Source organism: Tetrao urogallus (assembly GCF_951394365.1).
Source record: "Tetrao urogallus genome assembly, chromosome: 2".
Classification (NCBI taxonomy): Eukaryota; Metazoa; Chordata; class Aves; order Galliformes; family Phasianidae; genus Tetrao; species Tetrao urogallus.
In genome coordinates this window covers 86,469,371-86,613,549 of record NC_136814.1, presented here as the reverse complement: position 1 = coordinate 86,613,549, position 144,179 = coordinate 86,469,371, and the positions used below count along the sequence as shown (strand labels likewise).

General features: G+C 37.6%; 1 protein-coding gene across 1 annotated transcript; it reads left to right on the top strand.

The window, feature by feature from the left end:
• Window positions 1-42,122: 42,122 nt before the first annotated feature.
• Window positions 42,123-85,584, top strand: FAM83B (family with sequence similarity 83 member B; the record flags this gene model as incomplete). Its single annotated transcript, XM_079550816.1, has 4 exons — window positions 42,123-42,566; window positions 72,616-72,780; window positions 81,069-81,193; window positions 83,229-85,584. 4 exons carry the CDS (start codon window positions 42,123-42,125, stop codon window positions 85,582-85,584), a joined length of 3,090 nt encoding a protein of 1,029 aa, XP_079406942.1.
• Between the last annotated feature and the right edge of the window lie 58,595 nt (window positions 85,585-144,179).

Genomic DNA, 144,179 nt, shown 5'->3' with positions numbered 1-144,179 from the left:
TCTTTTTAATGCAAAGAGCATTACAGTGTAAGGCCAGGTTTATTTTGCTGTGCTGCAGTTTAGCTTTTTGCCCCAAGTGGTGAATGTTTAAAACAGAAGTGTGAGAAGTATACATTATATTTTGTTGTTTGCTTAGATTTCTTCAGGAAAAAAAAACAAACAAAAGCACAAAACAAAAGACCAAACAGTCCCACTAGTGATGAAATATTTCATTCTCTGGTTTGCAGGCAAGGGATTCAAATTAGAGCCCGTCTGGAGTCAAGAGAGATACACCTTGAATACGAAGAATTGACTCTGAATCCACATTGTCAACTGGGATTGAGGCCAAAGCTGTAATGAAGTTGTTGATGAAAGTAGAGGGCTGCATAGTAATACAACAAGGGAATGGGAAGTTCACTGTCAGCTAGTGCTAGTGGATGGACAGAGCAATGCCCACTCTTTTTTCTCTGTCTTTCTTGTTAGTCTGTGTTGAGTCTTCAGCATCTAGACTGTTGAGCTACTCCTGAAACAATTTCATGCATGTCTTATTGTGCATGTTTAAGAAGATTAACATTATGCACTTTAAGTGTTATTAGATGGTACCACAAATTGCAAAGAAAAGAAAAAAGATGTCACGTAGACTTGTCAACATGTGTTACACAAAAATACCTGTCCATCTGATCCATCAGGATTTCCCAACAATGCTCATAATCTTGGCTAGTGCACAGATGTCTTCTGTGAAAACTGCCATGAGTTTTATACAGGATGATTGGGAAATAATTGTTTACCTTTTTTTAATTCTTTTTTGTAATACAATACAATGCAATATAATACAATACATTTAAGAGTTACTCATCTAAGTGAAAGACAGTCATCTTTGGTTCACACTACGGTCAGTGAGAGCTCCTGCAAAACAGTCCATTTCACCTGCCTCACACAATTATATTATATCAGTCCTTGTGTGGTAATTGCCACGAATCTGATATTACCAGGGTCCTAATAGGAGTCAGTGTGATTTACCTGAGGTGTTATGTCTGTCACATTAGGATAATACATATGTAAATTGTAAATAATGACAGTGTATTAAACTTTGCTGAACATTTAGGGTGCTACAATACTGGGTCAATAAAAATGTTCTTGTAAATCTTTTATGATGTAATTCTAATATGAAATCTCATTCATATGCAAAGTAAGACTGCAGCAATAAACGCAAAATGTTGATTTCTATCCTCATGGTCTCCCCCACCACCCCAAAAAAGTTTAATATTAAAAATATACCACAAGGAAAATCTTGTGGGTTTTTTCTTGGATGCTACTAAGTATTATTTCTATCTTAGTAATAGTAAAAAATTTCCACTATGATTATATTCCTATGGAGATAGGCATGCTTCAAAATTAAGAAAACTGACCTTCTTATCTGCAAAAGCATAATCCTAAGGATAAGTATATATTACTGGGTGGCTTTTTTTCTCATAGACTCACCATAAGAAAAAAAAGTCTATCATGTATATATGAAAGACTGGATATAATAAATATTACAAAGTAACTACTCTGACCCTTTGAAGTAACCCTTTGTAAAGTTCTGAGCATATTCAAATTTTATATTCCATAGTTGACTTTGAAGTAATTTTTCTTTCTTATCACATCAAGGTAAATACTGTAAGATGGGATCATGCCTCATACATTTTATTCCTGGCCTAACCAAAAACAAAGTGGAGGGGAGAAACTCTCACTTTGAGAAGTTACTTTTGCAAGTTTTCTCTTTTTGTTCACAGAACTACAGGATTACAGTTGAGCTTGGTTATAGGATTTAATGGCTTATTGTTGATACTGAGGGAGCTTTCGTGGTATATGAGCTGAAAAGAAAATGAGCAAAAAGCAAACAAGACTATAGTTAGTGCAGAAGAGCTCTGAAGATAACCTGAAAAACTTCCATATCCTCAGCCTAGATCTGGAACAAACATATGAGATGTGGTACAGCAACAATTTCTCACTCCTTTGTTTGTTTCTTGGAACTTTAGTTCCAACAATCAGAAGGAAAAAAAAAAAAAAAAGGGTTTTGTACTTGATTTTGATACAATATTGACCAAGTTTAACAGAATTAATTTTCACAGCAATTTGAAATATCCTATTGCATTTGTCTTGGGTACTGTACATTAAAAACATAGCATAATAATATCATAGAATCATAGAATGGTTTGGAGTGGAAAGGACCCTTAAGATCATCTAGTTCAAGCCTTCCTCTCCCCTCCCCCCTCCACTGTAAGTATGACACCTCCCACTAGACCGAGTTGCTCAGATCCCCATCCAATCTGGCCTTGAAAGCCTCCAGGGTGGGAGCATCCACAACCTCACTGAGCAACCTGTCCAGTGTCTCACCACCCTCACAGTAAAGAATTTCTTTCTATATCTAATCTAAATCTACCTCTTACAGTTTAAAGCCATTTCCCCTCATCCTGTCACTACCTGCCCTTAGAAAAAGTCCCTCCTTAGCTTTCCTGTAGGCCCCCTTTAGGTACTGGAAGGCCGCTATGAGGTTTCCCTGGAGCCTTCTCTTCTGCAGGCTCAATCAATATAATCCTCTCAATTTTGAAATAAATCTTTTTTTGTATCTTAAAGCTTTTCTTATAAATTAAAAATCAGCTAATGAATTTGTTGGATCTTACTGGCCTGATAATTTCTTTCAAGATTTACCCGATGGGGAAGAAACAGATTTGGTTTAATGTAAAAAATGTAAACAAAATGTTTATCATGACTTTTACATCAAATTGTTTTGCTTTTAAAAATTTCCTATTCTCTCTTTGCTGTTGAAACAGAATTGCAAACAATGGTTAAAACTCTGAAATACATACAGTACGAGAACAAAAAAACATGAAACAGCTGGTATAACAGTGCTGCTCCATTTGATTTGTATTTTTAGTTTTCAACACAGAAAATATTATCAGAGTGAAAAGTTGAATGCTGAATTCAGCTTTCTTAAAATGTAAATTGTCAAAAGCACTAGGGATTGAGTGGTGTCTTGAGCACAGCTATTTAAAATAGTATTCATCCTCCCAGTGACTTGACAAATAGCTGTTGTGGCCTGTTCTGAAGACTTTTGATGTGTATCAGTGAAATATAGCCTAACATATATTACTAAAACTAAGCTTAATGCTGCACGATGCAGAATATTTTGGACCAGTCAAAGAAAAAAAAGCCAAGAGAAGAACAGATAGTCTTTAACAAAGCAAGACACTTCAGTTAAAAAGAGCAAAACTAATTTCAATGCCATTAGTAATACAGACATATCTCACTAATGACTGGATATTTTGCCAGGTTATACCTAATCTTTATAGTATCACACAAATACAACCAAGATTAGCTAATGAAATATTTCTTTCTATCAAGTGGAGAACAAAAATGCACAACCTGCTGCCCATTATGTTGGCAGATCATCTTCTTCAAAGCTTGCAAACTACAATCATAGATAAAGAGAAAGCTGTTTTCTTGTCTTAGATTTTTTTTCATTTTATCTTGGCTTATTTAACATTAATACAGCAGTAAGTAATCCTTTAATGCTTGTCATTCTTATCAAAAGTTACAATTCCAGAGAAATGCCAAAGCCCTCTATGTCTGGCTGCGTGCAGAGTGAAGGCATTTCTTTTCAAGAATTCCCATGAATAGGGATGATCATCAGGTATGAGAAAACTCAATTGGAAAAGTACTGATGTTAGAGAAATACTTTTTCCATGTTGTAACATGAATTTAAAGATTCTTTACCTAAGAATTGAGTTACGCGTGAGTACGCTGTGAGACAGCCACCCCCAGGGCACGGTACAGCTGAAGGTGCAGAGGAGTCAACTCACTGAAGGAGTCATGATTAACTGCTAACCACACCTACAGCATTTATAAAATGTCAGTACAGCACATCTTTGTGTGGGAGAGAAAAAATGCAGCTAAGCTTTCCTTTAAGAGTTCTCATTTTCCAGGGTTCATAACTTTTTCTTTTCACTGAGATTTAATGATTCCCCCCCCAGTCCCCTCCAAAATCTGAATAATCATGCTATCAACATTTACCAGCCAGCTGTTATGTAGAACTCCCTGAGGAATTTTGTGGGAAGATTCCCAGTTCTTTATACACATGAAAGGAGCTCTGGTGTTTGTGGATAAGATAGAGTTGGAACTGCTTAAATCCAGATTCCTTTTATTGTTCACAGGAAACCTGGGTGGGTATCTGGGCCATGTTATGCTTCACTCCTCTCTTATATACACTAGTGTAAATATACCGTCTTCTTCAAAGCTGGTATGAGACCCCACTAACGTCAAAGAAGGATGTTTCATTCTATCTTCTAATTCTACAGAAAAAAAAAGTTTTAGTATATCTACTTGCGGCACAGTCTGCTTTGTGGGAAGAATTACAGACAACCGAGAGATAAGACAGAAGAACTGTATCATTTTAGATGATCTTTTAAATAGTTTCTAGAGAGTAGCAGCTTCTAATTGCTAACATTCAACAGTTGAAATGGTGATCAAATGATGAAAGCATTCATTTTCTACTGTATTTCTCAGGAAAAAAAAAAAAACAAAAAAACAACACTGTTTTCAATGAACATGTCTGAAATTTTCTGCAAGTAGAAATAAAAATATTTAGCATGAAAACTGTAGTAGCTCAGGAGCATTTTTACTTACAGAGCACATTCGTTACTTTGACAGAAATAAGCAGTGTGCTTTGAAAGCACTCAGTGAGGATCTGTACGAACACGTTTGCCATAGAGTCACACCCTGCTGCATGGGGTTTGCAGCATACCTCCTTCACTATGAGTCACAGAAGGAAACAGTTTGAAAGTTTGGCCTGCTTTTTGCAGCATGCAGTCCCAAAGCAGCTGGAAAAAAAACAAACTTTACCTGAGAACAACACAAGGAAGGCATTTCCTTGCTTCTCTGATGTTCAGCTTAACAAGAAACATCGCCTTTGGGAGGTACCTGTTCCCATTAGGAAATCCCAAGACAAACATCAGAACATGAAGTGACAATTAAGCGCTGTATAAAGGGAAGAGTATCAGCAGATGTCTGATCATCCACAGCAGTGGATGAAGAAAAGAGCTGAAAGATAAAATTTTGTGAAAAACTGACAAAGGGACAGGTAGGAATCATCCAGAATCTGATTTTAGCCACTCCAGAGTTAGACTGTAAGCATGCCACTTGGAAGTTTGCTGGTATGGTTTTGTTGAAGATTAAGCTTGTGTTATTGCTCAAATTCAGATATTTTGAGAAATAGGTTTGAAACAAAATTCTTTCTTCATTTGGTTCACAGCCTGACATCTATATACTGTGTTTATATCCTAGGTTTATCTATCTTTTAACTGTTGTTCATAAATGACACTGCAGGTAAACAACCAAATTCCATCCTTAATATCCTCATCTTCTTGGTTGCCAGAGAAAAAAAATCAATCTGTTTGATTCATGGTTGTGTGTAAAGCTTGGAACATTACCACAGAAAATCACTCTTTGAACTCATATTTTGAAGACAAACTATGAAATTCAACGAGGATATATAAAGGCAAAAAACCTTTGGCAGCGATCCAGGCTTGAGCCTGCCTGCCTGTCAAAGGGCCCTGTGGGGTTTTGGTTGTCAGCAAAATGAACCCTGGAGGGGTTGGCCAACAGCATCCAGAGTAGTGCTAGCAACAGCATGGCCAGTAGATCAAAGGAAAGATTACCCTTCATTCATCACTTATTAGACCCCATCTGCAACATCAGACCCTCTCCTTGGTAGAAGACACTGATAAACTGGAATGATTTCAGTAGAGGTCAAAACCATGGTCAGAACTAGAGAACACGCTTGCCCTGTGAGCATGACTTCTTTGGCCTGGAGAAGATACAACTGTGGGGGTACCTAACAGTAGCAGATATATATATTTATGCCTAATGTGAACATTCTGTACTGGCAGTAATACTCCTAGAATGCAACATCCACTTTTTGTATATGTTGTTTCAGACTAACTCAAGTGAAAATATAAACTTAAAAATATGAATCAGTATCTGTTCATATTGTTTAAGAAAATGAATAGGATTTTTTTTTTCCCAATAGTTTTAGAAAAATGGATAGTTAACATTAACTTCCTAATCAGTAATAAATAATAACTTAAATCATTAAATTAATGAAATTTTAGAGTTACTCTTCTCATATCACTCTGTACATTTGCTGGGTCTCAGCTTTAGAGAAACAACATTCTTTGTCAAAACCACAGTTAAAAACAAGCTTACTAGCTGTGTCAGTAAAATCCACTTACAAAACAGATGAGAATTGCTCCACATAATTATGGGTGCTACATAGCTAGTGTATAATTCTGTAAATGCTTAACTATGTTGGCACTGTTTGTGAGGACATTCCATTTCTAATAATTTTGTTGTTGTCTTTCTTTTTTTTTTCAATTGAAGCAACACGTACAACACGTAAAAAAAGATGGTAAATCCTCATAAACAGATTGAACCTATGCTTCAAGAGTAGCAAGGGATTTTTCTGACAAAAGTGAAATTCATTCTCTGGCAGTCCAAAGCTACTTCTGACTAACGCTAAGGTCCGTTATCAGAGGTAATCCCTTCAGAAGCTTGAAGGGCCTGAGTGTGTGCATCTCAGTACTAATTTCATAACTTCTCAAACTTCTACTTTCAAAAACCTGCCAGTGTAGCCTTCTTTAGAGACAGAGCCTATGATAACATGCATAAGCAAAAGAAAAAGGGTTCATATCTGCTAGATTAAGACACAAATATATTTAGTTCCAATATTGTGACACAATGAAGTCTTTTGCTGCAAGACAAAATGAAAAGTGTCTCACTACACCTGGATTTTGCATGTATCTTCTCATACATTAACTCACTGTAACTGCTTAATTCCCTCCCTAATCAGATCACAGTGAAATCCTATATAGTAAGAACTGACAATAAGCTATTGGTTCCAAATATATTTATACATAAAACACAACAGCTTAAAGAAAAACTAAACATCTTAAAGTGATTTCTTCCTTCTCTTTTCTTTATCTGTGTGTTCCAGAAAGGTATTAATACTGGTAAAAAGAGGAATTCATTGTCTATGGAAGCAACTAGATCACAAGGCTGTTTTTAACTGAGGCTTCTGTCTTTTCACTTGTTATTTCTATGCATTTCTTTTATCAGGGCATTGCATAAACCTTTCTCTCTTCTTCTGAGCCGCCTCTGGTGCTCTTTAGCCAGTTAAATCAAGAAAATCGGTGGTGAATATATAATTTTGGCTAAGGGTAATTAACCTTATTTCAAACTCCTCTTATTCATTAGAATTGCAAACTCAGCAAACTTAAAAATTAAAAAGTTGAATCTTAAAATATCGGATTCAATCCAACATTTGCGTAACAATTCACTTCCATTATGAGTCTCCTTCCCAAAAATTCATGTCATTTTGACTCCCAGAAATAAATTTGTAAATTAGTATGTTTGCTTCTTTTCTATTCGCAAAAAGACAGCAGCTTGAAATATGTCTAAATTTAACTTCTTTCCTTATGTGTAAACTGTCATAATGACAAACTCATCTACACGTGAATACAGCTTTACTAATAAGCTTCCCTGAACTTCCCAAAAAGGACAAGAAATACTTTGTGGTATTCAAAGGCAAGTACCCTATCCCTGTCACCCTAAGCTGGGACTTTCTGACCTTGAACCCAAGCCAAGGAAGTGCTGGAAGAAAATCTCTCCTTGGACTCTATATCCCCAAAGACGCAGAAAAACAGCCAGCAGCTGCAGTTTATAGACAAACCCCAGGATAGCAAGTCTCAGTATGGTTCCTGGTAATGATGGCTGGATGAGAGCTATAGCATACATCTCTGCAGACATAGCTCATGTTCCTGGATCCAGATGTCTGAATACCGTACCTGAAAGCTAAAACACTGCAGGTTTTTATCTGCTTCCTACTCCAACTGCTGACAAGCAATGGAGATTTTTTCTGAGCATTAAAAGAGAAAAATAAAAATAGTGGGTCTGTGAACAGAACAGCATGAAAGATGCATGAGCAAATTTTTAAGTTTTACTCCAAGAAAGACTTGCCTCCCATCTTTATTGGTTCTGGTTCTCAAAGTGTTTGCTTGAAGTTGCTGACTTTAGCCTTGTTTCTATTCCTTGTTGTTTTTCTTATCTATGGCTTCTCCAAACTCACAGCACTGTGTTTACCAAGGAAGTGATGGAGTGCTGATCAAAGATGTGCATGATAATCAAAACCCTTCTAGGTTCTTCTGTGGTGAGATGGTGTAGCACTCCACCTTATCCTGTCTTCCTGCCAGTACTGCCTGGAAACAACCTAGGATAATCTCAGGAAGCCTGTTACCTTAATTGAATGGATCAAATGCTTTATTTTGCAATAAAAGCAGCTACAAATGTGCTGCTAGACATCTTCCTCCTAGTAACCAAATATTTTATAACTAGAGATATAACAGATTCTATAAAAATGTTGGCTAGTTAATATGGGACAGATTTCCATGGAGGAGCACTAATAACATATGACATCTTATTATTTGTATTAAATGTAGTTACCCTGGGAGAGATGGCAAGGTATCAATGAACATAAGGCTCTGAGAAGAGGAACTCTTATAAGCCATTGCCAGACACTGCAAATCACTAAACCACCATAAACCTCTGGAAACCACTGTAAGCCACTAGTGTGAGCAACACACGCACAGTCTTAAGGTGTTATGTTTTTCAATAATTTGAACCAGATTTTTCCTTGAAAACATTGGAGATAAAGACTTTGTGGATAATCTTACAAATGTTTGGAGCGAACAGTGTTTGCATATCAAGTATTAATAATAGCTGTATATATTTGTCATTGGAGGTCTTTATCAAAGACACACAGCGTGTAACACAGGAAAGTCTCTACAGACTCTACAAACCTTTACTAGAGACATTGCTAGAATGGAAAATTCCCTCAGGAAATGAATCTGGGGAGATAAAACAAAGGTGAATGATGAAACAGGGACTATAGGGAAGGAAAAATGAATGCCACCTTTACTATTTAGAAACCTGTTGTGACTTTGTTCAAAGTAGCAGTCTACTTCTAAAAAGTAATATTTTTTGACAAGAGAAACATAAACAACCCACAGTGAACCATATGTAGATGGGGAGTGCTTGAAGTCTGCCTCCTGTGGGAAGCCCACGTGGGACCAATTGGGAAAGGATGGCATTCCATGGCCCGGCCCCCATATGGAGCTGTGCCGGAGATCAACCATGAAGAAGCAGCACAGATGAAATGTCATGGAATGAGTACAGCCCTCATTCCTTGTTCCCCTGTACCATTTAAGGGAGAGGAGATAGGAAAAGGTAAAAGGAGGGAGGTGTATTCAGTTTAATTTTGGTTCCTCGCCAATCTGATCCATTGGTAATAGGCAATAAATTATACTAAATTTCCTATGTTGAACTTGTTTTGTTTGTTATGTGAATTGGTGATTGATCTCCTTGTCCTTATCTCAACTCATGAGCTTTTTTCATTGTGTTTTCTCCCCCTATACTGTTAAGGAATGGGAGTGGGAATAGTGTGCTCATCAAAGTTTAGTCACCACAGATATAATGAATGAAGGACATAAGAGCCTGAAAACATTCAGGAGATAAGTAGAGAATATATATATCAATTAGACCTCCTAAGAGACCAGCTCTTCTAAGTTCTTGCTTCCTAGTTTCCTATTTTCCAGGAAAATGTCCAAATACAGATCTTTCTATTGTCAAATGGATGCTTGGCATAGGTGGGGAAATCACTATACTAGATGATGGGTGGTAATATGTTCTGTCATTAATCTTGTATTTGACATAAAGAATCTACGTTATACTGTCGGCAGATGTCTAGAAGACTCAGCTGCACATGCATTTTCATACTTCTGAACCAGATGCCTACAGGGGGCTATGTGAATCAGGTAGAAATGTGACAAATGTAAAAGTTGAAACTTTGGCTGTGCTTATATTGCACTGTCTTTACCCGACTTCTTATCCCTGAGGGTATTGTGCAAGTGATAGGTGTAATGTGCCCTAATAAAACTCAGTCTGCCACAAAAGGTACGCTGCTTGAAGGGGCAGCGTAGGAGTGCATGTATAAGACAGTGGCAGCTGAATGGCCAGCGGGAGTCAGAGCTAGCATATCTTTCTTCAGTTTTCATTTTTAGCAGGAGTCTGTTCTTCCAGCATCATTCTATTGTCGATGGCAAGTAAATGTTTGTGTCATACAGATTTTTCTTGCTTGTTTTTCCTTCTGTGAAATAGAGATGATTTCATGTTCTTAACTACTTGTGTTGAGAAAACAACAGTATTTACTCTAAAATTGTCTTAAATTAATATAATAATGTTGTATATAGGGACAAATGAAAGATGAGTTCTTACTGAACTATCACAGTCAGCCTAGAGTTTTATGGCATCCTACATTATTACACCTGGCAAGTGAAAACATTTTTTCCTCGTGCATGGTTTCTTTCACATTTGCATTCCCTCCTCAGATACACCAATTGTCTAGAGCTTTTCTCAGATGGTGAAGACTCTTCAGCCATCTTAAGGATTTCTCTGTTCTCTGAAGGCCTCCTACTTGAGGCCAGAAGAGAGCAAGAAGATGGGAACTGAGCATTCAAATTTAGGGATTGAGAAGGGTGGAAGATGGCTAATCTTTGATGCAATTTTGTGCTATTGGAGCATGAGGAGTTGGATAGAAAACAGCATGCAGCTTCTGACTGAAAGGGACACCCTTTAAGTCTTAAAGGACATGTAGATTTAATGCTTTCTCCATATCAGGATGTGGCATATGTCAAAGAAATTATATATTAGAATGTAGAATAATTTGGTTTTATTTTCACATTAGCAGAGAAGATAAGGAAACTTTGTTAAACAACTGGATTTGATCTTTGAGATAGCAGAGATGTCTGCTCAGAAAAGACACTTCAAAAGCAGGTTGAACTGACAGAAGTTATAGCTACAGCTATGCCATCTGCTTACACAGTAACAAATTTTCCTGACATTTTTCCTTCTCTTTGTCTGTGTTCAACACAGTTGAGCAGAAATTAAAAAAAAAAACCTTGTGATTGTAAAAAAATTAGACAGCAAAAGGGAAATATATTTGTCTTGAAATTTTGGTTATAGAATTTGTTTAAAGATTAAAACCTCAAGTTGAAAGGTAAGAAAAGTCAGATTTCAGCTGCTAAGACGTGAAAATATTTTCATGTACTGAGTAAAACATTAAAATATTGATATTTTTGCAAATAATACTACTTTTTTGAAAAAATATGTTCAAAATTCAAGTGAAGACTTTGAAGTTGGTCTTTTGTAATTTATTTATTTGTTTGTTTGTTTATTTATTTATTTATTTGAAGATAAAAGGTTATTCATCACAAATGACATTATCTTCATTTACAAATCATTTAGTATGTTCTGTCTTATAACTAAAGATTTAGGCCATTGGAGGAGTGCTGTAACTTTGTATTTCCCTTCTATTTTTTAAATCCAGATGTGTATAAAGTATGTAAGTTAAGACAGTAAGACATACTTGCTCAGAAAAATGATCTTACCTTTCAGAGTCAGTCAGAAAATGAGTTGAAGTAATTTCTGACTAATATCAACTTGATAGGCATAACCTGTCTGAAAACGTTCCTAAAATATGCCAACTGGTTTACCTGATAGGTACCTGAGCATATTAAAAAAGTTAAAAGTAACTCTGATTGTTCACTTATAATTACATTTTGCAGATGATTATAGCCCAGAGGCTGACAAATCAAGATGAAGAAGAGTTTTCCAACCATTTGTTTTGCCTTGCTCTTTCCATACAAGGCAGGTATGACTGTCACCATCTAATCATGAAAGTCTCATTAAACTGTCTTTGATTATCTCCCACATACGAGATTAATACATGATGGGCACACATTTTTTTTCACCATGAACGATGCAATTATCAGATGATTTCAGAAAGAAAGCACCAAACTCATAATTATTTTTAACAGAAACACAGTATTCTTGTCAGATACTAAAAAGAGCTGTCTTCCTCATCAGCTAACATCTAAGTAGGTTTCTGAATAAAAATTGATTTTAAAAATAATTACCTGAGTTCAGGTTAAATTATGTTATGAAACAAGACAGACAGGTATTAGATTAAACAAAATAATAATTGTGCAAGGTCAACTTACACTTCATTGTTGTGAATAGAGTTGTGCACAGTACTGCACTGCTAGTAGATAAGGCCCCAAAAACTCTCTGCCCCAGAGAACCTGCAGCCTTAATGTAGCATACCAAAACAAAGGATTAAGGTTCAAAATAAGTTAGAGTTTGGAAGTATTAATGTGTATTATAAACAAAAGAGCTAAGAGATGCATGTCTGGGGAAGAGTGTGGAGTGAGTGAGAAGGTCTGACAGAAAAATGTATTCAAGCAGGATAGAAGGAAGGAAGTAAAGCAGATAAAAGGAGCAGGAAAATGAAAGGATTGGGAAGAACAAAAGAACAAGAGAAAGAAGATAAAAGCAGGGGTGAGGTGATGAGATATGCAAAAATCTACAAACACAAAATTAAAAACACACCCTAGTGTGTACAAAACTCACCCACACCTTCTTTTCACACACAGGTCACTCTTATGTTACTTGATAGTCCCTCAGATATGCACTTCATTTCACAAATATTAAAGCAAATAAAATCCACAGCCAATTAACTTCCAGCCTAGATCAGATACAACCCTAAGTTGAGCAGTAATTTATATACCATGATCCATCTCAATAATTACTAGTAGAGCTAGACACAGTCCTGAAGTTTGGTATGTAAATAGCTACACACTGAGACCTCTATGCATGTTTCCCACTGTAATTCCAGTTTACTGTTATGCTTATTACTAATAACCTAGTTGCCTTTAGAGGGAATAGAAGTGCACTGATGGTACCTACTGTGATGCAGCATGTGGAGGTACCCTCACTTGAGATTTCTGGGTGAAGAAGTGAGGTAAAAAAGTCGAGGAGCAGTAACTGAGAGACATTGCTTTTGTGTATACTCAAGATTACAAACATTAATGTTTGAGTGAGAGTTTTTTTCTTGTTTGGTGGTCAAATCCATTTTTCTTCCAGGGTTTACTGATGGCTGGATGCCAGTGGGTAACAAATGACAACAGTGGGCTTTGAGATTGTATTGACAAATAGTTTCCGAGTTCGTGTGGGGAAAATTAATTACTGATAGAATATACCTTGAGCAAGAACCCATCATTCTGGCTGTGTGGATGAGCAGTGAAATTTGAGAAGACACTTTGAAAGCTTATATAAATGATGACAAATGGTGAATGCTAACATGCTAGATGCAAGTTTATTAGGATGTTACACGGACTTCTAAGCAGAAAGACAAACATATATGTAGATGTAACAGTTACAAGAGGGAGTGATAGCCATAACCAAATGCCCACACATTTTAATCCTAGGAAAGTTTCATCAGATGCTTATAGCTCTGAGAATTCCATTTTTACAGTGTGTGTGTTACTCGCAGAAGGGGTGATCTTGCTCTCAAAAAGACCTATTGTATACATGCAACCTATCACAGGTTGTGATTGTATGAAGAGGTGATATCAATGTTAAAAAATTCCTGCCTCATTTTTAATATCTATGTTCTGAGGAAAACAAAAGGTAAATAGAGAACATGGTTCAGAAATATATATATGTACATATATATATTATTTTGTACAATAAACCCACAACACTAAATATTTGCAATAGAGTAAATCCAGAATACATTTAGACTACTGTGTCCGGTTGTGGGCTCCTCAGTTCAAAAAATATGGGGAACTCATATAAGGAGTTTAGCAGAGGGCCACAAAGATGATAAAGGGCCTGGAGCATTTCCCATAGGAGGAAAGGGTGAGAGACCTAGATCTTTTCAACCTGGGAGTTCACTGAGAGGGGATCTGATTAATGTTTATAAATATCTAAAGGGAGGCAAATGGATGAGGCCAGGATCTTCTTGGTGGTGTGTAGCAATAGGACAAGTAACAATGGCCTAAAACTTGAACATAGAAAGTTCTGTACTAACATGTGGAAGAACTTCTGTATAGTAAGAGTGATGGAGCACTGGAACAGGTTGCCCAGAGAGGTGGTAGTTTCTTTCTATAGAGATATTCAAGACCCACCTTGATGCTTGCCTGTGTGACCTATTGTAGGGAACCTGCTTTAGCAGGAGGGTTGGACTTGATGATCTCCTGAGGTCCCTTCCAACTCCTGCAATTCTGTGATTCTGGGATAAACCCAGTGAAGTCAAAGCAGGATTTCGTAGTTTTCAAAGGTGAATTTCAGAAGTATTGTTTCTGCGTTACACAGACATGTCTTCATTATTGGTCAGGATGGTCAACTTGTCTACGCCCAGGGCCACTCATTTTTAATGGATCCGATCAATATATACAGCATCTAATTAATCTAATAAGCACTGTCATACTTGTCCTGCCTTTAAACATCTCTCTAAGCAATGCAAACATAGTGCTGTCCTCAATGTTATTGTTGTGCTGACTCACAGCCAAATAAAATTGCCATGCTGGATGAACCTGACCAATGGACCTCCATTTGGCCAGCTCTGTAGATAATGAGAAAGAGGAGAATGCTCACTGCAAAGACCAGAACATAGAGGCAATTTCTCTTGCTTTCAGTGTGACAGCTCTTCCCTGTTTGTTAAAGACCTGAAAATTTGCTGAACATCTGCTGCAGCCTTTGCCATGTTTTGGAGAGGATGGGTGGCTGTGCTGATTGACTGTCCGTTGAGATAATCTGTCCTGGGAAGAAGAGTTGCATAAGGAAACCCTTAGAACCAAGTGCTTCAGAGGGCAATAGTCCTTTCCTGCACAGTACAGATGATGTTCAGTGGTTACTTTCCACACTTGTTGACTCAGTTCTCTGGATATTTTTTCTGCAGAGAGAACTTAAAATGTAGTCAGTCTGGTGTATGTCTTTCCCGTACTGAAAACAAGCACATTAAAGGTGCTGCTGTTACGTACTACTGCTATGTCTTCTCCAGCTTTAGGGCTTTTCTAGCAATTATGGGGAGGTGCCTATCACTTTGATTACAGGCGCTGGCAAGTTTGCCACTTCTCTTTACCATCTTCAGCTCTGTTACCCCAACACCAGTGGAGGAGATAGAAGCAAAGAAGATGACATCACACACTTGTTCTGTCTCCTATCACCACATACCAGATTTTCATAAGCAGTTTGTCATGCTTAGAAGCGATGGTGATAAATTCTGTTTAGCAGACTAGAGAAAAAACTGCCTTGGCAGTATACATTAAGAGGGATGACAGGAGTAGATGACAGGAGTAGAAGGGCACTTATTCAAATCTGTGTCAGATATGGGTTGCCATAGACAGCCTCTCTGTTTGTTTGGAAGTTTTAAATATGTCCAGAATACCTCTTTGGAGATCAAGAAGAAATATGTGTCAGATAACCTTATCTAGAAGCAAATAAGAGATGCAAGGTCATGAGACATATTCCAGAAATAGCAGAATTGGACTAGTGACTGGCCACAGAGAAGAGCTTGACACTAAAAGGCGGGAAAGAAGTGCTCCTATCAAAACATTCATAAAAATGTTATTATTAAAACTTCAAAAGTGAGTCTGGACGATTTAAGATTCAGGCAGCTGCTCCTCTTTGATGCAATAATTTTTTGGAGGTTTTGTGTTTTTTGTTTTTTTTTTAAGGTAGTGGTTACACCACTGAAAAAATGACAAATACATCTGAAAACCATTGGTACTGCTGCCTGTACTGCCATCCTTCATGTCCAACAGGTTTTATGTAAATGCTCGCAGAGGGAAGTTTATAGGTTTCTTTAAGTAGTGTTTTGTCTGTCTGTAACCCATCGCTTCTCTGTGCTGTCAGAATGTTTAATAATATTGCATCATCTCACTCAAGTAATATCATGTTGCTGGCTTAGTATCTAAAAGCACGTGGATTAAAAGCTGAAGCAAAGTCTAATAAAAAAGGAATTCCATTGTTAATAGCTAAACAGTGTTCACTCCTACATGCTAATAAAATTTTCTTGCTTATGTGCCAACATCATGAAATGTGTAGTTTTGGTGGAGGTCGTCTGCTGTTGCAACTCAGTCATTGATACTTTTTGTGTACCTTCATTTATGAATCTAAAGTCCAATGACACTTTTTGATATGGTGGAGTCTAATTCTATGTTGTTGGTTGTTTTTTTTTTGAAGTAATACAGTTCTGCACACCTCAAGTTTATTGCCAGTTGAACTTTACTGAACGAAGCATCTTTTTACGGCTTTTACTTTTTAACAGCAGGTATAGACATATTAAGCAAAAATGTATAATGCCATTGACAGTAGAGAAAGTGTACATCCAGGGGATTTAAAACAAAGGAGAACTTGTCAGTATATGCAATTCTATTTAACAGGGCTTAAATTTTAACAGTACACAAGGATCTCTTGTCTCCTCTTTCAAGCCCAGAACCACTGTTAGCAATGTAGGCATTTGACAATTTACTGTTGGAAAAAGTATTAAAATAGATGGCATTATACTTAAATCTACATTTGGTAACTTCAACTTAATAATTTGCAGTTTAAATTCATTATAAATATATTTAACTTTTTCTCCAAATCTTTTGTACACATTAACACAAAGTATAGTTCCCAGCTTCTGTGAAACAGTGAGGTCTTCAAAGCATCAATGAAGGCATTTCAATGCTTTATGACTGCCCATATTTGAGTATATAGCTACCCTAAAACACTCTCATGTGTCTGTTTGTTTTAGGCTGCAATTCTTTTCCTGAGAATAAAAAGTTATACAATGTATATATAGAGAGAGTAATATGCCCTGGATGGCCTTTCTAACAACTACAAAACTGTTAGCTTCAAACTGGTGATGGAGTATTTAAACCGAAATGATCAGCTTACCTAAAAGTAATGTGTGAATTTGTTCACTTTTCAGTGTTAAAGGCCCACAACCCAAAATATTCCCTCTCTTTCTCTTAATTTTTTAGATTGCATTTAGTGACTCTGACTCCACTCTCCACCAAAAACAATCTCCATTTTGTAACAACAACCAAGCAATATTATCCACACTAAATAGATGAAAAATCAAGTTTTCTCTCTAGGAATATTTCTTTAATTTTTGCACTGGTACATGATGGTAAAGCTCCTGTTGTTTGTATTTGAAATGTTAGCCACTGTCTCCCTGGCATTAGTGATGGTGGGAAGGAAATTCAAGTGAGGGATACATTTACTCTGCTGTTACTGCACGTGGTGCAGACATACTCAAACAAAGCTACGAAATCCCCCGGGAAAGCTGAGTAGATAGTTTAGAACTCAAGAAATATACCCAGCTTCTTGCTGCTGTACTACACTGCTACCAGCTGATTGCCCATACCAATCTAGTTTGTTTAAAATTACCTTGGATAAGTTTTTCAAGCCTGCAGTGAGCCTTTCAGAGCAAGTGCAGGTCTATCTTTAGAGGAAATAAAAACAATACAGGACTTAACAGGCTTATGAGGTTGGTGAAGTAACCAGGGATGTTCTGAGTGCAACCATGGCAAGTGCTGCTGAGGTTGAAGCCTCACAGCTGCAGAAGTTAAGCCTGACAGAAAAATAAGAAGCAGAGAAGGCATCAGGCCGTTTCACAGGCACTGAGCTGCAATTGCTAATCCCTACTTTTGGGGAAATGGATCATTTATGCTCTGTGATTCCCTAACTGCTGTTGGATTGATCTGCCATTGCTGCCCAGATTAGTAGTTCTCAACTGGCCTTAGCTAATCCAAATTAGTTACTACGCTGCTTTAATTGGTGAATCAAATTACACTATCCTGTACAATCATAGTCCATTTACACAGTTAGGTTTTTGCTGTCATGTTTTATAGAAGCCTTACTACATGCAGTAATGTATCTCTGCGCCTTTGACGATCCTCTCTGACCACTAACAATAAAAATTATGGGTGTATGCTGGAATATATCCCTTGTTTAAAAAGCATCAACTAGAGTTTTTCCATCTAGTTTATTTCACGTTACTGAAATCATAAAATTTGCAGGAGCCCAAGGAAAAATATAGCTTTTTTTTTCTGATTTCAGAGAAAACTTATGCCAACATTTATATGTGCCAGTTTAACATAATGCTACCAAATTGGGTATTCCTTAATGGATTAGCAATACCCAAACACAATTTCAGCCTAATACCAGTCATAAAAGCCATGTAAATTACTGCCAATTTAAAAATGAAACACAGTAAGATTGTAACTCGATAGGTCATGCCTTTGTAGATATAAGAAATCTCAGGCATTGGTTATATCTACAAACAGTATGGCATCTCAGATTGTATCAAAGTATCAGCAAACTGCACTTTTCTTCACTTAAAAAATGGTTCTAACATCAAACAGTCTTTATACAATTTGACCTCTGAGCACTCTATGTTTTGATTAAAATCTTTGAGCTTTGACATGATGGTATTTTAGATGCTTCCTTTAGTTTAAATTAAGCTTGTTTCTTATTTTGTAAAGCTGTGCTAAAAGAGAATTTAAGCATACTTAGTACTTACAAAATAGAGCACAGCCTGGGGAAGAAGCAAGGCTGTGATTTCATCAGTCTTAATAGCAGACATGTGCATTACCACACTGCAAAACAAGCCAGACTTGTCATGGGTCGCACGGGGGTACACAATCACATTGCAGGCAGCCACAGGACATGATACATTGATTCAGTTAGATTAATGTTTTGAATTTTGGTTTGAAGTCAGCTACAGGAATACAGACAATAACACGTGGTGAGTTTAAATACTAAATTCCGCACAATATTTAATCTGTTTATCAGATATTAGTATTTATTCATTACTATGAAATCACGGTCAAACAAAACAAAGTTTCATAAATCTCTACTCATCAGAATGGCCTCTATTTATGTTGACTTCATTTGAAGCTAATAAGAGCATTCATCTTGCTTGGGCAGGTAATACAGTCTTTATTTCTTCATAGCCATGTAAGAACCGAGCAAGCAAAAAGGTCACAGCAATCAACTGACCTCAAAATTTTACATTTTCAAAATAACAACTACTCAGTACCTTAACACTGCAAAAATATACTTAATATGAACCATTTTTGAGTAAATGACACAAAGCATACCTACTATACATGAAGTTATTTTTAATAGAAGCCCTACTATATCTTTTACCAGTTCTGGTGCAAGTCAAAATATCTACCTTAAGTGGGATAAAATGTGCGCTGAGAATTGAAGCCATTTTCCAAAGCTCCAAAAATTCATTTGGCAATAGGAAAAAAGCTTCACAAATCCTGGGCAAATTCTCAGAGACTGAAAGCAGCACCACCCGTTATTTGCTGACATGTCCATATAGGCTCAGAGTTGTTTACTCCCTGCTATTGACTGAGCTCATCAGTAGTTACTAATGAATTGTGCTATTTGAAGCACCCAGGCAAGAAAAGTGGGATGCCAGTGCTGAAGGACACAAGCCATCAGCAACACAAAACACTCTTACAAGCCTACACAAGGTTCCCGGAGGTAAAAACAAAAGTGTTCTTCCAAAGCATTCTGAACACAAATGAACTGTATATGTATAGATCTGTAGTGGCCTGTTTTTATTATATAAACCTGTAACTTTTAGAGACCAGATCCATGTACAGGAACTTAAAGAAGCTGACCCTAGGAAGGAACTATTCCTACGGAAATTGCGTTCTAACCATTTTACTAAAGCCCTGTCAAAAGGCTTGGACTGCAATAATCAGTGCCAATCTTCAGGGCTGAGAATACTGGACAGCACAGAAAAAGGCGGCTTTAGTGACTCCAAATATTTTCCCAATATCTGTCTTCTCTACAAGTTACCATTCTTGGGCAAAGTGATAAAGAACAGAAAAATGCTTAATTCCACCAAGCTTTATTCCAGAAAGAAGCTCCAAGTCCCAGCATGTCACATCTGACAATATGTAGAATACAATTTGTGTTTGTGACAGTAGCAAATCAAGGAAGCTCTAATAGCTGTAAAAGATTCTAGTATAATAAGATCTCTAGGCTTGCATTTATAAGTGAAAAGAATCAGAGAAAAGAAAAACAGAGAGAAAGCACTTCCATGCTACATACATGATAAATTTCTGTAAGCCTCTGGTGGTTTAACGCTGATGGGCAGCTCAGCACTACATCACCCTCACTCCCTCCCCTCAGAAGAACAGAGGAAGAAAATGCATCACTCACCAATTACTACTACAGGCAAAACAGTCAGTGTAGACAAATGAATGTAATTTACTGCCTATTGATAGCACACTACTACAGTGAGAACTAAAAGCACACTAAAAACACCTTACCCTATCCACCCTCCTCTACCTCTTCCCCTGAGCAGTGCAGGATAATGGGGAATGGGGGCTGTGGTCAGTCATTAATGCTTTGTCTCTGCTGCTCCTCCATGGTCACTCTCTGCCCCTGCTCCTCATGGAGTCTCTCCAGGTTGCTGTTGTACAGCAGCTTTTCCCTTTCCTCAGTCTACTCCCCTAGAGCACACCAGTATCACTCATGGCTCAGCTCAGGCAGCAGTGGGTCCCTTTCGGAGAAGCTGGGCCCGGCTGTGCTCTGACGTGGAGCAGTGCTGGGCTCTGCACTCAGAGGCCAAGCCTGCACCCCTTCTGCTATCTAAACATTGCCAAGTAAGCCCAATAAGCCCAATAGTACTGTTCACTAACAGCACTCACTAAAGATATAAAATTCTTCAGGCATTTTCAACAAGATCCCAGAAATAAGTCTACAATATGTACTATGAAGTTTCTTTTTATTGATTCTGTCCACATTGAACAAGAAACTGAACCAGATCTGGGATCACACATGATCAGATCCTTAGCAGTGGCAGAGAAAGAAAAAAACTTCTCTTGTACAACAGTGTAGATATGGGCATTAGCATGCTAACAATATCACTTTTTTTTTTTTTTAATCAGTTCTGAAAGTGCATTTATCCTCAAATAATAGCAATGATAAAAATGAGAAGTGCATGAAAGCCTGCTTGCATATCACCACACAGGCTTAGTGACTCGACATTTAGAAATGTGTAAAAGGCAGGATAGCACAGGATGTTTGTGCATAAAGTAGCCCTCATGGCTTACGTGTACATCTCCTTCCCTTTCCTCCTGAAAATCTATACAGAGAAGCACAGGGAGCTGGGGATAGCAACCAGTCCTGCATGGCCTGTATTATGACAAAAAAACACAGAAGTTAACTTTCGGGTGCACTGGAGCTACTCTATTATTAATGCAATTTAGGAACAGGGATATTAAATGGAGATGTGGAAAGAATTAAAGAAGAGCTTGTTTTCATCTTTCCCAAACATTACACAACAGTAGCAGATTTCCACATAAGGCAAAGCATAATGTACTCCCAAAAAGGGAAGTAAGTGGTAATAGGTTAAGAGAAACAGAGTCCTTGAAAGCAGGTAACCAAGTTCTTCCTAAGGTGGTATGCTTCAGTACAGCCTGTCCCTTTGGAAGCTGCCAACAGCATGCAGTCAGTGGTATTTAGGGAAATGAGAAAAAGAAGTATTATTTTATATATTTTACACTGTTGATTTTTTTTTTTTTTTTAACAGAAACTTTCTCCTAAAGAAGCTTGTAACTCAGTGAAAATGCTGTAGCTCCAGTCTGTATCCATTCATTCATTCAAGGGAGAAAAAAAAAAGAAAGGTTTTTCTTTTTTAGCTAAATGAAGATGTTTATATCACTTTTCTTTGTAGTAACAGATTTTCTGTGAATAAATCCTCCAATCCATCCTTCCAGCAATTCATAAAAGCTGCAAAGGTGTGAATATCTCTCATATCTTCACATTTCAAATTAATTGAGACTGTTCAAGTGCCAGCATAATTAAGGATGTCTGTCTCAGTTATGTTTAGACTGGATGCAAGTTGGGACAGCAGTTATCAACAGATCATATCCTTTCAAATCAATTACTTTGGTTTTCATTAAGGGCTGCAAAAGCATTAAAACATAGGTATTGTTATTAAACTCCTTCGTAGTTTATTCAGAAAGAATTCTTCCTTTACGCACCTATTTCCTTAGTAGGAATTTCCTGATACAATGCTTGAAGTTAACAAAAATGATCGAGACATCTTCTCAGCTTTTGTCCCCTCTCATTAGCAAATTTCCTATTCCTTACTGTGTCTACACTTGTACACACAAGTGTCAGCATATATCTTTCACAAATCCAAGACTTTGGGCACCTTAAGATTAGTGACTTAGTCGATAATTAAAAATGCTTTCATGAAAAGCTTTTGATTATTTCCCTCAGTGCTCTAGTTTTGATTCCAAGTGTCTCTTGCGCTTATTTTACTTCAGAACCAATCTGTCTGTGATTACTGAAACTATCAGCCCATCTGGTGTCCTCTCCATTCCTTCAGTACTTTTAATACATTGGCCAACTGCATACAAGTCTGCTGGTAATATCTTCTTAAACTGTCATGAATTTTACAAAAGCTGGCATCTAGGGAAGGAAAAGGGATCCACATCAATGTTGTTTCTGAGCAAAAGCCCCACATGTCCTCAGTTTCTGTCTGAGTGGACTGGCTAGTCAGTCAGAAGGAGCATGTGTTGATCTTTCTCTGATTGTACACGTTATGGTGGAAAATCTTGAAGTGTGAGGCCTTGAGAAAGGAGCTGAGATTACTAGATAAGATAAAGCCATATGTGAGACACATACACTCTAAAAAATAATAGTTTATTCACTGAAAAATAAGAGTTGTAAGAAGACACTTGTGGCATTAAGTACATGGTTTAGTGATGGGATTCGGTAGGTTGGGCTGGTGGTTGGACTTGATGATCTTGAAGATCTTTGTCAGCCTAAATGATTCTATGATTTTATGAAAAAGATTCTAAAGAGTTATTCACAGAAAAAAAGAGCGCCTGATTTTGATTATGAAAAGAATTTTCAAATAACATCTCAAGGTATGTTTTCAAACTGCCTAGGGAATTCTGTTGTCTAATTTATCCACAGGTTCTGTTTTCACTGCTGATCTTTTCAATACCAACAACAGAATACATATATATGGGACATATTAAATATGAGTCAGATATCCAAATAACTGAGATTCTGAAGTCTTTCTTGGAGGTCTCACTTTGGGTACAGGCACGGCCAACCAGCATATCCCCTTAAAATACGCTGATTTCATTTTCTTCTTATCTTGTCAAATATTAACTGCTTGTCTGAGGTTTCTTCTTTTAGGTATCTTGTTGATCATTTTTTATTCCCCCATCTCTGTTCTTGCATTGCCCAGCAGAGAAAGATGTCTCTTTGTGCTTCAACATCAAGCAGTGGCTTTGAAGAGGCCTGCTTTTCTTCAGTTCATATGCCAGGTGGCCAGCTGGCAAATCAAACAGAAAGAGATTGACTGGAAGCACACAGACTCTTTCAGAAATTGAATAGAAAAGAACTGGTGTTGGAGCCTGAAGGAATGGGTAAGGAGGAGAAGGTGCAGAAGAAGGCAGGACTTGGCTGCTCCACATGAGCTTCCCTGGAGCAAAAAGCCAGAGAACATTACAGAAAAATGAGACAAGAAACAGAACAAGGCAACTGAGAGAAGGTAAACTTTATGGGATGCTGATCACCTGTAATGGCAGAGATGGGCAGGAATTCTGGGATGGATAAAACCCAGGAGGCAGGACTACAGACAGTTGGGACACGACAAAAGCAAAGCTTAGGGAGAGCTGGCAAAGATATTTCTACAGGCAGGCTTACCCTGTTAATGGAGTGAGACAAGTGACCTGCTTCCAAAACAAGGGAGCTATTGTCACTAGTTACTATGCATGAGCTAATCAGTCCATCCAAATACTGAGGCTTGTTACTAGAGGTGTGTCACCATGCTGATATAAAGATACCACTTATCAGATAGCACAGGACCTGTGCTTGTATTTCCTAATGCGTATAACATCCTGTAGACATGTCAGCTCAAGTGGCACTACCTTGGGATCTCTGTAATCCACTCCATACTAACAAAGACATGCCCCAAACTATTAGAGCATACTCACTTCCAAAGCACCATTTTATTCTTCTATCAATTAGTATTTATGACACACAATGTCTCTCTTCTCTCTGACATACATGTAAATTCATTCACTATAAATCCAGGTCTCTCCCCAGACCGAGATGCAGCTGTAATACTGCTCTTGAAGTTGGGGCACTTGAAGATGATTAAAGATGAGCTCTGAACATAAAAAAATGTTATAATGTGATAAAAGAATTAATTACTTCAAAAATGAACTGTAAGATATCTAAAATTGGGTAGCAAAATTAGGGAATCTTTCAACAATTCTGACCTTAATTTTTATGTTTCTCAGTTTTCCAGTTATAAAATGAGGACAATAATGGCCCTTAATAATTTTGTAAGGAACCATAGACTAGCTAATATTAAGAAGTACTTACATGCTATGGAGAGAGCACAACACAACAAGCCATTAAGATGTTAGCTAATTTTACATCCTTTGCAAGATTTGCCTGTTAGATGCTGAGTAAGATCTGCTATCAAAAATTGAAAAAGATAATAACAGATAATACGGAGTATATAATCATAGAGTCGTAGAATCATAAGAATCACTCAGGTTGGAAAAGACCTTAGAGATCATCGAGTCCAACCACAACCTAACCATACTACCCTAACAATCCTCCACTAAATCATGTCCCTCAGCACCACATCCAAATGGTTTTTAAACACATCCAGGAATGGTGACTCAACCACCTCCCTGGGGAGCCTATTCCAGTGCTTAACAACCCTTTCTGTAAAGAAGTTTTTCCTGATATCCAACCTAAACTTACCCTGGCACAACTTAAGGCCATTTCCCCTCATCCTGTCACCTGTCACCAGTGAGAAGGGACCAACCCTGCTCTTGCTGTAAGCACCTTTCAGATATTGGAAGAGAGCAATAAGGTCTTCCTCAGTCTCCTTTTCCCCAGGCTGAACATCCCCAGTTCCTTCAGTCTTTCCTCATAGGGCTTATTCTCCAAGCCCTTCACAAGCCTTATACCTTTCAGTATTAGAAGAGAGCATCTGACTTTGCAATTCTTTCCACTGTTTTGGCATAGTTTCTCCCTGTAGGTAAATCTATTTTAAGTACACGAAGAGTTTATTGTATAAACTAGTCCTCTAGTTTGATCCTCTTTTTTTTTTTTCTTTTTTTTTTTTCTGTTCAATGATGAAGGATGTACAAGAATTTAAAGTTCTAGTTTCCATAAATAAAACTATTTTGTTGTTCTTTTTACTGTTATCACTGTTATTTACTGTTATTTATTGTTCTTTGTTACTGTTCCTTTTGTAAATGTTACTTATTTTCATTTTGGAGAAGGACTTGGAGATCCTGGTAAACAAGAAGTTGGACATGAGCTAGAATTGTGCACTTGTACCCCAGAAGGCCAACTGTGTTCCGGGCTGCATTAACAAAGGGGTGGCCAGCAGGGAGAGGGAGGTGATTGTCCCCCTCTACTCGGCTCTTGTGAGGCCCCATCTGCAGCACTGCATCCAGGCGTGGGGCCCTCAATACAGGAAGGACATGGAGCTCTTGGAATGGCTCCAGTGGAGGGACACTAAGATGATCAGAGGGCTGGAGCACCTTTCCTATGAGGAAAGGTTGAGGGAACTGGGATTGGTTAGCTTGGAAAAGAGAACGCTCTGGGGAGATCTCGTGGCCTTCCACTTGAAGGAAGCATTTAAACAGGATGGGGAACAGCTGTTTACGAGGGTGGATAGTGATAGAACAAGAGGGAATGGTTTTAAACTGAGACAGGGGATGTTTAGGTTAGATATTAGGAGGACGTTTTTCACATAGAGGTGGTGAGGCACTGGAACAGGTTGCCCAAGGAGGTTGTGGATGCCCCATCCCTGGAGGCATTCAAGGCCAGGCTGGATGTGGCTCAGGGCAGCCTGGTCTGGTGGTTGGTGACCCTGCACATAGCAGGGGGGTTGAAACGACATGATCATTGTGGTCCTTTTCGACTCAGGCCATTCTATGATTCCATGATGATTTGATGATTGTATGATATTAAAGAATTCTTATTCTTCCTAAGTTTAAAAATTCACTGAATTACATAATGCATGTAGTATACGGACTCAAATAAATGGTCAAATAGAGTTCTGATGTTTTAGAATAACAGCTTACATTCCAAAAAGATCCAATTGTTACTAAAATATATATAAAAAAATATATATTTGCTGTCCAGTACAGTGCTCTTTTGCATTATATGCACAACAGTCTAACTTTCTGCTTAAGAATAGAATAAATCTCCAAGAGAAGGGATTTTTATAGGTCATTCAAAAAAATGAAAATAATAACTACTGCATGTTTAGCGATTTGCATTTGATAAGCAAAGCGTGTCACTTCAGCTTTAAATTTTCTAATAAAAACATGTCACTTTGTTAATTTTGTTTAAATCCTACTACTCTTCCTGTGAAAAATCCTACAAAACCAAGCTGTATAAAATATAGAGAGCTTTCCTTCTGAGAAGAGTAATAGAGTGAACTGCCCCTGCTGCTTGGCAAGGTTTAGCCAAAATTTAGTGGGGTGATGGATGAAACACTGAAAGATAAGAAACAAGATCTATATTGATTGGAATACTTTTTTCACTGTTTATCGCATTTAATCGGTATTTAATGCAGACTGTAATTCACATACATTCAGACTAATATATTTAGGATAATTTAATGTGTTATGTAATATCACAGATCATCACCAATAGTTGCATAATTTTCATTAGATTTGCCTATGAGATAAATTATTGCTATCATATAATTTCCTTTATTATTTTTTTCCTTTTCACTGAATGTTCTATGTGCTTAATTTTGGTGTTAAATTCACTGATCTGAATATTTTAAGTCTAGTATGGATTGTTTCTATTCCTAGCTCTAATTCCATTTATTATGACGTCAGTAATTCATTAGAGTCGATTCCACTGTAACAGGAGTCCTCGAAGTTGCCAGTTGCTTTTACACATTTCTCAGCATTCTGGTTAATATATGTCATTATTATTAAGGAAGTAGATCCCAGTAGTTGTTATAAGTTGTAACACTATATTAGAACTTTAATTTTACACTATGCAGAATTGAAACTTTTCAGAAGTAGGCTGTCTTGGGAAACTGAATGAAATCAAGGAAAAGCAAAATACCAAAAGTGAAAACAGCACTGCTGAGTTGTTATGTTACAGCAGTGTGTGCGTGTGTGTGTGTGTGTACATTTCAGGTGAGGGGATAAAAGAAATTACAAAGCAGCCATTAAGTTGTTTGCCTATAAAATATCCCTCAAGGAACACTTCCGTTGTTATCACATAAGGAATTAACTTGTACTGATATTTCTCATTCATCCTTTTCTCTCTTTTCCTGTTACTTTCAACATAGTTTGTACTCTCCCAGATTCAGACCACAATTCGTTACGACCCTCCTTCATGAAAAACTATTTCTATATGAATAATATAGCAATTAAATGCCTAGCGTTACTTCCAATTCTGAAGTTACTGGTCAAATGTTGTTGTTTGTCTTTCAAATTCACTATTCTTATGTTGCTTTTATGGGTATGCATAACTGCACATGACCTTGTATCTGCTCTTCTGGTAGGTGTGGACATGTTGCATACTGGCTCACAATGTAGAAAGTCACTGGTACTGTATGTTTCTGAGGTCACCTTCTTTACTACAGTTTATGCATTAGTCTTCAGATGAAAAAGATGCTGAAAAATTTCTTAACAGAGCTTGTAGTGACAGGACAAGGAACAATAGTTTTAAGTGCAAAGAAGATAGACTTAGATTCATGGAATGATGGCAGAATCATAGAACCATAGAATGGCTTGAAAGAGACCTTAAAGATTAGCTAGCTCTAGCCCACCTGCCATAGGCAGGGTTGCCACACACTAGATCAAGCTCACAGTATGCCTTGATAGGACATCTGGCAGGGAGGGGGCATCCAAAGCAACCTGTCTCACCATCCTCTGAGGATGGAGATAGGTGACAAATGGTGTTCGTCAGGGGTCAGTACTGGGACTGATGTTCTTTAACATCTTCATCAGTGACATCAACAGTGGGATCAAGTGCATGCTCACCAAGATTGCGGATTGACACCAAGCTGTGTGTTGTGATTGACATGCCCAAGGGATGGGATGCCTTGACAGACCCGAGTAATGGATCCAGGTGAACCTCATGAAGTTCAATAAATCAATAAATTTCTCTGACCCAAGTGCAACACCTTGTACTTTACCATATTTAACATCATTAAGGTCTCAGAGGCCCACTTTTCAAGCTTTTCCAGATTCCTTTAGATAACATCTTCCTTCTCTTGTGTCAACTGAACAGCTTAGTGCCATCAGCAAATTCGGAGGGTGCACTCAATGTCACTATCCAATTCATCAAATAAAGATGGTGAATAGTGCCAGTCCCAAGATAGAACCTGGAGAGACACCACTCATTACCAGCTTCCATCTGGATATAGAGCCACTCTTTACAATCCTCTGGCTGTGACCATCCAACCAATTCTTTACCGTCTGAATATCACATCCACATCCACATCCAATCACATCCACATCTTTCCAATTTAGAGATAATAATGTGATGTGGGACCATATCAAAGGATTTGGGTTGGATACTATGAGAGTGGTGAGACACTGGAACAGGTTGCCCCATAAAGTTGTGGATGTATCACCATGCAATTGTTCAGAGACAGATTGTATAAGACTTTGAAAATCTGAAAATCCCCATGGCAGGGGACTGGACTGAATGATCTTTAAAGGTCACTTTCAACTCTTTCTAAAGACTTTCTAAACTTTCTATGATTCTTTGATGTGCTTCATTCATCAAAATATTCTGTTAAGATTTGCCTTGTTTACTGAACTAAAACTGATTGAAGGAAATGAAAATGGAAACATTTTCATTCTTTCCACTGCAAATCAGACAGCAAATGAAAACTGACATATAGCTGGGAAGACTAGATTCAGCACAGGACTCAAGTACCTATAAAACCTTTTGATCTGAGTTTCACATGGTCTGTAAGAGGAGTAATTCAAAGCTTCTGGATGTTATCAGGCTTATGAGTTAGATGCAAAGGTGCCCAGAGGAACAAAGATCTGCATATACAAACGCATATAAAGACAGGCACCATGGAGCTTTAAAATGGGAAAATAAGACCCCATGGAGTCAGTTTAAATAACAATTGAACAGGGCTTATTTGATGAGCAATTTTCAGCATAGGTGCCTGAGGTCCTGTGCTAGTCATCAAAGTCCCTTTTTAGGTTTGAAAACATTTTGTCTATTTTATGCAGAAATTGCCCAGCCTTAGATAAAAAATGAAAGGATAAGCATTTACTTCATTTTCAGAAATTTTTGTGCTGCCTTATATTTTTTATGATATGCTGCTTCATTCTAGATTGCTATACATTTATAGTTCAGCGTAACTGATCTTTAGATATTTTTGAGTTTCAAAACACTTTTTTTTTTTTTTTTCCTGTGTAAATGATTCCGGTCTAAAACAAATTCGGTTCTCAGCAAGGGCAACTGCCAATTTCCACACTCATAATCAGACACTTTTAATGAATGACTCCTTAGCCTATCGACTTTTTGTCCTGAGTTGAACTAACCTTATTCATTTACTTACTAAGTACAACTCAGAATAGGATCACCACCTAAATGTTAACACATTCATTATCATAGAAGGCTATGAGGTTGGTCAAACATGATTTTTCCTTGGTGAATCCATGTTGACTAACCTGATAGCCTTCTATGATGTCATTGGTGGCTGAATAGATGGGGAGAGAGCAGGGGATATTGTGTACCTTGACTTCAGCAAGGAGATCTCTGGATTTCTATCACAAAAGTTAACAGTTTTCCATTTCACATATCTAAAGTAAATAGAGAGAATTCATGAATGTTAGAATTTAGGAGTAAGTTTTGCTCATGATACTGTTCAGGAATTTGACTATTTCAGATTAACCATTCAGTATCCTATTGGACTCAATACTTGGACTTATATTTCAAAGTGTGATGCACAGCAATATCTCTTGCAGCTACATCAGTGTTATTGACAATGTACAGAAACTTTTCACCTTTTCTGTCTGCAAACATTTTACATAATTTCTGTTTTTGACATGAGATAGTCCAGTGATAATCCAGGACTTGGACTCAGTGATCCTTGTGGGTCTCTTTCAACTGTGGATATTCTATAATTCTATGGTAACCAGTAAACGTTTGTTTAACTTACAATATCCTAAGTAATAATCATATATAGTCCATGTGCAAAGAATCCTTCTAACCCCAATGACTTATGGTTTCAGAACCAAAGTTTCCAAACTGAACGCAACAGATTCTGTCAGAAGGATTGTTATTGTCTGGGTGACAGAGCACTGGCACAGAGTACTCAGATATTTTGTGAAGTCTCCTCATTGGAGATCTTTGGAGGCTGCCTGGCCATGTCCTGGGCAACTTACTGTGGACAGATGGACTAAAAGGTCCCTGCCAATCTTAATCATTCTGGGATTCTGTGACATCAACAGAGCTAATTGATGACTCCAGTGCAGGGATTGAATGGCTTTCATTGCTCTTACAGTTTTATCTCCAAAGCCAATTTAAGTATGAGAGAAATCAGCCATTCAGTTGCTGATAATATTAATAGACATCCAGTAACATCTGGCAACAACATTATTTCATAATCTCAAGCTAAAGTTTGATTATTGCATGGTAATTGGAGTTAAAGACTGGGGACTTTAACACATGGGTGACAAAGAAGCACAAAGAAAAAATTGCTTTTTGTGAAACTCTGTGGACAACTTTACTATTCTAGAGATGGAGTAAATTCTGCCAGAATTAGAACTGTTATAGCAAGGAAAGTATAGAACAATCACAGCATCACAGAAAAAATGTGGTTAGAAAGTGTTTCTGGAATTTGCCTAGTCCAACCCCTTGCTTCACGCCAGTCAAACCAAAAACTTAGAAAGGGTTGGCAAAGGCCTTGTCAAGTCATATTTTGAAGATCTCCACAGAGGTGGATCCCACATTCTGTCCAGGAAGTGTATGCCACTGATTAACCACTCTCACAGAGATTAATTTCTTCTGGTGCTCAATTAGAATTTCCCTTGCTGCAACATATGAGCACTGTTTCTTGTCATCTCATTATCATGGAGAACACTGACTAAGAGCTGTTACAAAGCATCTGCCTCTTCCTACACCTCATTGCAAGAGTTTTTTAAAACTTAAATTGTAATAATTTACTCCCTCCCCTCACTTGGAATTTCAGTCGTGCTCAGGTTTGCAGTATACCCTTGGTTACCCTCAACTACTGCATGCTTCTGCAAGAGCTGGCACTTGAAGAACTTGCCCAAATCTTTTGTTCTAGTCACTTAATAATATGAACTGTCAAAGCCACTTTGCTGAATAACAGGCACTCTCACAGCCATGATGTTGAACATCACAGCCATGATGTTGTACAGCTACTTCTATATCAAAGAACCATAGAATAGAGTAATGGAATCACAGCATCACAGAATCATAAAATTGCTTGGGCTGGAAGAAATGTTAAAGACCATACACTTCTGACCTCACCGCCATGGGCGAGGTTACCACTCACTACAGCAGACTGCCCAGGGCTCCATCCAGCTTGGCCTTCAATACCTCCAGGGGACATCCACAGCTTCTCTGGGCAACCTGTGCCAGTACCTCACCACCCTCTTTAATAAATTTCCTCCTAGCATCTAACTTAAATCTCCCTCCCTTTAATTTAAAACCATTCCCTGTTGTCCTATCACTACCAAGCTGTACAAAATGTCATGAAATTCTCCCTCTTGTTTATAAGCTCCCTTTAAATAGTAGAAGGCCACAATGAGGTCACTCCAGAGCCTTCTCCAGGTCGAACAAACCCAGCTCCCTTAGCCTTTCTTCACAGGAGAGGTGCTCCAGCCCTCTGATCATCCTCATGGCCCTCCTCTAGACTTGCTCCAACAGCTTCACACCTTTTTGTTGTGCCTGCGGCCCCAGATGGGGATGCAATACTACAGATGGAATCTCGTGAGGGCAGAGTAGAGGGGGACAATCAGTTCCCTCTCCCTGCTGACCACTCCACTTTTGACGCAGCCCAGGATGCAGTTGGCCTTCTGGGCTGCAAGTGCACACTGCCAGCTTGTGTAGAGACTTTCGTGCACTAGAATCCCCAAGTCCTTTTCCACAGGGCTGCTTTCAACCACCTCTTCTGTACTTGATACATCTGTTATTCAACTCAGAGCAGTTGTTTATAATTTATACTTGGATTTGAAGTTTACTTCTGCTTCAGACCTACTGAAGCTTGAGTATCCATAAACAAGTATACTTTTCAGAACAATATTAGCTGATCTGACAAAAAAACATTACCCTCCTTTAAACTCCGCATCGTCTATATTTTTCCTTAATCATAGTCTCAGTGACACTATTTCTATATTAACTCTGAACACAACTGGATAAAGGTAGAGTAAATGGTGCTTATTTCATGAACTGCACATATTGATTAACAATTTCATGCAAATTGTGCAACAACAGATTTACAGGAAAGTATTTTCTGAGCTCATGTGTGAGCTCATTTATCATTCAGTTAATAAAAGATCTCTAATCATAAGTCATTTGCATTTTTCTGAACAAGTGTGTGGATGGCTAGAAAAAGATGGAATGTTTTTGGAATTTCTTTACAGCTAAAACATTGGTTGTAACTTTCTTGGCTATAAATTTATGTACAGCTCAAGAATCTACCTAGAAAATAATAAACCTGCCATTTTCTAGCTGCTTTATTCAAATTTAAACTGGAGATTAATGTAACTTTCTATGCTGCTGAGACTTTTATATGATTTTAATTGATGAAGGTTGCTTTACTGCCTGGTTCACTCTTCATTTATTCATCTGCCACACTGAAGGCCAGAAATCTCCTAAAGGCATCTTGAAACCTTTATTCCTTCTTGAACTTCAGTGTTAGAAAAAGGTTACAAGGAAAACATGTTTGGGTTTACAAAGCTCATTAGGACCAAAAGCACCCAAGTGAACACCAAGGTAACACTGAGGGCTCCAAGCATCCACTACAACCAGCACTGGGAGGAAAAGTAGCTTCAGGCACTTCTGGGATTGGAAAGAAACGGATACCTTTCATCCCTTTGCCAACCTCACCTTCAAGCGTAGAGGTGAATACTAAACCAAAAGTGGGTCCTGGTAAGTGCCAATACAGGCCTGTCAAAGAGGTAACAGCTTTGAAAATAAGCCATGTCCAAAACAAGCAACAACTTATTCCCTTTAGCCCTATTTCATTTTCTATGCATTTCTCTTTCTATGCATTTATTTACGGGCTCTCCCTTCTTTTTAGTCAGAAACAACAAAGGAGCTTATGTGCGAAATCTTCTCTTGACCAAAAGATCCTTAAAGCTAGAGAGTGTTTACATAAGCCCAATGCACTTATTTCAGGATCTTGGCCATTGCCTTGCAAGATTCAGAACTGATATTCACTAAAACAATACGAGCAAATAACAGTGGAGAGCTTACCACTTCTTAAGGGAATTACTCTACCTTCCTACAGAGAGCTGAGCACTCACAGAACCTGTACTGAGTAACACAGAATAAATGGGAAGAGCTATTTTCCATCACTTATGTATCAACAGAAAACCTTCATGCCAATCTAGTGTCCTGAGTCTCAGGCCAGCTTTTCACAATTTGATTCTAACTTATACACAATGTCATTATAATAATTTATATACACAGTCATTATAATAATTTATATAATAAATTTAAATGTTTATTTATAGATAATAAATAATTTAAATAATATTTAGTTTGTAATATACAAAATTCTCATTTTTCCCCTTTCCTATATTAATATAATATTTTCACTGTTACTGTCTGCATTACTCCAAATTCTGTCTTGCTTCAAGAGACAAGTATATTTGTCCCTTATTTCTAAATACTTAAGCACTGAACCCCAATCATAAAACACAATGTTAAAATTTTGTTATTACAATTCCAGCAGTGTTTCCTACATAATTATATATATTTATTTTCTATTTGGTCTTGCATTATTGTCTACTTGTAAGAGTACCATATGGGCAAAAAGATCTCTAAGATTCAGTCTGAATCACTAGGACACATAAAATCTCAGTAGGCCTCAGAAAATATGAAGGTTTAGGTAAGCTTGAAAAAGATATCTAGCCATCCGTGTAGGTATTAGAGCAGGCCTCAGAGGAACTTCCCTCCATGTATCCAGACCTGTTTTACAGCAGAGCTATAAGTTATGTGATGAACCACATCAGATGGCCTTCAGGCACCAACTGCATTTCCAAGCTGGAAAGCCCCAGTTTGTGTGGTTCTTCCTCAGATGGAAGTTCTACAACTTTGATCACCCCTTTCACCTTGCTAAGTTATAATATATAATATATATATATAAAATATATGTATGTCTCTAAGTTATAGATATATATTAGGCACACACAAAAAAGTGAAGACTGGTGAATTTTTATTTACTTGTGTTTCAAAAACTAGAATATTTTGAATATTTTTTTCTCCTCTTACCACAGATTTTAAAGGAAACACTCAGATTACCTTCACAATTGAACTTCCTGAAGTCATATCCATAAGTTTGCACAAGGCTTTGATACAGGACCTGACCAAGGAGAAGAATCCAATGTACAGCAGATGGCATAAATACCCAGGCCACAACAAATGGGTTAGGAACACTCTCTCAGGAGCATCTGTGAAAGAACTTTACTTAGTTCTTTGTATGTTAAGCACTGGCCATTTCTTGAAACAGTGAAGGATATTGGTAAATTAATCAGTGTTTTGACATTTGCAAGCATTTTTATTGTGTCTTTACAAAAAATTAATGTACCCCTGACTTCAGAATACAACACCAAAGGATCCTTTTATGATTATTTACTTAAAAAAAAAAAAAATGAAAACCCAACATACTAAGAGTAAGATAGTAGCTTCTCCATATTCTTCCGCATCATTTTTCTCTCTGCTTCTTTACGTAAGGTGGGAGTTTTGTATCAGTATTAATCATTTGGTATAAATGCAATGCTGTTTCTTTTATACCCACACATATATCTGTATCTGTAATCAAACATTTCCTCTGGTTCTAAAATTAGTGTGTAAAGTCTCTGTGCTTATCCGTTAGATGAGATGGCCTTCTATTTGTAAATATCATGGATCTTCAGGATTTTACTCTTTCTATATCTGTTTAAAATCACTGAAGTTTAATTCATAAAAGTCATGTATCATATAAACACTTACTGCTGAAAGTTCCCTAAGTTAAATCATAATAAGAAGGAATAGAAGTCTCATTCATATAAATATTTGTCATTAATAATAACAGATATTCTAACCTTGAGGGTTGGTGTCATTGTATATGTGATAGATAAAAAGCTTTCCCCTGCTGTTGGCATTCAGGTGGACTCATACATGGCAAGATATTCTGTCAGTTAAAAAAAAATAAATCTCATATTGACAAATGGAAACTCACAGAGATGATTATCCATCAATAACATCATTGGAACTCCCAGGTCACTTCAGGTAATCACTGTTTTTTCTGCTAATATTCTCAATGTGGTGATATCTGTAGTTTCTTTTTTTCTCTTGAACAAGCTACTTACAGAACAAGAATTTTTTCGTATCATTCCAGTAATATGATTTCAATCAATAGGATAAAATTTGGTCTCGCCCAATGTTCTATTTCCAAAAACAGCAATAGGAAAGGCTGTTAAGGCACACGAAAGACTGGAGACTTTCTACAGTTCATTCCGTCCTCTGCAGCAGCAGCACAACTCTAAGAGTAAGTAACTACTGATATTGAGCTTGCTTATACTGTCTGTATCCACATTCTGTGGTTGCAAGATCCACAAGTTTGCTATCTGCTAAATAAAAACATTCTTTAACAGTTTACTGTAGATATCTATTTTTTGTAACACATTATCCACCTGGATTTTGTGCAATGTCAGGTCTTGCACTGCTATTGGAGGGGTTCCATTGATAATCTCACACACTCTCTAAATGCGTGAAAGAATCTGCATCAGCAATTGCTATCCCCTTTTTCTATTTTCTATGTATAGACTTTCTCATGATTTAAAAAGATCTGCTTTAAGTTTCCTCTGTCTCTTCTCATCACTCAGTTTACCTGTCAATCTTAAAGTTGGCATGGTATAATGGCTATGCAGAGAGAATAGCTTTCTCCTTAACAACTAAAGCATTGGTAATAATTCTTTATTATTATTGATATTGTTGCTGCTGTTTTATATTATATTGTTCATGTGTATTGCATGTGTACATGTGTATAGCTAAAAGCAGATCAGTTTCTCACCAAGCGGGGCACCATACAGGTATAGAAGAAAACTCTTCTTGATCACATACTAATGTTGCAGACAAAACAAACAAACCAACAAACCCTATGTTCCCTTTACATGTAGATTTCCTTATTTAGAAAACTATGACTGATCTCACTATTGCTTTTTGTTTGTGCTAAGCCTGCACTCAAGCACTGATTTTTGTAAGAAGACTCAGTTAATACTTGTACATTTCATGTAATGAAAGTCTAATCAATTCAGTCGAGGTCAAAAGTCCTTTGGAGATCATGTGCCCACCTTCTTACCCTTCAAATTAACTTCAGAAAATAGTCAGCGCTTTTAGAAATTTATATGACTCCACCTCTTTACAGACAAGTTTCCACAGATATATCTTCTCCTTCCTGATCACACATTTTCCATGGGATAAAAAGGGCTTAATCTAAAATGAAGGTAAATTCTTTTTACAGGTGTGTGAAGGATTAAATCATTTAATCGAGGTTATTCTATATCAGTAAGCAGCAGTCCACAAACATGCTGACACCAGCTACTTTTGCTTGTGCATTCCACTACCTGAATTCACAATGCAGCAGAACATACTGCTTAGTGGCTACCAGACACATACTTTCATATATGTATGTTGTTAGTAGACATTGTATATTTTCACTTTGGTATATGTACATGCATCCATATATGTATGTGCACTGCTGTGTAGACAGTATATATTTTCACTCTTTTTTTTTTCTTTCTTAGAGACAACTCCAAAAGGTGCAGTAGAGCTGTGTTTACCTTCAGAAACTGGACGTACCTTGCACTTAGTACAGGACAGCGAAGGGTGGAGGTCTGCATCCAAAGCCAGACGAGGTGAACTGTTATTGATAAGATGTAATTCTTACTGTGACACCACTCATGAAAAAGCTGTTATGTCTCACAGGGGTAAAGTCTTTCAGCAGTTTCCTATCTGTTGTCTTTAACTGACTAAACCTGGTGTTGTTCTGTAGGCAGGTCCATGGCTCTGCTGCGAAGATGGGCCGTTCCGAAAGGGTTTGGAGCAGCGGACAGCCGCCTCAGCGCCCTGGCTGCGGGAGGGCCCAGCGGGCACACCGTGTGCACTGCCGTTTCTTTAACTGAAGACATCACCAGATGAAGGGCATTTTAAAGAAATTAAACTATGAAAGGCTTAAGCCTACATGATCTAACTCGGTGCAGACAGATATCGCTCCCTTGCCGAGTCTTTCTCCCTGCAGTTAAGCTGGAAACCGTGACTCGCGGCTGACGGGTGCGTTTCTCCCCAGCTCAGGGCGCAGTGTCAGCGTTATCTCCCACCTCCCCCTGCCCCAGGGGCCACCCCCGCCCGCAGGCCCGTCCGGCAGGCAGCGCAGAGCAAGGCAAGGCAGGGCAAGGCAGGGCCGGGCCGGGTCGGGCCGGGGGCCCCGCCGCGCCCCTGGGAAGGCGCTGCCCTGCGCTCTGCGCGAGGGAGGGCCGGGCTTCCCCAGTTCAGACAAGTTCTCGCCCCGCTTCTGCGGCGGGTTTTGGTGCGACACCGTCCTGACATGTTGTAACTGGTTTCCACACCCACCGCGCCTGAGAGCGACGGGAAGTACCTGCGGGGAGCCCTGCGCCGTCCTGACTCGCCGCGGCCGCGATCGCAGGAGCTGGGTCTCCCGCCGGGCCGGGAAGAGCCGGGAAGAGGCGAAGTCCCCCCGCGGGGCAGCGGCGCAGTAAGTGGCTCTCCGTCCGCCTCCCGCCGGGGCCGCTCGCCCCCCTCGGCCCGGCCGGTACGGGGCACCGGGCGGGGGCGGGCGGCCCTCGGGAAGGGCTCCCCCCGGTGGCGGGGCCGGGGCGGCGCTGAGGGGCACTGAGGTGCCGCCGAGCCCCGGCGGGCGCTGCTGCCCGCCCCGAGGTGGCCGTAGGTGCCACACGTGCGGTGCCCCGAGGCTGGGGCGTGGCCGAGCACGTGGCGGTGCCCGCGGATGGTTCTTTTGCCTGAAAAGTGAATTCCAGCCTCAAAAGTGGAGGAGTGGAAACGCTAGCGGTGTTGTTTCTGTGTTTGGTTCTGTTGTTTGTTTTTGCTTGGAGTCGGTGCAAGCGACGGTACGGTTGCCTGTTACCGCCTGGCGTTAGTAAATAGCGTGTGCCGTCGGTACGGTTCCTTAATGTTGCGTTTGGTGGAGAACGGGTGCAGAACATCCAGTCGTCCCCAGGGCAGCAAGGTTCCTAGAACCCCAGAGACCACACGCGAAGGGGCTGGGACAAGAAATGTCCCTCTTGCAAGGTATAGAGTTGGAAACTTTGCGTGGAAGCTGGCCAGGTGACTGGGGAAGGGGCTGAGGATGTCCCTATTGAGAGCACCATGGCCAGGGCCTTTCCGTGGACCAGCCGTGGGAGCCTGAGGTCGGGGCTGCCCCACAGAGTTACTGAATGGGAAATGTTTGAAATCCTATGAAAAATAACTAGGCAGGGAAGTTTCTTGTCCTCAGCTCTAGCCTGGAAGGCTGTACTTTTGGAGCCACCCCAGAATACTGTGTCATTTTCTGCAGAGGGAATTTCTCATATATTGTTTTTGTGGAAGCTGGGATACTCTCCGTATCTTCCCATAAAAACACACACTTGGTTTTCTTTCAGCTTTTCTTCTTGCTGGACTCAAGGTGGGTGATAGAGAGGACTAGAAGTTAAGCTTCTTTCTCGGGGTATAAACAACACCTCTCCTGATAGCATTTGTGGTCATGAGTCTTACAAAGCATAGGTGACATCTGCAAAGATGGGAGGGTGGCTGTTGTCAGGGTCCTGGAAGCCTCCAGAGAAGGGCCTCATTCAGCACAACTTTGCTGATAGAATTGTTTGCTCAAGGAGGATAAATCATGAGGAATCAAGTTGATTTTGCAGAAGTTAGGTATGGTTGAAAACTACATCAAAGCTTTCCTTTAGAGTTTTGCTTAAACCTCAATCTCTCATTCAATAAATATATTGATTTCATAGATATATTTTCTACAAAATAACTTCTTGCCTTCTGAGGAGGAAAATCCCTGCTTCAAAACTTCTTGTCAAATACACCTGACATTATAATTTTAATTTGAGAGTTTTCTTCTGTTTCTTCTCACGAATGCATCACATGCTGGTGTCCTTACTTCAAAAAAGTGGAACTAGAATTATTTCACTTGTCTCACCTCCTCTGTGATTTATTTCCATGCTGACAGATTTAACATCTACTTCTTAAAGAAATAAATGCAGCTTTAAACTTCTTTTATAAACAGCACTTGTAAATCAAAGATCAGTGTCAAATATGCTCCCTGTAAAATAGCTATTCCTGTTTGGAAGGTGTTGAGTGCAAGTTACTGTATTTGGTCCATGCAACAATTAATGGTCACAAATGCACACGCATGCAATCATTTCTGCATTATATATATGCAGATGTGCTCATAACATTAAATATTTTATATTGCACAACTCCACATACTAAATATAGTCCTGTTCCCTAGTGCTGTTGTCAAAGGAGAGAGAAGAAGAGAAAGGGATTTAACCGAAGTTTTGAAATAAATGCTTGAATGTCTTTCTCAACAACATATATTGGCATCCAGTGACAAAACTACTAAGAGAATATCCACTCTAAAACAATAATGATTTCAAAAATATCTTTCAATTGCCTTAGTAAAAAAAAAAGATTAATCCTTTAATGTCATACTAAGACTGACTGTTTTCTAGCACTGTTTGGAGTGGTCCTTGTTCTGGAAGGTCCTATGAGAGGAGTATGTGAGGTGGTCAGTAAAGTTGCATCCATTACTATTGAGATTCTTCAGAACAACTCAGCCTAGTAGCTGTGCACTTTGTACTCTTGGTAGTTTTTCATTCTTTGCCTAAAACTTCTTGAAAAGCTGTTCCACATGATTGCTTTTTATGGTACACCAATTTGAAGTTTTTATTTTTGCAATATTTTCAGAGTTTGACCTTTGAAATAGTCTGTTTTGTCTGTGCTGCATGCTTGGTTGATCTGCCACACTACACCACAGTCTGTCATCTGCATCTGGACAGCGTATGTGTGGAAATGGTATTGTTTCCATTTTATAATGTCGTATTTTTGCTTGCAAATGCAGTGTAGAATGAAGCCCTGAATATCTGCCATAGGAATACATATAATTCTTGATCAGAGGAAAGCTATCAGATTCCTTCTACTTGCTGCTTTCCTGTTCACCATAAAGAGCTTCTCTGGAAGCTGTAAGAAACACTCCTTTCCCCCAGGCTCGAAAGCAATCCTATCTGGGAAGATCTATCCTGCTATTTGGCTGGGAGACAGGATTCAAATGGGATTATTTCTTATGACATGCTGGTGCCAGCCTCAGATCTGGATTATTCTTTCTTTGTCTTTTTTTAACCTTAGATTTCCCAAAATCCTCAGAAATCTTGGTTTAATTGAACATTTCATTGTACTTCAGAGTACCAATAAGGCATGGAAATTTTGATTTCCATTCCTAGGTTAATGCAGCAAACTTAAGTTTCCTTTCAAGAAGATTTAAACCATTCCCAGCGGACAATAGAAACATTGTTAGCAAAAATATCTGAAAGGACTTGATATGAACAGAGAATTTTATTTATATGTCAGTAAATGAAACTCTGTATGACTCTTCCTATTATACTGCCATGCTAATAATTAGGCTTACAAGGTAACCTAGCGTTAAGTTGCAAACAATACTTTGTATGTGCTTATCATAATTATTCTGGCTTCACTAGCTGTTCTTTCCTACTTCTGTTGTCTTTCTCCTAAGCTCCACATGATGCAAGGCTTGTGTCCTAGCCCTGAGAAATGAGGCACCACTACCATACATCATCATCTTTCTATTTCACATGGCTGGTGATGCCATTCCTGTGACATTATTTTTTTTTTCCGGGTTTTCTGTCTGGTGCAGAAAATCATGCAGTGTAGGTTCTAGGCGAGTTGCAGGAATTCCTTAGAGTTGCACAGGCATGAGGGAAGGAATCTTGGTCAATTGTCCTCTGTCAGCCTTAAATCCAAAACTGACACAGCAGGAACCAAGCCTTTCAATCCTTGTTCAATGAAATAAAAAAGATGGTAAGAATGAATTTTTATACCATCAGCAATAAAGAGCTTACTTATTCTTACTTATTATTAATGTTTTGGGAAAAAAAAAAAAAAAAAAAAAAAAGGTGAGATTAAAGCAGCCGCTCCTTTTGGCAGAAGGAACGAGCAGGGTGGAAACTAGACATCAGATTGCTGAATCAGAGTTTGATCCCAGATGTGGGAGGGGACACCTTTCTGGAGTTCCTCATAAGTCACTGAAATGAGGTAGGCTGTACCTGCTTAGGAGCAACAAATGGATTAGATCAGCATGGGAGAACAAACAGATAAGAAGTAGGAGCTGAATTACTGTAATTTCAAAGAAGCCAGAGAAAAGGTATGTGTTGCATCAAAAATTAGGAAATAATTGTTTTCTGAAGTGTTTCTCTCAACACTACTCTGTCAGTTGTTATTATAAAGAGACTTTTGAAACACTGCCTACAGTAGTGTACTGGAGTATACTTTATGTATGTGTTACTGGTGCAGATCTTCAGTGTTCTGCTGTCTTTTAAATAGAAGACTTTCACCAAATCATTTCACATGCTTCGTATTGCCTTAAGTGGAAGAAGCTCCTTAAGTAGCTTCCTAATAGTCATTTGGGAATATTCATCTCTGAGCATTTTCAAAACTCTTTGATGTTCTTAGAAGGTGTGAGAAAAAGGTGTCAGCAATATTATCAGAAAAGTATTTTGCATAATATCTGTGCATGTGTCTGACTTAGACTGCTACAACTATTCTGATTGTTGTCTTACTTTACTTTCCTCTCCTTCCAGGTATATTTCACCAACTCACAAATGGAAGTATAAGAGACTTTGTACAAAATATATGTGAAAATGGAAACCTCATCTTTATTATCATCCCTACATGATGAATGCAGATCAGACAACTTTATTGAGCCTCATTACAAGGAATGGTACCGAGTAGCTATTGATGCTCTAATTGAAGGAGGTTTAGAAGCCTACAAAGAATTTCTTTCGAAAGAGAGATGTTCAGAGTTCCTTGCAGATGAGGAAATTGATTATATTTTGAACAATGTTCATAAACTTCCCCAAAACACAGTTTATTCCTCTAACAATGCCATTGATGACACCTCTTCCTCGGGAACCTACTGGCCTATTGAATCGGATGTGGAAGCTCCAAATCTTGACTTAGGTTGGCCCTACCTGATGCCTGGAATTTCTGGTGGCACAAATATCGATCTGCTTTTTCATCCCCCACGAGCACAGCCTTACACCATAAAGGAAACTATTCGGAAGATGATACGAGATGCAAGAAAGGTAAACATGAAAAATACTGGGGGAAAAAAAAGTATCAATTATCTAGTTGGTGTTTTATCAGGAGCTTTTTTCCTCCCTTGGCAAGAAAAAAATAATCTGGCTGCTTACAATTTAACCTCATTTACAAGGGATCAGGGATTAGTTGAAGGAATTAATGAAGCATTATGACTATTTTACTGTATTGCTGACCATTAATCCATGAGAAATTTTTGGTAATCAGCATACCATTGCTTTGACCTCACTTGAATATGCCTCAAATGACACAGATCTATCCAACTTCAGGGTATAATCCTAAGGTTTCTGTCCTTCATCAGTTGGGAGTATATTCAATGGGAACATGCATCAGTTTGGCATGCTATCCTGTTGTTAGAAAAAAATAACATCTGTATGTACATTGTACTCATGCACCTTATGATTCTCAGCTTTTGTGATTTTGTGATTTTGCATGCCCATTATCACCATGAAAGTTAATTGGGAAGGTACCAGAGAGTATTAAGAGTATTACTTCTCCAAATGTACTTGCCTCTGCTTAGGGACTTTTGCATCTTGAGTTTCCTAAGACTCACATTGAGAAGATGGTGCTGTGTATGTACAGTGCATGCGCCTCTTGCTTCCTAGCATTATGTTTAACAAAAATAAAGATAAAAAATAGATCTATAATTAAGGTGTTGAGGTGGACTCTGGGCCATGTTACTTGCCGAAACAGATGTTTCAGAAGTATTCCTAGCAAGTATACCATGCCCTCCTTTCTTCTCCATGGAAAAGGTTTATTTTTGCTCTGTAAGGGCTTTAAATCTGTAGGACATCCAAGTCAAGTACCTCTGTAAACACTATTGTGACTTAAATATGCATGTAAGTGGGTGCAATAGAAGTGAATTGAAAAGGGCGTGTGGAAGGGAAGGATGTCTTTTTATGAGGTCTCTATTTAGATAAAGCATATAATTTGTTGCTACAATAGATTTATCACTAGACCATTTGTCATGCAATTTACAGCCTTGAATTATCGTCTGTTCTCAACACAAGGAAGAGAATTCTTTTTTTTTTTTTTTTCCCCTTTGTCCCTTTTAAATTGACAGTTGTTGTTTTCTTCTTTTGGATGCAGTAGGACTTGGCTTGGTTGTCATACTTTGATCTTTTTCAACTGCTGCTCCAGAGCTACTAATGTATCTACTGAAAGGTAAAGAAGGAAAACAGAGTTAAGTCTGTTGCCAAGGCCAGCTCAGATTTGTGAGATCCCGAAACATCATGAGGAAATACTGTTTCCAGTCCTTTTCCACTTCTGCTTAGCTATTTTGTTTATATGCCATCCAGGCCCTCTCCAATGACTCTCAAGAGCTGTCTAGTTAAATGTCTTTTTAGGGAGTATGTCTACTCTGAATTTGGCTTGGCAGAAAAGTAAGTGTGATTCTTACCTCTTTTTGAAAAGGAAGTTTATTCTATTTTACATTAGCTCTCTCGTAAGGCTGTGTCATTCTCATGTTACAAAGAGGATATGATGTATGTGTCACTGCCAAATGAGACAGCTGAAAGGCTTGTGTAGTTGATCAGTACAACCTCAGGAGCAGCAATCATAACACTGTTGACACAGCGATCGATACAGGTTGGTTACTTTAGGAAGCAGCAGTTAAATCTAAAAGATAGAGGGTTGTTCAGCCTCTTCTGTGATATGTGTGGAAAAGTTTAAAGGATTTCTAAGTGAGATAAAGTAAGGTATTTAAAGCATGCCTACAGCAGGCAAACACTTTGTAAACAGGCTAACCCACTTCCCCTAAGCCATGTATAAAAATGTAGTTATATTTAACAGAGTTCTGTGTTACGTAGTAGTGGAGACGTTGTCATATGATAATTTTCAAAGGAAGTAAAAAATGTCACACATGAGAAAAGAAACCTGTACAGAATAAAAAGGTTATTCAGCAAATCACACTAAACCAATACAGCTCTAAGAAAATTTGATGGGCATTTCAGCATTTTCCCAATTTCAGTGGGAAAATAAACAGACTGTTAAGATGAGAGTATTCATACTACCAAAACTTTATGCACCACACCTGTGTACCTGAGCTCAGGCATTAATTTCCCTGGACTACCTGAACACTCAGTACAGTGAGAAACCAACTCCTACGTGGACAAGTCAGAGAATGCTTCTGCAGTGATCCACCCAATAAAGAAAACTATTCAACATATTTGTATGTATTTACTAGCCCAAGAATTCATAACTGAGACTAAACTAGTTGAAACGTGCACTCTTTTGAATATCTGGAGATATATAAGGATAAGATGACATTATTAGTGGACTTACTCTTGACCTCTTTCATGCTTGATGCATCACAGTGTCACTCCTTAAAATGATTATTACTTATGTTAATTCTGACCTTAAGAAGACATGTTGTAAACAACGTTAGGCAACTTGCTTGCTGACAGCAATTTTTTCCTGACTAAAGAGGAAAACCATATGTAAGGCTATGCTACACTGTACTAAAAACTGACTGTGAAATAGTGTCGTAAGAAAATCTTGTCACATGCTTCTTAAATGTATGATCTGTAGAAAAATTATGCACATCATCTTCATGCTAAATTCAGTCAATATAACAATGGAGTCTTATATCAATGGACTGCATACTTGTGATATATGTTTCTGAACAAAGATTAGAATTTGTTGTACAGAAGATGACATTACATCACAGTCTACAGTACTTCTGTAGGATAGCTATGCTGTCAGAGTGAGGTTAGCAGAATGCCTCAGGTCAAACCGACTTGCCAACAAAGTGGGTTTACTGTTAGTGTAACTAGACCTCATCTTCAAATGATACAGCTTGCCAACCCTGCTCCTCTGTTGACATAACTGATGTTCATGCAAGGAGGCTGTTTGGCAGGACTATGTCAGTTCGCGAACCATGAATCTTTTTCAGATGTTGATGTAACCGTGTGGGGAAGAAAGCGCTGCGAGGTCTGTCTGACCTTAATGACGGACTTTGCAAACAAGCTGGTAGCCTTATTCCTCGTGTTTTGGAAAGTTGTACCTTTAATCACTGGTAGGTTTCTAGCTTCTCGGAAGCTTGAGGTGTTCATACAGCCTGACTCATCCCAGCTGAGCTGTCTGAACCACAACTGATAATGTTTAGCAGTTTTTCCTGACAAGATTATTCATCTGAGAAATGGTATCAAGATGATTACTTATCTTTGTCAATCTTCCTCCTCTTAATATAAAGTAACACAGAGATTTCAATAATGAAGTGTTCTTCCCCTGTATGACTTTTCATGAGTTGCCTCAAAACTGTAAGTTGTGAAGCTTGCACATGGGTTTTACAAACATCTTGTACTGTTTTCTCAAGCATGATTGACAGGGCAAGGGAACAGGGAAAGGGCAGGACATAGCAGCAAAGGGTCCTTCTGGATGCATGTTTTTCTTTCACTTCGTTAACTGGATTCCCCTTTCCACCACTGAAACATTCCTACATACCATAGAGAGAATGCATAGTTCTGAGTCTTTTAGATTGATATCCAAATAAGGATCAGCTCTTCCTGGAGAGAATTCAAACCTGTTTTGTTAAGAATCATGTTGTTTAGACAACCCAAGGATTACTGCTTTGCAACACAAGCCAGAAAACATTGAAAGACTTCCTTGAAATACTTTTGGGATTCCTGATGGAATGTATTAAGTTGCAGGCTATCCAGTTAATATGCCACACTTTGCACTGATTTATTTTATTCAAATTGTGTAGCATCTTAAACCTGGATTCATAAAATCAGCAATAATTGTAAGACTTTTTAAAAAGTTATTTCTTAAGAAGATTGAGATCTAGATGGTTAATGTATGATTATTTTGGAAAATTGAAGAGAGGCAAGTGTTTCTACTGAAATTGGGTTTTTTAATGTTTACAAAACTTGAAGCCATGAGAAAGAATTAATTTATAGTGTAAAAGGGTGTAACCTGTTATTAAGTCTTGCTGGACCACCTGTATGTAGGCCTTTAGTAAGTTACAGAGGACTTTTTTGAGTTCTTGTGAGAGAACTATTGTATGAAGTCTAAGTATCATTTCTGTCTTGTCTTGCAGAGTCCTGGCCTAAGTCAAGTAAATAAAAACAGTTGACTCTTTTTACATCTGTGGAAAAAGGAAATTAATTTCTTCTGATTTCTTTTTTTCCCCAGTTTGTTTGATTTGTTTTCATACTTTAAGGCATGAGCAAGAGGATGTGCATAACAGAAAAAAATGATCATATGGTATTGATCTCCTTGTTTGGATATCTGCATAGATACAGAAATAATGATCTAGTACTAGCTGTATACAAATATGAGAGAAAACCAGGCTCTTTATGTGCTTATATGAAGAGTGATGCCTCCATGCAGAAAGAAACTTGTAGAATATGGGTGTGGAAGACTGTTAAGCAATCATTTTTACTCTCAACAATACTCTTTGCCAACTATTTTAAATATAATTTGAACAGAGATTGGAACAATGATATAGAATTATGCTTGCAGCAGTGCTTATCTTAGCTCATTAACTACAGCAGTCCAAGTAGATGAGAGAGAGGGGCTACAATTTATTGTTCAGAAACTGAAAAAATTACTGAATCCCAGGAAGAAGGTTGGTAAATGAAATAGTCATCCCACTGAAAAAAAAAAATTATGCTATTTCTAGAGTCCCTGATAAATGATGGATATATTTTTTAAGTTCTCAGTTGAAGATGTCCGAACAAAATTTTCCTTGCTAAGATGTGCTACTAAACAAGGACTTCAGCAGGTGTTTTAGTACCAGCTACATTTTAAAAGTGCATTCATCATCTGCTTCTGCCCACCTTTGGGTTCCTGGTATTTGCAGACCAGCATGGCAGTCATGCGTATACTTTCCAGGTGAAACATGATGCTAGCCTTTTGTAGATTCATTAGAGAGAATAAGGTTGTGTCCCAGTTTTTCTAATCACACAGGGGACATGCAACACACTGGACGAGGATGTGTTGTTTGTGCTCCTACTGTATGATTTGGTGTTTGTTCTTTGTTATCTGCTCACAGTGAGTAATCATGTCAGGTATTCACCAGACTGAATTTGCCTTTGGATTCCTCGTCCTACCTGCCCCCCTCGCCCCCTGCCTTGACATTGTTTGCGTGAGCATAGTCATACAAGTGATGATAAATACAAAGAGAAGAGGCATCAATAGGACACTCTTTGAAGTGGCCACTCAGATTTTGTAAGAGGGGAGTAGAAGGACTTAATGATCAAATTGTACTTAAAACTGAAGTGTGTGGAAATGCTAATTTAACTGCTAACAGGAAATCATCTTAATTTGACCTGAATTTTTAACACATGGGAGAACTTTTATAACTTCTGGAGAAGAGGTTTTGAGATGTGAAAGTTTAGGAGGGCAGGGATGTAAAAGAGCACAAGCAAACACCAGAGGCCTAGGACTTCTGTTAAGTGCATTTCTTCTACACCATTTCTCTATACATTATATTCACTCACAGGATCTAAAACTGAAGAGCAAGCAGAGGCTAGGATTAGCATGAGGAGGGAGAATCTGACCAAAAAAAAAAAAAAATAATAGTGTAATCAGTTGAGAAGTTTTTGCTCACAGGGTTTCTATCATGTCAAAGGTTTGCAGGTCTGTTCACCAGTATTTGATGCTTGTGTTTTATCTGAAAAGAGGCAGTGAACTGATTGATAGGCATTGCCTTTTTGTGTCACAGCTGTGCTAATGCATTATCAAAATACTGCACATCTATGATGGATTTAAAAATGAAATAAGGAAAAGTAAAGATCAGACCTTACAGATAGCTGTATTTATTAATGTCTGCCTAGTATATGAGAAGTAAGCGCATACATATGTTTTGTGGCAATATTTTTCATTAAAACATTTTCTCTTATTGACATAAATCTTTGTCAGTCTAAACAAGAAAGTGCTATTAAAAAGTCATTTATACTTCTTGTGCATTCCGTAAAGTGTTCTTTAGGCATATTCAGGAATACCTTTGTACTACAACATGCTGAATAGATTATAAGTAAAGATCTGCTATAAATACAAAACTGTTGACATAAAGTGATATTGCTCAGGCAAAATGGTGCTTCTAGGTGCCAGTCCAGTGTATTTGGGGTTTGTTTCTCTCTTTTTCTTCTTTTCAAAAGAAAAACAATAATGTTGAAGCCATTTTTGTTCTTCTGAATTCCTATCCTCACAGATCCTAGTAGATCTGTCTGGGTTTTCACAAGTTTTTCAGCCAGGGAAGAATCTTGCCTGAAGATCTATAGGCTTAATCATTTCACATTCAGTATTGCCATCGGCCTTTTTTGATCTTTTAGTATAGTGTTTTATCTCAAAGAACTTTCCAACATAGCCACTGCTGCTCTGAGGAATGAAGAACACATTTTGGGCAATTTTAATCTTTAAATTCATTTGTCATGTATCAGAATTTGGAAACGCAAATACTCTACTACTTATTCAGGTAGCATTTCAAAGGAGCATTACCCTGCTGTAGGAGTGTTCACGTAGTATAATAGAAACTACATGGAATGTGGAGATCAGCTGATGTGGAGGAAAACACTCTTGAAGCACAAAAACCTGCTAGCTGCTGTCAGAATTTCCCATTCTCATGTTCAGGAATGGGGGTGAATGCCACTGAGTTATTTGTATTTAGTTTCTTAATACAAGTGTGTACTTCACTTGCAGTTATTTCAGAACAGCTTGCTTGTAGCTGTGTTATTTTCCCCATGGAGTAGTACAAGGCACTGTAATAATCGAACTACGCTTTAGAATTCACCTCTCCAAAACAAGTGCAGACTTTTTCAATGATATCAGTGTGATCACGATTTTCCCTTTAGCCTTCTGTTAAGTTACATCTGTGTTTCCTAATGAACAGGTGATATTCTGTACAACCAAAATTAAAGTCCACATTTTCAGCATGCTTGGGACCTCAGAAGGCGTTTGTATTTGGAAATCCTATCCTGATTGACCTTACCTAGAGAGGAGAGAAGTGAGGGCTGTCATAACAATCACATGCTGTAACTAGGGTTTTGCTCATTACTTTATAGGAGTTCCTACTGCCATCCATAAAATGACTCACCTCAGTACAGCTGTTCAAAATAAATAGTTGCAAGGTCTGGCTACAGTTTGCTTGATAAACAAAGTTAACAAATTTATTGTACGTTAGTAAGCCTGTTGAATTTACAGTAGTGTTATTTATGCATGTAGCTATCTCTGTTTCTCTTACCTTTGCCATCTTTTTCCCATTTGTTGTGTGTTTGTTTTCTTAAGCTGTAAACATTGCTATGTTTTGCCTTAAGTCTGTATCCTGTACAGCTGACTGGCATCTTAGTGTTCCTGATTGGCAGAAATGGCGCTGCCACAGTAGATTCAGAATTTATATGCTCTTCTTTATCCTCAGCCATCAAAGAATATGACCAAAGTGTTTGCAGTTTTGTAGATGAGAATATCAAGCCACAAAGGCATTGAATTTCAAAAGAGTAGAAAAAAGAGACAATTATAAATCAAAAGCCAAAGTGTAACATACATTAGCAAACAGAGCAGGTAGGGGTTAGATAACAAATTTGTTATTTTCTCATCTCTGTAGGTTTACTTGATAAAAAAAATCATGATTATGCATTTAGTGTTATAGCTATGAGAGCTAATGTCTGAGGAACATCAGTACTGTTCCAGACATGTTTGCGTTAGTATATGACAGTAGCTTTGTACTGCTTACTTTTCAAAAATGTATTTAGAAGCATAAATGTCTTCCTTATCTTCAGATAAAGAGGGTGTTTCTTCAAGACACACATGGGCTGTTCTCATACTTTAGGTAAGAGCAGATTGGCTTAACTAGTTACATCTCAGTCCGAAGCACTTGCTGGAAGATGTAAGGCCTAAGAAAACTAGAACTAATCCCTCAAGCCCAGGCTCTGGTGTGACCCTTGCCCTCACAGCCAGGCATGTAGGCACAGAGCTGCCTCCAGAAAGCTTTGGTGGGGTGCCTTTTATCCAGGGCTTTTTGCTAACTGCAGCACCAGATCTCCTCAGGCCTTTTTGCTTCTGCAAGCACTCTGCTGTGAGAGATGCAGCCCCGATAAGGTAATGTGAGAAGTTCTGTGCTGTATCTCTCAGAGATGAAAAGAGAACTTTGATATCTGCTTCATCCACTAGCAGTCGGGCTAGAACAGTAGCACAGGGCTGTGTGTTCAGGTGGCCAAACGGGTGTGCCTTCTGTTCAAACAGCAGGTGTAACATCTCTGCCTCATTTTCATGCTGTTTCCTGGAGCTGCAGGCACTCTTTCCCAAGCAGGCTGCACTTCAGCTCAATAGGCTTCCTTTATGGGTTAAGCACTAGGTAAGCACTAGACATCACCTTTTAATTCAGGTGAATCTGAGTGGCATCCGCCTGCAGAAGGCATTGCAGTCAGTGTTTTCATACTAGGCTTTTGATGCTCAGTATGGCAGACTTAAACATAGGGATAAGGTGGTATAACCCGCAGAGAGAAAAGCAGGTTCCTGCTGATCCTCTGTGGGACCTTCTCAAGAAGTAGGAGCAGAGCTACCTGTCTGCGCATCGCAGACACTATGCACAGACTTTTTTAAGCCGTGCAGAATTCACTGCTAGAGGACAGCATCTCCTGATGAGAACCATTGGGGACAGCAGTGTCTGCGTTAGCAGAACCAATGTCACTCAAGTGCCAGGGACAGACTGCCAGTCACCAGACCTGGGGCTGCAGCCAGCAGCTTAAAGAACAGTAATATCTGGGGCTGTTCACTCTTCTGATAGTTCCTTGTCACTAATGGTAGATAGCACACGAACCCAGTGATTGACTGAAATGTCACTGTCAAGGCTGTGCGATTTTTTGGCTTTTGTTTTTTAGTTTTTCATAATATGCAGTATATGTGACTACACAGTGACTCTTTGATAGAGGTCAGTAACCTGTCATTGCTGGAGATAGGTCTAAAAATATCAACCATTCAGTGGATCCCGCTCTTCCATATGTGCTAAAACAAATATACAGAAGGCTGCTTTAAAATGTAACAAAAGCTCTATTTTGCTCTGAGGAAATACTTTCAAAATAAGAAAAATAAGCATAGAAATGAAGTTGGGAATTATGACTGATACATCTGTTTGCTTATTTATTTGCAATCACTTTGTTTCATCTCCTACTGCTGTATGATCGCATTATGTGAATGACTAGAATTAAATAATGCCAAATGGTTATTTTTCTGGTGATATCACTGTCTATTTTGTTCATGAATTTCAAGCTTATTGAATTATGACGACAGTCACTTGAGCTGGAAGTCATATTAGTGAGATGATTTGATTTCTTATGCACCATTTAAATTTAATGATGGAGGTGCACTCCTGGTCTGAAGTGCTGCAGTACAGTGCTGCAGTCTCTTGATGTAGGAACTCTGTCTTGATTAGGGGCTTGTTCCACTCGGTCATGTATTGGTCAGGCATGACTCCATAGGAATCAGTATCAAATGGATGGAAATAAGGCATGCATCATGCATGCAGGGGCATTTGCACTGGACACTGGGAATAGTTTCTTCATGAAGAGGGTGGTCACACCGTAGAAAGGGCTGCTGAGGGAAGTAATTCCCTATTCCTGGAGGTTTTTGAGAGTATGGATATAGGAGTGAGAATCATGGCTTAGGAAAAGGACTCAGTAAGTCAGGCTAATGGTAGGACTTGATGATCTCAAAGGTCTTTTCAAACCCAAGAGATTCTCTGATTCTGTGGTTTTTCGTATGGTGTCTGTAATGTGCAGACATTTCTGCTCTCATTCCTGAAGTGCACGTAGTACAGGGTCTCATTCGTTCCATCATCTTCAGTCTTCCCTGATGTATGAAATGCCACTATGACATTGGAAGTATGATAATGCTTTCAAATTGCTAGTCAAATCACTTTGTTGTATTGACAAGTTTTTGATAGCTCATTTTCATTCATAGGTCTAAAAGATTAGAGTGGATATTGCCTGGATAGGGCCATCTTACTCATCCTCTGTTTTATTTGCAGTAATCTGAAATTTTAAATGTTGTTTTCTAATTTTACTGGAGCAAGGGTGAAATTTAGAGATCTGGCTTGATCAGAAACTACATTGATACAGAAACTACAGAGACTCATTACAAAAACATTTTATTATATGATTATATGATTATATGATTTGATTATATGTACAATTTGTCTCATTTTTCAGACAAGTTGAAAAAAGCTTTACAGGCATTTCTTCTCGAAGCAAAATTAGATCCCTAATCCTGAAAGGTTTAAAATACTTTAATTTATGAACACGAGACGTTCCATTATCTTAATGAGCACATATGATTGCAGAATTGACACCTATGGATCTAAATGTTAGAATCTGTTGTAAAGATTATATGAAAATATTATTAAGATTTTTAAGAAATTATTAAGATTAAGAAATTATTAAGATTATAAGAAAATATGATTAAGAATCATATTTTAAGTATTTGAATTATCCATTTCTATTAAATAGTGCCACAGTAAACTTGTAATACAAAATGAACGTATATCTTTAGTTGATTTCATTCACGGATCAACTAAAAAGATTTGTGCATCTCTAAGTTGCTGTGCTTTAACTCAGCCAGCAGCTGAGCACTGCACAGCCACTCACCCTCTTCCCCCAGTGGGTGGGAGACAGAGTTGGGAAAATGCTAGAACTTGTGGGTTGAGGTAAAGACAGTATAGTGGAGGAGGAAATAATGGGAAAATAATAGTATGTATTTACAAAACAAGTGATGCACAGTGTGATTGCTCACCACCCATTGACCGATGCCCAGCCTGTTCCTAGGTGGCAGCAGCCATCCCAGCCAACTCCTCCCTCAGTTTTATTGTTCGGCATGATGCCACACAGTTTGGGACATACCTTTGGCCAGCTGACATCAGCTATCCCTATTCTGTTCTCTTTCAGCATCTTGTGCACCCTCAGCTCCTCAGTGGCAGAGCAGTATCAGGAGCTGAAATGTCCTTGGCTCTGTGCAGTTCTGCTCTGCAACAACTAACACATTGGTGTGCTATCAACATTGTTTTCATCCTAAATCCAAAACACAGCACAATGACAACAGCTAGGAAGAAAATTAACTCTAATCGGGACATAAGTAAACTGCTTTCCTTTTTAAAAACTGTAAATAATAACTGAATTGAACATATGAATATCTGAAATCCAAACAAGGCACTGAAGGTGGAAGATTTTTCCATCTCCAAATGCTATCTCATCACTCAGTTCTTCTTTACTGTTTGAAGCACACGTGGAACAGATTCCACAAAGTCTATCCCAAAGGAGTGGATACACGTGAATGTTGTAGAAGATAAAAATACCATTTCAGAGAACAAGACAAATTTCTCACGTTTATGCAGAAAGAGCAAGCATTGGTTGTGCCTATATAGGCAAAAATCATTTTTTCTCTAATTTACTTTGACTTGCCTGAACTGAAATTATTGAGTTCTCTGCTAACAAACCTGAAGAGTTTGTTCTTGGGATGGAGGCTTTGTTATTTTCTGCCACATGGCACATGCTTGCTTTACTTATACACAAGGAAAATTCCATAGATTCCATAGAGGAGTTTCTCAATGTGTACTCTGAGGCTTTTGAAATTATTGCAAAATATGTATTAAAAACTTACATACTTTTTCATGCATGCTGGCATGCAAGCAAACAAAATGAAAGAAAAAACAGTAAGATCTGATCATCTGGAATTTAGCTATTGTGATAGAACTGTCTAAAATAGTTTATAGGTTTGGGCTTTTTAAAATGTTTCGTATTCTGAAATATTTAGAAAAACAACACCTTGACAAATATTTTAATGGACAATTATGACACTATGCCCACATTAACAGTGTGTACGTAGATATATTGGTTCTGAATTTTGTTATTGTGGTTTCAAAAATCTTTGGGATCACAATTTCATTGTCTGCTAAATTTCATAGAGAGACATTGCTTATATTATCTGAGGAGGTGGCTAGCTACATTCATGATATAAAATAGTCCTCTGAGATGAAAGCCAAAAGCAAAAGCATTTCAGTTTAATATATTATTATTCACTAGTTCATAATACAGCTGTGTCGAAGGTAGTAGACTATACATATAACAAAAATACAGATGTTTGGAAAAGGAAAGCTCTAATTTCTGACATTTGTAGTAATAGTATTTAATTACAAAAATTGAAGTTACCAATCTTAGTCGTGTATATCAAACATGAATTAGGTGATGATATTTGACAGACCATAACTGTAATTGTTTTTAAAAGAACATGAAGAACTAAGTATTTAAAGATTTTATTTCTTTACTTCTAGCAAAGTACATTGACTGAAATGTTCCAGCAGCATAATTTTATAACATTACATGATAGGAAATTATTGTACTGAATGAGAAATGAAAAGTTGTGGTTTAATTCCAAATGCAGAAAACTCCTTGTCTTGTTTTAAAGACATTCAGAAGTAACAATAACATTCTATTTGGTGCATTTCGTTTAACTGTTTTTCACATATTGAGGTTCCAGCTTTAAAAAAAAAACAAAATGGAACTTATAAAAACTGCTTATTTTCACATTGTTTGTATGGGATCCATAGAATTTAACGTATGCAGAAAGAAATGGATTGAGGTGTAAGCAGAATTTTTCCTTGCTCAATAGACTGGGTTTTGGCAGGCTTGTTGAGGAGTCTTAACTGCATATGAGTAGGTAACAAAGTTTAGTTTTTACAGTGGTGAGTTACAGTAAAAATACACTGAATCATTTTTTTTGCTTCATAGTATATATATTTTTCATTAGCTATGAATAAAGTCAACAGCAATTGGAATGTGAATAATGAGCATGGATGTATTCCTGTCTTGTTCCTAAACAGCTTATCTATGGCTCTCGGTGAGATTTTAGTCTGAAACAGTAAAACGAGACAAACTGCTATAAACTGTGTAAACCCAATAGAGGAAATCTGTTTACCTGTAAAAGATGGGGAAAAAAAGTGATGTTAAATTATCTTCAAACAAAAAGTGTAAACATGTTGCACAGTGTTTATGTCAATGGACATTCACACACATGTTCTGGAATTTCTTTGGAAAGCTGACTATCAGCAGTGGCCTCAGCAAGCAGTGTGCTACAGGAGCTGAAATGTGGAGTGCTTTGAGTGTGACATCGGTGAAAATCCTTTCGTGGTAATTATTAACATATTTAGCTAAATTAATGCATTATGAAAGCTGATGATGGCATGTCACTTAGGACATTTTTAATTAATTTCAAAGTCACAGCTAGTCCTGAAGGTCAGCAGGCTGCTCAGGAAGGGTTTCAATATTAATATATTATACCATCTCTTTCTCAGATTTGCTAAAAACAACAGAACCAAGAAAATCTCAAATTAAATATTCCCTTTGTTTGTTGCCAAGTGTTCATCAATGATCTTTTGAGGTTCCTTCCAATCGCTGACATTCTGTGGTTCTGATTCTGTGATGTTGTGGAGGATCAGCAGTGTTTGCTGACTTGCTCATTCTCAGGCGGGCTTTTGGGTGCCTTGTGACTGAGATTTGAAGGGTAATGAATGTTTGGCCCTGAATTCAGTTAGGTTTGCTGTGATGCAGAGCCAAATCCCAGTGGCAAGGCTGTAATTTTGAGCTCATTCATGTAGTCACAATCTTCTCCATTAGACTGGTCATGATTCTGATATTTTAATTGTACTGATACTTTTTATATCTGATTCTTATTTACTTTTTATTTACCTTATTTACTTTTTATTTACCTTTTATCTTAGGCAGCTGTTTGATCTGTATTCTCATGTCCTTTCCATAGGCCACATCATTGCTTTTCTTTTCAGATATAATATCCTAATTGATTTTGTTGGAAGTTACTCTGGAAAATAACTGCATAAACATACTCCTGTAGTCAATATTTGTGTCCATTAGAATCTCACAGTACGTTACCAGATCTTATCCTATCTCTGCATCCATTTCCAGGCTGCAAAATCCACTGATGTTGATAAGAGTAACAGATTGATGGATTTTGATGCAAGAAGGAATCATTACGATAATGAAATCTGATTGCTTGTATATCACAAGCCTTATAGTATTGCATCTTCAAGGAGCTGATCGTAAGAATACATCTGACTTCAGATCATGCTCTCCTAGCCTCATGGTTAGCATTGGGTATCTAACCCATAACTGCTCAAAGATTGGGTACTATTGGGTACTATTCCTTTTCTCTAAATTATGAAATTTGCTTGGAGAAATCCATTCTGCAAGTCCAGTCCAGCCATGCCTGAGCTTTGTGTCTGTGCATCTCATCATCTGACATGACAGTGAGCCAGAGGGTAAAGAGGATTGCAGATGCAGGACCAGGAGGCTCAGCTGGGCTCTGCATGGCTGCAGGAACTGCTTTCACAGGGACTGGGATGCTCAAAATAGCTATAAATGCATTGGGCTCTGAGGATTTGTATACATGGCATGGTCAAGTACAGAGAGAAGATTCCCAAGATGCTGGGCGGTTCACCTCACCAGAGCTTAGCATTAGCGTGACCAGGCTGCTTCCAGCCCTAAAAGTAATGAGCCAGGGCTGACTCAGATGTCCCTGCACAGAACAGTGGTGTGACACGCATGCACACACCCTGTCCATTTGTGGTTTCCCAGATAAAAGTAGATGTAGTAGTGTTATTCCCACATTTATGAAGCGGTTTGAGTTTTACATATGAAAAGCTTTCAATAGGTACTTCAATGTTATTGCGAGTCATTTAAGAGGAATTCAAAAAGCTGCTTATTTTTCTGATAGATTTGCTAAGTCTTTTATGACAGAAAGTAGCAGACTTCAATAAGTTTTAATTTTATAGGTAAGTAAGGGATGATTTAGAAGGCTGTAAATATTAAAAATGTATTCCTATGCTAATATCCTCTGGAACTAGCTAAAATGCTAGAATGCTTTCTTATTCCATGCAAATACCTTTTACATTAAAAAATATATATATTAAAAACATAGGTGTAGAACTTGGAAGAGTGGCACGCGAATTCCTTTTAGGACACAAACTTCCTATTTATCTTATGGCAAATTATTTAGACTTTTTCGGAAGTTCTCTAATACCACAGAAATTAAACATGTAAGTTCCCATCTATAAATGTTAATATTAGCCCAAAGTGATTTGTAAAGATGTGCATAGTATGGGGCACTTGTACTGGGGATAGCAAGCACAGCATTGAGAGCTTAATCTAGAATCCACCTTCTCAAGAGTTTTTAATAGTTTAAATTTGCTTTAACCTTTTCCATGTTTGTTCTTGCCCATGAAGTTGTTTGCTCTTTTCAGCATTCAAGCAGAAATACTTCAGTCTTATCCAAATAAAATGTGGAGGACAGTTCACTCCCCTACTTCTGCACCATATTCTGCCATTCCTTTCTGTCACATTATTCCTTTCTCTTGCCAGACACAAGAAAATATAAAAGAAAATAACTCTATTCTCTGGAAAATACTGTTTTTGATTTAGGCTGCATTTCAGCATGTGCATATTCAGTCAGGTAAACATCAAGAAAATCTTACCTGTCACATGCCTAACACTTGTTCCACTGCACAAACAAACAAACCAAAAACACCAAAAAAACAGCTGTTTTTGCCTCAATTAAGATGATATAAATCATTTTCTTTATCACTGATAAAAGTCAAGAATATTTATCAAGTATCAATCATCTACTACTCATGATTGACCAAAATAATGTGCTGCATGAAAGATTCCTGCCTGAAAGCTGTGCCTCCGAGCTATAGTACATGTGGATGTACCAGCACCTGGCAGCAGCTTCAGAACGTGAGAAGGCTCTTTATAGCTGTAAGCATTTTTACATCGGCTAGAATCACAGAATCAAAGAATGATCTGGGTTGAAAAGGACCATAAAGATCACCTAGTTTCAACCCCCTGCTATGTGCAGGGTCGCCAACCACCAGACCAGGCTGCCCTGAGCCACATCCAGCCTGGCCTTGAATGCCTCCAGGGGTGGGGCATCCACAACCTCCTTGGGCAACCTGTTCCAGTGCGTCACCACCCTCTGTGTGGAAAAACTTCCTCCTAATATCTAACCTAAACCTCCCCTGTCTCAGTTTAAAACCATTCCCCTTTGTCCTATCACAATCCACCCTCTTAAACAGTCGTCCCCGCTTCTGTTTGTATGCTCCCTTCAAGTACTGGAAGGCCACAGTGAGGTCTCCCAAGAGCTTTCTCTTCTCCAAGCTAACCAATCCCAGTTCCCTCAACCTTTCCTCATAGGAGAGGTGCTCCAGCCCTCTGATCATCTCTGTGGCCCTCCTCTGGACCTGCTCCAAGAGCTCTATATCCTTCCTGTACTGGGGGCCCCAGGCCTGGATGCAGTGCTGCAGATGGGGCCTCACAAGAGCTGAGTAGAGGGGGACAATCGCCTCCCTGTCCCTGCTGGCCACAAAGAAAGAAGGTGAAAAGCCACCTATTATTACATCAGGAACAAGTGCTGGTTTTTTTTCTGTATAATGATGTATTTATTTTTTATCTAAAGGAAAGAGGCAAACATTTGAATATTTTTTTTTAGTCAGTGTAAGGGCACACATGCGAACTGTTGTAGAAAATGTGATTTTTAGCAGTGCATATGCAGAGAATGCATAGCAGCCTGGTGCAGAGATCCCTACTGGCATGAATTTGTGAGTTACTCAAGGGAAGCTCTTGAGATCAGAGAGGCACTTCATAAGAAGAAATGTTTATATGAAAGGTACTAGTTTACATCAAAAGGCAGTTACTTTCCAAAGTATTCTTAGAATAAATTTTTCACCTCTCCTCCATCGGGGTATTCCAGGTTCTCATCTTCATCCTTATTTCAACGTAAGTCAAGTAGCACGTTATGCTATTTACCATTCTTAGCACATTTTTCAATATTTCCAAATTTTCCACCAGAATGTAGCTTAATGTAGGTCTCTGGGTGCTTATTCAGTGGTGTTTCTGTTTTTATTCCCTACAATTAGGAAAATGCTTCTGTTTTTGGCGTCAAAACAAGTGAATTGATTTTTTATCTTCCCTAACTCTCATGTTTACACATATGCAAAGTATATATCTGCTCAGCACAGGAATGTTTTTGGGCTGCAAACTGGCATAAATATGCAGCTGGTCTCTCAAAGAAAGCTGCTGTGGAGAGATCCTGAAGAGCTTGGTTTTCATCACCTACTTCTATATCCCGGTGTCTTCTGCCATGTTTTAGAAAATACTGCTGTGCCCTAGCAAGAGATTAGCTTTTCTTGCAGATGTTCATCATGCTTCAGGTTAAGATCTCAGATTATTGTTACTCAAAGACATATGTGAGAAGGGGTATAACTGGCATTGGATGCACATCAGGAGGAGTATTTTTTAGGAAGGGAAATGATCTGTAGAATGATGCTGTGATGATGTGTAGAATGGAAGGCTTGTGATAACCTGTTCCTTTTCTAGCCATTGATAATACTGCATTTACTTACAGTAATGGTCACTAATTTGAATGAGTGAAGGGTTCAGCTAATTGCATACTGATAGCTCATTTATTTTAATAACAGTTTTCTGATTCTTATTCATTCACAAATGAGTGCATCACATTGTCTTTGTGAAGATGAGAAAAATGAGAAGAGTAGACTGTGAGCAAAAGGTCTTCACACCTCCCATGGCTGAAGCTGCGTCCTGGAAGTAGCCTATGACTCTAATTTAGGAAAATATTGTAAAATACACTGATTAAACTTCTAAAGATTATAAATAAACTTTTACATTTAAATTAACAGACAAGTAGATCTTAAAGATGGAGCACTGTGGCTACCTGATCTGATTGTGCCACAAAGGCCAAAAAATATCTCCTGTGATTTTGCATTACTGTGGAACCAAATTGCAAATGATGAATTAATATTTATCCTGTGGCCTCACTGAGGACCTGTATGCGTATCAGTGAAAACTGATGGATATACCAGGAAAGAGAGAAAGTCACAAAGATCATTATTAAACTGTATGGCTTTTCTGACAAAGATTCAAAATTGAGCCCACATTGAGACCAAAATATCAGTTTAAAAGAAGCCTTGCAGAAATAAATAAGAAAGGATTTTCTTTTCTTAACTTGCTTCTGTTAGTTTCTGTTGTGGTTCAGCCACAGTAGGCAGCTTGGCACCACCCAGATTCTTGCTGGGGAAAGAAGGTAAAGGTGTGAGAACTCACGGGTTGAGATAAAGATAGGTTACTGGGGACAGCCATTCCATGCATGCAGAAGCAAACTAAATGAAGAAATTAATTCATTGCTTCCCTTTTGACAGACAGATGTTCGGCCACTTGCAGGAAAGCAGGGCTCAGCACTCCTAATGCCAGTTTCCTTTCTTACCTATTGACTAGAAGCTCCCTCAAATGTCTTATTTTTTTCAGAAGATTTACCTTTAGACAAGAATCACCATATTTATCTTAAAAACTTTTCAGAGGATTTCAAAATTAAAGTAGTTTTTAAAAATGCAATATTTTAAAGAATGACATTTTTAGTGAAATTATCACTCTTTTAACTAGTAGCCACTTTAATTACAATTCCTCTGTTTTTTCTTTTATGTAATTGCTGTACTTGATCTAGAAATTAAGTTTTGTTTGCTACTTCAGTTCCCATTTACTATCCAGGGTCTACAAGGTTTCTAGAACTGCTTATCTGCTTCACTTGCTTGCTCCATTGGAGGTTTGAGCTTTTTTACTTAAATTGCTTCCCTGCTATTTCAGACATCTTGCTCCAGTTGGTAATGTGCATAATATCTAAATTTAATTTTTTTTTTCTCCTGAAAAGCTACATACAACTACTTATTAACTAAGTTCATCTTTTCTTTAGGACATTCTGCTCAAGCTTTCACACTAGCCTACAATTATTCTTCCCTTTTCATCTGATCTGTAATAAATAGTCAGGCATGCCAGGGTAATGGATTTCACCTGACGATCTCAACATGCTTTGCAGACAATAATTAATTAATTAGTTTCCACAAACTGTCTTTAAAATAGGTGAAATTGAGATGTGGTCATTAAGAAGATGTTGCACCATTAATTGCAGCTGCTCTATAAGCAGGTGGCACAATGAGTTTCTCCTTGATAGCAGTGAAGGTTCCTAAAGCAAAACAAAGGACTGAGCTCTGCTCAGCAACACCTGTTAAAGAAAATAAATGGTTAAAGTCATCTGACTGGCTGTTTGTTTACCTGGTGCTCCAGTGTAAGGATGTGCCATGCAGGCATATGCAGATGTATCATTCTGTAATGAATGTTGCAAAATGCTGATCTGATGTTACTGTTCTTGCTTTTTCTAACACGAGTGTTACCACAAGTGCTTTTGCAGGGATAGTAATTTTACTTATAAAGGCATTGTATTGGGTCATGTAGCTGAACTAGAAAAATTTTAAAGATGACTCTGTAGGATATGTGCATAGGATGAACAGAGAATTTATCAGTTAAACCCCGAGGAAACTTGTCAATAATCATCCTCTTCTATTTGTTCAGGAGGATCAACGACTTTCCTTCTTACTAGCCCATAGGTGACCTGTCACCAGTAAATTTAAGCATTTTCAACTGTCTGTATTTCTAGTTTTCATTGCCATATTATTTCTTGAATGGTGCTTCTTAAACAGAATTTGATCCATGTATGGGGCTTGAAATTAGTGAGAGAAGGGAAAGGAGAGAGAACAAAGGGAAGGAAGTGGGGGAACAGAAAGTAGGCCATCATAATCTGTAAATTATGACGATCTTGTTTGCACTTCTGTCACATCAGTGTGAAAATATTTAATGTCCATAAATACTTCCATCCTGTCATAATGTTCTCCTTTTAACATCTGTCCACTAACCAGTTAGCCCTTAAATGTATACCTAAAATGTCTATTACTGACATTTTAATCTAATAGATGAAGTTGAGTGCAAAAGCTGTAATCTTGAAACAGGATGAAATTTGCAATATTTGAAATGGCATTTTCTGACTTACTCTTCCCTAAATCTATTCAGTAGTCTTTATTTCTATATTCATTGCATGTTGTTTTGGTTTTCTGACCAAAAGTCAGGCCAAACAACTACCTGGGGCATTGAACTGTATTTGAACATTGAGCATGAAAGGCTGTTTCATTGTTGTGGGATTTCCTTGATATTCAGCTGTATATTAAACACCAGGGAATTCCCTTGCTGAGCTGTAAACTACCCAGACAGTTTCACCAGCAGTTTTTCATAGGAAATCTACCTTTTGGAAGAAGAAGTTTTGAGTTACTGTCAAAAATGCTGATGGATTGTAATGTACCATATTAAACCTATGAAATAAGAGCATCATCTCTAGCCTCTGTTAAGAACTCCTTTTTTCATTTTCATGCTACCTTTGATATGCAGTAAATTAAGGAAGGTTTTCAACCAGAGTTGGTTTTCCTATCAGCTGTGGTTCTGTGGTCATCTAAAAATTCTTGTGAAAGGACTTCCTTTCCAATTTTATTCCTGTTTTTCTTCCACATTTCTGTTTCACCAGCAGTTTTCCATAGGAAATTTACCTTTTGGAAGACGAGGTTTTGAGTAACTACGGATGGCTAACCTCCAACAACTAATTATATAACTATGAATTGTTTCTCAATATTAGGTATAATCAGGTAATGGTCATTGGTCTTTAGACTTCCACTAATTTGAAATACAGCAATTAAATATATTTTTTAAATGTATACTGAGAACCAAAATAGATTTGTTTTCTTTTGGAAAGTTTGCAAGTCCATCACAACTGTATGATTTTTTTTCTGCATACTAAAAATGTTTTGTAGATCATCACCGAGATATTCTTGCAAATTGTAGTTAACATACTGCATGTATGCATTCAAAAGTCTATCTTTTTGAACTGCAAGCAAGTCTGAAACATGTCAAGTTTATGTCCTGACCAAAATCTCTCTGCTCTTAGAAACCTTTCTAAAAAAGGTATTGTTTTTGAAACACTCCTTTATTTACACCTTTATTTTCCGGGGCCTACTGTGAACATGCTCTTTCCACACTCTGCCTTATGCCTCTGCCTGTCTTTTCTGATTTCTTTTTAGTATTTGCAATGTATCTGTAGCACATATTCATTCCTATATGTAAGAAGGGATTTCAGGCAGTATTAAACAGCTGAGCAATATTGTTGTGTTTGGCTGGGTTTTTTTTATTCTGAGTAATAAGCAAGTATTTGTAGGAGAACTGAACTGCATAAGATATTTGAAATATGCTGCTTATTTATAAAATATGAATATTATATATTCATCTCTTCCCATTTCATTTCAGAAGCATACGTTTATTATTAAGCTCTCCAATGTCACAAACACTGCACAGTTCTTGCATAAGACAATTTAAAAGCAAAATTATTCTTATCGGTCTAGAAAAGTTGGTTTGAATAATCTCTTCTTCCTAAATCTGCCTGTAACTAAGGAGAATCTTTGTATCCAAGCGTTTAATTAATAACTGCCAGCAAAGTTGCCTACTGTAAAGTAATGTTGCTTATTTTAATAGGTTATAGTCTACAGCCTGTAAATATTCATTAAAACTGTGGCTTTCTGTACATTGTCTTCTTTCTTTAAATATGTGAAATCCCAGGAAGTGGGGTTCAGTGCTGACAATTAGTTTATGTAGGATTTTTGAGGCTGCTGAATGGAGCAGTGGGGAGGCAGGCTGACTCAGAACTTCATTCCATTTTTCCTCTGAGAAACCCTGAAATCTGTTTTTAAGGGTGGTAAAATATCTCTTGTAGAATTGTTTAATGGAAATCTATGGCATTTACTTTGAATGAGTGATGAGTTGCAAAGTATTTTAAAATGTCTTTAAGAAAATCCTAGAAAGAGCCCTCAGTTATTGGGATCTAGACTAGTTCTCTTTGGCATAAAAAATATTTGTAAGCAGGAGCAATTTGAATGGGCAATTTTAGTGTGTTTTCTTTATAAAGTTTTTGTACTTTGCTCTATTTTCCCAGTTCCTTTCCCCCCCCCCCCCCAGGAAACTTTTTCTCATGTACTTGGCTGTGTATGGCAAAGCATGGGCAGCCATTTGTAGTTTCAAGTACTGAGAGTTTCCAGACGTGGCAGTAAACTCATGCTTTCCTCTAAAAGCCACAAACTAGCTAGAAACATTCAATTGAAATCTGAAGACTGAGACTAGCCTCCAAGGTGTCACAGGCGATTTTCAGTCCTGCACAGCAAATCAGTACGATTTATGAAGAGTTTAGCATAAAGCATGTTTTAATATTGGCACTTAAAAAAAAAAATTAAGGCTTTCTTATCAATGGTTATTATAGTCACTAAGTAATGCACACATGTTTAACTGAGTGCTTCTACTTACAAAAAAATTTAAATTTAAATTTAAACTTCTTAAAATAAGAAGTTTAATATTACCATATTAATTTAAGTAGACTGAACATTCCCAAAGTAGTAAGGGATCTGGTGAGAACCCACATATTAAAGCTGCTAATATTCTTTTAAATAAGAAATTATTTCTAAAGCAGCAAGTCTTTGAAATTCATCATAGAGAAAGCTGGAGGCTAGAGAAGTACCTTTTATTTTCATCATGAATTTCCATTCTGGTCTAGCTGAGTTGTAGGCCGCCAAAAAAATCCTGGCATTTCCTTTCTGTTTGCTTTCCTTAGGAAAAGCTTGGCAGTTTCCCAAAATAACAACTGAGTAAGAACATTCTGAATAGCAAAATGCAATTATTAAAATCCTGCTACCCAACCAGCTGCAGCACACATGGCACTGAGAATGGGATCTGACAGAGCAAGGACTTCAGTGGCAAGAGGAGAATCATAGAATCATAGAATGGCCTGGGTTGAAAAGGACCTCAAAGATTGTCTAGTTTCAACCCTGCTATGTGCAGGGTCACCAACCACTACAGCAGGCTGCCCAGAGCCACATCCAGCCTGGTCTTGAATGCCTCCAGAGATAAGGCACCCACAACCCCTCTGGGTAACCTCTTCCAGTGTGTCACCACCCTCTGAGCAAAAAACCTCCCCCTTAAATCCAACCCAAATCTCCCCCATCTCAGTTTAAAACCATTCCCCCTTGTCCTAACACTATGAACCCATGTAAACAGTTGTTCCCCCTCCTGAAGGGGCAGAGCAAGCTCCCAGACATATTCCCTCTGTAATACCCAGGATTTTCTGCACTGTGTTATCTGCCATGCTGTAGGACCTGTGCCTGCTGCTGTTCCTAGTAACAGAAAACTACTTGCTTACATGTCAGAAGTGATTTACATGTTTATGAGAGTACTGCAAGCAGGAAGGAAAGTGTTAAAATTGAGCACTGTGAATATTTGTTGTTTCAGATCTTGACAGTTCTTGACAATTCTTTGCAGATTTAGGTAAATAAACTTTATTTTTTATTCAATTTTTGCTGAGTCTTTTCACATTAGTGCTTTGCCAGTTACTGGGCAGCAGCTCTTTCTTCGCAGAATGTTCGAGCTCTTCCCTTCCTTCCAACGGCTAGGTTTACAAATGCTTCTTGGAAAGTCCCTGCAGAGAATCCCAGGCTGTCCCCTTCTTCTCCCTGCCTTTCAGAAGCTCAGCACTGTCTGGCGGAAGTAAGCTGCAGAGGAATCAGCCCCTTTGCTGCCAGCTGAAGTGAGGTTGTGCCTCCTTAAGTCAGACATCTCACTAATCCTTCAGCCAGAATAACAGCTACCAAGCCCATAGATATGGATCACATTTATAGAATTGATGCAGCTCACTCCCATACATTTTGCAAGACACCTGCCTATAAATCTACCAGTGCGTGAGTTTGTAGTGATAACACTTGGAGGTGTGATTTTAAGACAATGTATATGGTATGTGAGAGCCTAGCTCAGCCAGCAGTAATTTTCTGAAAGGTAATGCAGAAGGCTTTTATACATTCACTTTTCAGAGAAGACAGTCTTATCTGCTCTTCAAAGAACTTTTCTTCCGTGTTGTTTTCAGTTTCATTTGTGGAAGAGCTAATCCTGACCTCCTCATCCAGTTTTTAGAGTCATGTTTCTCCCCATTACTGGTTGCTAAAAGTTCCCCATCACACATCTTTCTAAGATATTTCTTACAGACCACAGAACAGATTAGGCCTTGCCATGGGGCCATTAAACTGAGTTAAAGTTTCGATATAATGCTTTATCCCTGTGTTCATAATTTTTGGAGAATAGTTTCCATCAGTTTTCTATATTGTATTGCAGGAGACTTGTTAGCTTTTAGTTTTCTTTTCCAAACAGTAGTTCTTTTCCAGCTCTTTTTCTTCTTACAAGTTTTCCTTCATGCTAAGCAAACCTAACTACCTTTCACAGAGAAAAGTTTTTGTGGTTATGGACATATTGAAATTAATTTTTATTCCATTTAAACTTAGCTTTCTCTTTAAAATACTTGTGGTATGCTGATGGCACATGACAATCAGCAATGGCTTGGTCATCAGAAGACACACTGAGTACTTAGCTGTGTACTTTGTACATCTTCAGAATTGATGACACAAATGTTTTGGAGCAGCAGGAGGCGAAGAGGATGGTGATGGCTGAGAGGGCTTGTTCTGAGGTAGTACAGCCATCTGTGGAGTGCCAGTCTTCACCATACAGTTCATTAAATTGCATTTAAAGAATGTAATAATTGAAGTATATTTGAGAGTACATGGCATGAGTATGGTCTATTGCTCCCTGGCTGCAGAGCCAAGTTAGATAAATCAGACATGATGATAATGTCGCAAGTAGTGACATTAACTTCATAGAAATTATGTAAATCACTGAGCATTTGCTCCATTACACTGTCATGGTAATTGTAGGAGAATAGGTCATACTCAGATGTTTGATTAGTGTTTATGTGATTGTATCTCCCTTTTTGTTTACAAAGGAGAGCTTCCCTCATTATACTATACTTTGAGACTTAATCTCAAGACTTCTGATCTGCTACATTTGCTGTGTGAGACCTCAGCAGTTCAGCCTGCCCAGATAATCAGATGCAATTCACAATGGTTTGAAAGTATATTTTTGCAAGGGAAGGATGTCCTTTTGCAAACTATTTCAGAGATAAGTTTAATTTTGAAAATTAATATGAATTTAATGAACATCTTAGAAGCACTCTGGTGTTGAGAAACAGTGCCCGAAATTATGGATATCAGGTGATTGACTGCATACAGCTAATGTGAATTACAGCAAGCATAACCTCAATCTGTGTTCTGGACCCCCAAGTGTAAAAACACAGCATAATGTAATTGGAAACCATGATAATTTGTAACTCCCAAAATAGACCATGATAATTTGTAACTCCCAAAACTACTGGGAAGGCTGTCTGTATTGGTTACAGTATTTTTCTCTTTTTTTTTTTTTTTTTTTTTTTTTTTTTTTTATGGTACCTGAAATCCACCCAGTCCGTTTGCTGCTTGTCTCTTGTTCCTAGCAGCGACACATGAAAAACTGTATCTTCTTTCTGCAATATTTTGCAAAGGTTGTTGCTTGCCTACTCTCTCAGAAAGACCATATTCAAGCAGCACCAAGCCTGTGCCACAAGGAGATTCTCTCTGAAACTTACAACCATAAAAAAATTCAACTGGAGTACCAGGGAGAAGGCTGACAAAATACAGTCAACATTTTTCGCTAAAATAAAAAAAAAGGTTCTTCTGGCCTCAGATAAGTAACAGAGGTGTGTTCAAAAGCACAGCACAGCAATATGGATTTTCGACATAGGATGCCTGGAGTAAGCCTCTCTTAGGTTACAAGAAATCAATACTCCTGCAGCGTAGGTAGGTCTATAGCATTATTCCTTAATAGGTTATTGATATCATGGTAGGTGTCTCCAGTAAAGCCTGACCTAAGGAAGCAGCAGCAGTAGAGGATTCCTCTTTTTACTGTTTACAGGAAAGAAAGTGTTAAACGACACACTCTGCAAGACATTTCTCAAAGAATGGCAATTAGTTCTTCTGAAAGGAGTAGAGATACTGGGATAATGAAGTTGTCAGTAAAACAGCCTTTGCTTTAGATTGAACAAGCCCAGCTCATTCAGGCACTTTTCACGGGGCAAATCCTCCATCCCTGATTCTGGTAGTGCTAGAACTGTATCATAGAATCATAAAATAGATTAGGTTGGAAGGGATTTGAAAGACCATCCAGCTCCAACCCAATGCTGTGTACAGGTTTGCCAACCACTAGATCAGGCAGCTCAGGGCCCCATCCGACTTAGCCTTGAACCCCTCCAGGGATGGGACATCCTGTTCCAGCATCTCACCACAATCTGAGTAAAAATTTTCTCCTAACATCTAATCTAAATCTCCCTTCTTTTAATTTAAACTATTCTCTGTTGTCCTATCATTATCAGACCAGATAAATGGTTGCTCCTCCCTCTGGACATGCTTAGGAGGTGTTTAGTGATGTACGCATTTGCATTTTTGGGGTTAGTTTCGGCAGCTTCCTTCTATATAAGCCTTTGGACAGAGTTTGTTTCTGAAGGTGAGATCAATTTAAGTAAACACAGGACATGTGAATTGGCCTAAACTGGCAACTCCTAGGAGTAATGACTATCCATTATAAATGATAGATCAACAGAACTGTGCATCAACCTCTATTTTCAGCCTCATAATACACAGCATGGTGTCATCTTATTGTGTGCTTTAATTCCTGGTTTGCAATAATCTGCTTAGTTTTGCAAGAAATTTCAACTATGAGTGTTTCTTTTAAACTTCAAAGAGTAAAATTATAGAATCACAGAATTGTTTAGATTGGAAAAGACCCTTAAGATCAAGTCCAACCATTGACCTAGCACTACCAAGTCTACCACTAAGCCATGTCCCTAAGCACCACATTCATGCATTTCAGGATTATGACTCCACAACTTCCCTGAGCAGCCTATTCCAATTCCTACCACACTTTCTATGAGGAAATTCTTTCTGATATCCAATCTAAACCTCCCTTGTTTAAGTGTGAGGCCATTTCCTCAATTCTTGTCACTTGTCACCTGAGAAAAGAGACCTCACTGCTAGTTCCTTTCAGGTAGTTGTAGAGTGATGAAGTCTGCTTCCTCTTCTACAGACTAAGCAATCTCAATTCCCTCAGCCACTCCTCATATGTCTTGTTTTCTTGTCCCTTCACCAGCTTCGTTGCTCTTCTCTGATTACACTCCAGCAGCTGTTTTCTGTTTTTAGTGAAGGGTCCAAAACTGAACACTCAAGATGTGGTCTCACCAGCACTGTGTATGCATGTAGCTGTCTTTCATGAAACTGGCAACTAGTATCTTATTTAGGAATGAGTCCTTTCCTGAACTTGGATAGAGTTAAGAGTTATTAAAAATGTAAAGAACTATGTATTAAAATGATCTGATACTTTAGAGATAATAAATTTTGAAATGTAACTTTACTTGATATTGTGTGAATTTAGTAAAATACATCAGCTTACCAAGTGCTTTGTAATGCTTGCATAAAAATACTATTTAATAAAATTGTATTTTTCTTCCTATACTTAATTTTTAATAAAATGTTAACGTTTGAAACTCTGCTTTTACCCTGAAAGCCATATTTGTACTTTCAAGACAGAGGTGAGGAAAATAGTGTATGGCTCTGCTGGTGCCTTTATTTTAGTTGATAAAACTATCATCTGTGTTAGAGGTAATTTTGTACTTACTGTCCTTAGTAGATTTTCTTCATCTGCAAGGATGCCATTGAAACCACAATTTAACCTAGAAAAGCATTTCCACTTTGAAAAAATGTTGGAAGATAAGCAGAAAAGATCAGTAGTAACAACCTAAGATAATTAAACTTAATGTGGAGAGAAGAAATAGAGTATAAAAATTGTTTTCTGCTCTGGCTATACTTTTAGTTTGCTATTGAGATGTTTTGGCTTTTTTTTGTATCTAATTGCAAATCAAGTGGCAATAGTCTACTTTTGCTGTGCATGATATCAGTGTTTCTGCTCTGCCAAGTATTCTCTCTGCCCTGAAAGTGTGAAATGTTTAATTATTCCCAAGCGCCACTTTTGATCAGGGTGACAATGAGTTTCTTATGTTTGGCAAGTTCTCCCAGAATCCTGGTGCTTTCAGCTTTCATTTGAAAACTACTGCTCCTATTCAGTATGCCCTGCATGGTTGGATGGCCTTTCTGCATTTCCTTTTAAAAACATTGATGCTTGCTTTCGCAGAAACCCCTGCCTTTTAGGAAACAAACATGCTTTCGAAAGAAAATGGCAGTTTATAAGAATGGCTGGAAGTCTACTGTAAGACACTCAAGTGTTCTGCCTTGGAGAATTTTCTTGACAAAGGACATTAAACTTATGCCCAGAAGAAACAGAATTTGTGGAATAGCCAATTTTTTGATGTAATCACTGCATTTTGAATTCTATCATTTTTGCCGTTCCTTGCTGGATTTCACTGTCATTTAGCTTCCTCTTGTAAGTATCAGGGTGGAGATCAGCAATTTCAGGAACAGGTGTTGAACAGAAGTAAAATCTTTTCTCCAAAAGTGATTCAGGAAAAAACTCACCCTGTATGTGATGTTAGACCTTAAAGTAAACATACATACATCTCTTGGAGTAACTGCCTAGTCATGATCTCCTTAATCAGAACGTGGGAGTTTGAATACTGTACTGGCTTTCACTTTCCCCAAGCAAAATGTGCACTTCTGCTGTTAAGTAGCAGATGTACTGGGGAATGTACCCAAGGAATTATGGAAAATTAAAGGAAAAATAGTATAATCGGAAAATTAAAGGAAATTTAGTATTCTTTAGTATTCTTGGAAGACAGAATATTCTGACATTTCTTGAGATCGACTCTTTCTGCATCAAAATATGTGGAGTTATGACCAAATTGTAGAAAATCTATACACAGTCTACCTCATCTTTGTAAATTGCTTATTTTAACTTATGAACATATGTTGATATGACTCAAATTTGGCGCTCTTTCTCCTCCAGCAATTGAATCTTACAACATCTGTGCTTACTAGATTAATGGTATTGTTGTGCTTACTAGATTAATGGTATTGTTGAGCTGTCTTTTACCTTTCTTAATGACATAGTCATTTTTCTTTTATTGGTCAACTCTTATTACTATTTCTTTTGTTCTAACCGTATATTTGGCATAAATGAGTCTTCTAGTTCTACACAGGTAGGATTTGAAAAGGTAATTCAGATGACGTAGCTTTCATTTGGGTGTGTGCAACATCCTTTAGCAAATTTTGTGTATAAGATAAATGCTTCGGAAAGTGCAGTTGTAACTTAACAAATGCACTGCTAATGTTTATATATAGAAAGTTTAAAGACAAGTGAAATTAGTAAAGCAAGGTCACTATCAAGCTTGCTCTTATGCCCCTGATAGACTTCATTTGATTTGAATTTGTACCTGTAAAGTCTTGCTGGTCCTTTTTATGAGGACTTCAATGGATAAGAATATTATTTTTGAAAATTACACAGATAGCTGTTCTCCCAATGTTATTTCCTCTAATGCTTCAATTCTCTAACAAGTAAGTAAGTCAGTTGTCTATCATCTCCAAAATATTACTAGCAGTACACTGCTTTTCCAAATCAGAAATACCTGCATTATTCCCATAGATTGAAGGACATAAGTAGCTGGTGTGCAGCACTCTCTAGCCTTCTTGAACCAAGGTGTCACCATCTGAATAAGTTTCTTCCCTTCATGTGCACTGACTCAGTATGGATCCTGAAGTCCTCATCAACTGCTCCAGATCATCATGTGCTTATTGACTCCTTCAAACTCTCAAGCTGTTATTTTAGAGAAAATAATGAAAAAGGAGAACAGAATTTAGATTAGGTTAAACAACTATCTTGTACAAAAATGGTGTTATCTGAACTTTCTCTTATGCAGTTATATTGTGATGATTCCATTTTTTGTCATTGTATTACTATTGCTCTGCTTCTAACTCCCCCCCCTTCCACTGACTTTCCCTTCACCCATCTCTAAGCTCATCTGTTTGCCAGAGTCTTCTGCTTGTTGTGAATGTCATACAAGCAATTGTCTGACTTTTCAAAGAGAAAATTCAGTGGTCTTGAGAAGGCTTTAAGGTTAAGTGGTAACACATGGAAAATATCAGAGCTGGTACATGAATAGTATTAGTGTTAGTTGTACACTGCAAATCTCAGTGAAAAGTTATATATGTGTACAAAACAATAATTTGTGTCTTTTTTTTTATTTCTTACTCAGGTCATTGCCATAGTTATGGATATGTTTACAGATGTGGATATCTTTGGAGAAATTGTAGAGGCATCTACTAGAGGGATTGCAGTGTACCTCCTGCTTGATGAGTCAAACTTTGGTCACTTTCTGAAAATGACGGAGAAACAAGGCTGCCAAGTTCAAAGGCTCAGGGTAAGACTTACTGTGTTCCTGTTCCTGCTTGGACTTTCCTTTGCAACCCACTGAAAAGTTAAAATTATTTTAAAAGTGATTATCAAATGCTGCTGTTTCAAATTAACTATGAAGTAGAAATAGGTAAACTTTCAACAGAACCTTCTCTATTAACGTTCTCTTTAGAAAAAACTTCTATATTTTTCATGTGTCATGCACTTGATAGAATGATATAATTTTTCACATATTATTTATATAACATTTTCCTGTTGTTATATATTTAGGAATACTCCAGGTTTGGAAAACCTTTTTGTTTTATGTTAAATAACCTGCAAATAAAGTCATAAAGCTTATGCAAATAATTAGGAAAAATAAATGATATACTTCGTTTACTTCATTTTTTGTCTCTATTTTTTTAAGTGTGATTGTATTTCAAAATGCTTTTAAAAGCCTGGGATTCTATTTTAGTAATATTTCTTGAAAATATTTACAATAATGTCTGTTAACAGCATGTCTTAGAGAGTATGCAATACGAGAAGGCTTACTTTTATAAATTAGTTATATAGTTTTCTCCTGTAAGAAAGATAATCAGGAGAGGATTAATGTTTACATTTCTCATTCAATTGCTTGCACCACCCCACAACTTAACAGGAAGTAGAATGCAAACCATATGCTACACTGAACTGACATGTGCTTCATAAATACTTCTAGATTTACTCTTTTGTAGATAGCTCTGAAGACAACACAAGGACAGTGCCAGAGCTCCTCTGCAAAGATCTAGATATTTCCTTGTCTGAACTTCTACACCAATTTTTGCTCTGGAGTGTTGACTTAGACACACAGAGGTATTACCACACCACCTCCTGTACTTGTTCCTTGTGTGTGAGATTGCCCTCTGCTGGCTTAATACACAAAGCTATGGCAATTTTTAGAAAGAAAAAGTCAGAAATGTTGCTTATCTGTAGACACTAGTAGTGATTGCCTCCATAAAGTCAATATATACCAATAGTTACACATGCTGCAACTTGAGGTACTACCATTTCCCAATGATTTGGGCTAACTATACCATAGAGATTTCTAACTTTTTTTTTTTTTAATTGTGTGAATTTTATTCTCCCAGTATAAATGAAATTAGGAGCATGCAATTGAAGTTCTATCTCTAAAAAATACCATAGTATGCATTTTCACATTTATTCTGTGCAGTATATTTCTATAGCTGTTTCTAAAGCCTAATTTTTGGGGGATGAGTTAGTTTTTTTTCTAGAATGGTTTTATAGACATTTATATACTGTGATATACTGTGGTTTTATAGACATTACATAGACTGTGATTGAAAGAACTCGTGCATATGTTAGAATGGATTTGGTATGGATTAGTGAGTTGGAAAGGTGTGGATTTGGTTTGGATTAGCAGGTCATAGAGGTTTGGATTTGGCCTCTTTAGTGGGATTATGTTTTATATGCTTCTGTTGTGTAATGATGGTACAAACACATTTACATTGAAAGTTTACTTAGAATGCTTCAAGATTTATCAGCAAATGAAAATATATGCCAAAGAGCTAAACATTAATCCAGTAATCCTGTTGTTTCCTGGGTTTCCAGTTTAGCTTGTAGTAAAGCTCTTCTTTGCTCTCTATAACTACCTGCACCAGGGGAGATTTAGGCTGGACGTTAGGAAATGCTACTTTTTTGAGAGTGGTCAGGCACTGGAATGGGCTGCCCAAGAAGGTGGTGGAGTCACCGACCCTGGCAGTGTTCAAGGAACATTTGGATTTTGTTTTGAGGGATATGGTTTAGTGTGAACTATTGGTGATAGGTGGATGGTTGGACTGGATGATCTTGTAGGTCTTTTCCAACCTTGGGGTTTCTGTGATTCTGTGATTCAAGCTCCTCAGCCAGGTGCTACTCCCAGTGACTGTTGCCACAAGAATGAAAGTTTACTACTCTTGCAGTAATTATTTCCCTCCTTGAAGATTAAGGGAAACTGCTGGTGACTATGAAAGAGCAGTAAATTCTTTGAAAAGGTTTTCTCCCTTTCTCTTTTTTTCTATTGCCTCAATGTTCACAAAAACAAACTATATTTAACTTTTTTTGCTTTTGGACTTCCTCTTTTATAGACTGAAAGCAATAAGAGGACTGAGATGTAAAAATATATTTCTTTTCCTCAGGGTACAGCAAGAACACTGTTCTTTTTATTCTCTGGTATGATGTGGTTCTGTGTTGCAGGAGTATGGCAGATATTCTTCATCCCATGCACTCCTGAAGTGGGGCATCTCTCAAGCTTTTCTGGCTTAATCAAAGCCCTCACAGGTTATTTTTCTCTTCCTTTCAATCAGTAAAAAATAAAATGACAGGGGATATGTTTTTGAATTCAGATTTACAATTCAGTCTTTTGTACATAAAAAGGGATTCATTCGTAAATCTACATTAAATGTCTATGCAGACAGTTTTCCTCATCTGTGGTGTGAATGCATATCAGGACATATTTCTGTCTTTTTTGAAAGCTATAACTAAAAAAAAAAAAAAAGACTATATATTATGTGATTGTTATGTGAATTCTGTACAGAAGAACATAAAACCAGGAATTTACTAGGAGCTTTTCCAGTCTCTTGTACAACATTTCTTCTTTTGGATTGATTTCTACTTAATATTTACCTTATCTTCTTCAGTGGCTCATCTCAAATAGATAGTGTCTTTCTGTACGCTCCTATTTATCTTTCCTCACTTTCAATTTAATTTCTCTGTTTCCTGACTGCCTTAATTTTTTTCCCCATTAGCTGATGTATTTCTCTTTCTTTCTCTTCTCTGTATAAACTTGTTTTGATTAACTTTGTCACCAGACTGACTTGTTCAGTCAGCGTTTCCTTTGCATAGAATATTGAAAAGCCCATACAGAGCCTGACTTTTTTCAGGTGATTTTTCAAAACCTAATTGTTTTTTTTTGTTTCCTGGAGGTTGTTGTTCATTTCTGCTGCTGACAAGTGCTGCAGCAAACTAGGAAATAGATTTGCACTGTGAAAGACATCAGGGAGAACAATCCTCAATATCACCAGAATGCTTAAGGGAGTAACTTGGTTTTGGATGAAAACACTGTAGAATGTGGAAAATGTTGATTATTGCCCAAGAAATCAACCAAGCTCTTCAGCTGATATCAGAGTTCGTTTTTTTTTATCTGATAGGAGATCATGAAATCATTGAATCACTAAAGTTGGAAAAGTCTTCTGCGATCATCTAGTCCAACCATCGACCCACCACTACTATGGCTACTAACTATGGCCCTCAGTGCCACATCTACACATTTCTTATGTCACCTCCAGTGACACTGACTCCACCACCCCCCTGGGCAGCCTGTTCCAGTGCCTCGCCACTCTTTCTGAGAAGAAATTTTTCATAATATCCAAACTGAATATGAGTTGTGGCATGTGGCAGAGGCTCTATATTGAACAGAAACCTATTTTTACTTCTCTGGAAATAATGAAGAATCATCTTACTAAAGGAGAATATTGCAAGCAATTTGACAGGAACTGTTTATACTGTGATACTCCTCTCAATATTTTTAATGAACTGGGGAAATGAGAAAGTAGAAGCAGTTATGAATTGTTTTTTTTTCTTTTGTGAGATCTACTCCCAAGTGCGTAAGCGCAGGGGAGAAACTGTTCGTGAAAGCTGACTGCAGTCCGTTATTTCTTATGAGTTTTATCAGAATCATCAGAAGTTTTCTATTACTTCAAGTCTAAGTCAGATGTGGTCAGATATAGCTCAGCTTTGTATCAGTGAGCAAAATTCTGTCCTAAGGACTAGACTTCAATGAAGTCATTGAGAATTTGACTTCAGTGGTCACTGAATCAGCTTGAAAGTTACAGCAAAACCTAGCTGGAGAGCTGCTTAGCATTTGTACAGCAGGTGCTATCTCTTAGTAAGAACAGAGGCACAGGATAATAAATAACATAAGTAAGGATGAAAAATATGGGAAATAGGACTATTTTCTTTTTTAAAGCTGCTAGGCTAACTATTAGGTAGACATCTGTTCCCTTCTTCATGCTTATTCTTGACAGCAAGTACAGGATAAATAATTGAATACTGATAAAAACAGACTCTACAAATAAAAAATGCTGTAATAAAATGTTTGAGACCAGTATATTCATTGTACTTATCTATCGCATTGGACGATTTTTACGGAGTAATTATATATGATTTGAAACTATGCTTCTGAATTTTAATTCATGGTTATGTGGCTCTCCCTAGGAAAGTAGTTATGCATAAAGAGAAAGCTAGAGCTTGTTTTTTCTTCATCATCTGGGTGTCATTTATTTGAATAACCCTGATAGCCATCCTTAAACTGCAGCATAGAGACCCAAACATTGAATGTTTTAAATATCATAAACACAAACAACACTACAACCTGTTCTTGGAGGGGGGAGAAGATCCTGGTTTTGGCTTCATAAACCTCCTAAAATATCAAGTCCTTGATTAAGTTGTTCTTCCACATGCATACACTAGCAGTCACTGACAAAAGTGGTTCCCAGGACCAGGCAAACTTACCATTTGACTGATCTTACAAACTTCAGTGTCTCCTGCCAGGCTAGCCTGATTCCCTCTTCATGTATGGATTTGTTTGTTTCCAGTTGCCCAGGATTTTCTGTCAAGATTCATAAATAAATTACTGCTTTACCCACAATGATGCAGCATCTCTGCAGTAGTCATTGGCACACCTTTTTGAGTGCAGTTAGCATGGGAGTGCTATAATGTGACAGTGAAACCAAGTAGGAAGGAGAAATCCAGCATTTCATACAAAGTAGGGCTAGCAATTCAGTTATGTATATTTGTATTTACTGCTAGTGCTCTTAAGTAGAGTACAGCATTCCTTCATGTTCTCAAATATTTTCTTTATTTTTGGAGGTTATTCAAAGGATGCATCCTTGGCAGATAATTAGAAGGCTTGAAGGATGCCAGATGAGCTGTGGAGGAAGAGGAAGTATTACATGAGAACAGTGAGCATGATCTCTGGCACATGCCTTTGTAGTGCTATGTTCCCATCTTTTCCTGGGTGACATCCTGAGACACAGAAAAGTTGGCAGGATTAAGGGAGTGGGATACAAATGCTGCAGAAGCAATAGTATAGAAGAAAAGGAAAACCGGATGAGAAAACAGTCACTAAGATGTTTAAAAAAAAAACCATCAGTGAAATGTAAATTATAATAATTTTTTGGAGGATTGAGAGCCTACTTGAGAATGTATTTTAACTTATGATTACTTAAGGCAAAGGGATTTTTATACAGTATGGTAGCTTGCAAGCCAATTAGCTTTGCTTGTGCCTACAGCATTCCAGATTCTCCAGTGATATTCTGCCCAATACTCTTTGGGTCTTATCTCAAAAAGATTTGATAGATTCCACTAGCATGTCATTGTATCAGTATTTTCTGTTATTTTGACACAAATGATATATCAAATTAATTTAAATACTTAACTATTGAAGTTAATGCAGATTCTGTAACTAATCACATTTTGATGTATATTAAATAAAGGTTTACAATCCTGATAATCTTCAAAATGGGGCAAATTCCATTATTTTCTTCTTTTTAAAGTAATTACTATTTATGCACTACTTAACTTACAAAATAAAAGGTTTTTTTTACAATTATTATTTAATTACTTCTATTTGCTGCTAAAGTAGCTGGTGGGGAAAGAATAATTTTCTTCACTGGAATTGGCTTGTTCAAAATTCAGCAAAAAACAGTGTTGGCAAAACAGGAAAATTGACTTTCTTTTTTAGATACCAAGTTAAAATTAATGTGATAACACAAAGGGCACAATGCTAGATAATCAAAGGTAATTAGCAGTTAGAGGTGCAAAGAGACAAATAATGTTAACCATACTGCATACTGGGTTCTTATTATTATTATTGTTGATCATTTTTTAGCTGTTTCTCAAAATAATCTGGGCATCCACATGTATTTTCACTGAGTCCAAGTAACTATTAGGTTTTACAGCACTGCTAGATAATCTTTTATTTAATCAATTTGATGTGACAAATTAAAATAAAGTTTATATTTCCAGCAAATTTGTAAGGCAAAAATACATTTTTAAATGTATTTTTTGTTCAAATACCCTGAAAAAAGAAAGCTAAATAAAAAATCAACTAAAGATATTTAAAGAACCATAAAGTCAAACTGCAGCTTACCAACTCATCAGTTTTTATGTGTAACTCTTCATTTTTTTTAATTCTCTATTTTTAAGTAAAAATTTTAAGATAGAAACAAGAAAATATAGAGGGATTTAGCAAGCATGTTATTTCAAAATGTCTGTCATATTGTCTGTATTTTTTCCTAATTTTTTCTGTTCAGAGAAAGTTCATTAGATTATTATAGATACTGTAAAGCTGCTATAGCCTGAATTTACACAGTTCATGGTCTGATCCATTTTGCTTCATGAATAGATTTAATCAGTTTCCTGTACCTACCCTTCACAGAACACACTTCTGCTGTGATTTTCAGCCTCTACTTGTAACATCAGAATTTGGGGCAGAATTTAACCTTTACAGTTAATCAATAGTCACAAGAAACAAGCTATTCATTTGTCTTCAGAAATTCTATTATAATCCACTATTTCTGTATATGTAGTATATGTAACTATCATATAGATTGCTTTTTTACTGTCAATGTTAAATTATGGATTTCGCTCCTACAGGAATACTTGTAAGTCACCACACATTAATGTTGCTAAAGCACATATTGCAAGGATAGAAACCGCAATAAATATTGTGGCATTCACAGATATATTCTAATCTGTATTTTGTCTTTTGAAGTACTTCATATCCAACAGCCAAATGAGGTAGATGCTATAGATCAGCTTACATTAAATCTAAATTTCATTTTTCTTATATATAAACACCTCTTAATAAACATTTCTGATAAATGTGCAGGTTTGTTGGGTTTGTTGTTGTTGTTGTTGTCGTTTGGTTGGTTGGTATTTTACTGCATCCATGTAAAAACTTTCTGAAATTATTATTAGTACACTCCTAAAGATATTGTTTAGAATAGTTTTATTTCTAGGAGCTTGCTGAGGAAGCTTTGTTCACAGTGTGGGAGAAAAGGTGACCACATTTCCATTTTCCATCACAGAAGAATTCTCCAGGAGAATTTACTGAGTTTGCACGACTAAAACATAAAGCTTATGGATAAGGTTTGGAACTCAAACTGCTTTGAAGTTTGTTCTACCTATTCATGCTCTGATAGCATCTCTGGGTTTAGAAATGCAATCGCTTCCATGCTGAAAATTCAATTGAGAAAAATTATTAGTGATACAGCTTCAAGGGATTGTGGATTCAGGTGGTATCATTCAATACTTCATCACAAAGTGGGATGTCTGTACTTATAGACAAAACACTCTTGTTCAATTGAAATAAGTGATACTGATGCTTGCGTCCAGTTCTGGGCTCCCCAGTACAAAAAAGACAGGGATCTCTTGGAAAGAGTCCAGCGGAGGGCCACGAAGATGGTGAAGGGCCTGGAGCATCTCCCCTATGAGGAAAGGCTGAGTGAACTGGGTCTGTTCAGCCTTGAGAAAAGGAGACTGAGAGGGGACCTGATCCAGGTCTATAAATATCTAAGGTGTGGGGGGCAGAATGGCGAGGCCAGACTGTTTTCAGTGGTGAGTGGAGACAGGACAAGGGGAAATGGCCAGAAACTGGAGCATAGGAAGTTCCGCACAAACATGCGCAAGAACTTCTTTACAGTGAGGGTGACGGAGCACTGGAACAGGCTGCCCAGGGAGGTGGTGGAGTCTCCTTCTCTGGAGATGTTCAAGACCTGCCTGGATGCCTACCTGTGCTACCTGGTGTAGGGAACCTGCTTTGGCAGGGGGGTTGGACTCGATGATCTCAGGAGGTCCCTTCCAACCCCTACAGTTCTGTGATTCTGTGATTCTGTGATTCTGTGATGCTTTAAGTGATATTTCTGACTACCTGAGATGTTTGGAAATCAGATGCTGAAAAGATACATTTTCAATACAAAACCTCTTTCTCTTGTCAAAGACTTCTTGTGCCAGAACCTCATTTCTGAGAGTGAATTCTACGGAAAACGGGGAAATTCATTTTTCCATGGCCTGGGAAATCTCTTCATTCATTAAGACAAAGGGATGACTTGCCATTTTGCCCCTCCAAGAGACAGGTTTGATCAAAGTTTACTGTCCTTTGGAGCTTAGTGGTATGCGGTAATGTAACTCTTCTACTGTACCTCTGATTTTCAAAGTCCTGGATGCTAAATGTCAAATACAGTCAATCAATTAAAGTATTTCAATTATGTTTTTCAGAACATGAGAGTGCGGACAGTAAAAGGACAAGATTACTATTCTAAAACAGGAGCAAAATTCCATGGAAAAATGGAACAAAAATTTCTGCTGGTTGACTGTAAGAAAGTTATATATGGTTCTTACAGGTAAGATTTGCCACTGAGGTGCTCGTAGATTACCTGTCATCTCAGTACTTCACTTACTGCAAAGTAAATATTTTTTTCCATTTCTAAAAATTCTTCAAAGAATCTCCAGGGGCAAATTTGATTATCTTTACTGTAATTTGACAAGTTGTCATAGAGACTTATTGGAAGCTTAAATGGATATATCATTTGTTTTTTTCTGAAGATTTGATGAAAAAAGAGAAAAATCCTGATTTATTCTATGTTGAGTTATTCTTGCTTAGTATTCACCCCAGAAAAGGCTTTCAAAAAATTCCGTAAGCTCTTTTGGATACTTTTTCCTTGTAGTAATCTTCTAAAGTTAAAATTATAGACCTACTCTATGCACTCTGTATTATATCGTGGTCAAATTCAGAATTGTACAAGATAAGTTGGCATAGTCTCTCTTTATATTTGGATAAGTTTTATTATTCTACTTTTTGTTTGAATTCTAATATATTCTTGCAAGGCAGAAGACAGAAGAACTTACAGCTTTGCAGAATTGGAAAAAAGTTGAAGCAGTAACAGTTTTTATCTCACAGATTATTTTTCTTGTCTTCATGGTTCACTTCTCTCTTTTGGCTTACTGAATTAATTTCTGCCAGCCTAGTGCCCGGGTGCCAGATACATAGCTACTGATTTTTGTATATTTCCACTACTGTAAGCTTTTGAAAATCTGTCTCTTTATTTCCTCTGAGACTCAAGCAGCATCTAATTTAGATTGATATGTGTAAATGGTACTGAGATAAGTCAGCAGTTCATAAATGAGTCAGTATAAGGGAGTCCAGAGAGAGTCTGCCTGCTTTGACATCTACACACATTGTTAGAGTCTGTAAGAATGTGATCAGTTTTCTCATTTCTTTTTGAAAAATTACATGACTTTAAGACAGAGGAGGGAATCACCAATTTCTGTTAAAATTAAGCTTTCTTTGAAAAATAATTCAGTGATTTATAGCAGGAAAGAATGATGTTTTCTGAATTCTTGCTCTCTGAACTCAGTTTAATTTTTTTTTACAAATATTGCAAAATATATTGTTATCAGTAAGTACTTCTTTGAAAATTAAAGAGAAAAAAAATTATGTATCATAATTTTGTTTAAGCTCATCACACTATTCCCCCAAAAATTCAAAACTAGCAAATAAAACTAAACCAGCGAGCTATTTACATGAATGCAACAAACCATTTTCCTCACAAGCAGGAGATGCAAATAAAACAAGTTTATTGCTTTCATTTAACTTTTTTTTTTCTCACTTATTTTTGGCATTAAATTACGATCATAGGGCAGATTTTTTTTATTTGTTGTAATCTACAAATTATATGCTTTCAACACCGTGTTATTAGGCTTATTGAAATATCCTTGGTGTAGTTGTTAATGTATTTTATTTCATATTGTAGCTACAAAGTAGCATAGATAGTTATATTTAAGCATGGTTCAACTTTTCTATGCACAATTGAAAGAAAGAAAACTTCATCAGGATATTGTACGTTGCAATTAATAGAAAAGTTAATATTCAATCCCACGTGCATGCTAGAACATGAATCTTTTTGACAATTTTGAGGTGCATCTTTTTGAGAAGATGTTTAGAATAAAGTATATTCAGACCTGTGGAAACTGTTTCATGTATTATTTCAAATGCAGTTTTTTTAACACATAGCCATACCCTAGTGTTCTCTGACTCAGGAGTGGATCTGGTCAATTCTGGCTTAGTCTTTGTAGAGGTAATTCGGCGCAATTAGGTATTTGTGTTCCAGTGTTCTGCACTTGAGAATACTTTTTGCAATATTTGCTGTTTGTAAGGGTTTTTAAGTAGCTATTTCTGCTCCCACCGAAATCAGTGGAAGTCTTCCACTGAGTTCAAGTTGTGTTAGATTAGATCTTCTAAAAGCAAATTGTATGAATCCTACTCCCAATTTATTTATTTACTAAATCTATGTTTGCTTGATTTTTCTTTTTTCAAGGACCAGTGATTTATATTAGTTCAAAAGAACTGTTCCTAATGGTCATTTCTTCTTCTTTCAGCTTTATGTGGTCTTTTGAAAAAACCAACCTCAGTATGGTTCAAGTTATAACAGGACAGCTGGTTGAATCCTTTGATGAAGAGTTCAGGACACTGTATGCCCGTTCTTCTGTTCCTAGTTCATTTGCCCCTGAATTAGTGCGGGTAAACAGCCGCAGGACGCTCTGGGATAATGACACATGCCAACACTCAGTGTCTTCCTTAGCTTCAGTTTCTAGCCAAAGAAACCTTTTTGGTAGACAAGACAAGATTCACAAGTTAGATCCTGTTTATTTGAAAACTCGTGGACGATTTGCAGTAAATGAAATAGATAAATTTGGCTTGAGAAATCAAACTTTTAATAAACAACCATTTCATCCAGGTTTTAATATGCAAAATCCAATCCAGCAGTATCAACCTAGTGAAAAAAATGAGCACTGGAAGAGACATAGTTATGCTGGGGAGAAGCCGGAAAGGACGCCTTACCTACTGCTCAACAGAGCTATTAATAGAGCCAATAATCCATCAAATACTTGGAAAATGCCATCTGGTAGCCTTAGTATTGTATCTTCATTACGAGGAGGATATGCAAATAACTACAATACACCCCAACAAAGTTTTGCTGATCAATTTTCACGACCAAAAGTAAATCTTGCAGAAAGAAATTCAATTGTACGGAGGTCTTTTAATGGGACAGATAATCAAATCCGCCATCTGCAGCAAAGGATGCCAACACTCGAACACACAACAAAATCATTCCTACGTAACTGGCGAATTAAGTCATATTTAAATGACCATTCTGATTATCCAGTAGAGTCTAATGGATCAGTCTTGGGTGACAGATACGATGGCTATGACACAACTGAAAATATTAAAGCTCATGCTCTGTACTCCCACTCTCGCTTACGATCGTCATTAGTGTTCCAGCCAACTTTACCTGAACAACAGGAGGTAAGCAGCTGTGCAAGTTCTTCAAATTCAACTATAATTGGGTCAGAAGGAAGTGAAACACCTAAAGGGACATCTAATCATGCACCAAGTTTGGAAAATGGAACAGATAATACTTCAGAAGAGCTTAGCACAAATGCCTCACCTAAATCAGAGGCACCCAAAAACCACAAAATTCAAATGGCAGAAAGCAGAAAGCCTACTGTAAATTCGAATGCAGTAGGGGACCCATCTGCCTATATTTACACAACGCTCTGTGCAGACAAGCATGCAGAAAACATGAAAAATCTTCAAAATGACAATATCCTTAAAAGAAGAAGCTTTCCCATGTTTAATTCAAAGTCTATATTGGACCCTCATGCTGATAAACACACATCCAGTTATGTTTACAGCACACTGACTAGGCATAGGCTTAAGCAGCCGGTTAGTCCAAAAATTCCAGAAGATACACTAAAGAGCTCTAAAAGTTTGCATAGTATGGCCAACCATTTACCACAGGAGGAAAAGGATCTTAAAGGAGAGCTGAAAAGCCCAACTGCTACCAAGGCAATCTCTATGGCTGTTCTTGCTGAAGCTATCAAAGAGGAGTCTGGTAAGGATTGTACATCAAAGAAGGAAAGTAAGAATTCCCCAAATTTTCTAAAGAAAGGATCCCAAAAATTGCGGTCACTTCTTAATCTCACACCAGACAAGAAAGAAATCTTGTCAAAAAACAAAAGTCCTGCCTTTTACAGAATGTGTAGTAGTTCTGACACTTTGGTTTCTGAAGAAGAGAATCAAAAACCAAAGGTATCTGAAAATAAGACAGATTCTTCCCCAAGGAGAAAGAGAAACACATCAAATTCACAAGGTAGCTTGAACAGAAGTAAAGAAGATGTCACTTCAAGCCCATCAAAGTCTCCAAAGTCTCCAAAGTCTCCAAAGCCTCAAAAACCTCCATCTGATGAAAGCAATAAAAAGTGTCCTGTCTTGTGCCCTCTTGAAACTAAGTTCATAGAAACTGCAGGAGATGCATCTACCCCAAGATTTAATACGGAACAGATTCAGTATCAAGATGTAAAGGAAATTACCACAAATGCTGCTCCTGAGAGTGCCCCTGTTTGTGCTCTACAAAGAGCAACTTCAGTGACACCGCAACTGGCAAGCTCAAAACATCAAGAGGATCTCAGATCTCGTTCCAGTGAAAGACGTGTTTATAGTCGCTTTGAGCCATTCTATAAGATGGAAAATGCTAGTCAACTTGCAGGAAATACACTAAATAGCAGTTCACATCTCTCAGATATGAAAAGCAAGACCTTAGGGAATAACTATGGCAGAAGTAATCACCTGGTCAGCTACAACTCAACTGCTTATCATCCATTTCAGCCTAATGAAAATAAACTGAGAGGATTCATGCAGAAATTTGGGAACTTTCTACACAAAAACAAGTAAAACTTCTGCTACTGTTGTTGATATACAGCAAGAATAGCAAAGCTGTACATTCCTAACTGGACAAGGCCGATGAACTTTTTTGTAGTTTTCTAGTTTTGTAGAACTTATTTAGGTTTCTTCAGAATCGAGGACAATTGAATGAATGTACATATTTTTACATAATTACCCTAGGATTATTATACTTCAATCATTACTGAAATTCTGTGTCCAGAAAACATCTCAAGGGAGTTGTTTATAGTGTTTATATTGTAAGATTACTTTTATACGTTTTCTTTGTGAAGAAAGTATGTGTTAGCATCTTGTAAGATTGCCTGTGGGGGAAAAGAAATATGGAGAGTGTTTTTAAACTTCAAATAATACCATTTCCAAAGATATTCCCTTTAAAAATAGGATAGCACTAGGAATAGTGGCTTGCATCTTTTCAGCATTTATGTACATTTTCAAATGATAAACACAGAATGTTAATGCATTGCACGTTACTTATCTTTAAACTCATTTTTAAACCCTCTTATAGATTTCATCTTGGTAATAATTTACCCCCTACCATCGTATTGAGCTGTTTAGGCAGCAGATGGATCTTCATTGAATTTTCCGTTTAATATGATGTTTTCTGAACTATTTGGCACACATCTTAAAGTGACCTTAATCCAAGCTTTTACAGACTTGTTTACATGGCTAAAGTAATGTGAATGTAGGATGAATGTTGAAAAAAAGAAAGTAACAAAAAAAGACCCCCAACAGTTTATAAACAGGGTGCCTTCAAAAGAACTTACAACTTGTTTAAATTTCAATGAATTAAGTACTTTTGTATAACATGCCAGTATTCTGTAATGTATTCTAAAAATAATTTTTTGTTAGATTTTTCTGTTGTTTCCATGAAAAAAAAAAGTGGATTTCCATTTCTCAGGTAAGTCTTAGAGTTTCATATGCAACAGTATGTGTAAAGTGTTGCCAGATTATGTACAACTCTGCCTTTAATAACCTATTTTTTTGATAGTAAGGTTGCAAGTGCTTAGACCAGGCATGTGAGGGAGGTTGTAAACTCGACACTGCAATACTTGAATATTCCATGCCCTGTTGCTTTATGTCAGGAGGATTGTCAGAAGGCCAGGAACAATTAGATATCTAAGAATGAGACTGATGAAAGCCACCACATCAAGCAATATGACGCCTCTCCTAAAGTATCAATGAAGGGTGATAGCAGCAATTGTTTAACATTAGTGAACGTATTCAGGCACCTAGTTGCAATCTAAGGGGATGTATCTGTGTGTTCATTCAGACTCTCAGTCTCTCAGTCATAAGAACTTTCTTGATATTAAATGCCCATAGCAGATCAGTGCATACAGAAAAACACAGGGACATGGCATCTGCTTCTTCTGCGGCTCATAGTCAAAGCATCCACATGGCTCATGGCCCTCCTTGGTGGTGATTTTTCTTTTAGGAGAGCACCTGTAACCATTTAGCTGCAAGATGCTCTGGGACAGTCTTGTTTCATTTGAATTCTGTAAAGCTCTTCCACCACACTTTACATAATTACATATTAAGAGGGCTGAAGACAATAAAGTGGACATTTCTCTGATTATGGCAGTCAGCATTTTGGAAAGGCATATTCACATCCTTGCCTTGCTAGCACACCTGCCTCTTCTCAGTATATGTCTTAGGCAGGTTTTGAGAACAGCAACTGAGAACTAAGTTCTAGTGGGATCATGAAAAATACTTTTTTAGGAAAAAAATATACCTGCAGCAGGCACTGGGCAACTCAGCATTTTTGGGGATTTAGGCAATATTGTAAATTTTCAGCAACAGAAATTTGGGTAACTTCATTGCTGAAAGCTTATGTACCTTATACAGGGTTTTCATGTTTCAGGAGCATGTTTTGGGAGACCGTTTCACTTTCAGATCTGAAAGGTCCTACAGCATTCCATGCCGGAGTCCCATTGCGGAGGTTGTGTTTTGTCTTTTAAAAACATCAAAAAGGCATTTCATGCCCCAGCTCAGTTGAGTTCATTTGTCTGTGCTACCTATGGTGCTGAGAGGAGATTGTACATGGAAATCTCATCACTAAGAATTTCATTTGAATTTCATTCAAACTGTTTCTCAGGCAAACTTACTAGGTTGATGCATTATAATAATTACTGTTTCACTGTGGGGATGGTATTTATTTTTAAGGGCCTTGTGTCTCAATCCTCTGCTGAAAGTTTCAGTCACCCCTTTTCTATGATTTACTTGGGATGGAAAAGACTATGAATTTCTAAATGGACACCAGCCACTTGATCACTCCATGCTAAAATGCCCCAGTACATATCTTTCCCAAATGAGCATTCATGCCATCCTGTCAGAAGCAGCAATTTCAGGCCCAGATCCCGAGGCAAGATGTATCTCCTTAGTATTATATGCATATTTTCAACATAGGCACAACATACTTCCCCAAGTAGTTTTGAAGTGGCAATTCTTTGCATTTTGTAGTAGAATGTGGGAAACATATTTTGATACACTTAGGAGTCTTTTTCTGTATTTTCCAGAGTGGATTGTTTATAAGAGAGTCCTGAGAAAGCAAGTATTTTAATTTACCAAGTCACCTATATATAATTCCATTTTGTATTTATACACAGCAGATTAAGTGTCTTCAGTGAAGAGCCTGCTCATATGCTTAATAATGCAAAAAAATAATCACAGTAAAATTTTCATTTCCATGTATCTCCTCAGAGATTATGCATTGAGGCCTGACCCAAGATTAACTGAACTGAATGAAAATGATCACCACTGGCCTCAGTGAAAGTTGGATCAGACACATAATGTAGTGATGCCACTATTTTAGAGGTGTGACAAAATGCTGCTTGGAAAGCATGCGGCACTGGCACTGTGGGAGAGCAGCTTGATGCCCTGCCTGCAGCTTTAGAGATGAGGGAGCCCTTGGTAGAGCTCCAAGGCAAGTGATGCAAGGACCAGCTGCCTTGTTGTTCCCACTGGAATTGTGTGTTGTAGGTGGGGAAGCAGTGCTCAGCTGTTTGTGTCTGATTTGCTTCCTGTCTGTGGAGGATCCCACCTGTTCCACAAAATAGATAAGTATGGAAGAAAATACATAAGCTCTTTGCATCAGCAAAATCTGTGTCTTTTTGGAAGGAGGAATAGAGCTTATATATTTAAACTTCCTTTTCCCCAAGTTTGTCTTGATCTTTCTGCTCTTCCCAAGGAGATGCACTTTGTTCAATGTGTCCTGAATGTGCTTTGCACATTGCAGGTTTGTTACACCCTGCACACACCCAGTGTACTCCCAGTTTTGTAAGGCTCTGAAGTAATAGGTATTGCCACGCATGATGGTCACGTGGCCAAATGGCTTGGGAGTTGTGAAACACACAAAAAAAATGATGTGTCATTTTCACATTAGATAAAACTCTGTTAGATCCAGATGATCAGAGTTACACAGTACTGAATGTGGCCCTCAGGAACTCCGTGGGCAGCTCATTCAGGAAATACAGACCCCTCATGCAGCACACGTTCAATTCGTGTTGTAAATAAACCACCTCAGCATACGATCGTAACACCCAGTGAATGAATTGCTTCATTTCTTCAGCCTTGTAGTAAACAGTTTTTACTGCCTCTCAGATTGCAAAACGTTGGTTATTTTACTAATGAGCTTGCACAGCACTCTATTCATGCTAATGAATATGAACTTTGTGTAAATAAAAATTAAGACAAATTGAATTTCCTGCTGTCTAATTCACAAGGATAATATTTTTTGTTAGAAGCCTTGACAGAAAGAAAGCTTATCATAAGCTTGTCAGGTTGGTTTCATTACTGACAGCAATTGATTGTGCTGTTCTCATTTAAAATTGATACTTGATTTGTAAATCCTTTTTTTCAGATGGAATTCCCAGATTACATAGCAACTGTGTTATGGATATACTGTGTATGTACATATACAAACCAAAAATGTCTTGAAATAATTTATTATTGATAGATACAAGAGCAATACCATTCAGAAAAAACAAAAAAAACAAAAAAACTGTGTTTGATCTTTTTTTTTTTGGCTTTCTGAAAAATAAAAGGGAATGTTGTGGTTTATAGAAGAAGTCATAAGAAAAATAATCCCAAGATCTGTGCCAAGATAGTGTAAAAATAAAATTTTAAATGGCTCCACTATGCTGTACGAGAAATATCTTTTCTTCATTTGTAGCACTTTTTTCCTTGCTCTTTCCTGACATAAACTGTACAACCACAAGTGACTGTACAACAGTGTGATGAACAGAAATCAGTAAGAACTTGTTCCCCAGATCAATATTGTACTGCACAGTACAATATTTGTGGTCTGCTGTTGTTTTTTAAAAAACTTTATTTTGATTTAAGCTGTAGAATTAGGACAACATAAATCTGCAGTAGTTCATTGGTAAATAAAATCTGTTTCCCTAGTTTTGTGTTAAGTTGCATGAATACATTCTCCATCAGCACCCCAGTGATGAGAAAAGTCTGCACTGCTCACATGCCATCTTGCCATTTCATTTCATACAGGTGCTTACAGATGTCTCTGTGCCTTTCTGTGGACTATGACATTTTTGTTTCCAACCCTTAACGAAGAATTTCAGTTAGGTCTCCTTTGTTTTACATTTGAATATGGTGCCAAAGGAATGTTGCATGTTCTGGCAACAGCTTTGAGAAAGGGGATGGAAGAAGCCACGTGCTTTTGACAGTGCAGAATAGAGCTACATTGCTCTTAGGCAAAGATAGTGGTTTGGATTTCTGCTTTAATGACATTGAGTTGTTAAGTTTTGCTTAACTCACTTCTGCCTTCTAGCAATCTCCTCCAGGTCAGTATTTTCATATTTTGCAACGCTAAAGCAAAATAAGTCCTGTTTTTGAAAATCAGGATTTTGGGTCCTATACTTCCAAATCAAGTTTCTGTACATCTTGAAAATATCTTTTTCTGGAAGATCTCTGAACATCTCTCCAGAAGAAACTGATGGATTCTGTGAAGACTATGCACCTTTCTCCCATCACATGTGTTAGGCTAACTAAAAATTTCATGGACAAGCACGAAAGATTTCTGTGGACAAAATAAGCATTTCTGATAAGAGACTCATCATTCATGTTTATTTTGATACTGTTGATTCTATACATAAATATAGCTGAGAAAAACCTACTTCTTGTCTCTAAGAAGTAGAGAACTGATGACAGTCCAAGTATCATTATTATAAAGACTTAGCACCAATAGCAATATTTCATTGTGTTTGAGAAATGAATGCAACTCATTTATTTCAGCATTCAAACGCAGGACTCTTACTTGTTTGTTGTACATTGTCTGTCCTTGCCTCATTTAGCAATCAGCCTGCTCAAAATGCAGACTAGTTGTCCTCAGTTTCTCAAGACATTGAATAATACCTGGAAAAACATATCCAGCGAAGCATTAAACACCCACTTAATTTTAAAATAGGAGGTTAGTACCAGGCTATGACCAGGCCCTGAGCAGCCTGATTTAGCTGTGGATGTCCCTGTTCATTGCAGGGGAGTTCACAGAATCATAGAATCACAGAATCCTTAGAGTTGGTAGGAACCTCTGAGGTGCATCTAGTCCAACTCCTCTGCAATGAACAGGGACACCACAGCTAGATCAGGTTGCCCAGGGCCTTATCCAGCCTCACCTTGAAAGTCTCCAGGGTCGGGGCATCAACCACATCATTAGGCAACTTGTTCCAGTATCTTACCACTCTCACTGTAAAAAAAATTTTCCTTATGTGTAACCTAAACCTACCTAAAGACGGTACTCTTTGAGCTTGAGTTGGACTAGATGACCTTTAACATTCCTTTACAACTCAAAAGATTCTATTATTCTATGATAGTTTAAATCCTCCTGGGATAAAACACAACACCAGCCATGACTGCATGTGTTTTGCTAAATATTGGTGTAAAAATCTCAGTGCAATCCTAGCTGACACATTTTGGGAAACTGCTGAATATATGTGATTTAATTGTTTTTTAATGATTTAATTGTTTTCTTTGGGCCATATCTAATTTTACCCATGTTGATACTGTATTTTCATATCATGTCTGGCATGTTTCTTCAAAATCTCACTTGTGCCAGTATGAGAATATTGTTCTTGGTTACAGGGTCTGGATCACTTTTCTAAGAGCAGGTTCTATGGACTCCTGGTGATCCAAAAGATTTCAAAAAGTGACATGGAACTGAGTTCAGATTATTAAAAGTACAACAAAGCCAAACAAAAAGTCTTTACTATATATTTCCACATAGAGCAAAGGAAGCAAGTCAAATCAGAAGATTCATAGAAGTGCACATTCATAATGTAATTTTTACAGTTTGAAACTGAAAGCTGTATTTCAACATTGCAGTCATTGAATTAAAAAAAAAAAGCTGAGTAACACTGATCTACAGGATGCAAAAACAACCATGAGGAGTGCTACAAACACATAAAACTCGAAATAGGTTTTTCTGAGTAATTTCTGAGGGGAAAGAAAAGGAATTCCATCAAGTTGGTTTTAATACTAACAAGTTGGTTCCAATACTGACAGCAATTGATTGTGCTGTTCTCATTTAAAATTGATACTTGATTTGTAAATCCTTTTTTTCAGACGGAGTTCCCAGTTTACATAGCAACTATGTTACGGATTTACTGTGTATGTACAAACCAAAAATGTCTTGAAATAATTTATTACTTTTATTTTTTACCAAATAAAATGTTTCTTTTAAAGCTCAGCTCATTCCTCTGTTCTTGTTTTCACTGGCTCCTATTGTTAGCAACATATTTCATTTCAAAATTCAGAGTATCTTTTAAAAAAACACTGACATCAGATATGTTGAGCAGAACGTTGTAAATGGAGGTCTCAAGGCTGCATGTGGCAGCATCAGTGTTTTATGTACAGGACATACATCCTGCCTGACCAAAAGAGGAAGGAACAAGGCTGACATCACTTTAATATAAAAATTCTGGGATAAAATATAAGTATCAATAAGCAAGATAAAGCATTAAACAGAGTAAGATCTACAGCGTTAGCATCCCATGTTTACCTGCAAACCCTTGTATTTGTTTCCTGTTAACCCCTTCTTGCTCATGATGTCAGGTTCAGTAGTCTTTTTGTTCCCTACTTCCACCTCCACCTTAATTTCTTGTTTCCTATTTACATGGAATATCCTTCAGAAATCTGTGCTCCTCACTGTTTGCCTTGTAAAAACTATTGACAATCACTTCCATCACATTGTTTAAAAGAATTAGCTTCCAGCAGCTTCGCTATGCATGAGTGCACGCTACGACTGAATGGCTAATGACAAATTGATTTTCTGTCATGAATATATGTTTGGTTCTTTTGGAAAACAAGTAGCAACCAGTAACCTTTCTGAAAAGCTTACAGCCTGTATGTAGACTTAATGAAGGAAGGAAATGAAGAGGAAGAGAGCAAGTGAAAAGTGAAAAAAATGAAAGTTACCTAAGAGTGAGGAGGTGAGAAGGGTTGTGTTGATGTTTATGCAGGCATACATGAATGTACGTGTATGCATAATACTGTATGTCCAACTTATAGAGGAACTTTTACTTACATAGAAAAAGAAGTAAAATTCATTTCGTTTAATTGAGCTCAGGGCTTTCTTCTGGTCTCACCTACAATAACTCATTGTAATTCTCATTCCTTCTTTCCTTCCTGCATTTCTCTCTTATGCCCAACCTGACCTTACCCTACCAGCAGCATTCTCGGCAGCATTTCACTAGAGAAGCACTGAAAAAAACACCTTCGGTTATAAAAGAGATTAAACATTACCCTGTCCATAGCGTGCAGTTTCAAGCCCATCAGTCGCGGTTTTCACAATTGTTCTTTATGACCTGTTCCTCAAAGTAAAAGTATCTCAGTGTTTTCCAAGGTGGGACAGTTTGGTATAGCTTTGCTGAGGTATATAAACAGACTCGTCAAGGAGGCAGCCTGTGGCTGGGGTCAGGATGCTCTCAGAAACAATTCATGATGGTTCCTCCTAACTAAAAGCAATCAGTATATGGCCGCTGTACTGGAGCTTAGCACACTAATAAGCATATCAGCCAGAGAATTGCTGTGAAAGTGTCGTACCTCAAGATTTGAACCCTTTATTCTTCCTCTTCTGAGCAACATGAGTATTTGGAGGAAAGTATATAAGGAATTGGAGGAAAAATGAACTAGGTAGATTAGAAACATGTCACTAGATTTTGTTCTGATACCTCAGATGAAAGGCTTTAGGAGGACAACATACACCATCAGTCACCTAATACTTAGGTTTCTAGTTATCTCACTGAAACTCACCCTAGGCTAAGATGGTCTGTGTACTGCAAATCTTTAGTGGAGGGGCAGGTTTTTGGAGAAATGCTCGTTTCACTCAAACAGCTCACAGCGGAACCGCCCTGCTGTTGTTTAGGGGACCATGCCATCATCCTCTGATACTTTCAATGATCAGGCTTGAAAATGCTTTTAAAGGACAAGATCACAAATAATTGGATTGAAAAGAGAGTCTTTCTCACTTACTGGAAAAAAATAAGACACAAGAGAATTGTACCTCCCTCTACAGATTTCAAGTACAGATGTCCCATGAACTGGCTCTTTTAAACAAAATATCCTATCGGATCTGTCATGCCGAGCATGCAGACTGAAAGTAATAAAGCCATGCAAACAATACAGTAGAGCCTTTGAGAGATTAGTAACAGAACTAAATTTTTCTGGAGCATCTTGGTCCTTGTTTTTCTTCCCCCCATAAATGTGGCCAGGGAGCAAAAGATATTGAGAAGGAGACTAAGCCAGAGGGCACCTCTGTGTCTTGTACCCCACTCACAGCGCTTCTCCTGCTGACACCTGTGCACTGCAGTTTGGAGGAGGCTGTGGGGGTTAAGCACTGCATTTAAACTCTTTATAATCTGTAGAAAAGCTTATCTTGAAAAGATGCATCATATTTAACTCTCACTGATTTCTCAAGGAAATAAATTAATGCTTCTAAAATTTTTAAGGCCTTAAAATTATTTGTGCTATCTTGCTGCCTTCAGTCACCCACTGAAATTCCCAGGGGTGCATTTCAGAGGGATCTGCCTTCCAGAGAATAAAGAAAATTTACTGATTTTTTGGTCACATGGGCAACTTGGAGGGATTATTTTCAAAAGGAAGTAAAAAATACATTGGCTTCTTCAGATGGCAAGTCTTAGAAAATTTGAGTAATAAATTAAAAAATACATAAATAAACAAGTTTGAACAGGAAAAATGCATTTGTTTCCTTTTTGAAAATAATAATAATAATCTTATTTTTTAATTTACCAAGATCATTACTTAATAAATCCTCCTACTTAATTCTTGTTATTACTTAATAATTCCTCTTCCTTTTAATTTTAAATAAGTCCATTCATTATGACTGCCTTGGGTTCTAAAATTACATGAAACACAGAACAGATGACCTTGCAAACTTTGGCTGCCTCAAGTTTCAAGAAGTATACCATGAAGCATATTCTAGTGCATTCTGCAGAAGTAATTAAAAACCTTTTTCCTCTTATTTGAGAAGCAGGAACCATTATGCCCTTGAATTCTTTAGAAATTACTTTATTTGTGAGAGAAAATATGAAATATTTATTATCGTAACACTTAAATACACCCCTATAAATCTCTTAATTAAATTGGAAAAAGAATCTGAGATGAGAAAAGAGTTATTAGTCTCTACATCTGTTCAACGCAGCCAAAGTGCGCACTGACATATTTTAATTCTCTGACAGCAGCAAACCAAATTTGCAGCAGTTTGAAGAGGCAGACAAAATAATGTGGCAAATAAAAAAAAATGTAAAGAATGGGCTAGCATTTTCATTCAGCACTAAAAACACCTGCTTCTTTAGAATTTAAACACAAATCTCAGAAAAATTAGAGAAGACATAATCCTCTGCAATTTATATGACAGAGCTGAGTTTTCCCTTGCTGAGCACCACTGAGGTGAGACAGTCTGCCAGGATGCTGCTGAGTGTGTGCATTGCACAATGAATGGGCTGCCTCACCTCGTGTATTTAGTGCTTCTTAAAATTCAGAAAGGCAGCTCCTGTCCAAACACATTTTTTTCTGTCCTCCTTATAATTGTGTTTATTTAGATGTGGAACTCAAATCAAGAGGTACATGAACTGCACCTTATTCTGGCTTTCTCTCAAGTTAAATTGTTAGAATACCCCATTCTGAAATCTTTGCACTTGTTGTTGATGAATTCCCACTCAGAACTTGGGGAGATTTCTGTTACTGGCCAGGGGGGCAGTATGAGAAATTCCATTACTTTTCAACTTGCAGAAAAGGAGCCTGAGGAATGACTTCACTGCATTCTATGCTTTCCCAAAGAAGGGAAATGGAGAGAGACGTGTTCATGCTTTCTCCATGGTACATATGGACAGGACACGTGGGAATGCCTCAAAGCTGCACCAGGGGAGGTGGATATTAGGAAGAATTTCATGCCAGGGTACTCAAAGAGCTGTCTGATGTTACTGTGAAATTGAAGTACACCTAAAAAACATAGTCAATGGTTGCAGCCAACACAAGTTCGTGAGTGGAAAGTCATGCTTAGCAAATCTCCATAATTTCCTTTTATGACAAGGTTATCCATCTATTTGACTAAGTCAAGCCAGGTGATGTAATCATGTTGGTTTTCAGCAGTGTTCAGTACTGTTTCTCACAGTATCCTTATGGACAATATGTCCAGCATTCAGCTAGACAAAAACATAGTGCGGTGGCTATTGCCAATGAGTCAGGCTCAAAGTGTTTTAGTAAATGGAGTTACATCAAGTTGGCAGTTAGTCATTAGTGGGGTCCTGGAGGGCTCCATTTTAGAGACAACACTCTTCAATATTTTAATCGATTACTTGGATATAGGCCTTGAAATTATTCTAAGTTTGCAGACAACACTAAATTGGAGGAGCTGTTGACTCCCTCAATTGTAGAGAGGCTTTGCAGAGAGATCTAAACAAATGAGAGTGCTGGCAATCACCAACTGTATGGTGATTTATGGTGGTTAACAAAAGCAAGTGATGGATTCTTCACCTGGCATAAGGGTACCCTGGTTCTCCGTACAGATGGGGATGGGAGTCTGGGGAGAAGACCTGCAGAAAGGGATTTGGGGGTTCTGCTTGATGGAAAGGTGAAGGTTAGCCAGCAGCGCGCTCTGGCAGCCCAAAGGACCAACTGCGCCCTGGGATCCCCCAGGCCCAGCACTGCCACTAGGCAAGAGGAGGAGTTGTCCTGCTCTGCTCTGTGCTGTGTGGATTCATCTTGAGCATTGCACGCAGGTTTGTTTCGCTGCCACAATAAATACGGAAGTAATAATAATGGACATAATAACAATGGATGTAAAACTACTAGAGAGTGTCCAAAGGAGTGCTAAAAATATGGTGAAGGATCTAGATATTCTAGGGATATTCTATGATTCTTTACCAAGGCAGCAGTTAGATACAAGAACAGGCTTCCCAGAGAGGTGGTTGATGCCTCAGGCCTGTCTTTGTTTAAGACTGCTTAAAAGGCATTTGGATAATGCTTTTAATGATATGTTAAACACTGGGTCAGTCCCAAAGTAGTCTGACAGTTGCACTAGATTATATTGTAGATGTCTTCCAACTGAAACCTCCTCTCCTCTCCTCTCCTCTCCTCTCCTCTCCTCTCCTCTCCTCTCCTCTCCTCTCCTCTCCTCTCCTCTCCTCTCCTCTCCCCTCCCCTCCCCTCCCCTCCCCTCCCCTCCCCTCCCCTCCCCTCCCCTCCCCTCCCCTCCCCTCCCCTCCCCTCCCCTCCCCTCCCCTCCCCTCCCCTCCTCTCCTCTCCTCTCCTCTCCTCTCCTCTCCTCTCCTCTCCTCTCCTCTCCTCTCCTCTCCTCTCCTCTCCTCTCCTCTCCTCTCCTCTCCTCTCCTCTCCTCTCCTCTCCTCTCCTCTCCTCTCCTCTCCTCTCCTCTCCTCTCCTCTCCTCTCCTCTCCTCTCCTCTCCTCTCCTCTCCTTCTTTTTCAGTCCTCCGTTGGAAAATGCAAAAAGACATAAAACTGTAAGAGGTAGGAATCCGATCTTGTCAGTAATGTAAAATAATATCTTTTACTGTAAACACTTCTGAGAAGTTTCAAGTAGCGTCTGGTCCACAGTATTCCTTCTCTGATGAAAATTTCATGCCTGCTATCAAGGTAAATTATCTGGTATTCAGTTTTCCTTCATTCTCTAAAATAAATTCTAACTCTCCATTCATTCTTACTCATGCATTAATTAGTAAAGAGTAGCAAGAGTCACTGCTGAAAACATGAAGATACACCACAGAATCTTTCATGCTGTGGCCAACTTTGCAATTATGATGAGATTGCTAAAGTATCTGAAAAGCTATAAGCCAAAACCTGCTCAGATATCTCTGCTCTTTTGTGTTGGCAGAAGTATAAACACGATCAGAGAGATGAAAACTGGCACTTAGGCCGTCCACGGGTTTTGAGAATTAGTACCAATGTGTTGGTTTGATAGCAGTATTCATATGATTACTGATTAGATGAAGTGACTGATATATATGTGCATACAATAAATATATAATGTTATATAAATAATAAACACATATCTAATATTTATGTACATTAATAAATAATTCTGGTGCTGCAGAAGATTTCTTACTGTCCTCCAAAATTAAGAACAGAGCTTTCTCTGAGGTTTGTTTTAGCTAGTAATCAATTATATGAAATTATACTTAGGAAACATATAATTCATTTGCTTTCAGCATGATGATGGTGCAGGCATAAAAAGGTGATCGTTAGAAGAAAGGGTATGGAAAAGAGGAACTGATGACAGAGTTTTTCAAACATCTTCTGTGGTTTTTTCATGTACATAATGCATATTCCCTGTACAGATGAGAAAATACAGATGAATCATAAAACAAAAGCAGTGTGAATAAATGGATACTGCTGGTTGTACAACCCAGTTAATAATGTATTCATTACTTCCAGCTAATACTAGAACATACAGTTGCTACATCTAAATAACACTGAGGCAATTTCCATGCTGATTTATACCTAGGAGAGGGCAGTTCCCAGTCCTGATTTTCAGGAAAGGCAATGTGTTTAAATAGAGGACTGGACGAGCACTTGGAAGGTTAAGGCTCAGCAATTTTTCCGCAGGTTTTTTATGTAACTAGTTAAGACTTGATTTCCAAACAGGCCATACAAGCACAGTTCTTCCATTTGGCCTCTTAGCTAAAATAAAGCAGCAGAACTGGATGCAAAGACCAAAAACATACGATTCTTTCTTGGTCTGACTGAATTCCTTAACCAACAGACACAGCTTTCTTATTCTCATCAGGTTGGCTGATTGCTGAGATGATACTTAGATTCAACAGTGTTGCTCTGTGACAGGGGAGAAATTCCTGAGGAGTTCATGATTCCCTCTCAGCTTGGTGTGAACCTTCTGCATTAACCAGGGATGCACACAGACCATGCATACATGGACAAGGTACTTCAAGTGTAATAAGCAGAGGAAAGCCTTACTGAGAAACTTTAAAAGCACAGATGTGAGAGTGACTATGACTTTATCTTAGCCAGAAAGACCTGGAGATGTCTAAAAGAAGATTTTAATGGTCAGAACACTGTAAAAGTGAAAGCTGACGGGTCTTTCCAGTGCCTTCCCAGCTAGATAGGAACCAGGCTGGATCTTGAGGCTTACAATTTTGGAACATTGTAAATAAAATGGGTACCGTGCAGATAGCACTTTTTCTCTAATGGTTTCTGGGTTATGTTTGCTCTTAGCAGTACATAGTAAGCCCAAGGCAAAAATAAAAATAAAAATAAAAATAAAAATAAAAATAAAAATAAAAATAAAAATAAAAATAAAAATAAAAATAAAACTATCTTCAATTTACCTATTTACATCTTGGCATGGACAATTTACAATGCTTTTCCTCTACCCATGTAGCTAAATGCTGCTAGTCGATAACAATTCCTAAAATATCCCTTAAAAGATTCTCTTCTAAATTTTCTCAGTTCTCTGCATTATGACCTTCACAACAAAAGGGTGAATATGTTCCTCTTGCTTCATCTTTTGGCTGAATTATTTTCATAATTAACAACGAAGCTTTATTTGATTAGACTGGGACTAACTTTATAGGTTTGTGGAAAGGATAGGAACAACTGTGCTGTATAAATTTATTTCAAGATTAGTCACAATGATGTACAATACTAGTAGCAATACAGCTCTGAAAATCTTTTTCTTTCTGAATTTTTTTACTAAGTAAAATTTTTTTTTAAGTGTAAAATTTTTTACTAAGTGTATGTGACTCATTCCTTCATCACTGTATTAACTTTGATGGTGCTTTTAAATCAGTGTTTGAATTTACTCTAAGAAATCTACTATGACGATAAGAGGCTAAATTTTTGTTTATTTTTCAAGCAGCACTGCTTAATATTTGTAGGATTGATTACACTTTGTTACTTTATACTTTTTTTCTCCCAGTTTTTCCCAAGATGGGAGAATGGGTGAACAGTGACTAGGGATGCATTTGTGTTCTCATCATGGGTCTGACAGCGAAGCAAATGTAACACTGCAGAGGGGAAGCAAAAAACTGCATGAAAGTGAGTAAAATGGTGGAAGATATCCCAATTCGGCTATGATTATTTTTTTCCTGGTAGCTTGTATGTGCTGCATTTTTCATTTATGATGAGAATAATGTTAATAGCATCACATTGGCAGTGAATCAGGCTGAGGTGTTCCTGCATGGAGATGTCACACTGAGAACATCGTGTGTGTCAAGGGCTGATATCTTCTCCCTAAGACTTTGGCGTGGCCCCTTGGAATACCTGGAAATCTCCTCTGCCTGAGAGACTCAGTTGACTTTGCACGAAATATGTAAATATGTAAACATATCCAACAACATCCAGGACTCTCCCAGTAGCTCTCAAACCTTAAATACTTTAAGGATCTTTTTGTTTAGCCTTGCTGAGGGAGTGCCGGCATTAATTGAAGAAATGACTGAAATACTCGCTCTAAGCCGGAGGCTAAGTTTGACTACATAATGACACACCACACACCCTTGCTGGGCGCTGTGCTAGCACAGATAAACTCCACCATCATCTTGCAGCTTATTTCAAAATCAGAAGCTTTTCTTTCTTTTGTCTTCTTGGTTTCCTTTTGTTTGTAGATCTGGATATTGGACCCAGAGTTCTGAAGCAGCAGAAGTCTAAGGAAATATTTTAAGGCAACAGATAAGAATTCCTTTGGATGACAGAGAATTTCATGAAGCACTAATCATCTCTCTGATAGAAGCACTCTTCAAAAAGCTTTGAACTGAGCAACTGCATAAGACCAGAAAAACCTAAATCTGACTAGTTTTGAGTTATTACCAGTTTTTCTGGTGATACTGTTTTCGTCATTCATTATGCCAGCAACCTACTGCCATACAGCTATACCAATACATCGCTGTGTAAGAAAATCTCTTATATTTGCATCTCAGTAATTAAAATAATAATAATAATAATAATAATGAACATAATCAACATAATTATCATCATCTAAACCAATCCTTAAAAAAAAGAGGATCATAGAATCATAACTTCACTGAATTTGAATTGATGACTGTAGCTGATCAGGGATAGGTGAAAGCTTTTGGAAGGAGATACCAGTGCTCTGAAATAAAAGCATGTTTATTTTGTTTCTTTTTATCATCTTGCCCCTACAAGTTGAACTGTTCTGTGAATTTGTCAGTTTGTAAAGATTTAGAAAAATTTCCCAGAAGAGATAGACCATTTTGTTTCATTGTGGAAGTGGAAATTCCAGTCCATCCAGTTCAAAATGAACACTGACTTTCAAATAGGAGAGTGCATACAAAAATGAAAACATAAACAGAGCCAAACATAATTGACAGAAAACACTTTTGAAATAGTATTTTGAAACTTATTTTACTAGAGATATTCAACTTTTCATCTTTGATTTTTAACTGAAATCTGTTCTCAAAAAGCATTGATATGTAGTCAAAGGTGGAAAACATTTACTTCCCAGCTCTGGTAATGTTGCTCCATCAGACAGATTAAAGATACACAGTTGTTACTAACCATGAAGATTAATTAAGATCTGAGTTGAGGGTTACTACCAAACTTTCCTCATTTTGCTAAGCAAAGGAGATGGATGTCACTGTTAGTTTATATATAGCAAGGTGTGAGTTGAGGAGGGGGGACAAGGGAAGGGATATAAACTGAAACAAGAAAGGATCAGACTAGACCTGAAGAGAAACTTTTCCTCCACAACCGCTTCAGACTAGATGTAAAGAGAAGCCCTTCCTCCATGAGTGCTGCCCAGCATTGGAGGAGGTTGCCTAGGGAGGCTGGCCACCTATGATCTTGGAGGCTTCCAGGACGCAACTGGATAAATCTTGGAGCAACAGGTTTTGACCACACAGTTGGCTCAATTCTGAGAAGGAGATGGGGGACCTCCTGAGGCTCCTTCCAGGCTGAATTATTATGTGGTCCTAATTTAAGTTACCTAGTAAAATGAAGTTTCTTTTCTAGCTGCTGGATTCTGTGTGGTCCTCCAGCATGCTTGTAGCTCTGATGAAACTTGTAGAGGTGCAATTCTTTGCAGGCTGTCTGATGCAGTGTGTCCCGTTCTTGCTCTTGTCGACCACGCTCAGCTTTGGACATGTCCCAAGCCTGTGACACAGGAGGCAGAAAGGTATTATAAAAGGAGAGAGAGAGGGAAATCTCTTTACTCCCCTTCATGCACAGTCAGAAGGTATACCTGGTGCTGAATCTGGAGCAGCCACTGTTCTTCCACTGTGGCAACCTGACTTTCCTGAGAGGGCATCTTCAAGGGAGGCAGACTATTTATTTATGACACCAGTTTGAGTTTAGCATACAAGTTTCATTGTGCACTTTATAACTTTGTTTTAACTTCTGCAGAATGTGTCCATGTAAGGCATCTCTACGGGCACAAAGTTTGCACTGTGCTCTTATTCTGATTGATTTAATGTTTCCTGATTTAGGTTAGCATTATTCATCCCATGATCTGTGAACTGCTATTGCTCCATAGAACATCAAAGAGTTTCCATTAGATGACTATAGACAACTCCCTACTCTCCAGAAAAAAAACCCTCTCCTGCAGTCAGGCACAAAATAAATCAAAATAAGGGAGGTCAAATAACAAATGAGTATTTAAAGTGTTCATTGTTTTTCTGGTTGGAAAATGAATACCATTGTGCTGGCACTCTATGCAATAGCACGTTCTTTTTCTCTCCAAATAGCAGATGGTAGATGGTCTTTTAATTAGATAAGTTTTTTGACACTCCAGTTAAAAGAAATTAATTTAGATTTCGGTTTAGATGCTCAGACAGGGTTCTAGCCCCTACTGATATTCCAGCCTCAACAGAGTACTAATTCAAGCAGTTACAATTTCTAAGCATTTCTTTTTTTCAGAAGTATAGTTTTATAATGGCAACTATGCTAATAATGAGATTTTTCATAAGGTTGTAAGATAATGGATAAAACCTACACAATATACTTAATTGTCTCTCCAATATTTCTGTAATCACCAATGGCGATACTGCAGCTGCATTAAACTTTGTTTTCTGAAACAGAAAGAAATGATAGCTTGCTTGCCACTCTGTGCTAAGAATATTCTCTAGAAAGTTGCCTTTGAATAAGCTTTAGGGCATGTGAAGGATATGCTGTGAACTTACCTAAAGAATATTTTTGCTCCCAGCTAGAGTTTTATCAGTAATCCCTCATGGAATTCTCACACTTAGCCCCAAATGCAGTTCCTGTAGATAAGCAACCTCACCTAAGCTTGATTCTGCAGTTTCTACTGAGAGCCTCAGGACCTCTTCTTCACCTCATAGCCTCAGATTATGTCAAACCTGAGGATGCTGCTTTCATGGCTAAAGACAATCAGCAGCTAAGAATATTTTTTCTCCATGAAATAAGACACTGCAGATTTTGAAAACTAGCACAGTTTTGAGTAAGGCACCACTTGGAGGGCAGGCTGGTTGGCCAGGTTCCCATCTGCAATATCCAGCTCATCCCTCCCCATGTCCCAGCCTCTCCCATTCCACGAGGTCAGCCTCTCTTTGCTTCCTCTATCTATTTTAATCACCCAGTATCTTTGAAGTCACTTCAAACGTCTGCTGTTAAAAATTAACATCCAATAGATGATGCTTCCTATTGTTATATGTAGGGAAACTGCCTATGGTAATGGTCCTGCTCATGCTTTGATGGTTCCTTCAGCAGCTGTGTATATTACCTTGTATCTCCTTGCCTTCTAACTCTGTATAAATAAATCTTTGTAAGATTGTATAAACAGTGTGCAGGAAAGAAGAAAAAATACTGAGATGTGCAGCTACCGTGCAAAGTTTGCTAGGCATTACATATCTAGGAATCTTGCATATTCATGAGGATCAGAGAATCAGGAGGGAACTGCTTCCTCTCCCACCAGCTTTAGATCTGTACAAATCCTCTAGTCTTTACAGAGATATGACTACATTTTGGTGCTATGAGATCAGGCAAAAGTGTCATGTGTTGGTCCCAGATAGAAAATTCGCCTTCCTGTTGAGCATGTCAGGATCACATGTACTGAAGTTATTAGTCAGTCCATAAAGATTCTTTTATTGCTGTTAATGTTGTTATTTTGCATGAAGTTGGACATGTAATCATTTAATATCCATAATTAAAGTCTTACTCAGTATTTTGAAGGTATAACTGTCAAATGTGTAGTAGTGAGATGGTTTTATAGAAGTAAAACTAAGAAGCCTTGGAGCTACCAACTGCTGAGTCTAAACAATACTTTCAAAGACTTTATAAGGCCAACAGGCAGATTTTAGGCTTTAGATACACCTGTTTCACTGCAGGTAATTAGTTACAAATGGCCAAATAAAGATTCCCCATGTTTCTTCCACTTGCAGCACTACGTACTTCTGTTTCAATGGGCATGCCTTCAGTATGGATGTCCAGGGAGGGAACAGAGACTGAAGCTCCACTGGCCTACCTTTTAGCTCATAAATTCCTCTTTCAGTTACAGCTATCCTAGCTACTTGCTTGCTTTCTTCTCAGCTGTACATATTTCAATCCTAGAGAAAACACGACTCATCATGCTGGAGGTCTTCATTTTACCACTTCTGCTTGGAGAATGTCTTGCACTCTTCATGTTTCTGAATCCAGATTCAATAAATGCTGTTATAAGTTTGTCTTTGCTCTTTTTTTTATAAACAGCCACACTCATTTACACTGAATCCCAGTATTTCTCTTAAAAGCTTCATTCAGATCCCAATTGAAAATGTCAGTAATAAATAACTAATCTGCAAGACAAACTGTTAGGGGAATGTTTATGTATCAATGTAAAATTGACAAATTCTCTAAAATTTCTTCTCTGAATCAACCCTGAAGTGTTCTGGGAGATTTCTTTATTCATGACAGAAATATCCTTAGCACAAAATATTTACCTTTCAGGAGGGGATAAATGAAGAACAAGTTTACAGTAATAACACTGAAAGAGCAGCAGGGAAGTTTTCAGAACAAAAAAAAAAATCATTAAAGGAGGCTTTCAGTAGAGTTACATTTTTTTTTTTATTCATCTGCCCCAAACTTTCTTAGACTGCCTTCAGAGATGGCACACCCTGTATGGACTTCAAGTCAAGCCTCTTGTTTATGGGCATGACTATCCATTTAAGGATACTCCCTGTTGACTCATCTGAAAGTATGGCTTACAAAACATCAAGAAAGACTCATATTCATTGGAGCAATAAGAGCATGCACAATTTCTCTGAGATGGTTGTCTTTTGCGCTGCACATTTGCCTAATAACAAAGGAGTGGAAGTCATACAGGAACTAATGTGTTTGAAACCTGCATCTCCATGGAAATAGATTTGAGATTACAGTAGAATGAAGAACAGATCTTCAATTAAGTCATGAGGCATGAAATCTGACCTAAGTTATCTCTTTGCAGTATTTCTCAGGTATGATTACTATTGCATATGAAGGAAATGTAGTTCATCTGCATACGTGTATCTTCTCCCACCTGCAGGCCTGCTCTGCTAAAGAAGTGGTTTTGTTTTCTGACATCGCAGCAAAAGATAAATATTTCTTCAAGAATATGAGAAGTTCCTACTAAAGGTCTCAGACTTACAAGACACTATTTTTTTGGAGTGATTCATCTTGAGCTCTACATCAGAAAGGAATATGTAAATATCATCTTTAAGAAGCACAAAATCATTCCTAAACTGTATTATTCAGGGAAGTTGAATTCTGTGTAGTAAAAATCGTCTGAGACAAGTTTGCTTTATCTGATATGATAGTTCATTCCAGCTCTGCCTATAGAAAGAGATAGCATAGAGTAACATAGATTAACAAGAAACAGTTCTCCATTATTATTTATTGCTGCAGCCCTCTTATGAGCTCATAAAACTCAAGCCAAGGTATGTCAAGAGAACACAAAGAGAGCAGCCATAGCATTTATCTCACTGATAACTAAATCAAATTTGACTTTTAAAGTACAGTCTCTCAGATGGTGAATACTGTAAGTTAATGAAAATTACTTACCATTAGACAAGTTGTTTGTTAAGCCATGTGCCAGATAATTTAAACAATGAGCAAGCTAATGAAAAACTCAACTCATACATTTGACTTTGGAATGCTGCCAGCCTTGTCTGTGCTTGATCCACCCATTTGTAGAAGTAATATTAGATGTGTAATGGAGTGGGAAATGTTCTCTGTTTCTCACTTTGCAGAGACCTCTGTATCTGAGTCTGTCTGTTCATCCACCTTGTGCAAAAAATTGTGGGAAGTAAATAAATGCTAACTAGAAAAAGCTGGAATCCTTGCTTATCTGGGTGTTTAGACACACCTCTGTGTATCTCTTTGTCTATGATCTAATTCTGACTACCCAAATGCTACCAAAGTCAATAGATAAAACTGAAGTCTTTTACAACAGTCTAAAGTCCTAAGCTTTCTTACTTAAATTATTATTATAATATACCTCTCAGACAAGCTCCATCTTTATTCTTGAATGCTTGCTTTCTTTCAGAGAGATAGAAGATCAATCAAAATATCCCTTCAAGAGAAAATATTTGGAGTTTAATTTACCAACTCAAGTTCACTATAAAATAAGAAGTTAATGGATATGTTAAAATAATGCGCCTTCAAAGACAAGGGGGAATGATTTTAAACTAAAAGAGAGGAGATTTAGATTAGATGTTAGGAAAAAGCTCTTTATTTAGAGCAAAGTGAGGCACTGGAACATGCTGCCCAAAGAAGTTTTGGATACCCTCATCTGTGGAGGCATTCAAGGTCAAGTTGGATGGGCCTCAGGCTTATGTAGACCAAAAAAGCAATGTAAATTCGGAAAATAATATAAATTCCTGTGGCACTGGATAGATTCTTTCTCACAAAAATAATAGTGGCAATAGGTAACATATCAAACACTTGCCCTTCTCTGGTTTTGTGTTCTGTGGTACCCTTAAGCCCATGCTTTGCACAACCACTACTTTCAAATGCATCAGGAATATTTCCCTCCTCCTTGCTTGACAAAAAAAAATCACAAAAATGAATAAGTATAACTTAATAAGCATCTGGAAAATGTAATATTTATACTCACTATAAAGTTCATATTGTTGGATCCTAAGATAATTTTTATAGTCTCCAGTCAATATCCTGAGGAGTCAAATCTTTGTTTATAACTACAGTACTTAACAGTTCCTAAACTGCTATTATCTTATTCTAAAAACAGTCCTCATAAATCACAATTAATTACACAAAAAGGAAAGGAAATATCAATTTAAACTCTTCAAATATGAACAACTTATATCTTAGTTTTAATTCTCTTTATTTTACAGTTAATTTTCTGAAGGAAAAGTTCCTGCCATGTGATGGTTTTAGATAATGTAGATTATAATATATGGCTCTAAGAGGTAGATGAAAATAAATTACTTTGGGTGCACTATAGATTTTTTACTGTGAAACTTCCAAATTTAAATCAAGATGCATATATATATATGTGTATGTATATGTATATATGCGTGTGCAGAGTAGGATAGGAAATACTGATTCTTAAGAAGCTTATCAAAGAACAGAAGATACACCAAAATAACGAGTCCTCTTCTGCTGTACACTGGGGATCAGTTTTCAGAATCAGGATAATGCAGAAACATCTAACAGTAACCTAATGAGCTTAGCGTCTTCCTTACATGAATACTGTTGTCAAAAATGAAATTTTATGCAAATTTTATTCCAACGAATAACTTGGATTAATAAGCAGCTTTTTCACAAAAATTGAAGAGTCTGAAAATCTGCATTTTTGCAAAGACAGACGTTCACTGACATAGAAAAGGCATATCCTGATGTGGCGAGTGTCTCTTGAATTACTCGCCTATTTTCTCTCACTTCAAATTCAGTAATGAGAAAATCTCTTTAATTCAATACACATCAGCAAAAGTTATCAAAAGCTAATGTAGCAATGTATTTGAAATTATCAAGGTATTCAATCCATCCAGTGTGTGACTACTTCTCATTATCTTTTTGTGTTATCTTACTTGACAGTATGGAATTGGTTATAAAATATACCCTTGGGATCTGCTGTTGGAATGTGTAATGTTTGTATGGAGTAACAGTACCCTGTCCTACAAATTGCCTAGTAATGAAGGCCTTTTGCTGTTGTTGATTTTTGAAGGTTTACTTAATTAGTCTCATTTTACATTGGTGTTCTGTGGTCTTGAGATTGTAATCATTGTGATCACTGTAATCTGCTATTATATTTTCCATTAAATGTGTTCTAAAACCTAATGGCTACATTAGGCAATATGTAGGGATCCACATGGGAGAAGGCATCAGCATTCACAATAACAGGATATCATTCATTTGTGAAAAAATATATACATTTATCAGTTCACATGAATATAATTTTGGAACTACTTTGAAAATACAAATTTTGTCTTGGAAGTGACTTAGAAGTCATCTTGTGCAGCACTCTGGAGCGTGCAAGCTAGCAATGATTGATCCAGCTTGAGGATGGAACTAGATGATGCATGAAGGCAACAGCTTCCAGACTTACTGAAACTGTATTTAATAGCTTGCATGCTGTGTGGAGTGAGTGTAGCTATAGAAGTTTTGAGACATAAATAGCACATCCCCGCTGCTCTGCCTATACAGTATCAACTAATCTAATAACACTCCATTGCATTTAGGCACTTGTGATAGCGTGCATCTGAGCTGGATCTCCAGTCTATTTACTGTGTAGACATTGGTTTATTTCATATCACTACCTCTGAAATCATTGTCTTCCACCACAGTGAAGATGAGCTTTTGTCCACATCCAGTGTGCATCCATCCCTAATCCCATGTGAGAGCCAGGTCTCAGATCTTCGTATCCTATTTGGACTTCTTTATCATTTTTCTGTCTATGCATGGGTGGTACTGTTCCTATTCTGTGTGCAGCACAGAGAATAATAATGTCAGAGGAGTCAGAGCTTGTAAAATTAAATTAAGTAAGGTGGTGTAGCAGGTAGGTTCCCATCAGCTCTGCCTACATAAATTGGTGTTAGAGTGATACCTCCAACCTCTTCCTTCCTGCAATCTGCATACCTCCCTCCGGGATCCAGTATTTCCGCATCTTTCCCTTCCTTTATTTGATTGTACTCTGTATCATCTTCTTCCTGGGGTCAAAGCTTACTAGAATTAGTCACACTCTCTGAAGGAAGCAGATAAGTTTCATACACCTTTCATTATGTTGTTCTAGTGCATGGCTTGGTTAACTGATGCTGCAAGTGAGACTGCTCCATCAGCTGTTGCCAACAGTGCCCCAGGGGGACTTGGCCTTTTGTTTAGTTCATTTGTGCCTCTCTTCTTGACCTGATCTGAACAGTCTGATAGCAATCTGCATTTTCTTCACTTCTGCCCTTGTTGCTATTATCTGTCTATGGTTATATAAATCAATAACACTGTAATGCAGTTGGCTTTTACTTGACAGGATTTCAGATCCCACTTAAGGTGTGCAGAAACCTCAGGTCCTTTGGTTTTGTGTTGGAGCTTCACTTGGCGCTCTTGCTTAAAGACTTTCAGATCAGATCAAACCCACACCTGTTCTGATGGGCTACAGCAACACCAGGGGGTTTATTTAGTACATCAGTCTCTTCACTGTGGTGTTATCATTTTCATTGGATAATGTTTTAACCTCCTTCAGCACAGCCAGCATCACTTTCTAACTGTAGAGATTTGTCCCACATTTTTCTAAAAACTAGGCTGTGATTTCTCAAGTGTGAGAAGTTTCCTTCTGCAGATCAAAGATGCACACCTTCACACACCTTGCACATTTCTCTGCATGTTATCAGCTAGGTTTTCATGCCAAAACTCAAGGTTCCTGGCTCCTTTCAGGCATAGTGGTATATCTAGGTGTGAAATACACAGCTATTAAATCTTGTCAGCTCTTGAATCTGCCAACTCTACTGTCTCTTAAAGATTCTCTTAAAGATTCACTCATCCACCCACAGTACACCACTTTGCTGATACAAGAAGGTGACTTTGTGTGAGATACATGTCTTGGTTTCTGGCCAGTGCTGGAACTCGAATTACATATTGTCTGGAATAACTCATCTTTGCTAGGTTGACTGGAACTGCTCATTAGAGATGAAAATACAATGCAATATATTAGTATGACTTGCACAGTGTCTCATAGTGCCTTGATGCTTTGACCTCCCTGGAGTTTCTAACAGTGATAATAACTTTCCTTATGACAGGTATCAGAGCTATATAGCCTTAAAAACAGCCATTACATGCACTTCATTGTAGTTAGCAAAGGTTATTTGAGAGTTCTCTTTTACTAATTTGTGACAAGTTTGTCTGTCTTCCCGATTAACTGGTGGAAACATCCCATTCCAAAAACCATAGCCATGAATACATCTCTTATCAGAGTGTAACTCCACTCTGACCATCACAGTTAGAAAATCCTTTAATTAAAAAGTAAAAAAAAAGTAAAAATCTAGAAGGGTAAAAAATTCAGAGAACACTTTCAAGTTGATTGGAAAGTGTTTTATGTTTCCTATTGCATACAATACAATTTTGTTTTCTCCTGTTCTTGATTTTTTTTTCACTTTTGACCTTACAAATTTTTTTCTTCATTTTACCAGCATCATAGTTTTGACCATCATTTTATCTTTCCCTGTCAGTTCACTTTGATATTTGTAGGCATAACTCTCTTTCTCTCAACAGCTGCTTCTATAGAAGTTAATATAACTCACAAAATACCATGCTTCTTATTTTCAAGTTTTTGTCCTCAGTTTGCAATGTGGACAGCATAATGCCAAACTCTGAAGCTCATCTACAGTCTCTCCTGCTTCTTGGTTACAGTTTCAAAGATAAGGCAAAACATCAACCCATTTCTCTCTTTGCAGTCTCTTTCATTAGAACATTTCTACAGCTATTGCAGTGTTCTGAGGATCCTTCTTAAGACTGTAAAGCCATTATTTACTTTTTTTAAACTTCATGATCTGATCTCTAACCTCCATGGGCATATCTGTGTTACAAAGCGAGCTCTTGCTCCTATAATTTCCAGTGTTCTGTTCTGCAATACAATATCTCTGTTCCCAGAGATCTCGTGGAATGAGATCTCTCCCTACATGCCATTTGTTTTGCTTCATACCTGTTTTGTTTCCCCATGAATTACACTGTCCTCTTGGCAGGTCTTACTAAACTGAGTGGTGTGTAACAGCTAGAAAATAGCAAAGGACATTTCTTACTGTTGCAATTTCACTGAATACTGATAAAACCAGGATACCTTCCGAAATAAAACAAAAACAACCAACCAACAACCAAACAAGGAATTTTATTTAAAGTGATGTTTAAATTGTTTAAATAAGAAAAGCAGAAAAGCCTCCAAACACTCTTTTCTTACACTGCCTTCCATTAGGCCTTGCTGTCATCTTCACACAGGCTGCATAAGCCCCAGAGCTGGCTGCCTCTGTACCTGTGGGCCAATGCTACAGTTTTCTTTAGGCTGAATAGTCCAGTGATTCCAGACATCAGTTCGGTGTTTATTTCCTGCTCCCAGTAACTGACATGCAAATCTTGTCGTAAAGTAATTGCAGTCTAATTAACATTTCTTTCCATCTGTGCTCAGCTATAGATTAGACCATGGGCTTGTTTTCTTAGCCAAGCCTTCAAACTGCCTTGACACTCCCTCTTCCAAGGACAAACTGGTTCCATAACAGCACTAAAACAGCAAAGGGGAAAATTCTCTATTTACATAAAATGTTTAAATTCATTTAAAATTAAAATAACAAAGAAAGCATCTGGGCATTCATAAGTATAGTCATTTTAAGGGCAAGTGGTGTAGACATTGGGATACAGCTTAGAGGTGTGATGTGTCACCAAGTCTACCAGATGCAGTTTCTGTGTGAGAGAATTTTGCCAAGAGTTCAGCAGTGATTTTCACTGAAACACAGAATCACAGAGGGGCCCAGGTTGGAAGGGACCTCAAGGATCATGAATCTCCAACCTCCTCATTTAATACTAGACCAGATTTTGCCAGATAAAATACGGTAAGATAAGAACTGTGTAGATATTCCTAAAAGATCAGTGTAATGCTTCTTATTTTAGTCTACAGTTGTCAAAATTTATACTGTACCTCATGCCAAAGCATGTACTGCAGTGTTAGAGAACAACATCGCGTTCTATATGGCATGGGTATTTGTTGAGTAACTTTTCAATGGATTGCAATGTGTAAGCTAGAAAGTATTTATGGAGTTTGGCTGTTAATTAGGACTGTATATTTGCAATACTTAGGCATGCGTGGAGGAATAAATACATTGAAATAGTAAGAGGAATCTTGAATTTAATTTGGTTTTGTTTTGTGACATATCAAACAGCTAGAAGCTCTGGAGTTGGGAGAAGACTCTTGTAAGTAAATGCAATGGTTTGTGGCCTCCAGTTCCAGATAATGACCTGGTCTGGATTTCAAACAGATGCATTAATTTATGAAATACACTGTATGGAGCACATTGCTCCAAACTGACAGAGTCAGGAAATGTACTCTGGCAGAGCAAGGTGTACCATGACAAAATGAAGTGTCACACAGTTACTCCAACTTCCCATGAAGAAATTCTGATGGGATTTTACACTGAGCTAAAAATATCATTTTAGTATCCATGTAAAGTTGTGAACCAGATTCTAATAGCATTTAGAGCTCAAAACACACTAAAATAAATTGTTTGTCACTGGTTTCCTGACACAGAGCATTATCCCACCTAACAAAAACAATGACAATACAAAAATTTAAGAATTTCAAACCTGATTGGAAGATCATTCCTTGTGAGAACATGGTACGTAGCCACAAGCAACCATGTGTGTCTGTCTTTAAAGATGGAGCTTGATTTCCAAATATGAGATTGACAAAACAGCATAAATACCTGAATTCTTTATCAAGAAGTAATTTAAAAGTATATGTTCCTCTCTGATGTATGGATTTTCTTAAAGATAAGAGGAAAAAATGGAGGGGAAGAAGCATGGGTTAAGAAACCCTTGATTTTAAATATTTTAAAAATAATAAGATTACTTTTGCAGTACGTTAAGGATGTAGGATTGATGGGAACTTAGATTTGCCCACATATTTGTGTATTGAGGACTTGACCAGCATTGTCCTCCCCTTACCAAGCAAATACGCTACATTTGCACATTCATTTATTTTCTGCTCTGTTCTGCTGCACTGAACTCAACTCTGTATATTAGTGCAAATGTATTTTGGGTTACTCTTATTAAAAAATCAATACTATAGACTTGATTTAAATTATATTTTAGAGCAGACATTTTATAAACAATTACTGCTTAATTCAGAGATATGGAGAAAGTCCATATCATATGCATAGACCCTTTACACAGATCCACTGTAGAGAAGAAGCACACCAATAAGGAAGTCATTGTCATCAGTGTCATAGACTGTTAAATGTACTAGCATAAGGGAAAAAACATGAATTAAATAATTAAAAACCCTCTTGAGGTGCAAATTAAATAATTGAAAACTGTCATAAGTTATTGCAATAAATCAATGCAATTAAAATCGCAAGCAATGCAGGCAGGCCAGATGCCAAAGATCCTGCAGTGTCTATTTGGCATTTCAAATCTGTGTCATGAGTCCAAAAGCATAGAAGTAAACCAGAGGAAGGTATCTGGTCTTCTCTTCTGCAGCAACTTTGCTTTGCTCACTTGCTGTAGCAGTCTCACTTCACACATCACCTTATTGATACCGTGATCTTTTCCCAGGTGTTAGTTGACATTGGCCTGTGGATGGTTCACTGGCCACCTGCCACATCCTTCTCTTATAGACTGTGAAAAAGTTATTCTTTATGTATAATGTTACTATATATTTAATGCTCTTAAACTCTGGTCACATCTGTTCTAAGCCTCTTGCCTTTCTGTAAAGCACAAATGTAGCTTTTGGTTCTTCCCTTCCCACTTTCATCCTGTGTCTTTTTGATAAGCCTCCTTCATGTATTCATTTGGTCTATTCACCCCAAACTGTGAGCACAAGAAGCACACTGAATCCCACAAAAGAGGTTGTGAAAATTAAGTCAGCTAGTGTACTGATTTGTACTAACTGATGCAGACTGATACAGACTTATTTCTGTGCTGGTAATTTTCTGCAAGTTCCACAGCACTATGAAAGAGGCATGCAATTTTCCTAAATTTGTATGACCTTCCCTGAAACAAATTATGCTTGTGAATAACACTGTTGATTTTGTTCTTGTGGGTTTTTGTTGTTGTTTATTGGTTTTTATTGGTATTTATTTAGTAAATAAAGCTGCAAGGTTTTTTATCTACGCTCAACACGGGATGATCTCATGTCGGTTTCTTTTTTTCAAACTGATTGCTTTCAAGGTTGTGGCATTTCATCCTTTATAAAAACCTAAGAGATTTCAGCTAGAATATGTTCAGCCTCCATCCTGAAGCCAGAAGTCCTGTATCTATTCTTTCTGAGGAGGAAGGGAAAGAAGATTGAACATTATTTCTCCAGAAACCTAAACTGTGTACATGGCAGTGCCTCCTGCAGTATATACCTCATGAGCAGCACTGCCTGACTGTGGAGAGGTGAAAATAGGTTCTGTAAATTCTGCACTGCTTTACATTCCATCTCAAAAGACAAAAGACAGTCCAATGCAAAATGGAGACTCATTTTTCTTTTCTATTTCATTCCTTAAAATGTATTCCTAGGGATGTACAAGATAATCTGCTAATCATGGCGTGCAAGAAAAGACGACGGTTTTTTGTCACGTTACTTGCTTTCCTCCTTCCCACAAGCCAAAGTACTGCAGACAAGTGCTTTAGCTCCACCTAGGAGGCAAAAAGACTATTGCTGCATCTACCTAAAATCAAATTCTGCAAACACTTTTCTCAGTTATTTTAACTGCATTTTAAAGGTTCTAACAAATTAATCCTGCTATGTATCCCCACGTCAGACTGACATTATTTTTAAATTTTTGTGGATTAAATTCTGCAAGGCAGAGAGCCTTGCAGCAGGGGTATGGCAGCACATGTGCAGCCAAGTTTACTACATAAATAGCTCAGTTAAGATGAATGAAGTTAATAGGAAATAAAACATTATTTGGATGCAATAAATTCACTTCAGAAAAGGGATAAATTAATTCTAATTACATTATTGAAGAGAAAAGAGGCATTTTGGTGGGAAAAGGTGAGGAAAACCTGAGAAGTAAAATTGGCTCTGCATGCTTCCTTCAAGTTCATACAGAAAGTCATGCAACAAGGAGTCAACTCCCAAAACACCTCCCACAACATCAGACTGCCCTTCTGCTGCCATCCATCACACAGCAACAAAATGTAATGGAATACTGGTGAGGAGATTCAACCCTTACTGCCATACCACCAGGTAACCCACTCCTTTCCAGTAAATGGGATTTTGCTGTGCCAAATGCTCAGATGAAGAAAAGCGTAGAGCAAATTCAGTCCAACAAAGAGACCAGATTTTCCAATTCTATTAAGTTCATTTTATCTTTGAACTCCTGGGATCCCAACACAGGCACATGTGTCTACAAAGTCCAGCACACTTTTCTTTGACACTTTACCAGTCTGATTCTGAATTGTTATTTTACAAAGGAGTAGTAGGGTTTTACCTGTTTATTTTAGCAGCTATTTGGGAATGGAAATCTTATGGATCTTCTGCCCATAACTATGTTGTTTCCAATCTTTGCAAGACAGTTGATCAATTTAGTCAGTGCATCTGCATCAGGCACTGGAATGGGCTGCCCAGGGAGGTGGTGGAGGCACTGATCCTGGAGGTGTTCAAGGTACTTTTGGACATTGTGTTGAGGGATGTGGTTTAGTGAGAGCTATTGGTAATGGGTGAATGGTTGGACTGGGTGATCTTGTAGGTCTTTTCCAACCTTGGTGATTCTATGATTCTATGATTCTATGATTCTCCTGTCATTCTATGGTTTTCCTGCTTGCTTCATCATACAGTTTCTACCTGCACATATTGTCTATTCCTTATGCAGCTAACAAGCTGTTCATTTTCCATTCTTTTTTTCTACTTAGCAAACTCTTCATTTTGCACCTTTTTTTTCGAAGCCTTAAAAAGACTATAGCATATCTACAACCCCTTTCATACATTGGCGAGCTAATCCAAATTACAGAATGTTTTTCTGCAAGCCCAGGAATGTGTCTACAGTTTTCCAGTGTCTTAATAAAATGTAATACATGACTTCTGGCATTAAACTCAGACAGAAGTAGAAACAAGTCTGTTACCATCTGCTGCCTAGGGCTTTCCTTGTAGCAGTTCATTTAATCCTACTTTATTCTTATTTTTCATGTTATTCCTTCTGTATACACAAAGTCAAAGGTATTTCCCAAATTAAGAAGATTGTTAAGAACCTACCTAATTTTAAGAATTTGTTGCCTCTTTGTTTTTCTTTTTCTTGTGTTTGTAGTTATACTCTAAGCATCCCTTTGTCCTCAAACCACAATATTTTTAGAGCTCTGAAGAAACTTTTCTGGTGTTTGTTTTTTTTCCTACATCATGCAGCATGGGGTTGTTAGCATGCAACTGCAGTACACTTCCACTGTACTCGAGTACTCGGTATTTTCACTCGGCTACCATTTTCTTCACTAAATGTAAGGGAACTATTTATGACTAGTAAAGATATCAGTGCTACCAGAAGTAGTCTCTCAATTTCTGATCTCCACTTCATGACCATTCCCAAGCTCCATGTTATTAGTATACTTTGATAGCAGCTTCTTTTCACCACAGCATGGAAAGGACATGCAAGAAAGTTAAATGTCATACATGACTAAAAGCAACATTTAAATGTAAGTAATAACAACACTAAGCTGGATTAATTGCCCTGCTTTCCTTTAAGCTTTTTCAAATTCTACAGCAACACAAATGAGATAACCATATAAGCATAAATACCACCTGGGAAGCAAAAGTATGTTGGATAATGAAGCTTTAATGTCATTCTTATACATAAAATTCAGAAGATAAAATATGATTAAAATATGCATTTGGGAAACAATGATTGCAATTATAAAAATTTACATTCTAGACTCTATGGTTGCTCTGAAAGCAATATGTGTAGGACATGATTGACAGTACATATGCACTGCCTAAGGGTTGCTCCAAAAGTAATGCCTCATTTATTTCCATGATAACTACAACAGTTACAAAGAGCACAATAACAATACTTGTAAGAGCAAATTCTCAGCTAAAAAACATTATTTTTCAACAGTCACCACCGTTTTTGTCAGCAGTGAGCAAGAGCCTGCATGCTGTATTCATCAAAACCTGCACCCACTGTTTTGTTGCTACTGCTAAAATGCATCACCCACTCTCTCATTTTGCTCACATCCTGTGTTTGGTTTCCATTAATCTTCTGCAAGTATCAGTGAATGTCAGTGGGTGCCATATGGAGAAGTTTAGTACCACAAATTTGTTTCACATGCACATCCATGTCAAAAACTACCTTGTCAGACTGCCCCTCTGCTGCCATCCATCACACAGCAACAAAACGTAATGGAATATTGGTGAGAAGATTCAACACTTACTGTCATACTACCAATATCCACCTCTGATATTGTGGGGCAATATAATACAATAGGAGGCATTACTTTTGGAGCAGTCCTCGCAAAATGCAGATGGATCCTTTAGGGCTCAGCACTACACAAACTCCACTGTACCGTGGAGACTGAAAGTTAAAAGATGATGTAGGGATTAGATCAAACTCTGTTATAAACTCTCTGCATGGGACTTACTTAATCAATATGTCTGCAGACCAAACTCTTAATACCAACATGTATACAAACAACATTTTATTATCATTGTTTTTTAACAAGAACCCTGCATCTTTGCAGAATGAAAGAACCCTGCTAAAATCCATGGTTAAGCTTTGTTTTCAATCACTGTATGCCCCCATACCTCTCCATACAGCTTTCTCACTGTAACCATTAAAGGTTATATCCATGTTAGTACATTAAAATCTCTTTACAGCAGTTTTTAACAAATGTTAGAGCTACTGCTCTGCTACAGTGCTTATTACAGAATATGCAGCTAGAAAAGAGATTAACTCCCTTAGTTTACTTGACAAATATTGGATTTCTTCATGAAAGTTGGTAAGTAGGGACATTAAGATCTTCAGTCCACCAGTATCTAGAGAATAAAAATGGCTTGTTATTAAAAATGTGACAGTGTAAGTTTGTTGTCTAATGTATTTCTTTTAATAAACATGGTATTTTTTTTTTGTTATTTTCCATCTTATATACTATTGAGTTTGACATTTTTTAGTGATACCACACTCTTAGGATCAACATCCTTACAAATACACGATAATAAATCGGTATACACGATAATAAGATGCTTTTATGTTTTGAATAAATATCCTAACTATTTCCATTTAATCAGGAGATTAGACTTATGTATTCCAATACAGCTCTTAAATTTTTCTATGAAGGTAGGAGTCGTGAAAATGTAGGCCAAATGAAATATTGTGGCCAGATTAATCCTATCGTTAAATATGTGCAGACAAAGTTAAGCAGTAAAAGACTGAGAGCTGTTAATTGGTATTTAATGACTTTTTTTTTCTTAGTCAGCTATGCAGTCTTTCAAACTTTCAGATTTTCATTACCAAAGAAACATTCTTTGATTTACAATGTTTTCTCTAAAAAAAAAAGTATGATGTAATCAGCATGGTTATCAAACTGATAAACAGAAATATAGAGAAGGTACAAATCATAATAAGATCAAGGGCACAGGATTTGTTAGTGGGAAGTCACTTTTCTGATGATACCATGACCTTTAAATTCACGCATAGAAGCTCGTATCTCTTCTTTGCTCCAAATTATCCAGTCCAGTAGAGAAAGAATTACCAAGCAAAAAGAGTTTTTTTTCAGTGGGCTACGGCAATTTTAAAATCTTGTATCCGTTATGTTTATGCAAAACCATTTTGTTGTGGAACATTTGCATAAATGTATATTTTGCCATCTGAAATTTTCTGCATTTGTTAGAATTAAATAACTGTGCAGGATACATTTCAACTACTGTTAGTCACAGTGTGTGCTGAAGTTTAGCTTTCTCCACCACATGACTGAAAATTTTATTTAAAATACTAAGCAAAATATTTGAGAGACAAATTCTATACACAGAGATTTTGAGGATGCTCCACAGATGTTTGAATAACGGATCTTTCCCCAAACATAATCCTTTTCACTTAGTTGCATGCAGTCATGATTTCCATGATCTCTTTGTTTTTCTTTCCTAAAAGATCCCAGGATATTTTTTCACAGGGAAAGACAGCTGAATCCAATTTCAGAGATCATCCATATTCATGCAACCATTGAAGAGGGCTGCTTCCATAAGAACATATTTTGTTAAAGTGCTCATTTCCATTTTCTTATCCTTACTGGGCCATATTCCGTCTCCTCTGTGGTATCTACTGTGGAAAATTAAAAGCAAGAGTTGTATTTGCTCTTCACCTTCTGCTACTTATTAGGGATCATCTGTCTGAACACTGAAAAGGAAGTCAGACACCTGTTAATAGTTTTCAGCATGAAGAGAATACAGATAGGGAGAAGGGAAAGTACAGCCACAGCAGTCCATCTGGCTCTGCATCGTGCTGTCCCCCATGGCCACTGGGAAGTGCTCAGGGTACAAAGACAAGTACATCCTTCCTCAAGATGCTCTCCCCAACACTTCAGTACTCTGTCACTCAAGAGTTTCTTATGAAGTGGTGAATTTGTATCTAATAAATCCTTAGTGAAATCTCAGTGAATCTTTCGTGCAGTTATCCAGTCACACACCTATATAAAATTTAGCATTCATACCCTTCCATCATGTGCACATGGGATCATTCCTATCTTATGTCTGCACTTAATAGTGAACTACATTATTCTTTCTTTCTTGCTTTCTTGCTTTCTTGCTTTCTTTTTTTGTTTAGGTTTACTTGATTTTCCTTATTCTTTTTATGGAAGTCTCACTGAGCAATTTTTAATCTCTCATTGCGAGTTGGGTTGCTCCAAGTAATGCCCCTTCTATTACCATTCTTCTGGCTTCTAAGGCCTGATCAGGAGCACCCTGGAGAAGACAAAGCCAGGAAAACAGGAACAAGAAGGTACATCACTGGAGTTGTAGGAGTGCACGAGCTCTCTAATGCCCAAAGAGTTAAAGGGACAGGAGGTAAGCAACAGCATGCCTCTGTTGCAGCTGGTAGTTCAGGACAGATGATTAAAAAGGGAAGATCCCATTTTGCAAGAGCAGTTTCACATACAAAACTCTTCCTATTCTATGGGCTGAGAGTATTTCCCAGCTGCTGCCTTCATATAATAACGGTCTTCTTATATTTGAAAGACTTCTTTTATATTTTAGTACCCTTAGCTCTCATCTCAATTTTCTCCTTTTACTCTTCTTCATTTACTTCAACTAAAAGCTATCTAGTCAAGAACTAATCTCTAAAATCAAGGCTTGCTTGTATCTCAGTTGTATGTTTTCTGTGCTCTGAAAATTGACAGCTTTAAGGATAGTCTGGTATATTGGATCTGTATTACCTGAAGCAAATAGTTCACCACTTCTAAAAATTAACTTAAAATCCTCTGATCCAAAGAGGTAAACAATAACAATATTTTTCCTGGTGAGAATTCTAGTATGAATGTTAGTTATTAATCTAGTAATTACCAGGTGCTGATTGCACCAGGTACTGATCTGAACATATGTAGCTTACTTTTCAAGTGGTAACATCAGATTTAATGAGCAAAAAAACTTGTGAATGATTTTAAGAGTTTAAGAAGAAAAGTGTATCTTAAGAATGTTATCGTTTTCCACTCTTAATGCAAAAGTTTCCAGCTCTTTTTAAATGAAAAAATGTGTTATTTTTTAAGGTGATATAGAAGAAGAGCAAAGAATATGACCTGAGTTTTTTATGTTCAGTGTGTTCCTTTGGCACGTAGCCATTAGCAAAGCAGAGGTGAAGGTGACCATGTTTCTCTCTCTATAGCTGAAGTGGGAATGAAAAGTTTCATGGCAGTTCATGGGCAGAGTGTAATTTGCCCTCATAAAAGAAAGATTTTTATAAAAGACCTAGAATCATAGAATCATAGAATCAAAGAATGACCTGTGTTGAAAAGGACCTCAAAGATCATTGAGTTTCAACCCCCCTGCTATGTGCAGGGTCGCCAACCACCAGACCAGGCTGCCCAGAGCCACATCCAGCCTGGCCTTGAATGCCTCCAGGGATGGGGCATCCACAACCTCCTTGGGCAACCTGTTCCAGTGTGTCACCATCTCTATGTGAAAAACTTCCTCCTAATATCTAACCTAAACCTCCCCTGTCTCAGTTTAAAACCATTCCCCCTTGTTCTATCACAATCCACCCTCGTAAACAGCTGTTCCCCCTCCTGTTTATATGCTCCCTTCAAGTACTGGAAGGCCACAGTGAGGTCTCCCCAGAGCCTTCTCTTCTCCAAGCTAACCAATCCCAGTTCCCTCAACCTTTCCTCATAGGAGAGGTGCTCCAGCCCTCTGATCATCTCTGTGGCCCTCCTCTGGACCTGCTCCAAGAGCTCTATATCCTTCCTGTATTGGGGGCCCCAGGCCAGGACTAACCTAGCTAACTTAGGGTCAAGAAATGCAGAGATTGGACAAGTTTTATAAGTTTTAATTACGTTCCATTCGTATAGTTGTGCAAAGTGCCAAAAACAATTTGTTTCTCAAACTGATTTCATTATTTCTAAAGTTTCTGGTTACTCAGTCATGAACCCTTCTCTACAATACAGTATGTGAATTTTCTCTGATGTATCTGACTATTGTTTCTCAGTACTAAGTTCAATTTCCATGTATTTCTCTGAAGTTAAAATAAGAGAAAACTTAAGCATACGTATATAGCAAGATAGGACTTTGGAAATATATGCTCTTCTATCCTAGAGACATAGTAGTAGTTAAGTGTCTCTGTCCTGATTGAAATTGCATCTCAAACATTGATAATAAAACGTACTGGGAATAAAATATCCTAATCCAGCTGTAGATAACTAGATATTACCGTGGAAATATTGGCTAACTAAGAAAAAATTGAAATCTAGTTTATCCTTCTACAATTTTAGGTTCTTCTCCTTAATTAAGAACAGCAACTGGTAGTAATCACCTCTGCTGATGACCTCAGGACAGCCCTGGGTCAGATACCCACAGGGGTATCTGTGTCTAGCCAGAAGGAATGATGATTTCTGTATTTCTGTGCAGATATTTTGTTCATGTTTTCCAGACCATGTAGTTTATCTGCTCATATTGCATAGTCTGTGAAAAATATCATATCTCCTTTAAGCTGACCAGCTGGGCACAACTCCCACATCTCCTTGTCTAGATCCTGCTTATGCATTATTTTGGCTAAATCCTTTGTCCTTGCTTTGCTCATTAAGGCATACATTTGCTTTGAGATCACAGAATTCCAGTATTGCAGGAGCTATTTCATTTATAATATCATGGAACTGAAATAAAAATTCTTTTAATTTTTTTGAAATAGCAGCCTGGACTCTGCTTATGAGGTCCATTCTCATCTTTCTGCTCCTTATTTTTGTTTATGGTTGTCTCAAATTGGTGTGTTGGCATACTTTTTTACCAGCTCGTCTCTTCAGCTCTTTCTCTTACACCTTAAGATTTTGTATTAATGCACAAATACTTAGAATGGAATACAGGCAAAAGGGACAGCTGCGTAGCATGATAAATGCGTTCACACTACATATTTACCTTTTCGGTAAATCTTATCTCCAGAAAATTATTTTAATTTTGGGGCTCCTGCCTTCAAACAGGCAAATTCAAAACCATACTGGATTTTATTACAGCACTGTAACATAGCAGAGCCATGTTAATGCTGCTAGTGCTGTGTTGCTGAGATGCTCTGCCTCCTTCTGTTGTGCATTTAGTTCTTTTTAAGGGCTAGTGCACAGATCCAAGCACTACATTCGTATTCTGCTATTATTCTCAGCATTAATATAGACCTGATCCAGGTCTATAAATATCTAAGGTGTGGGAGGCAGAGTGACAAGGCCAGACTCTTTTCAGCAGTGTGTGGAGACAGGACAAGCGGAAACAGCCAAAAACTGCACCATAGAAAGTTCCACACAAATGTGCGCAAGAACTTCTTTACGGTGAGGTGACGGAGCACTGGAACAGGCTGCCCAGGGGGGTTGTGGAGTCTCCTTCTGTGGAGATGTTCAAGACCTGCCTGGATGCCTACCTGTGTGACCTGCTGTAGGGAACCTGCTTTGGCAGGGGGGTTGGACTCGATGATCTCTGGAAGTCCATTCCAACCCCTACAATTCTGTGATACTGTGAATTTCTTAGCATTGTCCCTGGTAGGGCTGGACATAATAGCAGTCCCATCTTAGGAGTTACCATGTGCTATATAGATTATTCTCAGCGTAGTGTGAATGCGTCCACCTCCTGATTTTCTGAAGACAACTGAACTGTATCCATCAGCCATGATGTACTAGTTGGTCTTCAGTTTATGCAATGTCACATTATTTACAATAGACAAAACAGCTTCACTAGCACCCTTAGCTAACAGACTGCTCATGGTGTTAGTAATGCCATAGCACAGCCACAGTGCAATGCATTGAGGCTTGTGGAAAGCTAGGACCTGGACAACCAGATAACACTAGTTTAGCCCTGGGCTCTCAGGGCAGGATGTGAGCAAAGGATATGACAGGACACATACTAAGGACTCTGACCCAGGCTAATGTGCTGTGTCATTATTCTGGGAAAGTTCAGCACAGCCAAGTTCAAGTATTGCTCTGGGACTACATGGTGCGCTGCTCAGGCTCACTTTGAACACTGGCTACTGGACTGCTCCCAGGAGGCAGATCAACAATTGGCTTTTAAAATGAAACTCAATATCTTTGTGAGAGCTTAACATTCCCCCACTTCTTTTGATAAACTGTTCCAACGTTTAATTTTCTTCCTCAGGGAGGTAGCCTGGCTTCAACTTCTAGCAGCTGTGCTCTCTCATGCTCTCATCTGTCGGACTGAAAAACTTCTCTATTTCCCACAAGGAGTAAGTACCTGTTATCCATGGCTAGTGACCTTCATAGCTTCTTTCTGACTAGATAGATAGACTGGACAGATAGAGTGTCACCACATCATAGGGCTCTATTTTTTCCTCTCTTTTTTTCTCTTTGAAGATTCTCCCTTGAACCTCTTGCAAGGGTCAAAATGTGATTATATATTATTAGTTACTCTATGCTGGCCAGGTGTGTACTAATTCTTTGTTGCTAGCCCCAGATTAGCTATTTTGTTGCTTAAAAGTGATGCACTGATTCACCCTTTTACTACATCTAAATGTTAGATATGATAAATCTGTGAAATGTGTGAGCAGACATCTTCTGGATTTTTTGCCATTTGCAAAAAGTTAGTTCCTACTGTATCACTCATTAGACTATATGATGATCCAATAAACTCTGATTACTTTCTTTAAAACCATCAGGTGCAATTTTTTTGGGTCACATGATGCCATGACCTGAAACTATCTTTCTACCACTTCATTTTTGCTATTCGCAAAACATAAATAGATAAAAATTTATTTTCAACCTATAAAAGTAATTTATTTTGTATTTGTAAGAGATTATTCTTTTACAACATTGTCTCAAAGCTTGCTGGGGACACAGATGAACAAGTCCAGGCAAGTCCTGAGCAAATGATGTGAAATCCTTTCTCTGGAGAACTTTGATGGACAAGTCCTGGGCAAGGGTTGCGAAATCCTTTGTCTGGGGGACAAGATGGACAAGGCCAGGGGCAAGGAGAGAGAGATGAGCCGCAGCTAAATAGCTGTGAAGTGCTCTTTTGTGTGGACTTATCTCAGGATGATGGCCATCTCAGGAGGTACTCAATGACTCTTGCGCAAGACCCTTCCTTGTCACTAGGCAGGAGAACAAGGAGGATAAAAGAGGAACCGAAAACCATGAGGATAGGTTTCTGGCAACAGATTCCTCATGAAGAAGAACAGAGGTTTCTGGCAACATATTCTTCATGAAGAACAGAGAATTTCTGGCAACAGATTCCTCATGAAGAAGAACATAGGCCACGCTGCTGCTTCCCCTCCCTACTGCTTCTGCCTCGGACCTTCAAATGCCGTGCAACTGGAACGCTGCTGGATCCTGCTGGACTATCCCAGCTTTACACAATTCTTGCTTCTTTCCCATCTTTTCTATTGCCTTCCTTCCCTTCCCCGTCTCCATGATTAGGTTTTGTAATAAACTGGTTGGACCAACATATGAACCGTTGTTTCTTAATCTCATGCCGGGTGTACAGATATTAAAAGAACCTCATCTCCCTCCTATGTAACACTAGGCTACAATTTTTTGCTTTTCTGATTTTTTACAGATTCCTTCTCCTGTGTTGCCCACTGGGATTTGTTTTCTTTACTAGGCCTCCTTAGAATCTATATTAGAATGTTAAGTAACATGGTAGAAGGAAGAGGCATGGGAGCCTGCCTTTCTAAACTACATAATTATTATAACAATACCTGGCAGTCTTGACCAGAGCACAAATCCTGAGTACAATTAAAAATGTATTTCAGTGCAGGATCTGTTCCTGAGGGACAGCTGAATGCAGTGGCACTTATTTTTTACTTATTTTGATTATTAAAAATTACTTATTTTGAATAAGTAATATGGATGTGACCAATAATGTTCTTTGATGACCTCTGAATGACAAAAATGTTTAGTTTGCTAGTTTGGAGATGTATTGAAGAGTTGTGGCACTGAGGCACATGGCTTAGTGATGGTACTCAGGAAGACAGATTGATGGTCAGATAGACTTGAGGAATGAGAAGATCTTTTCCTGTCTAAATAATTCTATGATTCTGTGAAGTTTTTCTTTTTTCACTGAAGTCCCATATGCAACTAAAAACATATATTGTTGCCATATATATTCTTTCTTTATATTTATTTCAAGTTTTTCATGGCTATCTTAGTGTACTTTATAGCTGGTATATTTAAAAGCAGCTATAGAAAACATTTTGGGGTCTGTGTGTGTGTGTATGAATGTGTTTGTGAGCAAATGTTATCAAATGGAAAGAGACTGAAAAAAAAAAGTGTAACATTCTTTTGTTGGTATTTCTCCAAATTAGACTGGTGAAGGAAGAAAGAATGGCAATTTCTGAACAGATTAATTTGTAGTCAGTGGAAATGCAATTGCCTTCAGTGCTTCTACACAAGGCCAACATTATTTTAAGTTCTATAGCAGTCATATGGTTTAATGTTGTTCATAACAAGAAAATAACATTTTTGTTGACCACAGCACTCAACAAACCTTGACTGAAAATCACAGCTTTATGTATCTTTTGAATTTTTCCATTTTCTGTGAATTCAACAGAGTAGAAGTTAAGAGCCTCAGGTTACCATCACAGTGAACTCTGACTCAACATTCAACAGCCATCAGAGAACATATTTACGCACACAAACACTTCCACCCTTTACTTGTCATAGAACAGCTCTCACATATAAAAAGAAGTGTATTTTTTGTATCTGCACATATAAAATTCATGATAAATCATGGAATTTTATAAAGAAACAAGCAATGAAAGGACAGGATTAATATATTTATTCCAAGATAACTCTCAAAGACCTTTTTCAAAGCTCATTCCACCAGTTCATCCCACACCAGTAGGCAGCATTTGTAAAAGAATGTAGGTTGGAGGTATCCATCCTATTCTGTACACCACCACCTACTTAGGTTGTGTTTGGCATAAAACAGCTATTGAGAAAATCTAGAATGTGTTCCTAAATGCAGTGTTCATGGGACTTCCTGTTCCATTTTTTTTTAAGCACAATTAAGTACCCAGGACACTAAGAAAGGCTGTCATCCTAACACCTAGAAATTTTTTTTCTGATCGGTTTGGTGTGTCTGGACAACTGGAAACAAGTCTCTTAAAGCAAATTAGTAGCAAAAAATTAAGAAAATAAATTATGCTCCTATGGATCAATTAATCTATGTAATAATCTATTCCAGCAAATTATTAATAATAGCAGAAACAAGAGTGAATGAATGTTACAATATGTAGAAATATTCCTTTTCTATTCTGTTTTACTGGTAATTTTTTACTATAGCTCCCACATTGCATCAAGGGACTATTTACTTTTTATTAAACAAGCGTTTTTGAACTTTAGTCCAACATGATAGTAATTTAAGGTTGACATTTTCATTTTCCATAAAACCTTTTCATAATTAGATCTACTGTAGAAATAATTACTTTTTCCTTTTTACTTACATACATGATACCGTATAATTATTTCTAAAAATAAAAATTATGTGGACTAATGTTTTTTGGAAAGGTTAAGGACTTTATTCCAAAAGTAATTTTGAAAACATATAATTTATCAAGTATGTTAATATTCATTCTTATTTCTCAAATGACTTCCCAAAGGGAGAGCAATTATTTGTCAGAGATTAATAGAATATTTAATGGTCAAAATTTGTCTTACCAAATGGACTGTGGTTATACTGAAGGGATATTAGGAGTGTCTGTTTCATCCAGGACACTCCCAGGATTCTTCCTGCCCAGCTGCAAGAGCAGTTGCTACTTTCCCATTTGCTGATTCGACCAGTAATGAAGCTGAACACCTACCAGAGACACACAGGGACACAGCCAGTTACACAGACCAGGTGCTGCCTTCAACAGCAAGTGCTGTTGATAGGATTCTCAGAAGGTGAAAGTGCTCTTGCTCTGATGCTGACAGAGCCAGGAGGTCACTGGTGCAGACACACATGCACAATATTCTCTAGGTTCAAAAGCAAATGCATCATCACAGATCCCTTGAGTACTGACATGGTATCTCTGTATGTCTAACACCCAAAGCCAGACATTCTTACTGATCCCACAGGTCCTCTACTTGCCAACTGGTCCAGCTCAGTGCTTGCTGCAGACACACTCATGCCACAGGTATCCTATACTGTCAGGTCCAAAAAATGCCAGCATGGACACCACACCCACCTGTTACTCCTGTCCAGACACAGACCCAAACACACAAGGTAGAGAGTGAGGTAGTTAAGGAAGGAGTTAATAAGAAAGCAGGAGAAACTTTAGTGCTTAGAAGCAGTGCTCAATCAGACAAGCATACTGACTGGCCCCATTTTACACATAACTTGCCCTCTTATACTCATTTATCTCTGTTCCCTCCTTCCCTTACCCCTGCTTTCCTTCCCTTAGAAATTCCCTCATCAGTTTGCATATTTCTGTCCCCATCACCAACTGTCTTCATCACCCACAACACTCAGGACTGCCAAGTCCAGGTTGCTTGCAGATTATTGATATCCCACCAATTGCTGTGGCTGATGAGGTTTGTTCAGGTTGGACTAGTACCTGGTGTAGCTGTAGGTGTTTATTGCATGGCAGTTGGATTAGATGGCCTTTAAAGGTCTTTTCCAACTCAAATGATTCTAATTACTGTTGTTTATTCCCTTTTCCTCTGTTATTTTGTCTGTCAGGTTTGTGTCCCTGTGTTCTCGTTTAGAGCTTCCTGCTTTTCTTATTATCCCTTTTTTTCACTGAAAAAATCCTAGACCGTACATCCCTAGAGAAGCAATGCTCTCTCCATCCACACAGCCTTGTTGCAATGGATTGGCTGGATAATGTGTCTATTCCTAGCAAGCTTCAAAGGGAAAGAGTCCAGAACAGTGAGATGGAGTTTAACTCTACTGCAAGGTATGATGTTAATTACAAAAGCATGTATTTAATTTACTACTGCCAAGTATTTTAGGTACTTATGTACATGAAAGGAAGCCCCCTGGCTTGAAGCATTTATGTTCAAAAGGAGGTAATTAAGGTAATTAGAAAAAAAGGCTCACTTCACTGAAGTGGGGTTAATCTTTCTTGGGATGTTCTTTCCTTGGCAAATGAAGAAGGATTGCCACACGGCTATTCAGTCTTGTTCTTAACTTCCCTAGAGTAAATTTTCTTTCTTGCTGGAGAAAACTAGCCCTATGAGGATAATGCCCACTACCAGGCCAATGCCTACCAACTTTACAAAAACATGATCTCACTGTTTTCCTCTGTATTCTCCATTTGTATGTCATCCCACATTTGCTGGTGTAGAGGTTTGCGGGCCTGGATATGAAGGGACTAATAATGCACCACAAAGCAGGTGGCAAAGTTGGTAGATATACAGAAGATACACTTGACTACATCTATTTTCTATTAAGAAATCTCTGTGAAAAAAATCAACATTATTATCCTGATGTATTTGGCAATGAAAGTTCTGGTACTAAGCAAAGAAAGTTGCTTGTTACTAATAAGTGCTTTGTTTTTCGTAGTAGCTGTTCATTCTCACAAGTGATACCAAACTAAACATTTTTTCTAAAAGCAACTTTTAAACGTATCTACAATCAAATTTTAAGTCCTAATTGTTTCTTAGAGTACCCAAACCATAGAGTGCCTGAATTTATTGGCTCTTACTTTAGCTATGGAATTTTCAGCGTATATCGGTTTTTGATGGGGGCACACTGGAAGTCTTTTCAGTCTTAGAAACGTGGTATCCATGAAGATCCATCCAGAAAAACAGTGCTTGACAACTTACATCCAGCAAGGAAATCCATGCAGCAGGCCCCTTGAATAAGAAATTTCATTTTTTGTTAAATTGGAAAAGAGGAGGTTTTTTTAATTAACCAAGGAATAGAGACATGTTGCCCTTTTCAGCACAAAGGTTTTTAACTTTGAACTTCTACTTAGCAGGATATCATTCCAGAAAAGGATTTTCCCTCCCAAAAGTAGAGCTGGACCACTGTAGCAAAATAACAGAGTGGAGTGTACTAGAGAGCAGATGAGCAGAGGAACATGATGACTGCCTTGGGTCATCTAAGAAGTGATATCCGTGCCCTCTAATCTGATAGCAGGCGGTGTCAACACCACTTGTACTTTCAAGAATGCTCTTAAGAATTATCTTTTTTCTGAATTGATATAGACATCTCATCAGAAAAGCAGAGTCTGGGCTTTGTGTCTTCAGCAGATAAAGAGGGAATTTAACATTGGTATTTTAGTTTATTTCAGGGATATACTTGATTCACATAGTATAAATGCAAACTCATTTCATTTTGGGTGGGACTGAACTGGAAGGCATTCTTAAGATACACCTTGGGCACCAGCGAGTACACCATAACAGAGGCCAAGCTGACCTACTCCAAGAGAGAGCCTTTTGAAGCACTTACAGAGTGAATGTCAGATCCTCAATACCAACTGCTCTATTAGATGAATTGGTTCTTAGTGAACTCCCTACTTGTTATTGCAGATAGATCCAGAATGATCTTAGGTGGAGTCTCTGCATTTGTTTTCTCACTGAACACAGTAGAACTGGAGGATTCACTTGAATAATAGATAAGTTCTAAATATGATGCCCGTGTACAAAAATTGTATATAGTAATATATTTTATTACATTTTTATGCCTTTATTTTTATTTTTATATTTTGTATGGTAATATGTACGTATAGTACATTGTATACAATTGTATAATTGTACATATTGACTAGTGAGTTAATATGCTAGTAAGTAAGATAATAAATATTGTATACTAATTATAAATTTCTAAATTATAAATTACTGAATACTAATTATAAATTTCCATCCAGGAAATCTCCTCCTCACCATGTACACATGCAAGTGTCTGCATGTGCAAATATGCAAAAAAATCTTTGTTCTGTGTCACCTGCATGTGCTGCACTATAGGTTATTCTGTCTCCAAGCATTTGACATTTAAATCTGTTTTACTGCTAGACATACATTGTCCAGTCTCACAAAGACTGCAACTTAATGCATAGAGATTTTTAGAATTACGCTGGAAACACATTTTTCCAAAAATACCATATAAAAAGTCAAATTTAACCAACACCTGACAAAGTTTGCTACCTGTAATGGAATGCATTTCTTCTGTTTAAGTACAGGAAAGAGAAAATAGAAGCCAGACGTGGGCTGGAAGTGTACTTGTAAAATTTAGCAGTGGCTATTTCTAAGTGCTACATCCTCCTTTAAGCCACCATTAATTATCAGAATTCTTGCTGATGCTGCAAAATCTACCTGCAAGTAGTAGGTGGACCTTCAGCCCTTAAAATTCATTCTATCATGGTTTCTTTGGCTAAAAATACCTCAAGTCTCTACAAATCAACTTTTCTGACTTTTGGAATAGTTGGACTTGAAAAAATGTAAACATATTTTTAAATTTTCGTGACATTTTTTGTTTTTCATTTTGATTTTTTTCCTTTTTCATATATATATTGTTGGAGTAAATCTAGCATGGTATATTAGAAAAGTACTACACTTATTTACTTATTTATATTCACTACTAAGTTTTTTCAGCGTAAGAATGTGATTGCTGTTTTCTATCATGCAAAATTATGATATCAGTTGTATCTATGCAACTCCACATTCATTAAACTGAGATCTGCAGTTTTGTTTCTGAATTAATTAATCTACAAAAGCAAACTCTCTGCCTGTGAAGTTTATAATAAGTATCACCAATCATAACATCTCCTCTAGTTTCCTTATGACCAGGACAGACTGCAAAAGTGTTTCTACTGTCACAGAACTAAATTATGTTCATTCCACTACTTCTTCCTTATTACATCTCTTGCTCAAGGATAAGAACTGAAAAAAAAGCACAGCACAACAGAAAATGTGAGGAGGTACATTCTGCTAGTTTAGTGTAGACCTTACTCAGCCAAAATGCATACAAAGTCAAAATGTCTTGGATGACTCTTGTAAATATGGGACAAGATCAGCCACTGATGTCTTACAGTTATGAGAAGTAGATCTTTCACGAATTTTAAGGTCCATATGAAACTTCAGTAGGACTTAAGTATTCCTACTGTAACAACCTATGCAAGAGCACCACAAAACCTATCTAGAAGTTTTACAAAACTGCAGTCTTCCCAGTGTATTCTTTATAGGGATGCAGGCAGCATCATTCAAACTCCCTGGACACATCTAGCCAAGTAGTTTAGGTGCTGGAGTATACAGCACAAGAGAGACACTTTTTACTGCTTGTGAACACAGAATTCTCATCTAATTTGGAAATATAGCTGTAGTGCTTAACAAATATTGTAGAAAACAGTTTTGGCAGGAGGTATTTAATGAGACCTATTTGTAAAAGTTGGAGATGTTCCACTGTAGCCTAAGAATATTGAGGTGTATTAATAGATCAGTGATGTGTGACCAATAGAGCTATGATGTGGTTTATTCATACTTCCCTATACCAGTGCTGAGCTAATACCAAGGAAGATAGGAGAGACGGTCTGTAAGCTTCCTAAATACAGCATCCATGTACACTCTGTCTGTAATAGAGGATGTTAGGCATTGTAGAGTATTTGTCACAAAGAAATGTTTATTCTTTCATTCTTTTATGGACATACATGCTTACTCTTCCACAGTACAAATTTACCTCAGAGTATTTTCACAGTACTTTGTCAAACTGTCTGCTTCTCTGTCAAGAAACAAAATGATTAGCCAGTCATGGAGTATCAGATCTAAAACTATTCCTAAAAAGAAGATTACCTTGTTTCAAGATGAAGGAAAGAAAAAGGTACAAAGCAAAAACTCAGGTACTGTTTCTACAGTTATGTCAGGTATGTGATACTGGATTTTTGACAGGAAATTCATGCAATGGAAATGCTCATCTCATGGTCAGCTAGACAAAAGTCAATGAAAATACCACATTGCACTAATCTTCTTTGTCCTTTACTCATATTTTGTATTAAATAAGTGGAAGAGGAGGAAATTGATTATTGTTCATCAAGATTAAACAATGTCCCCAAGAATGGACTGTGATCCCAAATTCGATGTGGGTTGCTGGTGTATTTAGAATAGCAATATGCAAGAGGGAGGTTTCATTATCAGATGGAATGGCTTATCATTCAGGATTTAATTGATAAAAGGTTGAATACAGAGAACATCCATTTGGCAATCAGTCACCAGTGACATTCACCAGGGCTCAGTAGTGGGGCTCATTCTGTTTCATATTTTTATCAATGATCTACATGAGGGAGTCGAATGCATCCTCATTAAGTTTGCAGACAGTACCAATTAGGCAGGACTGTTGATCTGCTTGAAGGTAGGAAGGCTTTACAGAGGGATCCTGATAGGCTGGATCAGTGAAGCAAGTCCAATCACATAATATTCAACAAGGTTGAACTTTGGTGGAAAATATGACTTGGTTTAAATTGTATCTCACATAGTTATGGCAGATGTTCCATAATATTTGTTTTAGGGCACTTACAATTGAAAAAGCTTGTTGGATTTTGCTGTTCTTTTAACAGACATAAATCTGAAGTACTTACCTAGCTCAGATGACAGCTGACAATAGTGGCAATAAAGGCTTGATGAGCTATAAAACAGACTGTGGGATGAGTAATTTTCTGTGCTGCTGAAGTCTGAAAGTGGGGCTTGAAAGCAAGATGGCAGGTGCAGATATTGTTCAGGTTATGTGAAATATACAAACAAGAAGCAAGTTCCCCATATGTGGGAGAAAAATATGCCATTTGTAATGTATCTATTGGTCATAAATGATAGTATGAAAGGTCTTTTTTTACAGATTTTTGTAAAATGAATGTAAAAGTCTGCATTCTTAATATTACCAATGAATTATTATCTAGAAAAATCTGGGATGCTCAACTGAATCAATAAATGTCTTTGAAAGACAGCCTTTTTTTTGTCTGATACAAAGATGTCCATTTTTTCCAGTGCTTCTCATTAGAAGTTTGATTATTTATACTTTTAAATTCATTTAAAATATGCAAAATACATTTCACGCGTTGCAGTCCTTAGAACAACACATCACATATAAAGATCTCAGGCCTACATTCAGAATATCTTTTCCAGATTCCCCAGCAGGATGATTCAGAGCTTCTAAAGTTAAGTTTTTGATCTCTATTTCCAATAAAGGTAATGGAAAGAGATAAGTGAGAATCAGAACACTAATTATCTATCTGAAGATGATTTCCTACAAAGCAGTGCTCACTTTTCTGTAAGGTAGCAGAAGAGCAGAGGCAGATAGCAAAGTTTTAATGAAGCTTATTTAATGAAATACCTCTAAAGTGAAAAGCTTACTTTCAGTTTCTGGGTGTCCCAAGGAAATTTAAATCAACATAATTGATCTCCTAAGGAGTTCCTAAATGGTTTCCTGCCTACACTCTACTGAAATTGGGTTAACATGCAGCCCAGAATTTGACATTAGAATGAGTACCAAAAGAAGGAACCTGATTCTGTAGCCCTGTGGTTAGCTAGGAGGTGTGCAGGAATCAGAACACCAATGCACTTACAACATTACTACTATTTTCAGTAGCTCTCATGCAGTATACTGGAAATGTATATCTGTGAAAATGTCTTGGGGATACCACTCCAGGATTATGGAAGGACAGTGCTGGATATGTGCCTCGGGGATCTGCACATGTATAAACTTCCTGTACATCAACATCTAACAACATTCACCTAGATGTCATCCTTATATTTTTCAAACAAGAAATTAGTGTAAACACTATTTAAATTACTGAAGTGACTCTGTAGAAATAAAACAGTATTAATCAATGTGATACCTGAATCATAACAAGTTTATATAGTGTGAAAAGTCACATTCAGTCACTGAATTTAAATTAGTCCTCAAAATCTGAATGTCTAGCTTTGCTTCATTACCTCACATAGTTACAGTTACAGTTATTACATTTTATCTTATCAAAGATGGGTCAAAAAATGACATTAAGGAAGGTAAAATACTGATGTCCTGGAAACTTCCTTTTTAATTTGCAAGGTATTATAGAAAATTGCTGAAGGAACAAGAAAGCTGCCAATGATTGTAAGTACGTGCTAAAATTTCTCTGATACAATCAAATACTAAGACAATTCATTCTGGAGTTACTATATGCATATATTTATGAAATGTATTCTTATGTACCATTTGGAAAAATGGAAATAAAAGCCAAGATGATGTTAAACTGTGCATTAACAATGTGATAAACTTTAAAGCAATGTAGATAATAAAATGTACAATCTGCATCTGGATCTATTTGGGGAAGAAGAACATATTTTACAGATAAATGCTTGTAGTCCATTATATGATTGATTTCATGTGAAAAAAAAAAATTAAAATTTTGTTAAAGAGATATTTCTGTCCAGATTTTCTAATCTGGACCCTATGGAGAACATCAGTTATTGATTATGCAATTAGGTACATATGAGAAAAGATACTATTTCAAACTAGAAAGCAATGAGAGCTTCAGTGAAGACTAAACACTAATGTTAAACTGAGTGATCAAAAGCTTATTCACTTGAAAAAAAAGATAGTTAAAACTATGTTGATTTTGTTTTGATTTAATTTGCTTGGTGTTTTTTTTTTTTTTTTTCCAAGAAATTAATTGTAGCTAAAAGTTTATATCCATGCAATACTTTTTTAAAATTGAGGATGTGCATTAAGATCAATCCATTCTTTGCCTACCATCAGTCACAGATTCCTGTCCCTTACCTCTTCACCTCTTCATAGAAGTTGGAGACATTATTCCTTGTGCCTTTTAAGCTGGTAATTTACTTTGTTCTAGATTAGATCTGTAAAGTGACATGATTAAGAAAAAGAAGATTGTATTGTTTTTGATATAAGACTCACTGAAGCCAGCTGAGGTCAGGCTGCACAAAGACTTAGCCATAAAATGGCATGTTGAATTTTTGTTCAGCAGAATATAAAACCTTGTGATGCTTGTAGCTTACATTAATAGGAAAAGACACCAAAATTCTCTGTCTCCATAAATAAAAACTATTCCACAGAATATTAGAAACAAATAAAAGCCTAAGAGGGTTAATAAGAAAATACAAGTTAATGAAGAAAGCTGAGTAGCACCTTGCAAAATCAATGAATCTCTGTTCATTCAAGTGGCATTAAAAACAAAACAAAACCAATAGACAAACAAATAAAAGAGGTTTTTAGAGGTGATTGTTCCCCTATATTCAGCACTCGTCAGGCCGCACCTCGAGTACTGTGTCCAGTTTTGGGCCCCTCACTGCAAGAAAGATATTGAGGCCCTGGAACGTGTTCAAAGAAGGGCAACGAAGCTGGTGAGGGGTCTGGAACACAGGCCATATGAGGAGAGGCTGAAGGAGCTGGGAATGTTCAGCCTGGAGAAGAGGAGGCTCAGGGGAGACCTTATTGCTCTCTATAACTTCCTGAAGGGAGGTTGTAGTGAGCTGGGGGTCAGCCTCTTCTCTCGTGTCATTAGTGATAGGACCAGGGGGAATGGTTTCAAGCTACGCCAGGGGAAATTCAGGCTGGACATGAGGAAGTATTACTTTTCAGAAAGGGTGGTCAGGCACTGGAATGGACTGCCCAGGGAGGTGGTGGAATCACCGACCCTGGGGGTGTTCAAGGAAAGACTGGATGTTGCGTTGAGGGACATGGTTTAGTAGGAGCTATTGGGAACAGGTGAACGGTTGGACTGGGTGATCTTTTAGGTCTTTTCCAACCTTGGTGATTCTATGATTCTATGATTCTATGAAAAGGAAAGTAGAACTGGTCCTATAGTGAAAAGAAGAAAGATAATCTAGACACTGCGCTGAAACAAAGAAATATTTTTTCTTGATTTTCAGTGAAACTGATGTTTTAATATATTTGATTGTTACTGGGAATAAGACTACTGAAACAGAAATCATAGAATCATAGAATTATTCAGGTTGGAAGGGACCTCAAGGATCATCAAGTCCAACCGTAGCCTCACCATAGTACCCTAACTCTAAGAACCCTCTGCTAAATCATATCTCCGAGCACCACATCCAAACGGCTCTTAAACACATCCAGGGACGGTGACTCCCACCTCCCTGGGGAGCCTATTCCAATGTTTAACCATCCTTTCTGTAAAGAAGTGTTTCCTAATGTCCAACCTAAACTTACCTTGGCGCAACTTGAGGCCTTGAGGTGAGAAGAGACCTACCCCACTCTCACTGTAAGCACCTTTCAGGTACTGGAAGAGAGCAATAAGGTCTCCTCTCAGCTGCCTCTTCCCCAGACTAAACAGCCTCAGCTCCCTCAGCCTCTCCTCATAGGGATGATTTTCCAAGCCCTTCACTAGCCTCATTACCCTTCTCTGGACCTGCTCTACTACCTCCATGTCCTTTCTGTTCTGAGGTGCCCCAAACCGAACACAGTACTCAAGGTGAGGCCTCACCAGTGCCGAGTACAGGGGCGGGATGACTTCCCTAGTTGAAAATACTGAATTTAAGGAAAAAATAGGTAGAATTATTGTATTTGTTAATCTCCAAATATTGAAAGAAGTAGCAAATGATGTCCACAGTCATGTAATTAAGATTTTTAGTAAATCTATAAAGTTTGAATTTATGTTGTGTGAGGTTAATATGATGTACATTAATCTAGTGTCAAATTTTTAGAACCAGTTATAAAGGAAAGACTGTCTTCAGTAGATTTTATTATAGTTTTTGAGCCAGAGAAATGAACACAGGGAGCTCAGGATTTGCCTAATCAAAAGCCTGATCAGAATTTCATGGCATGAGCCTATCTATAATTGAAATTGGCTTCAGTAATGAATTTAGAAGGCAGAGGGCAAGCTGACTAATTGAGAAACACGAACATAAGATCAATAAGTATAAAATGCTCAATATCAAAAAACACTTGGAGAGAGAACTCAGCATGACCACAATGAAGATGGAAATAATCTTAGCAATAATGAGGGAACTGAAGAAGCATCTTTTAAAGGGTCACTACTAAACAGTATTTCAGAACTTTAAAATGTGTTGGATTTGATTATTGACCAGGTCAGTGGTTAAAAGCCCATTACTTTGTTTTCATTAGAAGTCAAAATCAGCTTCTAAAACAATCTGAACTGCTTTCTTTCCTACCTATTGGCTAGTCTTTCCTGACTATTGGCTAGTATTTTAGCATTTTTCTGAGGTTTCTAGAGCTGTTAGGCTCCTTTTCTGGACTCTCTTTAACTAGGTCATGGAATTACACTAGAATAAGATGGAGAGTTTTCCATACCTAAGCACTTCTGATCACTCAAAGTGACTGATTTGGATCCTGAATTACAAGGAACATGCCCAGTGACTTGTGAGTTTTAGAGAATGAGATTTCCGATTTGGTTTTCTGAGTATAAATTTATGCTTTCTATGCTGAAGTTACCCAGCAAGAATACAAAATGTCGTTCAAGGATGTCATATGCCATGCGTAGTATTACACATAGAATTTAGTTTTAAAATAGCAAGCATCAAATAAATGCTCACTGTGAACTGTTTGAGATTTGTAGCAAAAAATCTTAGAAGTAGGAAAAATATTTAAGTAAACAAAATAACAGGGAATTTCAGAGGTTGAATACATTTCTCTCTCTTTGTTCAAAATTTGATTTCACCAAGAACTTCTATGATCCCTCAGATTATTCATTCCAGACTAGTTTGCCAAAGTTTAGGCATCTGAAAGGGACTTTGAAGCAGTTGCTGTATCAACTTCTTTTTATCTAATGATAGCTGACCTTTTTAGGTTTTCCACAGCATAATTCAAAGCATGTCTCTAGCAATAATGATAGCTTAAGGATGTGCTAAACTGTACTGATTTGTGTCTTCTATTGTGTCAGCACTGAATAGTCAAGGTTCAATGGAGATGTAAGTGCTCTTCCTCCCTAGCCATGACCTCATGCTATTGAAGAGGAAAAACCTGCTACAAAATAGTCTAGTTTAAGTAAAGTTCATAGTTATTCTATGAAATCTGCTAGCCAAATCTCCGTTTTTGTTTCCTGCATATGCCAGGTACATTGGTCTTCCATTCCTTTGCTTTCTAAAATGGAAAGACTTATTAAAAATAAAGGCAAGTATACTCAGTACTAAAGAGAGCTTCTTTCCCATGTCTTCAGCAAAAAAAAAAAAAAAAAAAAAAAAGCATTCTATTTTCATATAGCGGAGATCAGAGCTGAATGTATAAACTGTTTGTTTGCTAAGTCTCTCATTCTTATTTTTATATTGCTAACTCCAGCAATTCATTCTGTTAAGAAGGTACAAGATAAAAAGTGAAAGAATCCGTATATTGTCAAGTTTTCCTCAGCCTCTATAAGATATTAGAAGCTAAGACTCCCTTTATTTATCATAGGGGCAAATGTATATATATATCCATATATTACTTATGTTGTTTTTGTTTATCTGTTTGTTTGTTTTTAATATAAGTCCCTGCCAGCTGCCTGTGTCCCTTTTAACACGTTGTGTTCATGACACACTTTTGAGAAGTACGCTCAGAAACAAACACTGCAGTTGGCAAAATTTTCCCCCCTGTACTTCATCTTAACAGCAGTTGTTTCTTGATATGAATGTTTGTTATGAAAAACGGCTAAGCACAAAGCATTGCCTCTACTGATAAATCAAGAAGGAATCCTGCTATGCTAATGAATAACCAAAGATTTGCAGGCATATTGGAAGCTTCTATTTTATTTTCCTCAATTGTTCATCTTGCTACCATTGTACTTGTACTTCCCTGCTTTTTATTAAGGAAGAGTTTTCTACCTTCGAGAATTTAGCAGATCATAGGTCTTTTCAAATGCATTATCAGTTGTAGATGTGTTTAAATTTGTGCAAAGCATCCAAATTACAGACCATTTTCTTCACCAATCTTTACGGTTAAGATGATCTCACGATTCAGGAGTAGAACAAGTTGACTGCAGCAGAAAAAATAATGAAAACCTCTCAGACATGAGAGATACCTACTTCCATTCTTGTTCAGAGTATATCTGCACCTATTTTAGCTCAACTGTCATATTTTTTTTTCTAACAAAATAATTCATTGTCAGTAATATTTCCTAAATAAAACCTAAGAAAAATATTGAGAAAAACAGGCTCCAAATTCTTATCTTGATGTTAGAAATGGATGCAAAACAATTAAGAAATTGGAATAGGCAACATCTTTCTGTCTGGCAAAATAACTTTTAGCCTCCTTACTAAAGGACTAGCTACCAGCTAGGAATATGCCACATGCGTTATTTAACATTTTAAATATTTAATAAATTCTAAATAATCACAGTATTTTGAATCAGTTTATTAATACTAAGTAACGCATTTACCATGTATCATATTTTGTGTTATATGCCAACTAAAATTGTCTGTAGTAGATCTCATTCACATGTAAAAATTAGAATGTGCTTACAGTTAACAAGTATGCCTAATGCTACATAGATTGCTATAAAACTATGTCCCCTCTTTATTTCCATGGAAATTACAACACACACAAAGAACAAAATAACACTCTTTGACAGAGCAAATTCGCAGCCACAAAACACAAAATATTTTTCAACATAGTCACTATCATTAACTCACTTGCACAGATGAGATGAGTGAGGTGCTCTTCATTTTATGGTGTGACACTTTTTCATGAACATCAGAATGTAGTTTGTCTTTCATGTCACTCTCTGCATCCCTAAGCACACCACTCGTAGCCTGGCTGCTTTCACAGCCATTGTTTGGTCTTCAAAAACGTTTGGCAAGTGTCCATGAATATCAATGAGTGCAACCTTTTCCATGTGGAGGAATTCAATTCCCCACCTTTTCTTCATAAGCACTTCCATATCAGACACCATTCTGTCAGACTGCCTCTCTGCTGCCATCTGTCGTGCAGCAACAAAAGCAATGGTGAATGAATTTGTGGGAATGTTCACCACAGCCATACCACCACCATCTGCCTCTGACTCTGTGGGCCAACACAATAAAATAGAAGGTATTACTTTCAGAGCAGCCCTTGCACATTCAGAAGTGAAGGCTGGGGCTCTGACTTAATGATTCAAATCTTACAAGATGCAAAAATAAGGTTATATAAATGGTCAATTCTTTAAACATTGTTGTAAATAATTAACAGAACAAAAAAAGAAAATATCACAATGAAATCTGTGGATTAAAATGATGACTGTACATCTTCTATGCACATAATGGAAAGCATAAATTTCTAAAGTGAATGCTGAGGTACGTTCTCTTTGATACTGTAATAGGAAATTATCTTAACAAAATATCTTAACAAAGTTCTCTGAACAAAGAATCAGCTTGACAACACTATGAAGTTCTACCCTTACTTTTGAGAAGGATCAGAGTTATATGTGTTTAGTCTAGCTTTGGATCTTCTGATTAGTTTACAAAGCTAAATATACCAAGAGAACAGCAAAGCTTTACGTTTATTGGGCACCAACTCAAGATTCACGCTGGGATAAAAACTTTTGACTGATCTTTAAGCAATTAACAGACACAGTCTAAGCACAGAACCTTGAAGTTTCTTCTGTTGTAAGAGGGCTTCTAGACAAATCTTTCTGCTTTTGGTTCTCTGGAGACCTCTTTGCCTTCCTCTCTTCCTCTCTTCTAACTCTAAAAAGGTGATTATCCTGTCAATTTAAACAGAATAACATCTACTTCAGCCTTCTTCTATCTTAAATATTAAATTCTGTGAAATACTATAACAGAATCACAGAATCATGGAATGTCTTGGATGGGATGGGACCTTAAACATCATCTATTTCCAACCCTCCTGCCATATATAGGATTGGCAGTCGCAAGATCAGGCTTCACAGGATCCATCCAATCAGACATTGAATGCCTCCAGAAAAGGGGCATCCACAGCTTCTCTGGGTAACCTGTTCCAACACGTCATTACCCTCTGAGTAAAAGATTTCTTCCTAACTTCTAACCTAAATATCCTCTCTATTCCTTTAAAGTCATTCCCTCTTGTCCTATAATTATCAGACAGTGTAAAAAGTTGCCTCCCCTCCTCCTTTTAAGCTCCTTTTAAGTATTGGAAGGTGGCAATGAGATCTCCCTGGAGCCTTCTCGTTTTCAAGATAAACAAACTTAGTTCCCTCAACTCATCTTCATAGACCACCCCTCTCTGATGCCGTCCAGGACGCTGTTGGCCTTCCAGGCTGCTAGAGAACACTGCTGGATCAAGTCCAGCTTTTTATCCATCAGGATCCACAAGCCCTTCTCCACAAGGCTGCTCTGAATTAGTTCTTCTCCCAGTCTGTACTCATACCTGGAATTGCCCTGATTTAAGTGAAACACCTTGCGCTTAGCCTTGTTAAACCTCATTAGATTCTCACGTGCCCACTTTTCAAGCTTGTCCAGGTCCCTCTGGATGGTGTCCCTCCCTTTTATTGAGTCAACTGCACCACTTGACTGTGACAAATAAAACTTTCATATATTGATGTTAAGCTACATAAATTAAGAAGTGATTTCCTAAATAACAGCCAGAGTGGAGATGAGCTGTAATTTGTGAGGGATTTACCTTTGGTTGCAAATGAGGAGACATGCAGCCTGTTCAGAAGAGTGCATGCATGTGAAAAGAAAAAGACAAGAAGAAAAGCAGTCATGCAGTTGGGCATAAGAAGAAGAGTGCTGTGTAAATGCACTGAAAGGAAAATAGAAGAAACTAAAAGTAAGATTCTGTTCCTCCTCTGCTCAGGAAAAACACACACACACAAAAAAAAGAATTTTGTGCGTAGGATGAAGAATCTTAGTTTTATAATTCATTACTTCTCAAAAGAGATGGGAGTTCCCATCTACAGACCAGTGTGATGAATAATGCAAATCAGAAAATTCTCACTAGCTTGTCTGGGAAACCAGTTCTGTACAAATATGTGACAGTCAGTCAGTGGACAAAGGAAATGATTTAGCACACATTAACAGATGTGCTATTGCTCAATTCTTCTTGCAGAAATGCAATTCTGCAGCAGGTGAGATTACAAGTGTTGTTTTTTTTCAGACTTAAATGACATTAGCTAATGATGAAGTTAGCTCCCCTGAGATCAGGCAATCTTTTTTCCTCCAGCTCTGGAATCTTAACTATCAGCTATCTTGACTATCATTCTCAGATGCTGCTTGCATATTCAAAAGGAATCTGGAAGCTAATTTTTCTGTATGCCAGTACAAATGGAAGATAAGGTCAGGTTTTAGACAGAGTACTTAAAAATAAATTAAATAAATTTATATTCATGATATGCTCTATATGTTGTCAAGTTACATCTATGTTAGTAAAGTAACAATGTCCAAGTTAATTTTCCAGTCCTAAACTGTCTCCAAGACGGGAGGATTCATTATTCACATACTCTACTGGGAATATTCCTTTGCCTGTGCTACCTCCTGAACTATTCCCAGGACTTGTTTGATAGAGGAATTATTTAGTATGGCTGAAAATCAGGTCAAGGACAGTTTTAACAACTATATCATGAACAGTCAAGTTCCAATGTCCAGACCATGCACTGACACCAATTATAAGTTATGTGGGGATGGTAGGTGGGATCTTTCTTTGATTTTTATAATAGTTTACCATTTGGAGGCAGTATCCTAATACACAGAATGATTTTTATTTTCAAATGAAATAGTGTGGTGCCTTGTCTGAAATGTGCCTGTCATCAGCATGATAGAAATGTTTCAAATTTTCCCCAGACAGAAAATTCTGGTAAGCTTCTCATGAGTTCATGTACTATCTTATATCTCTGTATCTAAGCAGCAACAAAAGGAGAGACATTGCCCAGTACAGAAAACCTGTGGGTAGTAAGTTTTTTATTTCAGTCTAAAACACAGCACTTTGGGTTCTGTTCTTCATTTTTTTTTAATCTGATGTTATGCCTTTTATAAATAAGCATTCATAAAATAAAGATACAGGTTTTATTTTCCTATTTGTCCCAGATAGTGTAAGTTTGTCACTTGCACCCATTGTCATTTGCAAGCATTCTCATTTTTCAGAGTCGCCTTGAGAGAAGTTGGTGCTGGGACAAATAACTCTCAATGTGCTAAATGTAGTATATGCATCCTCCTAGAGCCTGGAGCTATCTGTTGGCAATGTGACTTAACAGAACTTCAACTCTGTCTTTTTGGAAATTTAGACACTGAGAAACTTTAAGGAAACTTTAGGGGAAAAAAATATTTCAATGGTTTAAATAAAAATAAAATTGAGGGGTTTTTTTTCTGCTTTTTTTTTTTTTTTTCCCTTGTGCTGTTCCATTGCAATTTTATCATCTATGATTTTATAGTGCAGATGTACATGACTGAAACCAGCATTATCTCTAGCTGTTCCTGATAAGATAAGGCCTCTCATGGTGGACTCATTTATTTAGCTGACATCTTTATAAGAGGTAAACTAGAATCCTTTAATTAATTTAGTAATTTACTATTTTGTTTCCTGTAAGCAATTT